The sequence below is a fragment of the Sus scrofa genome, chromosome 1 (assembly GCF_000003025.6).
Source record: "Sus scrofa isolate TJ Tabasco breed Duroc chromosome 1, Sscrofa11.1, whole genome shotgun sequence".
Classification (NCBI taxonomy): domain Eukaryota; kingdom Metazoa; phylum Chordata; class Mammalia; order Artiodactyla; family Suidae; genus Sus; species Sus scrofa.
The window spans coordinates 157,764,967-157,898,521 of record NC_010443.5 but is presented as its reverse complement, the minus strand read 5'-3'; the positions used below and the strand labels follow the sequence as shown (position 1 = coordinate 157,898,521).

General features: G+C 38.8%; 3 protein-coding genes across 5 annotated transcripts; all 3 read left to right on the top strand.

Annotated features, from left to right (window-relative positions):
* Window positions 11,997–26,603, top strand: SERPINB2 (serpin family B member 2). The gene is made up of 8 exons (XM_003121697.4): window positions 11,997–12,140; window positions 15,957–16,133; window positions 19,332–19,451; window positions 21,038–21,166; window positions 21,670–21,787; window positions 24,109–24,251; window positions 25,154–25,318; window positions 25,640–26,603. The coding sequence occupies exons 1-8, from the start codon at window positions 12,075–12,077 to the stop codon at window positions 26,042–26,044; spliced, it is 1,323 nt and encodes a 440-aa protein (XP_003121745.2). The 5' UTR covers window positions 11,997–12,074; the 3' UTR covers window positions 26,045–26,603.
* Window positions 31,609–57,035, top strand: SERPINB10 (serpin family B member 10). The gene is made up of 8 exons (NM_001244161.1): window positions 31,609–31,690; window positions 36,094–36,271; window positions 38,090–38,155; window positions 38,603–38,740; window positions 41,178–41,295; window positions 49,620–49,762; window positions 54,082–54,237; window positions 55,950–57,035. Exons 2-8 carry the CDS (start codon window positions 36,104–36,106, stop codon window positions 56,352–56,354), a joined length of 1,194 nt encoding a protein of 397 aa, NP_001231090.1. The 5' UTR covers window positions 31,609–31,690; window positions 36,094–36,103; the 3' UTR covers window positions 56,355–57,035.
* LOC100156248 (serpin B8) lies at window positions 61,600–77,881 on the top strand. Of its 3 annotated transcripts, none has more exons than XM_003353447.4 (7): window positions 61,600–61,751; window positions 66,053–66,230; window positions 68,615–68,752; window positions 70,559–70,676; window positions 72,231–72,373; window positions 73,862–74,014; window positions 75,614–77,881. In XM_003353447.4, the coding sequence occupies exons 2-7, from the start codon at window positions 66,063–66,065 to the stop codon at window positions 76,016–76,018; spliced, it is 1,125 nt and encodes a 374-aa protein (XP_003353495.1). In that variant the 5' UTR covers window positions 61,600–61,751; window positions 66,053–66,062; the 3' UTR covers window positions 76,019–77,881. The 3 variants fall into 3 exon arrangements, with proteins under 3 accessions (XP_003353495.1, XP_013844085.1, XP_005652751.1); XM_013988631.2 differs by lacking the exon at window positions 61,600–61,751 and adding an exon at window positions 65,303–65,439; XM_005652694.3 differs by lacking the exons at window positions 61,600–61,751; window positions 66,053–66,230; window positions 68,615–68,752 and adding an exon at window positions 68,780–69,736.

Genomic DNA, 133,555 nt, shown 5'->3' with positions numbered 1-133,555 from the left:
CAGAATCTTTTTTGAAGAAGCCCTTGTCTCGATGCAAAATTTTTTATAAGGAGAATATCTTTCTGACTTTGAAATAGAAAAAAATTTTCCTTAAAAAGAGATGAAATGTAAGTATATAAGAAATTATAGATAGATTTAACAGTATCAAATATCTTAAATATCTTAAACAAAATTTAAAAAAGGCAAATTAGAGTATTTTTGCAACATATGTAACTGACAATATGCATGAAGAACTCCAATAAGTCAATAAAAGAAAGACAAAAAAAGAAAACCGCCTCCCTAAATTCTGCCCCACAAAAATATTTTCAAATAAACATTTCACAGAACAGGAAATCCACATCATTGTAATATTATGAAAGAATGTTCAACGTCTTTGGCCATCAGGGAAATGCAAATTATGACCTACCTTTTTTTTTTTTTAATAAGCTTGATACAAATTTTTGTAAACTATGGTCAAAAATTTATAAATTTAACAATATCAAGTGCTATAGAGGTGGGTGTGTGAGAGATGTCCTTGTATAGTGTTGATAAGAATGTTTTCAGAAAACCCCATCAGAAGACAAACACTAGAAACAACTTAAATACGTATTAAAAAGAGAATGGATAAATAATTTGTGATACTTTAATTCATTCGATGTAGTAGAAATGAAAAAATGGAATATCCCTACAAGAAACAACCTATCTGAATAATATGAAACAGAAAAACCAAGATCCAGAAGACTTCATAGAATATGCAAAATTTTTGTAAATTATTTGCATTGCTTTGTACATACCATGGAGAAATCCTTGCATTTCCAGTGTTCATGTGCAGAGTTTTTCTAGAGCAGCAGTCAGCAAACTATAGTTTTGCTATTAAAAAGTCTAATGTCATTGACAAGATCATCAAATTTAAGAGCTAAAAGGAACCCTAGAAGTCATCTACTTTAGCAAGACTAAAGGTTAGAATATGATGGGAAATGTTTTGAATTTTTGGAGGGAAAATAGCTTTTTAGTCTAGAATTCTATATATCATCAAACTAGCAATTTAGTAAATGGGAGAAAAAAGGTTACTTTCAGATGTTCAAGATCTCACAAGCCTTAGTCCCCATGTCTCTTTCTTCAAGTGGCTAATGGAGGATATGCACCACAAAAATGGGCAGTGAGCCAAGAAGAGGCTGATAAACGGTGTAGGAAAGAAAGAATCCAATCTAAGAGGGATGGAAAAGGAACCTCAGGATTGCAGGTCATCACAAGAGGACAGGCTTTCAGGGGTCTTGAGAGCAGCTCATTAGTTGTAGAACAGGTCAGAGGCTCTGAGTATCATTATTCTAAGAAAATGAGATTTTGTCCAAGCATGGCAGTAAGTATATGCAAAACAAAACAAATTATAAAAGTAAGATAACTAATAGTGCTGGGAAACAAAATGTGCAGAAAGTACAATTACTGAAAATGGCCCAGCTCTGAGTTCTGCACACAGATTCATTATTATGTAAACAAAAAATACCAATGTAACGAAGAAATACCATAGGATGGAAAATGTGCAGATGTGTGTCTCTGAAGACCATTCTTATGTTGCTACTTCTTTAATAGTTTTAGAAGAGATATGGAGGCAAATAAAAGAATTAGCTAGAGATGTTAAAATAATTGCCTTTAATAAGTGAGAAATCGGAGTTCCCATTGTGGTACAGCAGAAATGAATCAGACTAGGAATCATGAGGTTGTGGGTTTGATTCCTGGCCTTGATCAGTGGGTTAAGGATCTCGCACTGCTGTGAGCTGTGGTGTAGGTTGCAGACATGGCTCGAATCTGGTGTTGCTGTGGTTGTGGCGTAGGCCAGCAGCTGTAGCTTCACTTGGACCCCTAGGCTTTTTTCTTTTTCTTTTTTCCATTATAGCTGGTTTACAGTGTTCTGTCAATTTTCTACTGTACAGTAAGGTGACCCAGTCACACATACATGTATACATACTTTTTTCTCACATTATCATGCTCCACCATAAGTGACTAGATATATAGTTCCCTGTGCTATACAGCAGGATCTCATTGCTTATCCATTCCCGAGGCAATAGTTTGCATCTATTAACCCTAATTCCCAAACCATCCCACCCCCCCCTTTTTTTTAGCTTTTTAGGGCCATACCTGCCTGGATGTTCCCAGGCTAGGGGTCCCATTGGAGCTACAGCTGCCGGCCTATGCCACAGCCACAACAACACCAGATCCGAGCCATCTGCGACCTACACCACAGCTCATGGCAATGCCAGATCCTTAACCCACTGAGCGAGTCCAGGGAGCGAACCCACAACCTCATGGTTCCTAGTCAGATTCGTTTCTGCTCTGCCACAATGGGAACTCCACCTTTATGGTTTTAATTAAAATTTAAAACCAAATTACAAAGATGATGCCAAAGGCCAAAGCCTGATGTATTAAATATGATCCTTCTCTCCCAACCTAGCCAACTAACAAAGAAAATATAGCAATATCCAGAATCAGCCCTTCCCTTAAAGAAACTAAGCAAGTTAGCTTGAATGTAGGAAGATGAGATGTTATCTTTCATAATCTCTTTAGCATATTATACAGTCTTTCAATCCATTTAAAGTTGTTCCTATAAAAATAAGTGCCATTGGTAGTCAGAAAGAAAAAATAAAAATAAAAAGAGCAGCAGTCCCTGACATTTAGAAGCTGGCCTGACACAGCCAGGTCATGTTACTCTTCTATTAGACAATAGGTCACCCCATCATGGAATACCAACCTTGGACATGTTACCCAGAGACCATGAAAAAAATGAGACAAAATAAGGCCATTTCATAATTTTGTCCAAGCACAGAAAAAAGTGAGATCACTGTGCCAACCCATAAAATATCAATCATTCTTGTCCCTCATCCCAAAATGATTGCTACTTGTCCATCATTTCATTTTATCCTCATTCTGATCTTCCTTCACAATAAGATTTATTAAGATACCAATCAAAGTATTATCAACTTTGCTCCAATGCAGAGCAAACCCCAGCCATAAGCAGGGGTGGGATGTTAGATAATTTTAGAAAACACCTTGTCAGGGACAGCACAGCCAATTTAGCACACTGATTGAGGACCTAGCATTTGCTAATGACTTTGCTATACACTGGGGAAGTCAAGAGTAAACCAGAATAAACACTGACATTGTCTTTGATATTGCCATTTCCAAAAATGGAAAGAACATGAAAGATATTGTCAGTGGAAACACTATTGACCTAAAACATTTGGGTTTAATTTAGTCCCAATTGTTCATTAACAATGAGGCAAATCCCTTGACTGCTTTCCTCTTCTGTTTCCTCAGCTGTAAAACCATGATTGACCCTACTTAAACATTGAAAATATTAAATAAGGTAGTGTGCATTGGAATGTTTTGTAATTTGTATGGGACCACTACAACATGGAACACAAAGCCTTTAGTAAGCGACCTACCCAAGGTCACACAGCTATTATCAGATGTTAGTATAACACTCAAGTAGAGATGATTACCAACAGTACTTCAATAATGATAATAATAATAATGTGATTATTACAATTAGACTTTCTGCTAATGCTTCACTTGCATTATTTCATTTATAATAATAATACTTCAGTTTTGAATATAGAACATGTGACTTTTTCAAGTCTCTTCTACTCTGTAATTTTATCCAGAGCTATTGAAACTCACAAGCACTACTATCTTTTAAATGACTACATCAGACATTGGAAATGCAGTGTATGTGCTTAACTTTCCACACTGATATGATAAGAAGAAAGAGGATCTTACTTCAAGATTATGCCATATTAGAAAATCACACAACATAATTTCATCATGAGTCACAGATAAGACTAAGAGGTCATGACTCTCTACTAGGAAAGTGTGATGACTAAAGATTCTTCCTTGATGGTGAAGTTCTCCAAAAAAATTTTGAAACGGATTTTTTGTGCACGTGCCCAGGCAAACAGGAATTGGTCATGGAGTCAGAGTTGATATCAACACTTGTAACTCTGATTTTCATGCAGATATACATATCTGAGTGCTTTGGAAAAGTCTAGAACTTTCCTTGAGTAAATGGTATGGATTTACTCCCCATCACTCCATTTGGGTTTTTTAGCACCATTTGATGAGACATGAAACTAATGCAATAGGGTGCCAATTTTGGTGGGTCAAAGAGCATTGTATACTAAGAACTCACTCCTATGGAAAAGTTAAATTACTCAGTCACGTATCTTGATGGTGTGTGAAAAGACAAAGCAGCACTTTCATATTAAGGCAATAAGCATGTGGGTGCAGATGTTGAAATTACCAAAAAATATGATTAAAATAGTGTTGAAAAATCACTGAGACATCATATAATTTGGGGAATATTCCTTCCTTTGACTCAGACTTCAGATAAGCAATAACTCCAAAGGAATAGATTAAGTAACTAGAAGCAAATGTCAGGAAAAAAAAATAAGCCATCACAAGCCCAGACCTGATGGAAAGCTGAGATGTTCTGATCTTTGTATGATCTCATTAGCTTATTCACTTCAGTGTCTAGTATATACATCATTTAAGTTATGCCTTTCCCTGAAGCTAATATTCGTGTCAATCCCACATAATTTATAACTTAGAATGTGGTGTTTGGCAGCATCTTCAAAAAGCTTTTTTGCATTGAAAATTTTACTCATTTCTGTTTGGAGCCAAGTGTCCATTACAAAATTTAGAAAACGGAGGCAAGGAGAGCAGAGCCTTCCTCCCTTCTAAGTCCACCTTCTATGGCCTTGACCTTTCGTATCTTTCAGCTTTTTGCCTCTTTCCTTAGTACTTGATACATCCTCACTGCCTAGAACTCCTGGGGTCCAGGTTGACCCAAATGCTGGAGTAAAGGAGATACTTCCCCTGCCACAGACCTGATTCCCTCTGTACCCACTGTAGCCAAGATCAAGGTGTCTTTTCCTTTGCCTACTTGCCCCTGAAGTTCCCCAAGCTTCTAGACCTAGGATCCCAACATTCACCTCATAGTCCATTCATGGGACTCACTCTTAACTAGCCTCTCTCCTGGAAGATAAAATTTTCTATCCTCACAGTGAAGGAGGAAGGGAAGGAAAACCACACTTTGAGTAGTTCATTAGTGCCAGGGAAGATCGACACTGGGATACAACAGTTCATTTCCAGTTTAGTTCAAAAGACATTTAAATAGGCATTTCCCGTGAGCACACATTTTACCAAGTTTAAAAAATAGGATACCCAATTTCTGCTCTGAAGAGCCTTACTGGGGAAACAAATTTGTAAAGATAGCACTTTAATATAATTGCTAAGGACATAATAGAGGTAAAACTGATAGTAATCATGAATGCTAACAATTTGGGGTACTTATCCTGTGCCACCTATTATGATAAAGACTTTATCTAGTCTTTAATGTGACTGGAGAGGAAGGCAGAGGCCAGATCACAGAGGGTCTTACACTCATGGGAACCCAATTAGGACTTTCTCCTGTATTTAATGGGCACTCATTTACACTCGAAGAATTTTAGAAAAGTCATGGTTGGGTCAGATTTACATTGTAACCACACAAGCTATGGCTTAAAAGACAAGAGACATGGAGATCAGACCAGAGTTGATGAAGGTCAGGACAATAGTTTTAGAGAAAAAAGAGAAGAATGTTGACTCAAACCATGTCTCAAAACTAAAATTAGTGATGTTTGTTAAACGATAGATGAGAAAATGTATAAAAATAAAAGAGTTAAGGATGTTGCTTTGATTTTTCCTTGGATGCCTAGTAGATAGGAAGTAGATGAGAGGAAATAGGACAGGGAGAATGATAGGGAGATGATGTGTCCGGTTTTGGACATGCTGAAACTAGAGTGGTCCTGGTCAGGCAATGGGAGATGTCTGGAGGAAGTTAGACTTGGCTGTCTCAAGACCCAGGAGCGATCAAGGCTGGGGACAGAGTGGTAGGAGACTTTGCTGTCTCCTTTCCTCTCCTCCTCCCCAATCACCCATGTTTCTCATTTACCTCCCCATATTCCTGTCCATACATTCCATGTATTATGACTAATTAATGGGGATGAACTGAGCAATAACTTCCTCTCCCTCCTCCCGATTTTACACAAGTCTAAATAAGGCTATCATAACTTGATGACAATGTGAATTCTCTGGTTCAATCCTGTGATAAAACTCATCATTGTCCCACAAATCATCTTATTTTCCTTTGATGTTTCCTTCCCAGAAATTAAAGGATTGCCCTAATCATTTTATATGAGATCAAATCTAAATCTAAATCTGGTGTATCATGTATGTATTTTATATTTTAAATTTTTTATTTTTATTTTTTTAATTTTATTGGAGTATAGTTGACTTACAATGCTAATGTATGTATTTTAAAAGTAAGTGTTAATTAGTTTCTGGTCTTTTACTTAGTCAATGAAAAAAAAGATACAGAAATCCATGACGGTAATTCAAAAGTAACTGACATCTGGATTTGGAATGCATGAAATGATTATGTGGTTATTTATTTAGTTTCTATGTATGTTTTATGAAAGTTAACATCAAAATGTGTTATTTTTTTTCTAGGCAGAGGGCATTGGTAGAGATGTAGTAGGAACATGCTAGATAAGAGGGAGACTAAATTAAGTAATACAATATTACATTTATCCATACATAATCCAGAAGGATAATAGAGAGCTGAATGATGCATGCAGTTGTGGTTTTAGGAGTCCAATGTTATATCATTAGATCCTTGAAGGAAATGGATCATTGTAAACATAGAGTTTCACCTGGTGTACATAGTGAGTGAATTCATGATTCACAGTGCATTCTGAGGCTGCTCTGAAAATGGAGTCTCTTCACATGCTTTTGTCATGACAAGTCTTAGGAAGGTATCTGACTTCCTCAAATAGCTGAATCACACAACACTGGATGTATGTTCCCACAGTCTACCAGCCACAGTATCCATGTTGGGTTTATCACTGGGCAACAAGATAAATAGTCTGATGAGGTGTTACATTCCCTAACAAAGCTTGTTTCATGTACAAACTTTCTCACACTCATGGCTGGACCAGGGCCATTTCTTAAAATAGTTGAGGTTTGCTTTCCATTGTCCTGGATTCTGGGACTGCTCCTCTCTGCAGCCTAGGCCCACTCTCATTCAAAGCCCTTTCATTCTTTTGCTTATCCTTTCCACACACCCCAAAACTCCTTCCCTGACCACTTCTCCCTCCACACCATCAAAACCCTCTTTGTAGGAATTTAGAAACATGTATTGTTTCTCCAAGAGACATTAACATGCTACATTTTATTGCTAATTGTAAAAAACTATTAGAAATGTCTATTCTTCGATAAAGATATTTCAAGGAATATATGTTGCAGGATGTTTTAATGACCACAAGTTCCCACTATAGAGGTGACTATCTTCACATACATTTGGTCCTGCTTCCAACAATAGCTACTAAATTTCTAGAGTGAACTGTTCTATCTAAACACTAAAGCTAATTTGTCTTAATAATCTAAAAACAGAATTACAATATATTTAACTGAAAGTCATTAATAAAATTACCATGTGGAATTTTGTGTGAAAACGGGACTTCCTTTTTGATCTACAGTTGCCTTATGCTCAGGATAATTTCAGTGGTGACATCACTCAGGCAGACATGATCAGTTTTCTAATTTGTATATTCCCCATCTGCCAGTAAATCACATGGAAAGGGTAATTATGGAAGGACTAGAGTTTGCTCATCCAAAGTGGAGAGGAGAATAGAAAGACATGACAACTCACTAGGCATGAATCAGCAAAATGAATTTAGCAAAGCACTTTGTGAGAAACTTGATCTGAGCAAGTCCTGATGCGAGTCATTGGGAAAGACTACGGTGGTTGTGGAACTCATGGTCCTCGCCAGTTAGAAGGGAGAGAGAGACACTGAATAGTTAACTGCACAGGCTGCTCAATCATAGTTGGATGTGTGTTTCATAAAAAGTACAGTGTATGTAATCTCCAAGTTAGAATATTGGAACCTTATTCATAAAGTTGTTTTCTTATTTTGGGTATTCTTTCTTTCTTTTTTTGGCCACGCCAGTGGCATATTTCTTCTTTATAAATGATTCACTGTAGTGTTACTGGGAAGAAAACAAACACTTTGATATAGATGCTTTGATAACATAATTCTAATTTTAAAATTAATGCATACCTACTGGAGTAAACAGGGAAAATTTTTTAAAGGAAAAGGAAAAAAATGACAAATGTCTATAAAGTTATGACCCAGAGGTATCACTGTTTACATTTGATGTATTTACTTCAAATCCTATTTCTGCACATATTTAATTTATATAGTTCATAACATACTGTATGTATAATTTTATATCCTTCTTTTTTTCCTCTTAAGATTGTCTATACACATTTCCTGGAAGATCAGAAAACAAGAAAGTGGAATTCTTTCAGGTTTCATTATTCTTCACTTCCATAGATGTGATCTGCCCTACAATTGCTGCACATCTGTTTCAGGTTAACTGAGAGCCCTAATCTTACATATTTTATAATAGCGAGGAACACTCTAGTAGTTGTTCTTTTCAAACTGGTATCCTAAGAGGTGTCTCATCCTTTGGGTTCTTTCTCTTCCAGACTTTCCAGATTTTTCTTCTTAGAACACACATCGCTTCCCTTCTTCAGGGTTGGCAGTGGGTTGCCTTTAGATTAGATCTCAACTCAGTCTGGGATTAGAGGCCCCTTTGTAAAATGCTGCCCCCTTTCCTCTCTCCTTCCCCTGGAACATGGCTGATCCAGGCAGATCTCAGACAGCCACTCAATGTGCCTTCCACTTCATAATTTAGTGCCTTCTCTTTTGAAACTTCAGTTTTTTTTTTTTTTTTTTCATTTATCTCAACCCTACCCTGGAGGTCCTAACACACATTTTCAATCCTTTTGCCTTCTCCCTATAACATTTCCTACTTTTGGTGCCACTGAGTTTGGCTCTTAATCACATATTGCCTTGTACAACTTTCTCTAATTCTTTGATGAATGAATGTCTTCTCTTTGGATATCGAGCTCATGAAAAGTGCTCTAACCTGGGCACGACGGCAACTCCCATACCTGCCCACAAACAACTTCTCTGTTATACCAGCTCACGTGATGGGACACTCACTATATGAAAGATAATATGTTAAGGACTTGACAAACATTATCGCATCTATTCTTCACAAAATATTCTTCACGTTATCTCATCTATTCTTCATCTACCTTCTGTGTCATTTGGGAATGCTTTTGGCTGCAAATGACAGAAGATTCAAGGTGTCTAACAATGCTTAAATAATACAGGCTTATTTATTACCTAATATAACAATAAGAACAAGAACAAAATCTGAATGTAAGGTCATTTCCCTTGTTGGCTTAGGATCTCTGATGTCAGCGCTCTGGTGTGGCATCTCTGCAAATCTCTTAGCCTTCCCTTCTGGTTTCAATAAGTCTGCAGTATCACATCTTCATGCAGCCGAGCTCAAAGTTGTGTAGGAGGGAATAGTGTAGGACTGGGGTGGGGGGATATCTCTTTGCAAATATCCCTCATATCAGGAAAAAAAATTACCCCAAACATTCGCCAGCAGACTTCTCTTCTATCTCATTGACCAGAACTAAGTTATATATCCACCTCCTAGAGCAGCAACTAGGTCCTTCTTCCTGAGGTCAAGAAATCTCTTTATAATACTAAACAAAATCATGAAGAAGGACAGCAAAAATGGACTGCCTTTGCATAGGCAAGGAACAGCACCAGGCAGGTAGCTTATTAGGAAATTCAAGCTCAGCGAGGCTGAGGAATTGGGCAAGATTATACAGTTAGTAAGTTGCCGAAAGCGGTTTCAAATCAGACCTTTCCAAGTCTCTCAGAATTCACATTTTGGCTCACCACACTATAAGACCTTTCTAGAGAGTTTTAGCATTGTATTCATTTTTTCAGAAAATATTTAGTATGTACCCATTTGATCCTCCTTTTTTCTTGCTGCTGGCAAGGAATTAAGCATATAATCCAGTTTGTGATAGAAACTCAACTCAGATGAAATAACTAGAACACACAAGATTAATTAATTAATTAATAATCATACATCGTTATGTTGCAAGTTGAACTCTAAGGAGTGTGGCTCTATGTAGCAGGAATTCACTTAAGATTGTAGAAGTCAGACTGGATCTCATGGACACTTTGGGGTGTGAAGCGAACCTCATAGATTTGGATCAGTGGGAATAAGGGGCTAAAGTTCTAGGTATGCTTACTATTGACTCAGTGGACTGATGAGTGGCCAATATGTAGTTTAAAAACAGTTGAACAAGTTGGTTGCATTTCTAGAGGGGGCCCTCCAGTGGACTGAGGATGAAAAGGGAGAGACCCAGACCACCTAGCAATAGCATCACTGAATTGTCACTGAGGCAAAGAACTGGCTGAGTGACATGGGAGGTGAAATACCATAAAAGGATCAATGGCTGGTCGGCTCTCCTGAAAGTTAGGAATCATACCACTGCGCTTGCATCATCTCTTACCTTGATAAACTCTATTTTCTTAAAAAAAGGGGGGGGGGATCAACGGCTGCCTAAAAGGTTTCTTTGGTCTAATGGAGGAACTTAAGAGTTGAAAGATCACTGTCGAAGTGAAATTCGACTTTTTTTCTATGTCTGACCTGAGATGTTCCAGAAATTAATAAATGGAATAGTTTGGCATTTAACCTCCAGATGCAGATGCAGAAGAACACACCTATCTCATTGTCCCTTTAATAATAATGAGGGGTTTGGGTTAGGTCAACCCACTTCTTTTTGACCAGAGACTCACATTAGCAAGATGAAGTGAGGAGAAATCTGGCTCTGTGGATGCCAGCCAAGCTTAGAATCTCCCACAGGACTTGAATCCACAGGCTTGGTTTCAGGAATACTCCAGGTTGTCAACTCAGCTCTCCATCATAAACATGGAGCTTGTTATACCAGCTGAGATGCAACATGATTTTTTTTTTTTTTTTGTCTTTTTAGGGCCGCACCCACGGCATATGGAGGTTCCCAGGCCAAGGGTTGAATTGCTGCCAGCCTACACCACAGCCACAGCAATGCCAGATCCAAGCCTCATCTGTGACATACACCACAGCCCACTGTAGCCTGGGCCCACTTCGGCAATGTCGGATCCTTAACCCATTGAGCGAGGCCAAGGATCGAATCCGCATCCTCATGGATCTTAGTCAGATTTGTTAACCACTGAGCCACGATGGGAACTCCCAACATGATGTTTTACTTCTCTTCATCTCTTTCTCTTTGGCTATTTCCTATACATACTAGTAGAATGAAGAGAAGAGAAGCCATCTTTACGACGTGTTACAGACACTTTTCAATAAGCTCTAACAATATGAACATTTTCAGACTCGAATTCTCTTCCATCAAGCAAATCTTTTATTTTTACTCTTCAGATTTCTTTGGTTGTATCTAAAAATCTAGGCATTTTCTGAATCAAGTTTTCCACATTACTGTTTCCAAGTAACACCTATAATTTGCCCAGAGTTAAAAATTAACTTAAAACAATGGTGGAATTTCACTGTTTGATTAGAGATAAGATCTATGTTTTAATGAAAAGTTTTTTGGGTGTGGTTTATGACAGGAGATTAGTGTGGAGCTGAGAATTATTTAGGAAATTATAGCTTGAGAAAATGTAAGACAATTTAAAACAGAGAATTTCTAAGAACGAAAAGATTTTTTTTTTTCCCCCTTTCCTTGCCCAAAGGTTGCTTGAGGTCTGCCTAAATTCAAAAGAGAAAGGATTCCATTGCTTTTAAGTACTGCAAAGAGCTCACAGGCTATCCTTGACAAAAGATAGAAGGAATATTGCAGAATTTGATATGATGAGAACAGTTAAAGAGGGGAGTGTTGAAACTGGGGTGACAGGTTTTCGTTAATTTTAACCAGCATGTGTAGATATTGCTAAATTCTTAAGTTTCTGAATGACGTCATCCTCCGAACAAATTTCCTAAATGGTGCCTTAGCAAACAAGCATTTCTATTATAGTGATGTCTTTCTGAGTAAAATGTTGAATCACTCAAAGGATACAGATTAGAGAGAGAGAAAAAAAAATGCTCTGTGGGAGGGGCAGAGCTTTATAAAACCAGTCATCCCCATGTCTGAACTTCAGCAACCCTCAGAAGTCCATTTCCTGTCGGACTGTACCTCAGAGAATAACCAGGTATTTCAGTGATTTCCATGTCTGTCTCTATGAAATTTGGTTTCATTTTTCTCCTACTTCATATAGGTATTGTTAATATAATGAAAATTTAAACATGGGATGTTTTTAGAGGATGAGTAAAAATTTGGTGGTTCTTTCTTGTCTAGTTGCTTAACAGAATTATTTTAGTTCCAGATTTTAATTAAGTTTACGGCGAGACCTAATCTTAAATCTCAGAAGCCAACAGATGCCTATGTATCATTCTTTACACCAAAAACATATATTCAGGTTGTAATGTCAATTTTATTGAACAGCTTAGAATGTATATATTCTCTACTAGTTTCTGTTTGGCACTGAATTTGATGAAAATAACTAGACTGATTAAAACTATTAATTTAATAATTGAAAGTCATCATACCTTGTATTATAAATATACACAAAAGGATAACTCAGTTTTCATCTAAAACAATCAGAAATTAAGCAGAAAGCTAGGTTGGGTCAGTTCAATACCAGAATATATTTATCAAATTTAGTTCAATAATCAGTCAATTTAGTGAAAGAAAAAACTCAGCCAAATTAGCTGCTGGACTGAATAAAATGATAGTTCAATAAATAATTTAATACTCCATAATCAAACAATTATTCATTATGAAAATCTTGAAATATCAGAAAATATTTTTGATTTTGTGAGGGGGAAATTTGGTAATTTCAAATGGGAAATTTCCTTGAAGTTATTGTATTCTCTTTGTTCTCATTAATTTTTGTGATTTCAAAATATATGCACTATGTCATTGCAAAAAAAAATTCTTTTGAATGCTATAGCAAACCCAGACCTAACTTTCATTGCCAGCGATCAGAGAGACTGGGAGAATGTGGCTGGCAGCACCTCCCGAGTTCTTTGTCACCTCTGCCAAGTTTCAGTGGCACATCTGTCAGTTTGTGTTGAGGGAACTGACACAAACATCACAGAGCCCAGTCCTGCATATGCTTTCCATCTGTTCTTCTAAAGATAATATTAAACACTGATCAGGAGTATAATATCTGAAAATTAATGAAATTGTGTAACTTACTCTTAGTGGTAAGAAACTCACAACAGGTGTTACCTGTTCTGAGAGATTATGCTCTTTGATGTCACTCAGCAACTTCAATTTTACATCGTTTTAGGCAGATTCCCACTCAAATGTAAGGCATGGACTTGGAGAGTCAGGAAACATTGTATTACCTATATATTTTTATATATGTATTATACACACACCACATAATGCCTTCACAGATTTCTAAAAATATGAACTTCTCAAACCTGATTTCGAAGGTCTATAGGAAAAGCACCAGGGCTGGAATCAGAAGACTGAAAGTCAATCTAGGCTTTGAATCTAGCTGTGCAATAGACATCTTTCTACTTTCATTGATATAACAGGAATTACTAGGTTTACAGGGCAAGTAATTACGCAAGTTAAATGAAACAGTGAGGCTGAAGGAATTTGGTAACTGCAATAAAGACATCAAATATTATGTTTATGTTAAAGGCAGTTAATTGCACCTCATCTTAAAAATAAAATTTAGACTATTTTGAAAAGAAGTAAATGCACATGGGATGATTTAATTCTGTCCTTATTTACTTTTTACTTCTTCATAAAGTCACTTGAAGTTCTAACTTGGTATTAAAAGTCCTCTTAAATTTTGTTAGTGTCAAAGTGACTGAACTATGTAGGTCATTACAAAGAATTAGGTGTAGGGGAAGCCTATTTTTATTTTTCTGGCTTTGATCTCTGATTTATTATTTTTTTTCATACACATTAGAGAAACATTTTATTTGTGTTGTTAATTCTCAATTTGTTTCTGAAGCATTATTGAGGTAATCTACAAAAAAATCTACCAAAGACCAATTTAATATAAAGACAATTTAAAATTGGTAGAAGGAAGAGGAAAAATTTCTGAGCCATCTAAGTTCATCTAATCTCAATGAAGAAGCAAGAGAAAAAAATAGCGATTTTTTTTTTCAAGCTCATTAAGCCTTCTAGGAGCAGTACAAACTTGCTTCCTTCCTCTTCTTCCTTCCTCTTTCTAGCATTTCTCAAACTAGTAGCTTGCCTAAACTCTTACACATAAAGTGAAGTTAAACTTCAGCAGGTGAGGCCGTGAGGAAAATTGGCTAGAGCAGGTTTCCGAAGCAGACCTAGGCTTGAATCCCTGTCTCATCATGTAAAAACTGTGCGACCTCATACAAGTTACTTAATTTCTCTGGGCATCAGAGTGTAACACAACAATAAAGATCATAATAGCTACCTCATACAAATCCTGTGAATCTTAAATATTAAAGGAGACAAGAAGATACAAGACAGTTTCAGGGACAGTGTTACTCAATGTACTATTTTGTCTTGATAAAATACAATTGGGTTGTATTTCACATGAGAAATTTTGATGCAAATTGCAATCATTTTCTTAAAAATAAATGTTCATGAATCAAGTGTTCACCTAAGACATGTGTGGACTAGAGAGAGATGAACCTGGGAGGCCCTGCTGAGTGAGCTCAAGGCAGTAGAGCTGTAGGACATGCTGTGGCTCTCCAGTCACTGTCACAGAAGGTTTCCTGTGGGATGATGAGTGTCAGCATTGTTTGGTATCTTTATATATCTTGGTAATTGCAGGGTGTGTTTTAAGACATTATGAAAGCTTAAGATACAGTCTGTTGGCCAGAACCAGCAGATACCCGCACACACCTCGGGTGTGTCCAAGCTTTTGGCTGCATGTGGAGGGTGTGTCTGTCATTTATCTTCAGGGGTGTGTGTGTGTGTGTGTGTGTGTGTGTACGTGTATTCCATATACCAAGGATAACCCCAGCAGTGGGACCTGGCATTGCCTTCCTTGCTCAGGGGTCAGGGGTGAGGGTGGTGGGAGAAGGGGCCTTTTCAGTACTCCCAGTAATTAACTACTCAGCACAGGGGGCCTCTTTGGTAGAAAGGCTATGGTGTGTGTGAGTGGAGTGGGTGCAGGCAGGGGAGGTAGGGGTGTGTAAAAATGCCTACTCTCAAATGATGAGTCTAAGCCACTTCTAGAAGCAGGGAATTTGAAAGAAGTTTGACCATATCCACTGGGGCCAACAAAAGTACATGTGCATGGGCATATATTTGAGTATGTTTGTATCTGTGGTGTGTGTGTGTGTGCATACATGTGCATGTGTGTGTGTGTGTCTGTGTGTGTGTGTAGTGTATATTTGTGGGTGCAACACAGAGATTGAGAACCTGACCGTGGAGGCCACCCACCCACCCGGCTTCAATTCCCAGTCCTACCCCTTATAGTCCAGTGGCACTGGTCACTACTCTGATTCTCTCTGGGCAGCAGTTTCTCCCTTTGTAAGACAAGAGTAGCAGTGCCTTTCTCATAGGGTTTCTGTACAGATTAACCAGTTAGTACAGGTGAAAGCTTTCAAACAGCATCTGTTGTGCAGTAAGAATCCAATAAAGGCTCTTATTATCATTATTATTATGTGCAGAGTTACTACTCATCACAAAATCGTTCCCTTCTGTCTCGGGATCAGCTGCAGAATTTGCAGGATCAGATGCAAAAGAAAAATGCAGGGTTCCTTGGTTAAAATGATTAAGAATTTCAAGATGGTGACAGCAGTGCATTGTACTGAGCATGGGACCCTCTGTGGCCGCCCAGGTCCCATGACCATGATGCTGCTGCCCCTGCTCTACCTCATGCTGTCCCATGAAGGAAGAACAGCAAGGGAACCCCTGCCGTATGCATGGTACAGCCTGTACTACTCTACTGACATCACCTAAAATGTTGAGTCATCTTCTAGAGCTGTTTTTTCCCCCCTCACGTTCCTTCTAGATTGAAACAATGGAAGAACTTTACGTGGCAAACACAATCTTTGCCCTCAATTTCTTCAAGCACCTGGCAAATACAAGTGCTGCCCAGAATCTCTTCTTCTCTCCATGGAGCATCTCATCCACCATGGCCATGGTCTACCTGGGTGCCAGGGGCAACACTGCAGACCAGATGGCCAAAGTAAGTGTCTGTTAAAGTTCCAAATTAGAGCTGAATAATTCCTGAACTGAAGAGTAGGATTTTTCTGATTTTATGCTTGAGACATCTTGACTATAACAAGGTCAGCAATCATCACAAGCCATTACCACATGAGTTCTTTAGATTCAAATCTATAAAACAGCCAAACTAGAAACACCCTCAGTGGTAGATATCACAGAAGGCATATTGGAGTTTCTTATTCTGTAAGGCTGGAAATAGTTCATAGAGACAATATCTTACATTCTGATAATGTAACGTTTATACTTTTCAAGGTATTGGAATGCTTTATCTCTTTTGGTTTTAAGGCAAGTGTCATTTGACAGATAGGAAGAGTGGCAGTGGGAAGGAGGCTCCTTTCCCAGGGGTTCCTATGGTTTCCTCCCTCCTTGCTCAGGCTCCTTCCACTCACAGAGAGAAGTCCTCCTAGTGGTTTTAAAACAGTGTCACCAAGAGAAAAATGTGTCCCAGAGATGTGGTCTCTGCATTCTGGGAGATGCACAGGGAGCAATGTGGCTCCAGAGGACCAATGTTCTCAACTCCATGAGGTCATGGCAATGGGGCCTGGTGTGATGCCAATCTTCAAAGTCAGGGTGGACAGAGTGTGGGACAGCATCTAGGGTATTTCTGTCAAGGCCAGTTAGGGGACACTTTCAACGAGTCTGGAGTCATGAAAACACATTGAACTACCTTAACTGTACCCTGAAAGAGTTTTACAGGATGGAATCAGCACAGTTAAAAGGCACACGATCCTGTATTTTCTGGGTCAGTGACCGATTAGGTGATCATATAATTAAAATTCTTTCCTATTCCCTAATACATAAACACAAAGTTGAGTGCTTTAAGTACAGACTGGTTTCTCACCAACACAGATTCTACTTTCAGTCACACCAATCTGCCGCTGGCTACTTTCAAGTTTCCCGTGAGAACTGTACCTGAGTACAGCTGTGTGTAAGATAGATGATATATGCATCCTTCCAGGTACACGATGACCCATTTAAGATGGGCCTTGTTTGGAGTGGCTCACAGAGAGTGTTGGCCAATCCCACTGCTGGAGGAAAAGGGATGGGAGCTTCACTCCCTGTGTTTGTGGCAGTTTAAACATTAAGACTTACAACAAAACCCAGTTGCTTAACTCTCCGATACCAGCAACATTTTGCAAAACTCCTTCCCTTTTATTTTCTTTGCCTTGAAAAAATAAAGGCAGTGGACTGCATTGAACAACTTTAGAAAACATCAAGGTCTTCATTTTTAAAATGTAGAGGCAATGGATTTTTAGGACAAATGCTCTAGGTGCTTAAAGTATAAAAACTTGATTTTAATTGCAAAGGAAAATTAACTTATTGGTCACAACACAGTTTTTCTGCCTCTGGAAAGTACTTTAAGCAAGCGGGGCAAGGATTTTTTTATAGTTTTCTTGTACCTCTGCTGCATATGCAGATTTTGAAGTTCAAAGGCAAATTTGGTTAATTCGCTACTAAGAAACAGAAGCTCTTTGGTTTGGAGGAGGAAGCAGGGACTTTGGGGACAGACTGGTCCTGTTTGGATGGTGGCTTTGCGACTTATAAAAGTATGTGAGCAAGGCATTTAAACTCTCTGAGCTCCAGTTTTCTTATTTTTAAAATGAGAAGGAAAATGCATAACTGGCGAGATGGCTGTGAAGATGAGAGATAAGATGAAAAGTAGTAATTGTTAGGATAGATGATGGTTAGTAGTGCCCTGGACAGGTACCTAAGACCATTTTATGAATTTAGCCACAAACTACAAAATCCTGTGAGGTAGGTGCTATGACTACCAAACTCATTTTACAGATCCAAAAATTAGGGCAAAGAGAGGGAATGCCATTGGGAATTGGTGTGACTGGTAGGGGTGAAGTAGTTGTAGTGGGAAAAAGGAATAAATAGAAGGGATACGCTCATCCAGAGCATAGGAGACATAAGATTAGCAGGAGTATTTTTACACAGATCTTATCTTTAGGAAAGGCCACAGACCTGTCCAGGCTAAGTGGCCTCTCTGGGCATTGTGCCTCACCTGCTATTTTCTCTGTGGCCTTAGCCTGGCTCAGGTCAACTGACATCCCCCACTCCTGTGGAGGCTTCTGAAGTGAGTGAATCAGGAGGGCTTTAGTCCTAGCCAGGAGACCCCGACTTAAGGGTCAATTTCCTTAACAGGGGGGACAATGAGAGAAGCTGTTACAGGGGATATTCTCCCCCAAGTGGCGGCTGAGTCAGACCTTTCAGAGAGTATTAGGTAGGACTTGTAACACATGATCTGAAGAGCAGAGAAAGACCCCACAAACCCTCACACCTCTCTTTCCAAGCCTAGAAATTCACCACCTGGCTGGATAAGCCTGCCTTTCCTTTCCTTAGCAGAATCTCCACCATCAGTCCTGTTACCACAGAGGGTCCTCCTCACCTGGGACCCCATAGGGATGCGGTACAGGACCTACGGGACCCAGTGGATGTTGAAGGTGGGGGTGTGGTGGGGCCAGCCTGGAGTGCTGAGACTGACTGGGCCAGGCTGGAGAGGCTTGGTATTGCGGGAGGGGACCCAAGCCACCTCCCAGGGGCCAGTCTTCACCTGCCAGCTTCACTGTTATCTGGATCTGCCACTTACGACATAAAGAGATTCTCATTGTCATCTGATCCCTGTTATCTCCCCACATGGACAGATGTGGGGACTTCTTTATGTGTAAATAAGGGATGTGCAAATATTGCAGGTGATCCCTGTTAATACTGAGTGACTTGTTCTGACGCTTAAGCTAGTTGTGGTTTACGTTTTTGACAGGTTAGAAGTGTGTAATATATAAGGCCTCTAAAAAGGGAGATACAAGGTCGGGAGTTAACCTTATTACTTCCTTCAAAATACTGACATATTTTCAAGACAACTTATGGGTTGAATGATAATTTAGATAATTAAGAGATTATAAATCATCTCCTAACAACAAATTGTTGTCAAAATAGGCAGTATAGGAATTAATATAAAATACCTCATGCTGTGTCCTGTGAGGGACATTTCAGGTGGCTGATGCATATTACAAATGAAGAGTATCTATGCTTGTTGCCCAGACACAAAAACCAGGGACTAGACAGAACACCGCTTAGAGGTACCTGATAGCCATTGGTTGAAAAGTTAAGTACTTTAGCAGAAAAATGTACCCATTTTTTCTAATTCTAATTTTAGGTGCTTCAGTTTAACAAAGTTGGAGTCCATGAAGGCATCCCAGTGACCCTAGAGAGTTTCACCAGTGGTGACGTCATGCAGCATGTCCAGAAGGGCCCTTATCCTGATGCTATTTTGCAGGTATCTGACTCATCCATTCCTATTTCTTTTGCATTTTTCTTCCAGACTCTTCTTGTCTTAAAGTCACTATATTAGAGAGGGAAGGAACCTAGTACACTTTGCCTCATTCACAGAAAGAAAACCAATACTCAGAATCCTCAAGTAAGTATCCTACAGTCACTTTGAGCAAGGGCAGAACCTGGGTAGAATCCAGACTTCATGACTTCCAGGCCAAGATTATTTCTAAATTCTATTGCTCTGCACTGCCATTAGTTGGGTATGTATAATTTATTCTAACACCATGATAGATGGTCCTAGAACTCACATGCATGGATGCAAGTTTCCAGAGTGGGGGAGGGGAGGGCAAGTAACTGAGGAATGGAGAAGGCCAGGCTTGGTGACTGCAAGAGAGGTCATGACCCTGAGATATCCTTTATCTCCTATCTATCTATCATCATGATCACTATCTATCTATCTATCTATCTATCTATCTATCTATCTATCTATCTATCATCTACTTATCTAATCTATCACAGGTAGGAAAATCTCTTCCCAGTACTCCACTTCTTCAAACCCCAGCTATCCAGCTACATTTTAGGAGCTGGGCATAGATGTACTCCTATTGCTAAACAACTTCCACAATCACACTCCTAAGTTAGGTTATGGGGAGACACCTCCTACATCTTCCCATTGGGAATGCTGATGCTCCATCTGTCTGTCACTGGGGGAATGATGGACTAGAGGAGGGGGAGAGGACCCCCTTCAGTATGGAGGTTCATCCAGGTCTGAAAGGACAGTAAGCAGCCCACCTGAAGGCTCTGACCTCTGCTTCACCGGGGCACTGCTGTGACTAAGCCCTGTGTCTCTTATCATGCTTACAAAATTGAGGTTGCAGACTGGAATTCCCCTCAATTCTGTGCTTTCTAAAAGCCAGCTTTTCCACTGCAGAGACTACCCTTTAATTATAAAATAGCACTTTCAGAAGTTACATGAACTTTAAAAAAAGCATTTTTGGAGTTCCCATCATGGCTCAGTGGAAACGAATCTGACTAGCATCCATGAGGACGCAGGTTTGATCCCTGGCCTCGCTCAGTGGGTTAAGGGTCCCCCTGTGTTGCTGTGAGCTGTGGTGTAGGTTGCAGATGCAGCTCAGATTCCACGTTGCTGTGGCTATGGCATAGGCCAACGGCTGCAGCTCCAATGACCCCTAGCCTGGGAATCTCCATATGTTGCGGGTGGGGCCCTAAAAGGACACACACACAAAAATTCCGAGTTAACATTTTAATATAATAAAAATTGCTTAGAGACTTTGTAGTTTAGGAAACTATAAAAGGAGCCTGACTTTCTTCTAGGACCTTGGTAATTTCATGGTTAAAGCCAATTCAGAGGCACACCAAAATTTGAAATGTGTAAATAATTATCTGATTCTTTTTAATGTACCACATCCATATCAAGAGTATTTCCTCAGAGATTTCTCTAAAGTGCCAGAGGAAAGTATACTTTAATGTAACATTTTATTGATATATTGGAAAAAATACTGTTGTATGGGAACTACCTTGTTTAGCAGTCCTGTGTTATGTAATGAGAATCCCTCCTTTCTCTTTAAGGCACAAGCTGCAGGTAAGATCCATTCATCCTTCTACTCTCTCAGCTCTGCAATCAACGCATCCACAGGGGCATATGTATTGGAAAGCGCCAACAAGCTGTTTGGAGAGAAGTCTTCGAGATTCAAGGAAGTAAGTGAAACCTGCAATTTAAGTGGCAGGGCCCCAAACTTGCAACAAGTTCACTTTCAAAGCTGTTCTCTGTGATTCATACAGAGAGAGTCAGAATTTCACACTGGCTCACTAAGTCTCCCTAGGGCCATTGGACACTATCCAATGCAGCTGTCCCACTGCTCCCCTGTGGGTTCTTCCTCTCCCTGCTGCACAAGTCCACCTGTAGAGAAATAGTAAGGAGCATAGCCGAGTTCCAGAGCCACTGTCCTCCATACCCAGCCTCTTCCCTTGTGCTCAGTCTCTATCATGCAAAGTGTGCAGGAAAGCAAATAGGGTTGGGGCTGGAGTGTGGGGAAAGGGGGTCAAGAGATCACTTATAATCAGCCCCCAGCCATCCTCCACCCCTAATCCTACCTCAGGCTCCCCAGTCTTGATAGGAAACCTATAATTTACAATTACACCAAGATTTGTTCAGTGTACAATCTATGTAACCTTTGGCTTTTTTGTTTTTTGCTTTCAAGGAATACATTCGACTCTCCAAAAAATATTATTCTACAGAACCTCAGGAAGTTGACTTCCTTGAATGTGCAGAAGAAGCCAGAAAAAAGATTAATTCCTGGGTCAAGATTCAAACCAAAGGTAAAACCGAGGAAATCATTTCTGTTCTTCTTTCCACTTAGAAAACTCTGATCTATTTTTTTAAAACCATCTTCTGAATTTAGCCTTTACTCCATTAAAATTCGCCCAAGCTTAGTTTTTTTGGTTAATGTAATCTTATTCTTGCTGAGCTCTGTGGTGTTTTAAGTGAGAAAAACAATAATTGAGGTCTACTAATAGATGGCATATATTCAGTATTTAAATAGTGTGATTTTGGATATTACCTTAGGCTATAAGAGGAGGCAGATTTCCTTTCTACCATAGGAAATATCAGTATTGAAATAATTGCTACTCTGTGTCCACTGAGGCATGACCTTTACCTGAGCAATTGATGTGAGAATACTAGCAATGGAAGAGGGAAGGATGATAAAATTTTAATGCTTTCTTTTTTTCATCATTCAGAATCAATCTGTTGTCAAGTTCTCTCCTTGACTGTCTCAGCTACTCTACCATTGTGACACATGTTCATAATTCTTAACTGACTCATTTAAGATTGTACTGCCAGTTAGTGGTGAAGCTGGGGTTCCCTCTTCTTCTGAGCCTTAGTCTAATTCTGGAATTCTTCAATTGGATGTTTAAAGAGTTTGATAGCCTAACACAAAAAACCCAGAAAACAAAACAAACAAACAAAAAATCAGATTTTCGTTTACCTCATGTTCAAAACATTTCAAACAAGAGTGTGGTGTTTGGTTTCTTAGCTACCATAATGGAAAAAACACATGTACCAAGGGCTATAGAATTTAAAAAATATTTTTGTTTCTTGAAAATAGTTAATCCACTTCAGTTCTTCATTTCTAGATTTTTTTTTCAGGTTGTATCTAAATACATTTTTTTTCTCTTTTTTTTAATTTATTTTTTCCCACTGTACAGCAAGGGGATCAAGTTTTTAAATCGATGTTCTAAAATACTGACACACCACTGACAAAGAGGAAGCAGAGAAAGCGAAGATTAACAGAAGTGAAAATAAAAACGAATTGCGAAATTAAAGAGACACATGAAAGTTTTGCTTTTTGAGAAGAGCAAGATTTCTCTTGTCTTTAAGCATTTGTGTTGAACGGCTGTAAATCATTCAGATTAACTGCCAAAATGCCAAGTAGTCAGTTGGGCTGACTGCTTTACCAAATTTCATTTCATTTTTTTAAAATGATTTTTATTTTTTCCATCATAGCTGGCCAAATTTTAATAATAGTAAAATAATAATAAGTTGAGAAAATTTTCTGTTATGATCAATCTAGTTTTGCCACATGCATCACAAAGTTAAATAAAATCTTAGTAGATTTCCATAGTAACCAAGAATTTTAATTGCCTGGGGATACACTGAAGAGAGTACTGAATGACTGAATATACAGACTACAGTGAGTCTTCTATCTGTCAGTAGGAATGGAAGATGGAGGATTGTAGAGACAGATTTCTGACCAGCATACCAGCATTGTGACCTTGGGAAGATTACTAATCTCTCTCACTGTGGTATTCATTTGTGTAAAACAACACTAATAATACTCCCCAGCTAGAGTAGTTGTGAAGATTAAATACAATAATGTATTTAGTGATTGAAATACTGCAGATCAGGCATTCACTATAAATGGGTTGTTTCTTTTACTTTTTTTTTTTTTTTAAACCGTCATACTCAGATGTGTCATTTCTAAGAACCTTCTCTGGCTCACTCCTTTACTGCATTCTCTGTTGTCATAGTTCTTTGCATCATTTAGCTCTCCTAAAGAACTTATAATACATTGTTTCCTAACTAATTTAGACAGTCTCTTCCAAAATTCTCAGCCTCACCAAGACAATTCTTCACTTCTCACTTCATGAATCTGTTCTACTCCTAATGTAGCACAACTTCCAAAACACCATTTTTTGAAGAATCAGTGGGTCAGACCCATAGACTATCTAGACCAGACCTTGAAGGAGCCCTAGTGACATACTGTGGAAGGGCACTAATATGTTTCTTAAGAGACAGTTTTCCACTCCCATCTGAATTAAATAACTTCATACAACTATAAAACTTTGAGAAAATAATGTAAAAACGAACTTAAATTTTTTTCCAAGTCTGATAGTAATTCTACTCATAATTGCATTACTTCTTGATTTTCTCTTGGATTTTGCAAACCTGAAAATTTTGGTCTGCATTTTACTTATGATTTAAACAAATCAAGAGAAAAACTTGAGTCTGAAGATCAACATCTCTTCAGAGTTTGGCAAATGTGGATGCTGGGTTTGATGGTGATTCAAAGATTCAAGAAATCATAGTAACGTCACTGTTCTTAATCATGAAACCTAAACATATATCATATTTTCTGTAGGCAAAATCCCCAGCTTGTTACCTGAAGGTTCTGTAGATGCGGAGACCAAGATGGTCCTGGTGAATGCTGTCTACTTCAAGGGAAAGTGGAAAACTCCATTTCAGAAGAAACTGAATGGGCTTTATCCTTTCCGTGTGAACTTGGTATGAGACATGACAGATTTTCTTCACATATATTTTAGGGCCTTTGCTAAGAAAGAGAAAATTAGGGATCACTTGTTGATGCCCATGCATGATTTTCTAGTTACAAGTTATGCACAATGGATAGTTGATGAACTCTTTCAAGTTACTGACTAGCACTCAGTAATTTTCTGAGAGGCCATATGAATAGTGGTGAATACCTTAGGCTTTCAAATGACACAACACTGGACTCAAATGTAGGTGCTACCATTTACCAGCTATGATGTTACTTGTGGTCCATGCATTCCATTTTTTGATCTGTAAAACTAGGGTAATAATAATAATATACATCTCAAAAGGTTGTTGTAAGGATTCAATGAGATTTTGCAGAGTCCTTGGCCCCTAGTAGGTACTGAACAAATGTTTTAGTATTATTATGATGTTAACTATCCATCTTATTACTAAGAGGTGTGATCTTAAAAAAGCTAAATAGGGAGTTCCCGTCATGGCACAGTGGTTAACGAATCCTTCTAGGAACCATGAGGTTGAGGGTTCGATCCCTGGCCTTGCTCAGTGGGTTAAGGATCCTGCGTTGCCGTGACCTGTGGTGTAGGTTGCAGACACGGCTCGGATCTCATGTTGCTGTGGCTCTGGCGTAGGCCAGCGGCTACATCTCCAATTAGACCCCTAGCCTGGGAATCTCCATATGCCGGGGAAGTGGCCCTAGAAAAGGCAAAAAGACAAAAAAAAAAAAAGAAAAGCTAAATAGATCAGAGCCACTGTAAAAGTATAAAAATAATTTATTTTGCTGATTTTTAAAAACAGCTCTTTAGCATAAAAGCGGAATCCATTTCCTTTTATATCCAATTGTAAATCTTTTGACGTCTCAATATAAACTTTTGTATTTTACTTTTGAATAATTTTAGACTAAGCGCATACCAGTACAGATGATGCTCCTGCATGAAAAGCTGAACATCGGATACTTAGCAGACCTAAAGGCTCAGATTCTAGAACTCCCCTATGCTGGAGATGTCAGCATGTTCCTGTTGCTTCCAGATGAAGTTGCTGAATCCTCTACTGGCTTGGAGTTGGTAAGACATACCAACTTTCACTGTTTTAATTTCTGGGGCTAAACTTCCTTTAGGTGTGTCTACACCTTAGGAAATGGCATGCAGTTTCTCATGGAAATATGTGAATTGGTTGAGAGTAACTGTGACGTATCTCAAACTTGATTTCAAAATTTTAAGCATAGGCCATACATGCTCCCTTCTGGCAAAACTTTTATGAAACTATTAATTTTTATATCACCTATGATATAGTTAAAGTCATTGATTTTCAACATTAGAAGCTGTTTTCCATATCTACTAAGCACTTACTGGGATTTTTTGTTGTTGTTTTGTTTGGATTTGTAGCTGGAAAGTGAAATAACCTATGACAAACTCAACACGTGGATCAGCGAGGACACGATGGCTGAAGATGATGTGGAGGTGTATCTGCCCCAGTTCAAACTGGAAGAGCATTATGAACTCAAGTCCATTCTGAGCCGCATGGGCATGGATGAGGCCTTCAGCCAGGGCCAAGCCAATTTCCTGGGCATGTCGGAAAAGAATGACCTGTATCTGTCCCAAGTGTTCCATCAAGCCTCTGTGGATGTTAATGAGGAGGGCACTGAAGCAGCTGCGGGCACCGGGGCCATTCTATCAGGGAGAACCGGCCATGGAGGCCCACAGTTTGTGGCAGACCACCCCTTCCTCTTCCTTATCATGCACAAGACAACCAAGAACATCCTCTTTTTGGGCAGATTTGCCTCACCCTAAATTGAAAGGTTCTGTTTCTGCATAGGATTTTGTAATATGAGGCATAAGCCTCAGAATTGCTCTAAGTTCCAAAACCTTAGGAACTTTTTCTATAAATTTCTGTTTTTGGAACAACTTCTATTACACACCAAATAGAAATACAGACATAGCTTGACAGCTGTCAATTGTAACATTACAACCCTATTCATTATTTGATTTCCTAAAATGGGATGATGTCCCACTAGTTCTTTCTTACTCTTAGTTTATTTTATAACATCAACATTCACTATATTATTTATTATTTTTTATAATATTTTTATTTTTGTTCACTGTCTAATGCAGCTGATACAGTTACAGAAGCAGGTCATCACTTATTTTTCTATCTAAGGAAATGCACTTATTTGTTCTTATAATAAAGGGTAAGGGTCCTTCCATGCCCTTCTGTAATAAAAACTTACAAGAAAGCATTGAGTAACAGACAAACACACATTGTGTGCATTTCTATTTTTATGTATCACATAAATGTGTCTGTACTTATGTAAGGTTGCCAATATACAAAAATAAATGTGTTTCCATGTAACCATTTGTTTGTTATCATTCTATTAGTTCTTCAGGTCATTAGACCTGTTTATCTTGATTCTCAGGAATCAGACATCATGGCTTATTTTATGAGAATCAAAAAAAAAAAAATGACAGAAAAGAAAAAGGAGCCAAGGGAATAACCAACCATCTTGCTGGGGGCAGGAGATGGAGTTGTGTGCGAAATGGGTTAGAGCTGCCTTCTGACAGGAGCATAAGGTATAGCAATTCCAAAGATTGGTTTGGATCAGAGTCCTTTGGGGACACATGTGTTCAAACCTCAAGGACATCAGGAAAAAAACACCAAGCCTAGTGGTCCAGACACAGAATCATTGATTCAGATGAGACTTCAGAGGGGTAGAAACCTTAGAACAGAAGGAAAAAAGAAGATGGCTTCTTTTGAGTGTGTTCACCCTGAATAGCACTGAATGTTTTTGAGTGGATCAGAGGCAGAGAAGAATATAACTTAAGTCCTGAGAACTAAAGAAGATCTGAGGTTTGGGGCATCTGAGCTGGCTACAGATTCCGGCTGCATGCTGGAAATGTATTTCAGGTATCACCCTCCCCCTAACCCCCATGATAAAAGCCAGGGACGAGCGACCCACTGGAGCATGGAGGTTAAAGAGGTAGCCTCAGGACCTTGACTTCTCTGCATCCATATCCCAGTTCTGACACTTGTGGTCATCAAATCACAGGCCTAGAATGATGCTTCTTCATGCTTCAGTTTTTTTTTTCAGTGTAGACTAGAGGAAACAAGGTTTTTCTCATAAGGTTGCTGTGATGGTGTAGTGAATTCACACATAATAAGCAATTAAAAGAATGCTTAGCATATACAGTACTTAATAACTACTAGTGATTATGATTTTTATCATTGTCAATAATAAAACTGTCTCATCTTCAGCTGGTCAAAGTTCCAGAAAATTATTCAATTAATTCTTGAAGGCTTGAATTGTGGCTTACTTACTCTAAATCAGACATTCTTGAAAATCAGCGGTTCTTCCTTAACATTCTCCTACTTACTATTTTAGATTTATTTTTTTTGTTTTTACGGCATGTGGAAGTTCTAGGCTAGGGGTCAAATCAGAGCTGCAGCTGCAGGCCTACACCAGCCACAACCACATCAGCACCAGATCTGAGCCATGTCTGTGACCTATGTCACAGTTTTTGGCAATGCTATCTTTAACCCACTGAGCGAGTTCAGGGATAGAACCAGCACCCTCATGGACACTGTGTTATCTTCTTAACCCAGTGAGCCATAACAGGAACTCCCTCTCCTACTTACTTTTAGATTCATTTTTTTTTTTTTCCAGGCACACCTGTCCCATGTGGAAGTTCCCAGGCCAGGGATCAAACACCAGTAACCTGAGCCGCTGCAGTGACAACACTGTATCCTTACTCACTGTACCAATAGAGAACTCCTAGATTAATTTTTATTTTATTTTATTTTATATTATTTATTTATTTGGTCTTTTTGACATTTCTAGGGCCACTCCCGTGGCATATGGAGGCTCCCAGGCTAGGGGTCTAATTGGAGCTGCAGCTGCCGGCCTACACCAGAGCCACAGCAACACGGGATCTGAGCCGTGTGTGCAACCTACACCACAGCTCATGGCAACGCTGCATCCTTGACCCACTGAGCAAGGCCAGGAATCGAACCCTCAATCTCATGGTTCCTAGTTGGATTCGCTAACCACTGAGCCACAACGGGAACTCCCTAGATTCATTTTTTTTTTTTTTTTGTCTTTTTTGTTGTTGCTGTTGCTATTTCTTGGGCCGCTTCCGCGGCATATGGAGGTTCCCAGGCTAGGGGTTGAATCGGAGCTGTAGCCACCAGCCTACGCCAGAGCCACAGCAACATGGGATCCGAGCCGCGTCTGCAACCTACACCACAGCTCACGGCAACGCCGGATCGTTAACCCACTGAGCAAGGGCAGGGACCGAACCCGCAACCTCATGGTTCCTAGTCGGATTCGTTAACCACTGCGCCACGACGGGAACTCCCCCTAGATTCATTTTTAAAATGTACTTTAAGGAGTTCCCATTGTGGCGCAGCAGAAACGAATCCAACTAGGAACCATGAGGTTGTGGGTTTGATTCCTGGCCTCGATCAGTGGGTCAAGGATCTGGCATTGCCGTGAGCTGTGGTGTAGGTTGCACACACGGCTCAGATCCTGTGTTGCTGTGGCTCTGGTGTAGGCCGGCAGCGGTAGCTCTGATTTGACCGCTAGCCTGGGAACCTCCACCTGCCATGGATGTGGTCCTAAAAAAAAAAAAAAAGCAAAAAAAATAAATAAATAAATAAATAAAATGTACTTTAACAGTTCATTCAGCACGGCAATAAGTAGTAACTTTCTGAAGTGTTATGAATCTTAAGATAGTTGTGTTTCACCATTATTATTGAATTAGAGCATAAGTATGGAATTCTAGGTTCAAAGCATTCTTCAGCACTTGAAGAGAACAATTTTATCATTTCACAACAAAGTTGCTGATGGGAAAGTTAATGTCAAGATAATTCTTGCTTCTTATAATTTTAATAGTTTTATTTTTGTTCTTGGTGGTATTCTTGAAATTTCCTTTCATTAAGAGTAGTTTTTAAATTGTTTTACAAATTTATCTCATTTATTAGGAGGTATTTTCCACATGGAAACTTGTATTTTGTTTCAATTCTGGGAAACTCTCAGCCATTGCTCTGGCTTGAATGTTCGTGTCTTCCCAACATGCATGTTGAAATCCTAGTTCCTCATGGGATATATCTGTAGGGAGGGCCTTTGAGAGATAAATAGGGTTAGAATTGGTCCTGAGGGTGAGACCCCATGATGTAATTAGTGTCCTTATAAGGAAATGAAAGGACCAGAGTTCTCAACAAAGTGAAGACATAGAAAGTTGGCAGCCATCTGTGAACCAAGAAGCAGCCCTCACCAAGAAACCGCCCATGCTGGTGCCCTGATCTCAGACTTCCAGCTTCTAGAACTGTGAAAAATAAATGTGTGTTGTTCAGGCCACCCAGTCCATAGTGTTCTGTTACAGTTGCCCAAAGTGAACAAGACAACCATCATCCACCCACTCATTCATCTCGGCCGCACTCTATTTACATTCTTCTTTTGGATTCTTTTTTTTTTTTTTTTTTTGTCTTTTGTCTTTTTAGGGCCACACCTGCAGCATATGGAGGTGCCCAGGCCAGAGGTCGAATCAGAGCTGCAGCCGCCGTCCTACCCACAGCCACAGCAACTCAGGATCTGAACCGTGTCTGCGACCTACTCCACAGCTCACAACAACACTGGATCCCCAAGCCACTGTGCAAGGCCAGGGATCAGACATGGCTCCTCATGGATACTAATCGGGTTTGTTAACCACTGAGCCATGGTGAGAACTCCTTCTTCTGGATTCTTATTAGAATAATATTGATGTACCTAGGGTGTTTTTCTGTTCTGAAGGTTTTTTGATTATACAACATTGTAAGTCAACTATACTCCAAAAAAAGGTGTTTTTTTTTTTTTTTTAGAAAGAATATCTAATCTGAAAAATAATAAATGTATGCAGTCTGAGCATCAAATATCATAAAAACACTGAGCATCAGATATCATAAAACCCTCCCTCCCACCCCTGTTCCCTACACCCACAGTTCTTAGTCCTCCATTCCCATTAGCAATTCGTAATATCTGTAGGTAATGCTAAATATACATAAGGCAGGCCATACCTAGCAGCAACAAACAAGCAAAATTATGTTGATAATATTATATTGTTAACTTCGGATATTATTACCACTTTCTCTTCCCCACCCCCTCCACACAGACATCAAAATAATGCAAAACCAAAAATATACCAACATAGGTAGTATATCTGTATATAAAGACTTTAATCCAGAAGTGAGTGGGAAAAGAATCTGGAGGAGGTCTGTGGGAAAACATGAATAAAATTTACTTGATGTCTTTAGAGAAAATGGAAAAATTTTTTGACTGGGTCCCCAGAATCTATGGATGTATTTAACATAAATGACTAGAGCAACTCCTTATGCCATGCAGGGATGCAGCCCAAGTCATTCTCTGGGGAACCACTGCCAGTTAAGATGAACTTTTGAGTCCCTCTATCAAAGTCTCCATATATTCAGCTAATAATAGTCTGGAGGCCTCTGTGGACAGTAGCACCTGCGCAGCACATGTCAGGCAGGCAGTGCGAAGTTTCTAACCACAAGTTGCAGTCTCCAGTGAAACACAGAGCAACACTTTGCTCTTGGCTCCACATCAACACTGAAATATGAAACTCTGAGCTATGTTACCACATGTGCCCCATGAAGAGAAAAATAGAAACTGTGAAGTAAAAAATAACACGTTATAAACAAAGAGGCTTCTCCTTTCCCTCGATCCCTTCTGGATTGTCCTCTGTTTCCATCTCTCTTTTCACTCCCATCACCATCCCCCATGCAGGTGCTTACTGCAAGAGAGGATGAAACTGTTACCTGCTGTTTTCCCTTTCTAATAAGTAAAGAGGGGCATTCACAGACAGAAATAAAAGAGAACCAGAAAGTGATGAACCAATGTTCAACTCAGTAACTGTTGATCCAGACCTCATGTCCCTGGGGTGGGGACAGTGGACATCCAACTATTTGGAATTATGCTCCCTTTAACAGTTTAACAGTAAATGTTCCACTGAGAATTTCTCCACTTCACTGTCCATTATTATTCCACTAATGTGAAACTTTCTATTATTGCTGAAGAAGAAGGAAAAAAAAAAAAACCTGCTGTGGAAAACCACTAATTGCTACTTGTTGAGAAACAAGAGACCTTAAGCCAGGTAAAGGTGAGTTACAATTTGTCAGAATTCAGGTTTCTACATGCAGACAAACATGGAAAATGTGGTTAATTAAGTAATTCAGGTAAAGCCTTTATCTTTTTATTTGAGCTTCTGGCCAAGATAAACTTGAAAGGAAGAGTGTATGGGCTTGTGAAAGTGAATCAGAGGGTGGGGCTGAGGAAAGGGTGGTGCTAGAATCTCTAAACATTATTTCTACAGTTAAAAGTTACTTCACCCAGCCACAATCTCTTACTGAACGAACAAATTGCCAATTCTGCTCCAGTAAAAGACAACAAGGTATTGTAAATATTTCTTTGTTTAGAAATGTTTATTTATGTCTTCTTTTTCTGTTGAAGTGCCTAGCTAAATAACAAATTCTCAAGAACTCCCACAAAGCACCCCCCAAGAATTCTGTGCAAGTCTGAGAGATTGAACCCTGAGCTGGTTCAAAGATTGTACTGAAAAGAGGGCTAGGCAGGAGAGAGCACTCATTTCTAAAGATGGTAGAGAGATTGTTTTACCATGAACTGTGAAACTATGAGTAGAGTTTCCTCCAGTCACATTCCTGGGTTTTCCACTCTGTGTCTGTCAACATAGGCAAGGAGAAATAGGATTTTCTTAGAATTATTGAGCCAAAACCCTTCTAACTCTTCAGAAGTGTGGACTGGGCAACATGAACTTGACCATCATCATTAATGTGGGGAACTAATGATCTGACTCTCTACCCCCTACCCCCACCCAACTTCAAGTCTTGGCCACCGTTCTATGGTGCATCAGCATTCTTCTCCTTCATGGAATAATCTAAGCCCCTAACCTTACACTACATGCTCGTCATAAACCCTCCCAGACTAATTCCCTCAGAAATAGCTTTAGGCAAATATAAATTTCTGGGGAAGGGGGAGATATCCTTTTCTGATCTGCAAACTTTCACAAAGCAGGCAATACCATCAGTGTCACTGCGAAGTCAGGAGGTCTTGGATATCCCCCAGTAGAAAAGGGGAAGGGGATCCTCCTTGTTTCCTCCTCCAGCCCATCATCATTGCTCTTTTCTTCCTCCTCCTGTTCACCCTGTTTCATCACCCAATCTTTCCCTTTTACCATTAAAACCTTAAAGGCGATAAGATACTATGACAATCACAAGTCTTTTCTCCAAGTCCATGAGTTTCTTTTCTGTGGAAAGCTTCATCTGTGCCGTTTATTAGATTACAGATATAAGTGATATCATATGGTATTTGTCTTTCTCTTTCTGACTTAACTTAGTATGAAAGTCTCTAGTTTCATACATGTCGCTGCAAATGGCATTATTTTGTTCTTTTTTACAGATGAGTAGTATTCTATTGTGTATATATACCACATCTTCTTAATCCATTCATCTGTCAATGGACATTTAAGTTGTTTCCATGTCTTGGCTATTGTGAATAGTGCTTCAGTGAACATATGGGTGCATGTGTCTTTTTCAAGGAAATTTTGTCTGGATATATGCTCAAGAGAGGGATATATGTCCAAGGGGGAGGGGGAAGAAGTGGGATGGACTGGTAATCTGGGAGTAATAGATACAAACTATTGCATTTGGAATGGATAAGCAATGAGATTCTGCTGTATAGCACTGGGAATTGTATCTAGTCACTTGTGATGGATTATGATGGAGGATAATGTGAGAAAAAGAATGTATATATATGTGTGTGTGTGTGATGAGATCACTTCGCTGTACAGTAGAAAATTGATGGAACACTGTAAACCAACTATAATGGTAAAAATAAATATCATTTAAACAAAGATACAATGACAAAAGCATTTGTATTTATAGCCCAGAGAATGAGACTGCAGTTATAACTCTGCTGTTAGTTAGCTGTGCATGTTAGTCAGCACATTTCACCTCTCTGGGCCTCTGTTTCCTAGCAGAACAAATAAGACGATTTGAGTAGAGGGATTCCAAAGTTCTTTCTAACTCTGATTTGCTAGGAGTATGTGTATCTCTGATGAGACATTTTCATGAATGATACTGTACTTTTCTTATTTTTGTATTTCTCTAGCTAAGCCCCTTTGTGGATTGAGGTGTTATTTTACAAATATATATTTATATGTATGCAAACTGATATATCTATATACCTCCTAAAAATTGTAAAAGATCAATTCATTCTGCAAATGGCACGGTTGGCTTTGGATCTAGACATCTATAGTCTTCTCTGAAAAGAACACTGTCCAACCCTTCCATGGATAAATTATTTCATGTAAAATCTCATCCCCAAATTCTGCATTTTTCAGAAAGCACTTTTTACTGCTGAGCTAACTTTACTAAAGCCTGGCTCAGTACTTCTATACATTTTTTTGAAGGTAAGAGTTGTTTTTCTTGTATGTTCTGGGCTTTACCTGATATATTAATGATGATATGAATAAAAGAATTAATGAAGGGGAAGATAATTGGATATTAACTTTCCACAAGAAATTAGCCCTTGCATTAGAATTATTGTTTTCAGGACTTTGTTACAAGTAACTAAACTCTAGAATAACCATAAACCATAAGTAGAAAGATAAAAATCCTATGCCCTAAGATAGTAGTTTCTCCTCTCCTCTCTTCATGATAATTATGCTTTGGCCATGGAGTCAAGCATTTTTCATATGAAAGTAATTCATGAGTTCTTGAAAGACAGGCAATAAACAGAACATCATTTGAATGAATACAGCTTGTAAGGAAAATAGGGAGGTTGTTTCTAAGATGGCACTGGATCTGTCAAGAAAAAGTACTTACACGCAAGTTCTGAACATTTTATGAGGGTATAGATTTACTACAAAATGAGTAAATCTATACCTTTTTTTCTTTAATCAAATAATGCTAGCGTAGGATTATCATCAGCTTTTGGAATAGGCGGGAGCTACCACTGGGAGGATTTAGAGGCTGGGAAGCTGTTTGGTTAAGTGTAAACTTAGGATCAAGAGGGATTTCCATAGTATCATGGTTAATCCAGGTCATGATGAAACCAACACTTTGTCTACACAAGCCTCTCTCTTGATTCAATCATTGGTCTAGAGACCTCATGACCTTTCCAAAGTTCTCAGTCTAGGTTTCTCAGAGGCCCAGATGATGTCAGTGCAAGACCAAGTTCTATACAACATTGGCACTAAGGGGAATTTCTAGGCCTAGGAATTTGATTTATTTTGAATCACTTAGCCAGTTTGAGAAAGTATTTGGCTATAAAATAACAACAGGTTGGAATTCCTGCCATGACGCAGTGGTTAATGAATCCAACTAGGAACCATGAAGTTGTGGGTTCGATCCCTGCCCTTGCTCAGTGGGTTAAGGATTGGTTGTTGCCGTGAACTGTGGTGTAGGTTGCAGACGCGGCTCGGATCCCATGTTGCTGTGGCTCTGGCATAGGTTGGTGGCTACAGCTCCAATTAGACACCTAGCCTGGGAATCTCCATATGCTGTAGGAAGCAGCCCTAGAAAAGGCAAAAAGACAAAAAATAATAATAATAAAATAAAATAACAACAGATTAAACTTCACTATTTCTTTGATAGAGACCCAGTCTTAAATCAAAATATCAGAGTAATTAGAGGTGAAATTTAGAAGTTGAATGTGATATTTTCAAAAATGAGAAAGCTTGAGTTTCTTTGTTTGTGAAGACTGGTACTGGTTTCAGAGGGTCTCAAGTGAGTGAGAGCAAAGGCAAGGGAGTCTTGACTTCTCCACTTCTCTATAAACACTTCCACTAACCTGAGAAATAGTTCAAGTTTAAATAGATGAAAAATGGTGGTTAGAGCCCAAATAATAAACCCTCTAAACAGGAGGTAAATAAGTAGTTGTCAGTTTCTACTTTGTGCAAAGTCCTGAGCTGAGTGCTGTTGGATGCACAAAGCAGAGCAAGAAAACTTCACTCTCAAGGAACTTTCCCTGGACTTGCAGAGATAAAAACATATGAAAATAGAACTAGCAGTGTGACAAATGCCAAGCAAGTGGCAAAAGCTAAGTTATGGGACTTTGGTGGTAAACATGCTCCCATGAAACCTAATGGTCAGGAAAAGCTTCCAAAGGAAAAAAAGGATCTGGAACAGAGTTGGATTTCAACAGAATAAAGGAGGATAAAGGCATTCAAGGAACCAAGATATCCTATATCAAGGTGTGAAGGAATAACATGTTTTAAAAGTATAAAAATACAGATGAAAGACAAGTGAGAAAAAATACAAAGTTGAAAAGATGTATAATTAGCCTATATTTATGGGTAAAGTCGGCATGTTATGTGGTGTATTGAAAAGCAGCACAGGGCTGAGAGAGAGGAGACCTGATTCTACTGCCATTTACATTGTGGCATTCTCAACAGGGAGCTGCTAACTGACCAGAATCCAATTGTCCTCTCATGTGTGTTAGCTCTACACTTTGAGGCAATTCTCTTAAACTCTCTGAACTTCAGTTTTCTAATATTTAAAATAATGTTAGAATGGAATTTTCCTGAAGTTCCTTCAGCTCTTTTATATATATGTGTATATATATGTATATATGTATATGTATATATTCATACACACATATATATAGTAATTATACTATAGTAATTATACATAATCAGACTGGATAATACATTCTTCTGCATTTCAATGAAATGATTTAAAAAATAATTGTGTAAGCTAACAAATCAATTTACAAAAATGAAATAAATGGAAAGGATTATTAACATGTTCCCTAACTCTGCTTTATTTTTCTTAGATTTTTCCCAATGGACTCTCTAGCAAAATCTATCAACCAATTTGCTGTGGAGTTTAGCAAAAAGTTAGCTGAAGCTGCTGATGGTAAAAATATCTTCTTTTCTCCCTGGGGCATCTCAACCTCCTTGGCCATGGTGTATTTGGGCACCAAAGGTACCACTGCAACCCAAATGGCCCAGGTGAGTGAGAAAGGTAAACCATCCCCTGTTGCCATAAGACAGAATGCTCTGCTTGCCTTTTATCTTCATTTCTCTACACATTTTACAACCATGTCCTCCAAAATAAAAGACACACTTAAATAAATTTTCTAGACCATAAGAAGAAGTCTGAGAAAGTGAATCAATTTGAAAACTGTTTCTAGGAAAACCATTTAAGAACCTGTGTTCTCTGGCAATATCAAATGGAGGGATGATGAGGTTATCACATTTGGTTCAACACCAAAAACAATTCTATTTTGATTATTATAATATTTCAAGAAGGTAGTGGCTCATACTTTAAATAACAGAATTAGTTCATCATGTTACTAATCTCAGAAGGATTTTCATGAAGACAAATTAAAAAATTAAGTGAATTCTCTTCCTCATGCTTTGTTTGGTTCTTTCTTTATTCAACCCCTGGTGATCTGGACGAATCTAAAGACCCCATTAAGAGCATTAAAATAGTAAAACAGTATTAATCTATAAGCAAGTACTGATTTGATGTAAGAACCCTCAAAGCATAGTGTGTCTTTGTAGCGTTAAATAGCAAAACATTTCAAATCACCATATATGTGTGTATATATTTATCTATGCACATGTAAACATATCAAATCACCATATATGTGTGTATACATTTATCTATGCACGTGTAAACATATAAATATATAAAAATTAAAACAGAAGAGGTTAAATTTGGCTCATATCATACAACAATTGAAAAGCTAAGTGACAGAATTTCCACCCAAGAGGTGCCCTCTGTGACACGTATGGAAATGAACATAGCCACTAATTCTGATGAGACAGGCAGAATACATATTCTGTCAGTTTGGGCCTAGGATACCTAGGATATTCCCTTTATATTGTAATTTATAAGATATTCTGTGGTTCAAAAACAACAACAACAAAGTCTTGGTTTACAGAAAAACCCTGGTTCAGAGCTAGTTATCAATAATTGGCTAATTATTATAAGACTTAAGCTTGAATGTGTTAGACAATCTTAGAGTCCAATCTGGATTCACTTCATATAAATATATTGCTTACCCTTGTTTTTATGTCAATATTACTTAAATATTAACAGCTTCAATTTGCAGTTGAGACTGAGTTGCCTATACACCCCTCTTTTGCTATGGCAAGTGGTTCCGTTTGCCACCATGTGTCAGCACAAGCTTTTTTTAATTCCCTACTGTGAGGTGGGTCCAGGATGCATGTGGGAGATAGAATTATCTCATTTTCTCTATTGTACAATTCAGGGGAAACCAAATATCCACATCCTTCCTGTGAACTTTTACATGAATTCCTGGGGTGAAGACAAAGAATCTGTCTCTACATGTCATGGTGGTAGGCAACAAGAACTATAGCAGAAAAAAATAACTAAATTCATGAATTTTCCAGATAATTGGAGCAATGGTGGCTTTTGCTTAAATTGTCTAAATGACAATTGAACACCTAGCCTTTTCCCCCAAAAACAACCACAGATAAAATGAAACAGGGAAAACAAAATAATTTTAGCCCTAAGGGTTAAACATCATTCTCAACATCATCTTCAATGTCCTATAAAAGGTGTTAAAATAAAGAGACTAGCAAATTAAATTCAACTTAGGAGTTTATTTAAAAGTAGCACTTTGTTTATTCTATCAGTTCAGGTAACACACTGTTTAAGTTGAATCAGAGCCCCCTTGGTTCATTCATTATATGTTGTGTATCTACAGGAAAGACTGGCTTACAGTTACTGAAGTGTATTTCATATGATTACATCTCTGCAAAATGTGCTCATATATTGCCTTTTAATTGAAATTGTAGGTTCTTCAATTTAGCAGAGACCAGGACAGCAAATCTTATCCTGACAGTGAAAAGAAAAGGAGAATGGTATGTCTTACATTTCAATATACATTTGATAATTAAAGAGAAAGTACTTTTAGCACATGTACTTTAGTGGCTAATTTAAGCAATATTTAATAGGTAACTTTTCTTAGAAACATATACTAAAATTATGGAAATTCTTTTAGAGTATACAATATCTACATTTTTTGGAAGGGTCATATTCTTTCCCTTATCTCTTCCTTTTCTTCCCCTTCAAAACTAATCCATTTTCAACCTTGTTCTTGCCTTTGCAAACTAAATGTGAAGCGAATGACGTCCTAACAACTTCTACATTCTTGCACTGATAATATTAAAGAAAATATTTTTATCTACCATATAAGTGATTTCACTTTTGTTCATAAGACATTAAACCGTTTCATTTACCATAAGCTGTTCATATATATGTAGTTCTTATTGAACCTTTTTAGTTGACCAATTTATTTTCTTTTAAAGGAATTCAACATGGACAATGTTGAAGAAATACACTCTGATTTCCAGGCACTTATCTCAGAAATCAACAATTCCAGCAATGCTTGCATACTTAAAACAGCCAATAGGATCTATGGGGAGAAAACATATCCATTTTGCAATGTAAGAGCAAACAACTTATTTTAAGCTGATGGGAAAAAAAAAAGCCATGTGAGATAAACCAATAAACTCTTTGGACATTTCCCTAGGGATCCCATGGACAAGCTTAACGTATGTGGTGTATGCAGTCAGCATTTCTGAGAAACAATCACTTAGACCAATCAATGTGTTGAGTTGTAAAGGAAACCAATAACATATCTCAAACCAGATCTTGTGGTCAGATCTTTATGCCAAGAAAAAGGGGGTACACCCCAGGAACAATCCATGAAGCACATAGCGATGTGGTTTATATAATCCCTGGGCCAACATTTGTTTCATGGGAAAGGCAGAAAAAGATACAGAGTAACTCAGTCTGGTAAGTCTGAAGGAGTATGGGTGGAGACTGTCCTCAAGAGCAAAGCAGACTCTTGGATCAGATAAGTCACTTCACATCATGACTTTAGAGACCTTAGGAAAGATTCCTTTTTTTGTCTTTTTAGGGCCACACGCAGCATGTGGAGGTTTGCAGGCTAGGGGTTGAATCACAGCTGTAGCTGCTGGCCTACACTGCAGCCACAGTAGCCGGAATCCAAGCTGCATCTGTGACCTACACCACAGCTCACAGCAACTCAGGATCCTTAACCCACTGAGCAGGGCCGGGGATCGAACCTGCGTCCTCAGGGATGCTAGTCAGATTTGTTTCCGCTGAGCCACCATGGGAACACCAAGAAAGATTCTTAACATGGAATAATATCAGCTTCTCTTCTTCTCTGATGGTTGAGACCCCACAAGGCAGACTGTGAATGATTTCAACCTTAGTTCAGACTCAAGAGCTTCTCAGAGGGGTCAGCCCTGAACCAGGCCAGACATTTACTTCTTTCACGTTTGTCCATCATAAGCTTTGGCCCATTTCAGAAGAGAGCTGGAGGACCCAGGACCCAGTGCCCAGTGGGTAAAGAGCAGGGAAATCAGATAGAGTGGAGGGATAGGAATAGAAAAGTTCAAGCTATCTTGTGATTTCCGGTAGTGCTAGCCCTGTCCATACCCGGCCAATTCCCAGATGTTCAGGACTTGGGCCTTGGGCTTTGTTATGACTAAAGGCAAAAAAGCAGCCAAGTGAAGTCTTAGAGGCATTGTTATTACTGATAGTCTCAGGGCTCAGGTTTGATTCAGATACAGGAGAGATGATTGAGCTGGCTGGGCTGGACACTTGGAAAGGAGAAAGACAGAGAAACACAAAACAGTACATCTTTTAAAATATCCACCAGCCTTGGCTGTGCTCAGAGAGGTTGGTCAGAACCCATGAGTCAAGACAAGGAATGATACTTCAAGAATATTTATGCATTCTTTTGTAAGATTATAAATTATACAGAACTATAGACTTTATAATCATCAAACCATTGCCTGGAAGCTGAGTTAATTCACCACTTTTTACTGCATTTAATTCCTCCATAAAGTAATAAACTCAGGAACACCACAGATGTCCCAAAGAATAAATTATGTTTCAAGACAGCTGCCATCCTAAACAGCAACCTTGGCTCTAGCCCATTTAGGATGACGGTCACTGGGTGGAACATCAAAGGGCCGGAAGTGGGAGGTCTGCTTTTTTTCCTTATAATGCCTGATGAAACCTTTGATGGTTCTTGGAAATCAGTTTTCATGGCAGCATATATCATTTCCCTCAGAAGCCCTTCTCAGGGTCTTAGATGTTTAAAGCCCACAGCCAGCAGCTACCAGACCCACAGGTCTTAATTTGGCTCCCTCTCTGCCACAGAAAGCCAAGGACAACTCCCAGTGCCCCTTGGCCAGAGTCACTCTTGGCATTTCTAGAATGCTCCCCCTTTTCATCCTAGCCCCATTTCCTAGGGATGAATAAAAAATAGAAGAGGATGTGGAGGCTCCAGAGTGGTGGGATGTGGGCTTTCCTTCCATACCTGGAGTTTTGCATGGGAAATCAGTGCCCAGCTATGTTTACATATGGGGGTATCTAGTTTTTGGTTTTTTTTTTTTTTTTTTTGCTTTTTAGGACTACACCCATGGCATATGGAAGTTTCCAGGCTGGGGCTCTAATCAGATGCAGTTGCCAGCCTACACCACAGCCACAGCAACGCCAGATCTGAGCTGTCTGTGACCTACACCACAGCTCATGGCAATGCCGGATCCTTAACCCACTGAGCAAGGCCAGGGATCAAACTGCCAACCCCATGGTACCTAGTCGGATTTGTTTCCACTGAGTCATGATGGGAACCCTGGGGTGTCTAGGTTTTAACCAAAGCTGGAGTGTGGAGAGATTGAAGGGAGCAACAGGGTTTGCAACTGTCCATCTATCTGGGTTGTTGGGTTTTGTCTTTTTTTTTTTTTTTTTTTTTTTTTTTTTTTTTTTACCAATAATCTAAATGGACTTGATTTCTCAGTTGTGGAAAAAAATTATATGAAAAAAGATTTTACTCATATCTTCCAGAAATATTTAGAAGACATGAAAACATACTTTGGTGCAGAGCCACAGTCTGTGAACTTTATGGAAGCTTCTGGCCAAATCAGAAAGGAGATCAACTCTTGGGTTGAAAGCCAGACGGAGGGTAAGCTTTCTCCAAGGTGCTCACCAGTGTGCTTTCTGCAAGTATTGTTTTATTATTTTGAATTTGTGTCTTGTGTAAGTATATGCATGTTTTAACTAGAACTGTGGACACATTCTAAATATTTGTTTTTATTTTCGCCCATAATTTTTAGATAAGCTTTTCCAATAAGTCTTATCTAAACCAGGTAAGACATGTACTTTACCAAGTAGAGAAGAAAATGATCAAATCCCACTCATTTCAAAGAGGAGTCCAGGAGTAAATGGCAGGAAAGTTCAAAAAGAAATTTAGGAATATTGCTGTATTTGTGCTTTCTAAAGAAAATCAACTGCTAATTAATAATAAAAATGTGGTATTAAATGTATTATATAATCTTAAGTAATTTTCAAAATAAGTGCATGTATTGTTGGGATATGGGCTAAGCTCCAATAACAAAGAGACTCAACATACAGTTTGTCTTTCTCTGACCTAGTAGTCACAAGGCAAATACGCATTCTGTCCCTAAAAGCCACCCAGAGACCCAAATTAGTGGATCAGCTCTGCCATCCTCAAGATAATGACTTTCATATTTGTCTAAGATGATTCTTACATTTGTCAGTTTGAAATAGGGAGATAGGGAAAATAGAGAAAAGAAATAGGGAAAAGAAAGCCTCTGTGCTTTTAAGGGTATGTCCTGAGAGTTTCACACATCAGTCCCACTCATATCTTAAACTTGGTTATAAGGCACACTTTATGCTCTGGTGACCAACTTGTCCCAGTTTGCCTGGGACTTGCCTTGTTGTAGCACCTGAAGATCTCTCTATCTAAGGCAAACCAGGATAGTCAGTGGCCCAGACTTGCTGTAATAAAGGTCTTTAAAATGTAGTTTTTGTCTGGGTAGCCACATGCTCACCTAAAATTTGAGCATTCTGTTTCTAAAAAGGGAATAGTAGAAGGGTTCTTATAAGCAATTTAGTAGTCTCTTATTATGATCCTTATTTTAGAAATTAGGAAACTGAGGATTTAGGAAAATTAAGTTACTAATATCAGGTAGTTTAAAGCTTCATAAATAGGATTCAAACCTAGGTCAGTTTATCTCTGAAATCTGAACTCATTTCAATATACCACACTGCCTTTTAAATCAATGTATCTATTCATGGCCCCTTGTATCTCACGAAGAAATACAAAAGTTGTAATCACTAATGAATATTAATGGAGTTCCCGTCATGGCTAAGCAGAAATGAATCTGACTAGCATCCATGAGGATGCAGGTTTGATCCCTGACCTTGCTCAGCAGGTTAAGGATCAGGGGCTGCCATGAACTGTGGGGTAGGTCGCAGATGCTGCTCAGATCCCTCATTGCTGTGGCTGTAGTGTAGGCCAGCAGCTACAGCTCCAATTTGTCCCCTAGCCTGCGAACCTCCATATGCCTAGGGTGTGGCCTTAAAAAGACTAAAAAAAAAAAAGTAAATTTTAAAAAATAAAAATCATTATAACATGAAAAAATATTAATGACTAAGCCATTGCTTTGCATGAAAGAATGTGGAATGTTTGGATAACCTCCCCCCATCCCCAAAGCCCACCAAACTTCAGAGTTCATTTGTATGTTCCTGTCGGATGCTTGCTGACAATCCTACATACTTTATTTTTTATTTTAAATTTTTTTTTGGTCTTTTTTGCCATTTCTTGGGCTGCTCTCGTGGCATATGGAGGTTCCCAGGTGAAGGGTTGAATCAGAGCCACAGCTGCAGGCCTACGCCTGAGCCACAGCAACGCAGGATCCAAGCCACATCTGTGACCTACACCACAGTTCATGACAACACCGGATCCTTAACCCACTGAGCAAGGCCAGGGATCGAACCCGCAACTTCATGGTTTCTAGTTGGATTTGCTAACCACTGAGCCACGACGGGAACACCCGGATCCTATATACTTTAAACTCAACATATTTAAGTCATATTCAGAACAGCTTTCCCATACCTTTTCTCTTAATGCATTCATTTGGCACCCCGTGATGTTGTAGCCACCACATCAGAAATCTGAGAGATAGTCTAAATTCTCTCCTTTCTGGTGCCTTACGTGTTTCTAAGCTCACCTTTACTTTTCAAGCTCTTCCTCCTCTACTCTTGGCTTTGTTATCATTTACCTGCTGCCAATGCAATAATCCGTTCTAATCTTGCTCCTGTCAAATGCAACCTCCATACAGCCACTAGAAGGACCTATCTAAAATACGAACTAGAGCAGGTAGACCATGTCTATCCTCAGAACTTATCGTGGTGCCCCATGCCCAACCGGATGAATTCGAGTTCCCCAAACTCACACAGAAGCCTCAGCATGGCCATGGAGACTTGCCTGTCTCTCCACTTCGACTCTTTGTCATTCTCCGACTCAAAATTTATACTCAGGAATTCTAAGCGGCACAGAGTCCCTGGAACTCCCTGTATTGATTCGCTCATGCATTTGTTCATGCATTCCCTCTGTCAGAAACCTTTTCCATGCCCTGCCACTCCCAGCCCCTTCATGGCCACTGGATAACTTGTTAGGGCTTCATTCAGGCATAATGTCCTCCAGGAACTCTCTGGCTCCTAAGCTGAGCTAAGAGCCTTCTTCTTTGCTCCCAAATCCCTCTGTCGAAAATCTTCCATTGACACTGTTACTGAAATTAACTGCTGAAGTCCCTGCCTCCCCCACTAGACTCAAGGACTCCAGCTGCAATCACACTGCCTTACAGGAGTTTCAGCTTTGAATCATTAGCACATAACAGTCCTGCTCACTGCAGCTGTTCAGAACATTAATGTTTATTGAAGTGAATGGAGGAAGTTGGCAGCTCTAAATTCTCAGTTCCTTTTCCAATGGACTAGTGACTCAGAAGCTATGGTGAGGCAAGAATGACCATTACGCTTAACTTACACCAGATTTGGACTCATCCAAAAGTAAGTCTGGTTGAAAACTATAGATTAGCTACTATTTACTGAGTACTTGCACTCAGTGATTGCACTTGCCCGCGTGTTAGGACCAAATATGACTATAGGCAGAAGCACCTTGTAATATATAGTACAAACTCAACATAGCAGAAGTAAGAGAACGAACAGTATTGGAGCTGGACTAAATCTCAGCTCTCAAGTTTCTACCCAGTGCCTATTCTGTTTTCCAGAAGATGGGGGGGGGGAGACCCTACAGACAGGAAGACTGGGGGTAACTCATCTTGTGCCTTTCATCGCTGCAAAGCCTTTCATAGCTGAAAGCCTTTCAAATTTGTTTTCAAAGAAGAACTAAATAAATAATCTTTTAAATTATGGAGGAAAGAGTAGACTTAAGATTATAGTAACTGTATGGTTGAGATACACAATGGCCACACTTTCAAAAATTCTCTGTTGTCATAATACTCATCCAATGAGAGGTTCCCCCCTCCCCCATCTAAGCTCACCGTGGGTATGGTCAGAATCTTTTATTAAACCTCTGTTTCCCACAGCCCATGACTTTATTCCTCCAGCTGGCCCTGATGATTCTATTTCTTAGAAGTGAAATCTTACAATTCGAGAGAAAGCTGTAATCTTTCTGTATTTTCTTTTACATATTAGACACAAAGATCAGCTATGTGGGGGCTATTCAACATCTAATAAAGTAAGGAATTAATCAGCTGTTTAGAAACTGACTTTGTCAAGGCAGAGCTCTACACATCTTAAGGAAAAGTTGCTAGTAATTCTTTGGCATAGAGAGGTTCTATATGAACCACCTGAAAAAAGCATCTTTCCTCAAGCTTTCAAGCAGGTCTTCTTCCAGGTAGCCATATGGACTACTAAAACATACACAGCATTCAGAGTCAAATTCTCAATGATAATATCAGTCATATTTGTAATTATTTTTTTCCAATTTGTATTTTTTTGATTTGTTTTCTTTACAATCTATAAACTCCTTAACAGTGGGGATTAGTGATGGCCGTTGTATACATGTTTTTAACCTCAGAATCTATCATGTGCTTGGTACATTGGGGACTCTAGTGTCACATTAATATGTATGCAGCAGCACGACTTACCATGAATATCTGCCAAAAGGATGTCCTCCCCATCACCTAGAATGACCAAGGGTTTAAGCAATGATCGAGCCAGTAGATGGCCCTTAGTGCTAGAGGATAGTGAAGCATTTTCTTTAGATTCAAATTTTGCTGTCTTATTTTGAAGTTGTACATAAGTGCATTTTGTACATCCTTTGTGAAATTAATTCCATTTTAAATGTTCTGCCATGGCTCTGGGTTCAAGAGGCTAGTTTCCTTGAAAGCATATGAACCTAGATACAGTCCAATAAAACTTAAATCAACTGGATCTCAACCAAAATTAGATCAATTTGTGCAAACCTCAACCCTTGATGTGTTCTCTATTTGTATTTATAGCTCTATCAAATGATAGAATAATTAAAGATGACACAACTTTATGAAAATAAAACTTCCATACAAGAAAAGTTAAAATATAACACAGAAGGACTCCTCATGGTGAATCATCAATGAGTTTTGAATTAAGTTTAATACACTGTATTTAATGAGATAGAAATACAAATACTAAAATGTTTCAGAAAGCTTTGAAATCCGTGTGGTGAGAATATTTATACCAGCGACACAGGCTCCAAGTCAGGAGCCTCCTCCTCCACATCCTCATCCCCACCGGGAGCCAGTTGACCAGCAAATGACTGGAAAGGGAAAGCCAGAACTCTGATTTCATTTAAGAATGGTTTTATCATTCTTCATGTACCTACTATTGTTTTCCATACCTACATTTTTTATTCTTAATTTTTTTTAATCTTTCTTTTTTTCTTTTCTTTTTCTTTCTTTCTTTCTTTTTTTTTTTTTTTTTTAAGGGCCACAGCCATGGCATATGGAAGTCCCCAGGCTAGAAGTGGAATCAGAGCAGCAGCTGCTGGCCTACTCTACAGCCACAGCAACATGGGATCCGAGTCACAACTGCGACCTGTACATCACAGCTCATGGCAACTGAGTGAGGTCAGGGATAAAACCCACACACTCATGGATACTAGTTGGGTTAGTTACCAATAAGCCATGATGGGAACCCACTGTTCTTAACTATTTTAAAAACTTAATTACATTAAAAAAATCTTTATTTTTTAAAAATTCAATTCAGCAATATATAAAGCAAGAATTAGAAAGCTTTTGTTTCCCATTTTCCCTGTTTGTGTATTTTCTTTACAAAAATGTAATGACATTATAATAGAGTGCTGTGACTTTCCTGTAAAAGGCTAATTAACCCATTCACATTTATTGTGTAATTATTAGTATGTTTGGCCTTTCTGCTGTCTTATTGTTTGAGGCTTTCTATTCAATTTAAGACTTTATATTTAACATGATTTCTTTTTTTCTCCTTTCATTTCCTCTGTTGCATTGATAAAGTTTTCTTTGTTCCACTTTTTTCTCTAGTTTTTTGGGTGTCACAGAAGTTATTTCCATCTTTCTAGTGGTTGCACTTCCATGTAAAACATATCATTTATATACTACATAGAAAATTTAAAAATATATTTTTAATGTCTGGAGTTAATCCAGTATTTAGTTCTCTTAAATAAAACAAAAATTTTAACATGCTTTCACTTTTCACCTTCTTTTCTTCCATTACACTTCTCCTGTGGCTGGAATTTTTAGTTTCATGTCATGATATCAAAAAAAAATCTTGTCTGTCAACAAATATTTACAGATTTTTCTTTATCATGGTTTCTTATATCCCATATCTTCCTCCCTTTGACTTTTATTTACTGGATACTTTCTCTTGTAATTTTTGAAGAGGGGGACAGATTGTCTACAGGTGACAAAATTTCAGAGAAATATAATATCTGAAAAATACCCTTGTTTTTCTTTCCACTATGGTTTCACTATGTTTTTTGTTGTTGTTGTTGTTGTTGTTTGCTATTTAGGGCCTCACCTGCAGCATATTGGAGGTTCCCAGGCTAGGGGTTGAATTGGAGCTGCAGCTGACAGCCTATGCCACAGCTAGAGCAACATTGGATCTGAGCTCTGTCTGCAACCTACACTGCAACTCACGGCAACACTGGATCTTTAACCCACTAAGTGGGGCCAGGGATCAAACCTGAGTCCTCATGGATACTATTCAGGTTCGTTACTGCTGAGCCACAATGAGAACTTTGCTCTTTCCACTATGTTAATGGAGTGGCTGAATCTAGAAGATTCAAAAATTTTCCTCAGACAATAGCACCCAGTGCTGCTGATGAAAACACAACTGTGCCCCATATTCTCCCCAGAAGTTTCATAATTTTCTTTTTCTTTGGTGTTCTGAAGTTACAACATTATGTTCTAGGCAGAAGTCTTTTTAAAGTAAAAAAAATACAAAAAACAAAAAACAAAATCTGCCTTGCACACTTTTAAAAACTAAATCTAAAGACTCCTTTAGTGAAAGGAAATTGCATCTATTATTTATTTAACCATTTTCTCCTCTTCATTCTTTCCATTCCTACCTTCCATACTCCCTATAAGGAAATTTGGAATCTTGGGATCTGTCCTACATGCTTCAGTCTTCCCTTTATACTTACCTTTCATCCTTTGGTCCTTCTGTTATACTCTTCCAGCTCATCGATTTGCTCCAGCTATGATACTCATTTTATTATTTGGTCCATCTAATTAAGAGTTTTAGTTTGACAATTACAGATTTTCTACTTTGTTTTTTCCCTTCAAGATCTATGATTGTTGGTTATTTCTTTTTCATGGGTGAGTTCTCCCATCAGTTCTTTCCAAATGAATGAATTTTGCTTATTTGTAAGTCTTTGTTTTGCTGAATTTGTATTTACTGTTCTGCTTTCTCATTTCACTTACTGAGTTTGGTACTTCTTTCTCGTGATGTTGATTTTCTTCATTGTTTAATCTTTTTGGTTTTCTTCTTATTTTTGTGTTTGAGAATTCCAGTTCACTTGTCTTTAGTTGGCAGTTCTGATTAGAATAACTTGTCTGTAGTGAGTGTTGTGCTGACCCTGGGTGTGGGAGACTCTCAGTTTTGGGGAGGAATTCCTAGATATTTGTCCCAACCTCACAATGACATAGGTGTCTTTACTTATTACATAATTTGTAAGCTAACTATTCGTTGGTCACTGTGGTGCACAGAGAGGTACAAAAGTCAATAGACAAGACTGTTCCAATCAGTGGCTATTCATCCTAGCTACACATTAAATTGAATTTATGGATTCCTAAGCTCAGCCCCAAATGAATTAATTCAGATCTCTAAGGGTAAGACTTGGGCATCAATATTTTTTATAGATACATCTCTCTAATCTTTGGCTCTGTTGACACATGACCTTCTTCTTTGTGTCTTTCTTATGTCTCTGTGTTTTCACACAGCCTTCTCTCTGTGCATCTGTGTCCAAATTTCCTTCCTCTTATAAGGACATCAGTCACTGAATGAGTGGCCACCCTAACTCAGAATGACTTCATTTAAACTGATTGCATCCACGAAGACCCTCTTTATGAATAGCATCACATCCACAGGGACTGAGGGTTGGGATTTAACATATCTTTTTGGAGGACACAATTCAACCTACAACAGTATATTCTCACAAAAATGCATAGCTTAAATATTATCTTGAGGAAACATCAGACAAATCTGAACTGAGAATTGAGGAACATTCTACAAAACCTTTCCAAAAGTATCAAGGTCATGAAAGAAAAAGATTGAATGGGGGGAGTTCCCTGGTGGCTCAGTGGGTCAGGTTAGGGATCCAGCATTGTCAGTGCTGTGGTTGGGATTACTGCTGTGGTGTGACTTCTGTCCATAGCCTGGAAACATCCTCTTGCTGTGCCTGCAGCCAAAAAAGAAAAAAGAGGAATTCCCATCGTGGCTCAGCAGTAAGGAACCTGGCTGGTGTCCCTGAGGATGAATATTCAATCCCTGGCCTTGCTCAGTGGGTTAAGGATCTGGCATTGCCTTGAGCTGTAAGTTGCAGATGTGGCTCAGATCTGGCATTGCTGTGGCTGTGGCATAGGCTGGCAGCTGTAGTTCCAACCTCTAGCCTAGGAACTTCCATATGCCATGGGTGTGGATCTGGGAAAAAAAAAAAAAAAAAAAAAAAAGAATGAGGAACTGCCTCAGATGAAAGGGGACTAGAAGGAAATGACAACTACATGCAACTTGAGATTTTTGTTTCAGAGAAAGGACTTTACTAGAACAACAGATAAAATTTAAATAGGATATATTAATAGTACTCTATCAATACTAACTTCCCAGTTTGAATCATTGGCGGATATGTTATTGTTTAACAGTATTTCATAATCACCATTTTTATAAGTGTAGCTTTTCCCCAAGATGCAACTGTATCACTTGAAATATGTCCTTTTGCTCTTGTAGGAAAAATCCTAAATCTCCTACCTGATGATGCTGTGGATTCTGCAACCAGAATGGTCCTGGTGAATGCCCTTTACTTTAAAGGAACCTGGGAACATCAATTCTCAGTCCAAAATACCACAGAAAAGCCTTTCAGAATAAACAAGGTAGGAACCTATTAACAACCAGTATGGATTTTTATATGGCATTGTAAAGGGAATTCTATTTATTTTTTTATTTTTTATTTTTTTGTCTTTTCTAGGGCCACTCCCGTGGCATATGGAGGTTCCCAGGCTAGGGGTCTAATTGGAGCTGTAGCTGCTAGCCTATACCAGAGCCTCAGCAACACCGGCTCTGAGTCGTGTCTGCGACCTACACCACAGCTCACGGCAAGGGCAGATCCTTATCACTGAGCAAGGCCAGGGATCGAACCTGCAACCTCATGGTTCCTAGTCGGATTCGTTAACCACTGAGCCATGATGGGAACTCTGGAAATTCTATTTTTAAATTCACTCTTCTTTCTGAATACATGTTCTTGTAAACTATGGCCCTACTAGGGCAGGGACAGCTAAACTGAAAGCCCCAGTTCCATCCCATTTGGAAATTCCCCTTTCATTGTGTTTTTCTCTGAAAATAGACTATTCACATATTTTATTATTCGGTCCTTCCTGCAACTATGGTAGAATAGGTAAGGTAGTTATTTCATACATATCTCTGGTTAGATATGCAATGTGGCTAAGTGACTAAAGCCATACTTAAGTTAGAAGTCTACCAGAACCATAACCCCAAACTCTTCTCTTACTAATTCTGTTCTTGTTCTACTAACCCAGTACTGTCTTCTACCAAACTCTTACCCTTTCATGAGAAAAAGAAACAAATATTTTAAAATCTTATCTCTTTCATTAAGATTTCTCTCAGTATTAGGACATAAGACACTTGTTTGTTTTTTGTTTGTTTGTTTGTTTTTTGTCTTTTTGCCATTTCTTGGGCTGCTCTCATGACATATGGAGGTTCCCAGGCTAGGGGTCCAATCGGAGCTGTAGACACCAGCCTACACCACAGCCACAGCAACGGAGGATCCGAGCTGTGTCTGCGACCTACACTACAGCTCAAGGCAACGCCAGATCCTTAACCCACTGAGCAAGGCCAGGGATCAAACCTGCAACCTCGTGGTTCCTAGTCAGATTCATTAACCACTGCACCATGACAGGAACTCCAACACACTTGCTTTTATAATATGAGCTTGCTTAGGCAACAAGGGAGAATATGAAAGGTGATAGATGTACCTGAGGGCAGGAATGTGGCTGGTTCTTGGGGCTTGAGTCCAAATAAGTGTTCAGATATTGATTCATTCTCTACCTTTTCACCTCTGTTTCTCCTATCATTATTCTCTCAGACTGAAGTCTAATTTCTCTGTGTTCTAGTCTCCCATGGTGGAACATAACTACCCCCATCTCCTTCATTCTAGAGACCAGTCTGCTAGGTCTCATTCCCGAGGAGTGAAACTAATTGGCCAAAGTTTGTTAAATTTTTTTAGTCCTGGGGTCATCTCATATAAGCAGTGCTGCTCAGGACCTATTGCTGTAACCATATGGTTGCATGCAAGAGACAGTTTTCAGACAATCAGTGGTGGCATATGGAGTTCCCAGGCCAGAAATCTACACTGCAGCTGTAGCAACACCAGATCCTATAATTCACTGTGCCAGGGTGGGGATTGAACCTGTGTCCTGGAGCCACAGAAACACCGATCCCATTGTGCAACAGCAGGAACTCCAACCACTGATCTTTTGACTATCTTTATAGTTTTGCCTTTTTCAGAATGTCATATAATAGACATTGTATAGTATGTGGCCTTTTCAGACTGTCTTCCACTTAGCAATATGTATTTACAGTCCCTCCATGCCTTTTTATGGCCTGATAGATCATTTCACTTTACTGCTGAACATATTCCATTATATGGATAAAGAGTTTGTTTATCCACTCACCTTACTGAAGGGCATCCTGGTTGCTTCCAGTTTTTGGCAATTATGACTGAAACTACTATAGACGTTTGTGTGTAAGATTTTGTGTGGAAATGTTTTAAACTCATTTTGGTAAAGGAGCATGGCTGCTGGATCACATGGTAAGACAGTGTTTAGCTTTGTAAGAAACCACCACACTGTCTTCCAAAGTGGCTTCCACTTTGCATTCTTGCTGATGGAGAATGTCAGTTCCTGTCGCTCTATGTCTTTTTTTTTTTTTTAACTCAATGAATTTTATTACATTTATAATTGTACAATGATCATTACAACCCAGTTTTATAGCACTTCCATCTCAACCCCCCAGCCCATCCCTCCACCCCCTCAACCTGTCTCCTTTGGAAACCTTAAGTTTTTCAAAGTCTGTGAGTCAGTATCTGTTCTGCAAAGAAGTTCACTGTGTCCTTTTTTTTAGATTCCACATGTAAGAGAGAGCATTCGATGTTGGTGTCTCATTGTCTGACTAACTTCACTTAGCATGATAATTTCTAGGCCCAGCCATGTTGCTAAAAATGTCATTATTTCTTTCCTTTTAATTGTGGAGTAATATTCCATTGTGTATATGTACCATATTTTCTTTATCCACTCCTCTGTCAATGGACATTTAGGCTGTTTACATGTCTTGGCTATTGTACATAGTGATTTGATGAACATTGGGGTACATGCATCTTTTTGAGTCATGGTTTTCTCTGCGTAGATGCCCAGGAGTAGGTTTGCTGGATCAAATGGTAATCCTATTTTTAGTTTTCTGAGGAATCTCCATACTGTTTTCCATAGTGGTTGCACCAATTTACATTCCCACCAACAGTGTACTGGGTTCCCTTTTCTCCACACCCTCTACTGCATTTACTGTTTGTAGATGTTTTGATGATGGCAATTCTGGCCTGTGTAAAGTGGTACCTCATAGTAGATTTGATTTGCATTTCTCTTATAATTAGTGATGTTGAACATCTTTTCATTTGTCTTTTGGCCATCTGTATGTCTTCTTTGGAGAATTTTCTGTGTAGATCTTCTGCCCATTTTTTGATGGGGTTGTATGTTTTTTTAGTATTGAGCTACAGGAGGTGTTTATAAATTTTGGAGATTAATTCCTTGTCAGAAAATTTGTCTGCAAATATTTTCTCCCATTCTGTGGGTTGTCTTTTCATTTTGTTTAGGATTTCATTTGCTGTGCAGAAACTTTTAAGTTTACTTAGGTCCCATTTGTTTTATTTTTGTTTTTATTGTCATTAATCTAGGAGATGGATCTAAGAAGATATTGCTGTGGTTTATGCCAGAGAGTGTTTGGCCTATGTTTTCCTCTAAGAGTTTTATATTTAGATGTGGTCTTATATTTAGGTCTTCAATCCATTTTGAGTTTATTTTTGTGTATGGTGTTAGGTAGTGTTCTAACTTCATTCTTTTACATGTGGCTGTCCAGTTTTCCCAGCACCATTTATTGAAGGGACTGTCTTTTCTCCATTGTATATTCTTGCCTCCTTTGTCATACCTGTTGATTCACATCTTAATGAGCAGTTTGTGTTGTCAGTTGAATTTTTAGCCATCCTATTAGGTGTGTAGTGGTATAGTCATTGTTTTACTTTGCAATTCTTTAAGGACATACAATTGAGCATCTTCTCATATGCTGTATGTCTTCCTTTGGTGAAGTACCAGATCAGATATTTTGCCTATTATAAAAATTGGTTCTTTGTTTTATTATTGTTGAGTTTTAAGAATTCTTTGTAAATTTGGATACCAGTCCTTTATCAAATATGATAATCTTGCAAATCTTACCTCCTACTTTTATTGTTTGTATTTTCATTCACTTAGTAAATTTCAGTTTTATGGTACTAAAATATTATCTCAAATATTTGTATGTGAAATACACCTTACTTAGTTTCTGAGTCATTGGCATGGAATAGTTTGCATAAGATCACATGCCCTTTTCAGTGTCTGATAAAATCTAGCTTGCCGTGATTTATAAAGGATGCCATAATAGTGTCAGAGAAACTCCCCTATCATTTATTGATGATGTTATCCAATGGAACACATATTTTCAGAAAGAAAGATCTGAATAACTTTATTTGGCATTTAGCAGGGAATCACCAACTTGCCAGTATCCCAGACTCCTGGAAACCAATGATGATGAAGAATTGAGGGTTTTGGGAGTTCCCCTTGTGGCGCAATGGAAATGAATCTGATTAGTATCCATGAAGATGAGGGTTTGATCCCTGGCCTTGCTCAGTGGGTTGGGGATCTGGCATTGCTGTGAACTATGTGTGTGTCGAAGATGCAGCTTAGATCTGGCATTGCTGTGGCTGTGGTGTAGGCTGGCAGCTGTGTAGCTCCAGTTCGACCCCTAGCATGGGAACCTCCATAAAGCTCAGGTATGGCCCTAAAAAACAAACAACAACAACAACAACAACAACAAAAGAATGGAGGGTTTGGTGGGGCACCTCCCCAGCGATTTTGCTGTGTATCTTCCACAGACTACAAGCAAACCTGTGCAAATGATGTCCATGAAAGAAAAACTTGAAGTTTTTCACATAGAAAAGCCAGAAGCCATTGGCCTTCAGCTCTTCTATGAGAGCCGTGACCTCAGCCTGCTCATCCTACTGCCAGAAGACATCAGTGGGCTGGATCAGGTAAAGGCATTCACTGTTAACCCCACCCCTCTTCCCTCCCTTTTGGTAACCACAAGTTTGTTTTCTATATCTGTGAGTCTGTTTCTGTTTTGCATACAAATTCATTTGTATGAGGAGAAAAGTTTTCAAAAAGGCCATCAGTCTTTCCGACATGAAGATGGTTCTAGTGTTTATCCCTCTTGGGAAAAACATAAAAACATGATCTAGTTCTTTAACTTCTGTCAGGAAGGCAATCAACACACCTTGAGCCCCAGTTACTGTATTTTCACAATATCAGTTAAGCTTTACAAAACTCTGTAAGGTTGATATTACTATTCCTCATGAAGGTTAAATAATCTATAGACACCTTTAGCATTCAGTTGCCCCACAAACAACAGATAGAGATATTCTTTGTCAGTCACAAAGCTGTGTGGATTGATCATAACAATCTTTCAGTTAGTGTAGGTCCTTCTTCTCCCTCTGGTTGGATCTACCTAGTTAATTTTAAAATCACTTGCCTTAATCTAGCTGTACATTTTAAATCAAAGTGATTCTAGAACATTTAAACATTTTTAATCAGGCAAATATTCTTTAGGAGATACAGTCTGTATCAGTGCATCAGCAAGTATTATTTAAGTTGTTCATCAGTCAAACTTCTCTTAAGCTTGACATAACTTTGGTCAGACCACGTCTCTGAGCAATTTGAGCATCTAAATTGAACACTAGTTCTCATGCAGTAAGTGGTCTGTATTTCTTTGCTCTGTGCCTAATTTTTCATGTGCACCAGACTTTTTATAAGTTTCTATTGCCCTACTAGTGTGTCAAAGAGATTTCTAAATAGTGTCATAAAATTTGTGGAACTAGAGAGAATGGTAAAAATAAGACCAAATATGAATACTAAATCATTGCAGTTACACCCTTAGAAGACAAGTATTTCTTTTTAAAAGTGCAGATTCCTGACATGAAGATATTATCACATTATTAATGCATATCATTTACAAATAGGTTGTTGACAGCAATACTTGGATCTAGAAACCCTCTCAGAATACCAAAAACATATGCTTTGAAACAAACATGTTTTTTACAAAATCAAACATCATTTTTTCTCAGATACACATATGCACATGTATATATAAATATATTTTTGTCGTTTTAAAAATTTAAACTATAAAGGGGAGAAACAGCGCCCTTGAAACCACTATTAAAAATGTATTACTGTTACAATTTGGGGATTTGCTTTTCTTTCTTTTTTTTTCATAGTTTATGATTACTAATTTCATATTGTTGTGATTTTAGGCTATAGATTTTATTTTATCTGAGATTTTATTTTCAAAGAATTGTCTCCCATATTAATAAAACTAATTTTTTTGTGCCCTGACATACAAAATGTCCTAGAGTACATGATTTTGTGTCAACAACACCTAAATACATATTTATACAGATATATTTGCATGTGTAGTTGATGTCCTGCATATTATAGGAGTACTTGGATTTTGAATCAAGGTCTAATCTAGAAACCTATATCTTAAGAGCTATTAATCTGCAAAACAATATGTCAGTAGTGTGAAGTCTCTCATTATAAACAAAGAATTTCTAGATGTGTATGTTTTATTACTTTTGGTAATGGGAGTGATTATAATTCATTGGTATAAAATCTAGAGGTCTCCCTCAACCAAAATTTTGCAGTCTACTTTGAAATTACTGACTCTTCCTTCCTTGACTCCAAACTGCAGCTGGAAAAGGCCATCACCTATGAGAATCTGAGTGAGTGGACCAGTGCAGACATGATGGAATTGTATGAGGTGGAGCTGCACCTTCCCAAGTTCAAACTGGAAGAGACTTATGATCTCAAGTCAACCCTGAGCAGTATGGGAATGAGTGATGCCTTTAGCCAGAGCAAAGCTGATTTCTCAGGAATGTCTCTGGAGAGAAACCTATTTCTGTCCAATGTTTTCCACAAGTCTTTTGTGGAAGTAAATGAACAAGGTACAGAGGCTGCAGGAGGCACTGGGAGTGAGGTGAGTTTTCGAATTAAACTCCCCTCCATTGAAATCAATGCAGATCACCCATTCCTCTTCTTCATCAGGCACAACAAAACCAACAGCATTCTTTTTTATGGGAGATTCTGCTCCCCCTAGACCCTGCATCTCTCTCCTCAAGAGCATCTTATAGTGTGAATAATATTTGTAAGATGGAAAAACACAATTGTAATAAAAGCAAATTTGTAGCCTGGCTCTTTTTTACATATGAATATCAGCAAAATTATCTTGAGATAATATATTCAAATGATTCTATCATATTCGCATAGTTAGAGGGCATGGCAATTTTTTTTTTTAACATCTCATCTTATTGTGACTTTTACTTACATTTTAGAAATTTGGTTTTTCAACTGAATGTTTTACAATGCTTGAGCTGCCTAGTCACTGTATTTTCACTGTCACTTATATTTCGCATGCACCATTTAGTGAAGAAAAATCTTTACAAAGGTGATATACAGATAAACAAGAAATTTCTCAAGAATAGTACTCTGATGTTTCATAAATTACCAATGTAAAATTAAATCTCTCTTTCCCGCTGCCTATTTTAAAAATACTTCTGTTGACATTAATGGAAAAACTAGTGAACTCCAAATGAAATCTGGAGTTTAGTTAATAGTAACATACCAATGTTGGTTTCTTAGTTTAAAAAAAATGTATCACCATAATGGTAGAAGTTAGCACTAGAGGAAACTGTTAGAAGTGTACAGGAATTCCCTGTATTATCTTTGTAGCTTTTCTGTGCATTTAAAATTATTCCAAAATAAAAATTTTATTAAAAATATTTATTATTTGTAAAAGTTGTCACATTAATATCCTTGATTTGAAAAAATCTCATAAACTAGAGCATAAATTTCTAATTTGTATACATATATATTGTTCATTACAAGAAGATATTCTTAGTAATATTATACCTACATAAAATTAGCTGTGTTTTTCTAGTATCTATTAAAAATGCTCATACACAGGGAGTTCCCCTCATGGCTCAGCAGAAACAAATCTGACTAGTATCCATGAGGATGCAGGTTCAATCCCTGGCCTCGTTCAGTGGGCTGGGGATCTAGTGTTGCCGTGAGCTGTGGTGTAGGCTGCAGACGTGGCTCAGATCTGGTGTTGTTGTGGCTGTGGTGTAGGTCAGCAGCTACAGCTACAATTTACCCCTAGCCTGGGAACCTCCATATGCCGTGGGTGTGGCCCTAAAAATAAATAAATAAATAAATAAATATGCTTATACACAATGGCTTATTGGTAGTCTCATCAGCCTTTATTTTAATTTTAGCGATTGAGTGTATCATTCTAGGTTGCTTTTTCCATTCTAATCTATTAAGTGAAAAATATGATCTGATACGAGTTTGAATGAATAGTCTATAAATTAGTACAAGAAAGTGTGCTCTCTGTATCAAATCCCAGTTTGGTATCATAGAATTAAAAAAAAATATGCTAAGGTTTAGCTCCAACAATAGAATATTGTAATATAGATGACATTTTATATCTTTACGAAACATTTTGTCTCTATCCATAATATCTTACATTAAGTAACAATGAAAGAAATCCCTTGTGTCTGTGTTCTACTAAAAACCCTTAAATGCCATGTATCATTTTGAACTCAAAAGAAAAGTAAGTAACAAGTGAACTGGTAAAATGGAAACCAAGCCAAGATAAAGAAAGATCAGAGAGAGGAACTCTGTGTCAGAGGCTAACAATCAAAAAAAAAAAAGAAAAAAAGAAAAAGAAAGAAAGAAAGAAAGAAAGAAAATATTAAACATAGTATTTTCAAACAACCAAAGGAGGAAGAAGGATGACACTAGAAACTGCAGATCAATAAGGCTCATTCACTTCAAAAATGATACACAATATCAGTTGAAATTCCAGGCACTAAGACTACACTTCTGAACAAAGAGACCCTGATTCCAGGTCTCTTAGAGTCACGGAGCTTACAAACTCCTGGGGAAAACAGACTCAAATTGGGCTTTGGTGCAAAGAATGACTGCAAAATACATTGCAGTCATTTTGAAGATAAAGGCATATGTGTGCATATTAGGCTTTTTCAGTCACGGGGTTTAAAGTATTTGCTGATGATACTTGTTTTCCTTCCTCGGTGCAAATGTACATAGCCTATCTTTTTAGAAGGATCACCGACTTTAGAACAATACATAATCATCATGGCGTTAATCTCCTTTGCTCCAAGAGAAAACTATTTTCAAAACTTGACTGTGAATGGAAGGACGGAAAAGCAGGATGGGGATTATGGGAATAGGAGGAAGTTGTGGGGTTTTGTTTTTGTTAATATGGGAGAGATTGAATATTATTTATGAGATAAGAATCTCTCCAAAGAAGTGGAAGAGATTAAAGATATAGGAGAGGAGGCAGTCAATGGACCCATGTGCTAGAGTAGAAAGAGGTCTACCTCTTTCCTTGAAACAGAAGGGGTAGAGCTATGGTAGGTCCAGTGAAGTGGATCACTTGGGAGTAAAGAGGAAAGAAAAGACCTTCCCTTTGCCACTATCTGCTGGAGATCAGGAAAGCTAATCCCTGTATGTTCTTTATCCCATTCATGTTCACTTAAGGATATGTCAGAGCTGAGGTTCTTTTAAGCTCTTCCAGAGTAAGAACCCTCTGAAAAGTAGGGATCCAATGTAAACCTGACATGTCAAGTATATTCATCAAAATTGTTCTGTGATGCTCTAAATGGGAGGGTCTGCATCTATCTCTGATTTCTAATTAACTTTCCCAGTTCCTCTCAGGAAGCAGAACAGGACAGACTTTTGGGTCAGGGATATTTCCTTGGATTTGCACTTCAACTTGGCTCTTTGAAACTCTGCACTAGCACTAGACCCAATGTTACATTAGGCAGGGGCTGAAGAGTTGCATCTTCACGTGTCTGCTTTTGGCAAGGTATTGAAAAGGAGTCATGCTACCAGATGGTATTTCTGTGATTAAAATCAACAGCCTAGGATATTATAAAGTAGAACTTTTATAATATTTTGTAATAAGCAGTGTAATAAGCAATTGTAATAATATTTTGTAATAAGCAGTTGTCATGATAACCATTGATATCTTTTGAAAAACAAGGCCTGCTTATTATTTCATAGGAAAATACTTTTAAAAAGAGGTTAATTACTTACTTTTTAAAAAAAAAAAAAAAGTCTAGTGCTCCAAATGTGCTGACCTTTTCTCTGATCATAAGTGGCTATTAGTAGTAGACAATCTAGCAAGTATTCTTCAAAAAAAACCACAAGTGATTGCTTTTAGGTAAAGGTACATCTTATCTATGAATGAAAAATCAACTGCTTTTGAAAGAGTGTAGAGTGATCAATTTGAGAACGTCTACTTGGATATTTTCTATTACTGCTAAAAAGATATCAAAACTTTCATTTTCAGGCACTTAAGCTGGAAATACAATTTTCTAGGCTTCATTAGAATCTTACAAAAAGAAAAGATTTGGTGGGCTTCATATTGTTACAAATATTTAAAAATTTGGTTTGCAAGAACAAATATTTTTCAAGAACATAGAGATTTCTACTAGTTAGATTTCAACCAGAAATCTTTGCATAATTAGCATGTAAGAGGAAAATCAAATGTCAAAGTTAGAAAATTAATGGTGCCTTTATTCCATCTGAAATCAACTCATTTCTTAAGAAGCTTTTTCTCATAAGAGCTATCAATCCAAGTTAAGAAATAAACTGAACTTAAAACTATGGAGTTCCCACTGTGGCATGGTCCCTGCAGAAGTGGAAGTTCAGTCCCTGGCTGGATAAATTCCATAGCCCCAGGTGTGGCCATTATGCACACAAAGACAACTTACAGAATGAAGAAAACAGTTTCAAGTTATGCCTAACTCTAAAATATGCAAACAACTTATACAACTCAAATGAAAAAAGCCAACAACGCAATTGAAAAATAGGCAAAAGACCTGAATAGACATTTCTCTAAGGAAGATATACAGGTGGCCAACAAGCACTTGAAACAATGCTCAACATCACTGATTATTAGAGAAATGCAAATCAAAACTACCATAAGATACCACCTCACATCAGTCAGAATAGCCATAATTAAAAAGTCCACAAATTACAAAGCTAGAAGGGGTGTGGAGAAAAGGGAACCCTCCTGCACTGTTGGTGGGAATGTAAGCTGGTACAACCACTACGGAGAACAGTGTGGAGGTACCTTAGAAAACAATACATAGAACTACCATATGACCCAGCAATCCCACTCTTTGGCATATATCCAGACAAAACTCTCCTTAAAAAAAGACACATGCACCCACATGCTCATTGCAGCTCTATTCACAATAGCCAAGACATGGAATCAACCCATAGGTCCATTGATAGATGATTGGATTAGGAAGATGTGGTATGTATACATAATGGAATGCTACTCAGCCATAAGAAAGAACAAAATAATGCCATTTTCAGCAACATGGATGGACCTAGAGACTCTCATCCTGAGTGAAGTAAGTCAGAAAGAGAAAGACAAATACCATATGATATCACTTATATCTGGAATCTAATGTACGGTACAAATGGACCTTTCCACAGAACAGAAACACATGGACTTGGAGAACAGACTTGTGGTTGCCAAGGGGGAGGGGGAGGGAGGATAGACTGGGAATTTGGGGTTAATAGATGGAAACTATTGCCTTTGGACTGGATAAGCAATGAGATCCTGCTGTATAGCACGGGGAACTATAACTAGTCACTTATGATGGAGCATGATAACGTGAGAAAAAGAAATGTATACACACACATACACACACACACACACGCACGCACACATATGTGACTGGGTCACCTTGCTATAGAGCAGAAATTTGACACAACATTGTAAACCAGCTATGATGGAAAAAATAAAAATCATTTAAAAAATAAAAAATAAACAAAAAATAAACTGATTAAAAAACCACACACACACACACACACACACACAGACGCACACAATGGGTCTTCAAATTAGGTGTTTCAAAGCTTTACTCTAAGATTAAAACACGCACCTATAAATTCGTGTTTGATATCGGTAACGCCTGCTCGAAAATTGTTTTGAAGGATGTCCTACCAAAATAGTTTGGAAACGACTAGCTTTAGGAATTCTGGTTTTGCTTTTAGTTAATTTTCAAAGTGGAGTCTCAGTTTTGAAAACACTCTACCATACATGCGTTAAACACGGAGACCGAACATGCTAACCCAGGAAAACAAACCAGTCTCCGAGGGGGTAAAGCCTTCCCCAGACACCCTCTGAGGACCAGGCAATTGTCTCCTCCGCCAAGCCTTCGGCTCTCAGGCCTAGGCCAGAGGATGCCGGCGAGGCACAGCCTCCACCCAGGGTCTGGCCTGGGGATGAAGGAATCAGAGATTGCACTGCCTGCTGCAGTCTCCCACTGGTGTTCTGAGTCACCGCCGGAAGCCTTGCCCGAAATCAAAGCGGAGGCGAAGCATGCACTAAACTGGAATAGCAGCCGCAGCCGCCGCCGCCGCCGCCGCCGCAGCAGCAGTAATCTCCCAGGTACCCGGGCTGGGAGGGCTCTCGAACCCTCGGATTCCCAAAGCGACCGCCTCTAGCTTAGAGCTCCAGCCGAGCCTGGGGAGAAGGGAGGGAGGAAGGCCAGAGACAGACAGTGGGAGCGGGGCGGCGGGGAAATGGGCGTAGAGAGGACTAGAGGAACACGACGGCGGCGGTTATCCAGGAAGGAGGGCTGCGGAGCTGGGATCGCCTCGGACCCCTCTCCTCTACCCCCCGGCACTCTTTCCCCCTGGCCCGCTTTGTCTGGGGCTCTAAGGTTAGTCTCCGAGGCCCAGGCTCCGAGGACCCAGTGCAGGAGCTTGGTGCGCAGACCCGCCCTGGGTCAGAGGGTGGACCCCGGAGTGGGAGTGACACAGGGCCTGTTGACGCCACCGTGCTGCGACTGATTTGCTGGAAGTGAAGGCGCGGCCTGTAATCCAAGCCTGGGCTGTGGAAACTTTTGGGAGAGTGAGGGGGGCAGCGCAGGGTGCAGCCGTCTAGCCCAGAGTTTCTATGGAGCCTTGGGCAAGTTCCGGGATGTGCTGGGTCAACGTCACTTCCAGCACCTCTGCGAGTTCCCTCTGCGATCCAGCTTATTGGGTGTACCTCTCCTCTCTCCTCTGCTCTTTCCTCCTTCTCTCTGTCCCTCCCTCCCTTCCCTCTCTTTTTCTTTACATATTTATTGCATTTCTTTTTTCTTTTTTTCACATCTTTCATCTGTTCTTTATTGCCTGCTTCCGCTCAAGCTGGAAAAAACAAATAACAAAACAAACCCCAAACCCATATTCTGATTTGTCTCCTCCTCCGCAGGCACAGTAGTTAACTGAATCAATTCCACACTTTCCAGGTACTTATCAGCCCTCTGGCTCCTACTTCTCTCTGTCCAGGATTTTCTAGCCCAAATGGCCTCCTCCTGGGTCCAGCCTGGGTGCTACCCTCCTGTCCTCCTCCTCCAGCTCTGGCCACTTCCTGCCCCTGCTTCCCTAAGAACATCCCTGATTGTTGGTCTCAATCCCTTGTCGTTTTCCTCTCTCTACCTGTAAAAATTCCCTAGAACAGGGTGGATTTTTTCCCCCTTATTCCACCAATTTGTACATTCTAAGTAATTTCATCCATTCACTTAGAAGCTCCTGGAATCAGGGTGCTGATGGCTCCCAATCTCTCCATCTAGAACCTCCACTCATTTTAAGTCTCCTACTTATGGTTACCAACATCCCTTGGCTGTCTTGTTTATGAGATCCCTGGGAAAGGTATGTTCCACTTATCTCAAATGGAAGGTAGCACCTTCCTCATTCCAAGCTAGCTGCTCAAATAAACCTCCTGTGATTCATGGCCCACTCTGAACAAATTCATTCTGGGTGTGTGTCCGGGGTTGGGGAGTGGAACAGGAGTGGAGGAAGGCATTCAAAGCCACCAGGAGAATGATGCTGCATATAGTTGGCCCTCCCCTCTATCAGTGGTTCTGCATCTGCAAAGTCAACCAGTGGCAGATTTAAAATATTTGAAAAAAATTCTAGAAAGTTCCAAAAAACAAAATTTGAATCTATTTCCTTTCACTACTATTTACACAGCATTTACATTGTATCAGGGATTATAAAACATCTAGAGATGATTTAAAGTGTACAAGAGGATTACAGGTTGGACAAGAGGCTTGTAGGTTAGATGCAAATACTACATCATTTTATATAAGGGACTAGAGCATCCTGAGATTTGGCATTGGAGGGGGTCCTGGAACCAATCCTCAGTGGATACTGAGGGACAACTACTTGAAAGCAGAAGGCTTGCTCTTTTGGGTGAATCTGTTAGTTTTTTTATGAGACCTGAATATAGTATTTAATTGTCCTGACCTTGATGGTTCATCTGTAGAAAGACAACTAATTTAATGCCATTTTATTGGCTGGGAATCAAATCTTTTCACTGGTGTGAACTGGGTCACATCTGAGAGGTGCACTTGTTTGTGACTGTGTGTGAAGGTGTGTCAGTGCTATGGAGGAGATGCTAATGGAAATACTCTGCTGCTGACCAGCACCTAGATGTTGAGATAGATGGAGGTGAGCAAATGAGAGGAAGAAGGAATGATAGGAGAAAGCAGAAACAGACATTTGCAATTAAGAGCAGTTAAAATGTAAAGATGAAATTGATGTGATATTCTAGTTCATTCTTTTGCCAGACTGGACAACCACACACACACACACACACACACACACACACACTCACTCACTCACTCACTCACTCACCAGCCTAAGCTTATACTTGCCTCACCCTGGCTCCTGTGAAACAAAGAATGTTGCCCACCATCCAGTTCTACAAGGATCAAGTCATTAGCTGACCTACAGTGCACTGTGAAAAGAATTCAGAACAAGAGACAGGATGAGGCACTTTGTGCTTTGGGAAAACAAGTTTCTTAGGTAGAGATATGTCAGGAATTTTTTTTTTTTTTCTTTTTAGGGCCATACCTGTGACATATGGAAGTTCCCAGGCTAGGGGCTGAATTGGAGCTACAGCTGCTGACCCATGCCACAGCCACAGCAACTCGGGATCTGAGCCAAGTCTGCGACCTACACCACAGTTCACAGCAATACCAATCCTTAACCCACTGAGCGAGGCCAGGGATCAAACGCACATCCTCATGGATACTAGTTGGTTTCGATTCTACTGCACCACAACAGGAACTCTCACAGGAAAAAATGTTTAGTGAAACCAGATTCTTGCATCTTCCTCTACATAGGAAAGCACTAAAACAACTACTGAGATACCTGATCGTCATGATTGTCAGGAACTTTTCACCAAGATGTATGCCTGACTGCGGGCATTGCCTCACCAAAATCACAGATATACTGGCTTCCCCCACTACCTCTTTGGAGCAGTTCCTCAAAGCTATCTGAGAGCCTAGTCTTTAGTCCTCAGTATGACCCTGAATAAAGCTTAACTCACAACTCTCATGTTGTGCTTTTTTTTTTTTAATTTAAGTCCACAATCCAAAGCTCTTATGTTCAGGTGAGATCAAGTTCAAACTTATACTTGTCATTCATTTCCCATCTTCATTTACCCAATTCTCTTCTTTTTTGAGTCTCTTTGGTGCCACCTTCTGGTGGGCCTAGTGCTCTGAAGTTTGAACACCCCTCCTGGCTCCTAGGTTTTTTTGTTTTGTTGTTCCTAAAACATCCTCAAGTGTAAGGTGAGGAAATGTGTGGTGGGTTCTGCCCTGTGGTGAGACTCGCCCACTGCAGACACATCAGCCTTCTAACCCTGTTGCCCTTGGGTTCAAGCCATGTAGCTGAAAGCTCTGGAGAGATTGCCAAGGTGTAGGTGGGAGGAACTTGACATTTTGTCCTCTAATAAATGACCAATGAAGTTATAGAGCACTGTTGTTAAACTGCGCCACTGCTGTTTTTTCATGGTTGATGTTTTCATACATTTTTCAAACATTAAAGAAGTCGCATTGGTTTGGGCTATTGTTCTATATTTAGAGTGTGAACTTCACCCTATTTTTTTTTTCCACTACACTTTATTTCTTTTACACCAGGGCCATCTCCTCTTGAAAAAAATATCTTAGAAGGAAGCTTCAAAGAAATTGTTCACCAGGAGAGACGCTCTGGTTGAAACAGTTGTCTCCCACTACCCCTGTCCCACCCATTTGCTCCATATCCCCCTCCTGCCGCTGAGAGTCAGAAAAGCCACCCTCTCCAAGGTAAAGGAATACACTTTCAAGACTGTGGCAGGCAGCCCTTCTGGTCCACTGGGGAACTGGAAGAATAAAGGTCACAGGATGGCCCATCTGTTTATAAAAATGAACAGAATGGGTGATGACCCTTATCTCTAGGTGGAGTTCCAGTAGTTTTGGTTTTGCTTATTTGCTAATTTTCCAAACTGGAACATATTTTTCTTGTGTAGCTTTGCAATTTTGAGTTAAAAATACATATACAAATTTCAAAGAGGATATAACAGCATAGGAAAAAATAGCCTATAGGATCACGGCATTATGGGTGATGAACTGTCCTTTTCTTCTCTAAAATGTCTTCAACTGTAACAGCGAGGAGCAAGGAGCCTGTGATTACCCTGAGCCAACTGGATGACACAGGCGACTCTCTCTCCATCTCAAGACCCTTAACTCAGTCACGTCTACAAAGTCCCTCTTGCCTTGGAAGATAATGTAGTCACAAGTCTTAGGGATCAGATGCGGATGTTTGGGGTGCAGTTATGCTGCTGGCCACACCTGGTGTCCATAGACAGGGATGCTAATGAGCAGGTGACTTAATGGAGGGCCTGGCTGATGTGCTTCTGTGTTGTGTTTTTTGATACAGACCTTCACCAATGGAGGATCTCCGTGAAGCAAATGGCACTTTTGCCATCAACTTATTAAAAATGTTGAGTGAAGAGGACAACTTGCGAAATGTGTTCTTGTCTCCCCTGAGCCTCTCCTCCGCCCTGGCCATGGTCTTATTGGGGGCCAAAGGAAACACAGAGGCCCAGATGTCTCAGGTATGCATGCCCATCGCAAAGGAAGACCAAGGGCATGCCTCCTCTGTGCTTCCACAGAGCTGGCCTTTTCATACCTCACACCAGCTGATGAGGCTGGGAGCTGGGAGGGGCCACAGTGGTGATGGAGAGAAAGCAGACATGGGGAGGAAGGTGAATTGTCTAAGACAGAATCTCCTGCTTGTTTTCTTGGGAGAAACTAGTCTTTATGTTGTTTTCTGCATCTTGGATAAGTAGGATGAACTATAATTCTCTTCCACAAAAACATAAAAAATCTCAACTTTGTTGTATTTTAAACTTTTGCTAACATTATATTTTGAATTGAAATACAACTGTGTACCTACACTTTGCTTTGGGGGGGGGCCTTTTTTTAGGACCACACCCATGGCACATGGAAGTTCTCAGGCTAGGGGTCGAATGAGGGTGCAGCTGGTCTACACCATAGCCACAGCAACTCAGGATCCAAGCTTCTACTTCGACCTACACCAGAGCTCATGGCAGCACTGGATTCTCAACCCACTGAGTGGGGCCAGGGATCGCACCCTCATTCTCATGGACACTAGTTGGGTTTGTTACCTGCTGAACCACAATGGGAACTCCTAAATACACTTTTTGTTGGATGGGTAGTTTCTGGTGTCCGATTATGCATGAGTGGAGGAAGAATGCGACGCAAGTGGGGACTAAGGTCTCTTGGAGTTATTTAGAAGGAATGTATAATCTGATCCATTCAAAATGGGCTATCGGTGACCTTAGCTACAGATAAAGTAGTGGATGTTACGTTAGGGAAGTAGTTGCTTCCTGTTTTGGGTCTTAGTTTCTTTGACTCTCTGGCAAAAGTGTCCCAGAAAATAGCTGTATGCACATCATGTTCCCACTGATATCAGGATGCAGAGACATCCCCAAAAAGTGCATCCATAGCCATAGTTGAATCCCTCTTGACTGTTTCCTACAGCTCACTGGAGGAGTGAGGCTTTGAACTGGAGTTGTTTGGAATACAGGAGCAGCCTTAATTCTTACTCTGATTTGACATTTAAATCACAGTCTGGTCTGGAGGACTTCTGTGGAATTTCTCATGAAACATTTTCATGTTTATGTCTGCATATTCTTGTAGTCTGTGGGTCATTCCAGCTACCTATTTTTTCTTTTCTTTTCTTTTTTTTGTCTTTTTGCAATTTCTTGGGCCACTCCCGTGGCATACGGAGGTTCCCAGGCTAGGGGTCTAATCGGAGCCGTAGCCACCAGCCTACACCAGAGCCACAGCAACGCAGGATCTGAGCCGCATCTGCAACCTACACCACAGCTCACGGCAGTGCTGGATCCTCAACCCACCGAGCAAGGCCAGGGATCGAACCCGCAACCTCATGGTTCCTAGTCGGATTCGTTAACCACTGCGCCACGACGGGAACTCCTATTTGTTCTTTTTTAAAAAAAGAGTTTTATGGAGTTCCTATGGTGGCGCAGTGGTTAACGAATCTGACTAGGAACCATGAGGTTGCGGGTTCGATCCCTGGCCTTTCTCGGTGGGTTGAGGATCCAGCATTGCCGTGAGCTGTGGTGTGGGTCACAGATGCAGCTCCGATCCTGCGTTGTTGTGGCTGTGGCGTAGGCTGGTGGCTACAGCTCCGATTAGACCCCTAGCCTGGGAACCTCCGTATGCCGCAGGAGCAGCCCTAGAAAAGGCAAAAAGACAAAAAAAAAAAAAAAAAAAAAAGAGTTTTATTATAGTTGATTTACAATGTTCTGTCAATTTCTGCTATAACAACAAAGTGTCCCAGTTATACATTTATATACATTCTTTTTTTCACATTATCCTCCATCATGTTCCATCACAAGTGATTAGATATAGTTCCCTGTGCTATTTGTTCTGTTCTATTTGCTGAGTTATAATGCACTGCCTTCCTGGCACAGATAAATCTGCTAGAGCTGGGCTTTCCACCTGAGGGCAATTTTGCCTCCTTAGGGGATCTTTGATAAGGTCTGGACAGTGCTGGCTCTCATAACCGAGAGGTGCTACTGCCATCTAGTGGACAGAGGTCAGAAATGCTACTAAATATCCAATTCACAGGAAGGCTCCACAACAAAGTATGCGGCCCCAAAAGTCAGTACTATCAGGTTGAGAAATCCGGTGCCAGACAATTAAACCAAACTCCTTTTAAAATAGGGGCCTCTGAAGTTCCCTGGTGACCTAATGGTTAAGGATCCGGTGTTGTCACTGCTGTGGTGCAGGTTTGATTCCTGGCCCAGGAAGTTCCACATGCCACAGGTGTGCCAGAAAATAAAATAGGATCCTCTGTGATTTTCAGTACAAAAAAATTTTTTTTTGGAAATAGTTTCACGGGGGAGAAAATGGCATGTTAAAAGCCGGCGTTCTTGTCTTCTCTTACCAGGCACTTTGTTTGAACAGAGTTGGAGATGTTCACCAAAGTTTCCAGTCACTGCTAAAGGAAATGAACAAATCCACCACCCAGTGCTTGCTTAGAACTGCCAATAGACTCTTTGGGGAAAAGACATGTGACTTCTTGCCAGTAAGTAGAGCTTGCTCATTGATGAAAAGAAAACAGAAAAACTATCACAGAGCAGAGATAAAATATAGCTCTACTGCCTTAAATATGTGCTTAGAAATACACTTCTGATTTATGTCCTTTTAAAAATGACGGTTGCTAATATATGCTCCTAATGTCAATTTCAATTTGTCCATCCTCCTGTACCCATACCTGATTCTCCCCATCTTAGTGGCTGCATCTCCCCAGACTCGTCTTTGATTGTTGGATCATTGCCATGGAGCTGGCCTCTCAAGGTCTCCTCATTTCATTTGCCTCCTCTTCTGAATTGCCATGCCATTGCTGGGTCCAGACTCTTTTTTACACTGTTATTTTAATTGTTTCCTAACTAATCTCTCTAAGTCCAGCCTGGTCCTTCCACACTACTGACAGAATAGTCTTTCTAAAATTAAAATCTGTTCATAAAAATGAGGTTTTGAATCTTAGTAGTTCCAATTTATTGCAGCATGTAATTCCAGTGTTCCCTAGTCCAGTAAAAGCCTGCCAATATTCAGTAAGTGAGGTCCAAAAATTACACCACATAATATGCAGAGTGATGCTGTCTTGAGACTAATGAAATAATCAGGGCAAGTTCAGCCACTTACCGACGGGCAATTCCAAGGATTATTTTGTAAGACTCAGCTATAGCCCTGTCCTGGCTGCTAGTAGGTGCTACCCTATGGAGGAACCTCCTCTGGGCTTAAATATCACTGAAGATGATTCTGGATGCTTCATTTGGGCAGGTCTTCTGGGATAAGCACATTTTTTAATATCGGCTTGATCTCTGAATACTGTAACTGGGGATTACTGAGGACACAGGGAACCATTCCTTACTTTTCTTAGTTGCTTGGGTCCTGCTCTCTACAATTTCTTTCTTCTGCAGAAGCTAAAATGTTTGAGAACAGGAAGTGGGTGGAGGATGGGAACCAACTGCCAGGCACATTATATCAGAAAACAAGTTTTCATGAGGTGAGTTATCTTTGGGTTTTAAAGTATTGCATGTAGTGCCCCTTCCTGATTTGACCCCAACTTACATTTTGTGGCTTGTCCCTTGCCGTTTGCCACTGTTTTCCCATGTACACACACACACACACACACACACACATACACACAGAGATTCCACTCCTAGGAGACCTGTATGACTTCTTGATAATCTAGTTCCACGATGGAGGCTCTCAATCATTCCCTAAGTTCACTTCAGACACTGTGGTCAGTACCACTGATACAAAAAAATGAGTGAGACAGAGTCAGACCACCTAGTGGGGGAGACAAAATCAAAGAGAAAGTCAATATAGAGTTTAAGTGTCAGGAACGTTCATAGGCTGTTTTGAGTGTGGCTGTCACCATCCATATTCTCCAAACATCTTGTTAACTCATCTGTGTCTGTGTAGATGTTTCTCTCTCAGCAGACTGTGAGCCACCTCAGGTCCAATGTCACGTCTTCACCCTGGTGTCCAGCACCTAGCACAGTGCCAGACACAAGGTTGGCAGTCTATACATTTTGATTAATTGCATAAATGAGTTGAAAATGTAGGGTGGCTTGTGCAAGCATTTATGCTAGAAATACATTAAGAAAAAAAATGTTTTCTACAATTATAAATATAAGGAAATTCATTGAGTAATTTAAAAAAAATGACTGCATTTAGGTCCTAGACAAACTGAATTAATTAATCACCCAAATAAATCTAATCACTTAAAAAAAAAGAAAAAGAAAAAGAAAAAAATGTTTTCATGCTTTTAGGAATCTTTGCTGAATAGAATATGGTCAAACTCGGTATTTTTCATTTGTAGGCTTTTAAGGAATCCTGCCAGAATTTCTATGAGGCAGACCTGGAGGAGCTGTCCTTTGCTGAAGACACTGAAGAATGCAGGAAACACATAAACGACTGGGTGAAGGAGAAGACAGAAGGTGAGAGGTTTTCATTTCAGGAGACTTGGCCTAACGAGGGAGAGAGAACTGAGATTGCCTGGGATGTGACCTCCATGGACTTGCCATTGTGACCCTGCAATCAGTGGCCTGTTTGTGTGTGTTTGCTGGGTTTTTGGCCAGTAATACAAATCTGATATTTTTCTTGGGCTTATGAAGTGGTGATTTCTGAAAAGTTCTTAAACCTGGTGTTAGTCACTCAGATGGCCTCCCCTCTGACTGTCCTGGAACCGCCCCCCCCTGCCGATTCTTCCTCTTTAGTGCCGTTTACTGTCTTCTATCTGGAAGGATGTTGTGCTTTAAGGGTAGAAGGACATCTAATGTAGATTACAGCTCAGATGGGACGGCGTTTCATGTCATCTCCCACTGGTGATGTGAGCAGCCCTCGTTTCATCCACAGCCTTCTCCTTCCCTCTGAACTTGGCTGTGGCTAAGGTTGCTTTTCTGAATTTGCTCCAGATTCTGGAGGTGCAGCTAATGAGAAGCATGTGGGGTCCCCTGTCTGGACACATTCAGTCTCACCTGAAGTACTTCTGCCAGTTCTAGACCAGAGGGTGGAGAAAATGGACATGCTTTTTGGAACTCTAAATACCCAACATTCAGTTTAGAGACATTCAACAGGGGAGGTTAAATCACTCCTTTCTTCATGCACCCACCCAGCATGCATTTTTCTATCTGTTCAGTCTTATGGTACATCCAGTGTGTCAGGAGGCACCAATGTCCACGATGACAGTGACAGCCAATGACCATCATGAGAATAGTGGTCTTTGCCTTTCCAGTTGACCCAGCAGCACTGAGTCAGTGGGGAAGCTAGAAGCTTCTCCACACCTCACCCTCCCTACACCCACCTCCCCTCCTCAGCCTCCCACATCCTTCCTCTCATCAGGCTGAGCACCCCACGTCTTCTCCTGGACTACATCCCCCTAATTCCTTTGCCCCATTCCCTCCCTTCTGGAAGCACCTGCTCCCATTTTAAGGTCTTTATCCCCACCCTTCAGAATCCTCTCTTCACCTAAATGAGAGTTGAAGGTTGGCACAGAGCAATGACTCTTAACCAGAGTCAACCTCCAGGAGACACTTGGCTGTGGCTGAAGACATTTTGGGTTGTCAAACTGGGGGAAGTGATCCTGGCTAAGCATCTTAATGCAGAGGACCATTCCCACAAGAAACAATTATCTGGCCGACAGTGCTAGCAGTGGTGTGGCTGAGAAACTATAGGTGCCAAGGTCAAGAAGCTTTCAGTTAGACTCAAGATGCTTGGGTTATTTTCTCAGCTCAGCCACTTGCCACCTCTGTGACCTTGGCAGAAGAGCCAGGCAAATACTCTGCACCTGAAATTCCACGTCTATAAATTGAGGGCAAAATGATAGTTGACCTGCCTGCATCAAGAATATTGTTTAAGGACAAACACTATGCTGTGTGTGTGCACTGCATGAAATACCATCACCCTGATGTGGCTTTCTGTGTCAAGAGGACCTTTGTCAAAGAATGTTTATTTCCCTCTGAGAGCAGTAACTTTCTTTCATGCTCTTTCAGGTAAGATTTCAGAGATACTGGGTGCTGGGACAGTCGGTCCTCTGACTAAGTTGGTCCTCGTGAATGCCATCTATTTCAAAGGAAAGTGGAACAAGCAATTTGACAGGAAGTACACAAGGGGGATGCCCTTTAAAACCAACCAGGTATACAGATGTTTTGCAGATCTACTGAATGTAGCTTTCTAAAGGATTACGCTGAGAAAGATTGTGAATACATAGAAAATATAAGCAATTTATTTCACACTTAATTTGTTTTTAAATGAATTTCATGTGTCCTATATATCTTTCATTGGAATGGGAAAGAGATAAACTAAAATAATTGTTATACTGAGAGTTTTGTTTTTGTATCTTTGGTCAAATTGATCTTCTATTTCTGGTCCTATTATTTGGGTTGAAAGAAAATTTCTTCTACACCTTGGAATTATGTTTGTCTTGTACTATCACTGTCTACAGTTGGAGACTTTCTTGCAGTTGTCAATGACAACTATGACTATTTCTTGATTTAGAATTCATGGCTATACAATCTGAATACAAAAAAAATGAGTTAGAAAATGTTCAGGGCGTCTTTGTTTTTATTTATTTTTGGATCATTTTAAGAAATAAAAAATTATATATATTTGAGGTGTATAAGATGAGGATTTGATATACATATACATAGTGAAATAATTACTCTGTTCAAGCTAATTAATAACTTCTCCTCAGATAGTTATCATATCTTTTTTTGTGATGACAGCACTTGAAATCTGCCCTCTTAGCAAACTTCCAGTATTCAATACACTATTAACTATAGTCATCATGCTGTATGTTTGATTTCTAGACTTAAATGTCTAACTAAAAACACTTCTCTCCATTCATTTTGATTTAAATTTTTTTTAATTTAAAAATAATTTTTATAATGATTTTTATTTTGTTCACTATAATTGGTTTATAGTGTTCTGTCAATTTCTACTATAGAGCAAAGTGATCCAGTCACACACATATACACATTCTTTTTCTCACTTTGGAAGATGATAATGGCTGGTGTCAATAACTATTAAGTTGGAATTTGACCTCCAGCCACTTGATGATAGTGTATTGCACAAAAATTTACAAGTCTGGAATATACTTGATGCAAGCTTTAAAAACCATGTATCCTAGACATCTTGTCAAGGTCTCCCTTCCAAGAAAAGCAAGGCCATAAAGCCAATTATATAGTTGAGTAACATTTCAGAATAAAAGTATAACTCCCTCTGGCCTATATACCTTTTCTAACCAGATCTTTCAGCCCAAAGACTTGAATATTAGTTGATTTTCCTCTTAACTTTGATAAGTAATTTTTTTTTTATTGAAAGGTCCCTGGGAGTGCTTCTGTATGCATCTTCTCAAAAAGAAAAAACACAATTTCTTCTGAAAATAGAACTTTTGTCTCTCTCTATATTTATCAATTTATTACCTCCCACCTGGTAATACTTGATCTGCTGGGACAAGAGATTGTTATGCTCAACACTAGTATGCAATAATAAAGATTTTATATCAGCATAAATGCACAGAAATAATAATTATATGTACCTAGGGGTTCTGTGAATTATGCAATTTTAGTACACCATGCTCATTTTTTTCAGAACTTTGATTTTAATTTTGTATTTTTATTAGGAGAAGAAGACAGTGCAGATGATGTTTAAGCAAGCTAAATTTAAAATGGGGTATGTAGATGAGGTGCATGCCCAGGTTCTGGAGCTGCCCTATGTGGGGGAGGAGCTGAGCATGGTCATTCTGCTGCCTGATGACAACACTGATCTCGCCGTGGTAAGCCCTTGGCATTGCGCCTAAGTTTCTGGATCCAGCCTGAGCTCATTTTTTTAAAGCCCATCCACCAGAGAACATTTGAGGAATTTCTTATTTAGGGTTATTATAAGGAGTGCTAAATGAACACCATTGCATTTCTTTTGGTGAACATGTGTATACATCTGTTGAGTATACATCTAGGAGTGGAAATGCTAGAATAGCCAAATTTTTATCAAGCTAAGAAGAGAGAATTCCAAAATATAAGAACGCTTATTTATTCTGAAGGGAGGCACTAGTTGAGAGCCCAATGATTCCTGAACAAAAGTATAGGAAAATGATAAGGATTGATTTGGGCACTATTCCTCAAACATTAATGTGCATATTAACCTAATGGGATCTTGTTAAAATGCAGATTTTTGATTTGGGGGAAGTATAGCCTGAAAGGTTGCATTTCTAAAAAGATTCCAGATAATGCAGATGTTGCTGGTCAGAGACCAATTTTGAGAAGCAAGAGTCTAAGTTGCAGGCAAGGATTTTATTTTAGACAGGAGAAGGACATTTCCTCGTGACAGAAAATAGGGGTTCAGGATGGAAGAAAGTAATTTGTAGGGTGGGAGGTAGAAAACTAATAGTGTGCTGGTCATCTGGCTTTCTAGGATATAGGGGAAGTCCTCCTGAATAATGTTTGCCAGTTCCTGTGGTGTAAATACTCATACCATGGTAGAGTTTAGGCTACCAAAGGTTTAACACACCAGTGCCAGGTCTAGCACACCAGTGCCCAAGAGCACTCTTTGTGAGGGTAGGGTCTGTCTGATTTCCCTGGCTTCTCTATGGACTCAGGAAGCTACTGCCATAAGTCAAGGATAAACTCTATTATGGCTACTTAAAAAAATTAGGAGGATCTAGGAATAGAGCTGACATCCAAACAACTGTCATTGAGAAGAGCATGTACCTGGATCTCAGGTGTTAGAGGAAGGGGGGACATGCAAATGGAAGCCCCTTCTTCCTCCTTTATTTCTTCCCTGTGGATAAATAGAATGTGCTGGGCCTTGGAGGTTTCAAAGCTCAATCTAGGGCTGGCAGAAGGCAAACAAAGATGCCAGAAATAATAGTCCTGTTGAATTTCCTCTCACTCCTTTTCCTTCCCTAGAAGCCATGTCTTCCTTCCTGAAGTTCAGATGACCCCTGATTTCCCCCTCTTTTATTCGTTAGAGTTCTGAGCCTTGCTCTTTGTCTCACTCGTCAAACAATCTCTCAAGCTCATGGTAATGTGTATCACAAGAATGAATTTAATTGATTACAGGAATTTTCTAAAAAAACAACAGCAACAATAAAACTACTTCAACTGAATTTGGTACTGATAGTTAAAAATAAAACCCAATCCTTGTCTCATGTGTTTTCTAGCCGCTTTTTCTTGTGTACCCATAAAACAGGGAAAGTGCAAGAATTTGAGGGAAAACGTTGGTGTGTTTATAAGAGGAAATATCCATGTAGATTACCCTGGACCAGAGCTCACCATCAAGTTGTAGGTCATTGGGGGAGGAGTTAATGAGTGGGTGGGTGAGTGGGTATCAGGCTATTGTCCTCCAGCTTTTAAGATTTAACGTTTTGTTATTTCAGGTGGAAAAAGCACTTACATATGAGAAGTTCAGAGCCTGGACAAATCCAGAAAAGTTGACTGAGGATAAAGTTCAAGTTTTTCTTCCCAGATTAAAGCTAGAGGAAAGTTATGACTTGGAGGCTTTTCTTCGAAGTTTAGGAATGATTGATGCTTTTGAAGAAGCCAAGGCAGACTTTTCTGGAATGTCAGTGAGGAAGAACGTGCCCGTGTCCAAGGTCATGCACAAGTGCTTTGTAGAGGTCAATGAAGAGGGCACCGAGGCAGCCGCGGCCACAGCTGTGGTTAGGAACTCCCGGTGCAGCAGAATTGAACCAAGATTTTGTGCAGATCACCCTTTTCTTTTCTTCATCAGGCACCTTGAAACCAACAGCATTTTGTTCTGTGGCAGATTCTCTTCTCCATAAAGAGGTGCAATTGCTGTTCATGCACTCTTTTCGCTTCTGACCACCTGCTTTGCTTTAAATTCCCTTGGACGAAATTAGTGCTATGGTTTGAATGCCAAAATAAAGTGTGATTATGATCATAGGACCCACCTCATAGAGTTGTTGCGAGGATTAGTGGTTGATAAAGAGGTTAGCGCAATCCCTGCTATAGTAGTACACAGTTGGCAACTATCATTACAAGACAAGAGTCAATTGCATTTTTATGCCTCTCAGGAGCAATAGTTAGAAAATGTAATTAATTTTGTAATTCTACTAAAAGTAGAATGTTCTTAGGAATAATAATTAGCAAAAGATAAGCCAGACTGTTATGTCGAAAGTTATAAAGAGCTATTGACAGCCGTTATAGACGACCAAAATAAATAGAGCTATTTCATATCACAGAAAGTCCTTAAGTTAAAAAATTGTCAGTTCTCCACTACTTGTTCTATAGATTTAATGTAATTCTAATCCACATTCCAGCAATGTTTCTTTGGAACTTAACAAGTTTATTTTAAAATGTATATGAATAAGCAAAAGGCTGAACATATATAACACATTTCTAAAGAAAAAGATCAAGTTGAAGAGCCCTGTTCTACTAGATGCTGAAACTTATTATGAAGCTCTGATAATAAATATAGTGTGGTGTTTAAATAGGAGTAAACAAACAGATTAATTGTACAGAATAAAAAGTCCAGAAATATACTTATTCATAGATGAAAATATGAAATAGAATGGAACTGGTATTGGAGGTCGATAAAGAAATGACAACCCAGCCCAACACAGTATGCTAGGACAACTTCCTTATTTAAAAGAAGAAAACAATTATTGAAATATTACTTAATGAGAAAAGACAATTTGATATGTTTCGTAGGAAAATGTACCAGAATACTTTATGACTTTAGGGAAAGGAGAAGATATATCTGGAAAATTTAAACAAAGGGGCAGCAGCAGTCAAGCTATTACTATCAGAAAAAGTAAACTTTAAGGGAGTGAATTCAAGTGGAGAAATGCTGTCATTTGACATAGAAAATGGTAAGGTTCATAATGAAGATAGAATTTAAACGTCAACATGCTTCTTTCAATACTGAACAGATGAAGATAAAAACAATCTGATGAAAAGCTCAATAGTAAACTGTACTTCACAATCAGACCCATTTTTTACATTTTCACACCTCTGAAAGTAAGATATGTTTTGATGTAATTGTCATTGTCCACACATACCTGTTTTTAGTCACAAGTGTCTATATTTTTTCACTTCATGTTATTATTGGTGCTATATATGTCCTGTATAGTTGCCTTTAATTTTTAAAGATTATATTATTATTTGGCCTTGAAAAAAAATTATTGTAAATGCTAAAAATTGTTGAAATGAAACAGTGATGTGGAACTTGATAACAGAGAAGTGAATATCCAGGTTTGGAGGAATGAATGCAATTCCCAGTTTTCTTGCAAAGCAATGACCATGATTTACAGGACCTTAAGAAAGGCTGTATTTTAAGGTTACCTATCACAAACCAACATCAAAACTTGCAGAAAAAGTGTCTGAGGCTTGGAAGAAAATCCCAGAGACAATAGTACTATGTTTGCTCATGTTTGGTAATGTCCACATACCAAAGTTCTTGCTGGCACAATAAATATTGTGATAAAAAATGAGCATTTTGGTTTTCAGCCCCATAAGCACTTAAAAAAACCCAGATTCTTAATATGTTTTTAGGTTATTTGCAACTTATTTTGCAAATATTGCATTTTATGTATGAACAAGAATAAGATCTAACAAAATATATATCTAAATGCACCTGAAGGAACTCTTTACATATTTATAAATAAAAATTCAAGTGAAATGAAGTATTGTATCATAATTCAGTTGGCACAGCTTTTATTTCCTTAGCAATAAATGAAATAATGCATTTTAGAGGTGAGGTCATTTTAGAATTGATGAAATACAGTACAAATTATTTAATAATATCTTCCCTTCCTATCCTACTGTTCAAAATGCATGGACATCAAGTATTGGGCCCCTGAATTTATCATCTACAGCTCAACTTTTCTCTATTTTTTATTCTTAACTCCTGAGTGATGACCATTTTTTTTTCTCCAAGTCCCTCTCTCTTTTGTTTTGCAATAATGTTTAAAATTTCACAAACATTTTTGCATGTGAGCATGTGTAATACGTTCTTGAATTAGCTGAAAAATACCCATAAGAATAGTTAACATTCTTGTTTAAATTGTTTCTTCCAGATCAATGTTTTTGAGTGTCACTATGTCCTCGCTATAGGAAGCAATGATATTCTTCACAGTTCTTTGTATATTTTGATTGTCCATCCCTATCTAGTAATGGATGATTTTGATGATTGATGTAGGCAGCTCGCCTGTGTCACCCCTACTGTTGTATCTGTGATAGGTAGGTCTCTTTATTCAATAGCCCTCTCTGTCAAAAAGCGAGCTTAATTGAGAAGCCTGCTTTTTATGGAAAAGTGTATAACCTGCATTCAGTGCTAGAGGGCGTGCAGGCAGAAAAGCCAGGTGTAACTGCTCCTTTCCCCTACCTGTTTCCATTCCCCTTCGTCCTACCTTGAAATACTCTCAAATTTCAGAGTAGGATGAGTTCTACCCTCAGGCTTTAGTACCCATGTTAAAGTTACCTTCTCAGAGTTCCTGTTGTGGCGCAGTGGAAACTAATCAGACTGGGAATCATGAGGTTGTGGGTTCGATCCCTGGCCTCACTCAGTGGGTAAAGGATCTGGTGTTGCTGTGAGCTATGGTATAGGTCACAGACACGGTTCAGATCCTGTGTTGCTGTGCCTGTGGCATAGGCCAGCAGCTGTAGCTCTGATTCAACCCCTAGCCTGGGAACCTCCATATGTTGTGGATGTGGCCCTTAAAAGCAAAAAAGAAAAAAAAAATCCCTTCTCTCTCCGGCCAGATTTTTGAAATTACCAAAAAATGTTGACAATTTAATTTTTTCCCTAGGAAACAATTCTGGATTGCCCATCACTCCACCATCCCATGGAGATGGGATGCATGGGGCCAACTGAAGCCACTGTGGCCCCATCTCCCTTCTGCCCTCTCAGCCTCAGTGTTTGCTGACTCAGAATTCTGAGCCTGTCTGGGAATCCTGATGCCCAACAGTGCCCCAGCATTCTCTTTTATGTGTGCCGAGCTTTGATCCTCCACCTTGATCATCCATTGCTGTTCTGTCATATACAGTGTGGCTTCCAGAAATCAACCAGAACGCCCTGCTCACCACAGAACTCCCTCCCATCCTTCTCATTTTCATTGGTATACTTCTTTTTTCCCCTTCCGTAGGTCATTAATATAAGATATTTAGGGGAAAAGAAGACAACCCATGTTCCTTTTATACTGTATGCCAGAAGCTTGCTACTTATGGACTGTCTTCTTGTGCCATTAGCTCCTATGGAGTGAAGATCACAGTGATGCCCCAAAGAGATACAAAAACAATATAATCATAAATTATCCTAAGTATTAGGAAAATAAGTAGAATAAAGGATGCTATGAGAGAGTCACCTGAGAGACTTATCTGGACTGGCAATGAGGGAAGAACTCTTTGAGTAAGTACCATTTAAGATTGAACTTTTATGTAAGAATAATCAGACTGCTAATGGAAAAGGTGTACCAGGAAGAAGAAACGGCACGTGCAGACTCCTGATATTGAAAGATGCTTATTGAAGAACTGAAACAGTATGGGTGTGGGAGGAAAGTTGGGGTGGCAAAGGAGGCTGAAGAGAGAGGCAGGGTCAGTCACAAAGGGTGGGTATGTCATGCAAAAATATTTATTTAACTATTCATACTATTAAAGGATCTTAAGGTGAAGAAGGAAATGCTTAAATTTGCAGTTTCTAAAGATAATATGAACTGCTGTATGGAGAATAAAATAAAATAGGGCAAAGTAGAAACAAGAAGACCAACTGGAAGATTATTTTAATAGTCTAGGCAAGATATGAGTGCTGATCATGCTAGAGTAGCAGAGGAATAGGTTCAGAAAAAGAAATGTGTTAGAGACGTTACCTTAAAGAAGGAGTCATGGGTTTCAGTATTAAATAGAATGTGCCAGGGCACATATGGGAGTGGTGAGGGCAAGTTCGATTATGAAGAGTTTGGATGAGCAAAGGAACCAAAAGAGGGAGGTGCTTTTTCTGCAATGGGGAAAAGCTGAGGGTGGAGCAAGGGTAGAGAGTTTTAGGTGGGATGGGGACCAAGGGTCCCATTTCGAACTTGTTAACACTGGGATTCTTGCAACATACACGAACAGTCGGCCCTCTGCATCAGCAGAATTCAACCTGTAGTTGGATGAACCCATGGATGTGGAACTTGTGGATATGGAGGCCTGACTATACATGTTATTTCAAGAAGGTAGCTTCATAGCTGGATCAGGAACTCAGAAGAGAGTTTCCGAAGGATGAAAGGCCAGGGAAGTGGCTGGGAAAGCCAAGAACCTGGGCAGAAAGACTGTGGGTTGAGAATCTTTTAGCAGTCCTTCCTTATTCCAATTATCTCACTTTTCATGTTAGACTCTTCTCTCCTTGATGCCCCTATTTCGTAAATAACACATCTCTTGGTTTCCATTGCATGTACTTGTCCCTAGACATTCCCTTTAGATACTGCGGGAGATTGTTCTCACACTGTCTTTCTCTGAGTATTTTCCATGCTGCTCCTTTCCTTCTAATCTGAGGGGTCATCTCTACAGGTTCCATATCTTTTACTTTAAATTAAAAAAATTTTACTTATTCTTGAAAAACGTGTGACCTGGGTATCTGGATGGCAGATTAAGCTACACGGCTCCAAGTCATTTGCAGTTTTCAAAGGCTGAACTGTCTGAATGTCTCACTTATTAACTAATCCCTAGGACCTCTCATACTAAGCGGTGTTTGAAAAAAAAAAATCATTTATCTCTTGGATTTCCTCTTTTCCCTTATTCCTAATAGTTAATTCTGTAGGCTTCAATTTTTGGATGCACCATGACTTCACCAGCCCTCCAATCTTTTTGCCCCGTGTTCTTCTGGAATTTACAGTCTTGGTCCCTTGTCATAAGTCAGACAGACCTTACCATTGACAGCATGGTTCTGCACGTGGACCCCTGACTCTGCAGCTGTGGGGTGGTAGGGTGGCAGATTCCAGCATGTCTGTGGCTTAATGAGCATAACACAGAATGGATCTAAGACAGCAGGACAAATACTAGGCCCCAGCATCTGCTGAACTTGAACTTCGGCCCTGAGTAGGGCTGCCTCAATAACTGGGCAAAGGTGGATTTGCAGGGAGAAGAGATTGATTCCACAGATGTAGAGAAGGCAGTTGCTAAAATTCAGAAGTCACTAACTAGTTCTGTGACCTTAAGCAAGTTGCCTAATATCTTTTGCGTTCTGAGTTTCCTCCTTTGTAACAGAAAATCATGTTTTCTGTTCTGACATTTGCTTCAGCTCTATCATTGTCTCACAGATGTGCAGAACAAGATATTTTGGGGCCATGTGTTCGACTTTCTGCCTTGAGACTTTCCGTGACTTTGTAAGCTTTTGTTATTTCAAAGACGATGTCCGTTTAGAAATCGAAGTTGGCTTTAGAGGGCTTGTGATATCAACACCTTTTTCATTTCGGTTAAAGACTTTGATGATAGCTTCCAGTGAGAGCCCAGCAAAATAAAATCATGTTTTCTGTTCTAACATTTGCTTCATCTTCATCTTTTGTCAGCAGAAATACAGCTATTTGTCATTTCAACATTTTCCAGGGACACTTCTTTCCTTGTTTGGGGCCTTTGAAGCTTCTCTCATCAGAATGAAGGCATGGGCTAGTAGTTCTCCAGGGCTGCTGCTTGTGTCAGGGAGAGGGGTTTCAGCATGCCTGTGAAGTGCTAACCAACTCTCTAGGCAATCTCCCTGCTCCTGATAGAGACACGACCTTCAATTAGAGGACCAGGATTCGGAGGAAAAGGCTGCCGCAGGGCTCGAGGCTCATGTTGCTTTAGAACTGCTGTTTGGAAGTGGGTGATTATATTCACAGATCTGCTAAGCCTCCTTCCCAGGTGAGGCCTGGGAGTCCTGGGTTTGGGGTCAGGGCAGCTGACCTGTTATCCATCCTGAGAAGCACAGCCAGTGACTGAAGCTTGCCAGAAAGTTCTTCGGCTGGGAGAGGACTTGTTTATCCAAGGGTCATGAAGCTTTAGAGAAGGTGCTTAAGAAAAGCTTTGTTTTCTAGATGTTTCTGCTGAGAGCCTTTCCCACTCAATCCTGAATCAGGGCACAATGCAAATGGGTTTTCAAGACAACAGTTTGAAATCAGGTTTTTTTGTTTGTTTGTTTGTTTGTTTTTTCCCCTGGTTTGAAATCAGGATTGTTCTGGTTAAAACTAGATTTGTTCTGACCTGAAATCAGGTTTGTTCTAGAAAACCCAGAATCTCTGATACGTCTGCTTTTTTTTTTTTTTTTTCTTCTGGCTGCACCTGTGGCATGTGAAAGTTCCTAGGCCAGAAATTGAACCTGTGCCACAGGAGTGACCTGAGCCACTGCAGTGGCAATGCTGTATCCTAACACACTAAGCCACCCGGAATCTCCTGACACTTATGCTTTTAAGGGAGACTGAAGTGAGGATGATTTCCTTACCTTTAGGTAGACATCAGAGAAATATTAATGGTGAATGGAATGGATAAATAAGTTTTATTATTGCCAGAGGGACAAGTGAACAAGAAGGGGTTTATTGAAAAGTCACAGAGATCAGTATTTAATAAGGGAGAGATTTTAGGAATAATCTGAACGTCACACTTATTTTAAGGAATCTAAGACCCAAAGAGTTTGTCTGACTTGTCTATCACCCAGTATACCTCTCACTATATCGCTATATCAGTTTATTAAATATTTTCAGATTAAATGTCCATTAGCAATTTTTTTTTTTTTAAATGGCCAAACGGTGGCATATGGAAGTTTCCAGGCTGGGGCTCAAATTGGAGCTTGAGCTGCCGGCCTATACCACAGCCACAGCAACACCAGATCCAAGCCACATGTGTGACCTATGCTGCAGTTTGTGGCAATGCTGGATCCTTAACCCACTGAGCAAGGCCAGGGATCGAACCCACATGGATACTAGTTGGGTTCTTAACCCGCTAAGCTACAATGAGAACTCCATTAGTACAAATATTGGTGCTGGCAGTCTTGAACTGAGGTCCTGGAAGTAGAAGATTGGGAAGTACTGAGCCTCTACTCAGGAGTCCTTAAGCTTAAAACTCCATCTTCTCCATGGCTTCTTCTGAACTTTATTCTAAGCCCTAAGACTTTCCCCATCAGAAATAGTAACTAAAGAGCTGTTTTTGCTCTCCCTTTTACATTTATAGAATGTCATCTATAGGAACAACAAAAGAAGATGAGGCACCATCCTTGATTCCCACATCTACGGAAACCGGATTAATCAATATCCAATTAATTAAAAACCCTGCCTGTTTCATAAATCCATGTGCTCTACCAACCCTTCACTAGTTCATCTGCTCCAGTCCTATCCACTCCATCCTGATTCTGTTCCTTAAACTGTTATTAGGATCACACTTTTATTTATTTTATTTTATTTTATTCATTTTCTTGTTAAGGGTGCACCTGCAGCATATGGAAGTTTCTCAGCCAGGGGTCAAATCAGAGCTGCTGCTGCAGACTATGCCACAACCATGGCAACACCAGATATGAGCCACATCTATGATCTGTGCTGTAGCTTGCAGTAACACCAATCCATAACCCACTGAGCGAGGCCAGAGATCGAACCTACATCCTCACAGAAACAATGTTGGATCCTTAATCCGCTAAGGCACAATGGGAACTCCGGGGTCATACTTTTTTAAAAAAAGTCAATATATTCATATCATTCTCCACTTTTCAATGCCTTCATGATAAAACCCAAACTTGCTCAAGTGATATGGCCTGTTATGATCTAACCTCACTAACCCTTTATTTGTATTGTCTCTTCATTTCTCTCACTTGTATATAATACTTCAGTTGTAGTGAATTTGGTAGTTTGATTTATATCCCATGTAGGTTCACATCTTCACACCCTTGGGTACTGGCCAGATAGTATGCTTCACTCTGCTTCTTGCCATCCCATACCTGTCCCCTGGATCTGCCCATTCATCATATGCCTTGCAACCAGGAAAACTTCTTAGGTGGTTCCCAGGTAAAGGTGAGACAAGAGGGACCTGACTATCTGAAACTGGTAACAGATTCACTGTCTGCTCTGGATCCTTCTGTAATTGGCCTCCTCTTGTACCAATGAGTATATCTGTCCCCAGTTTATAGCTGGAAAAAACTTATTAATGAGAAATTTAAAATAATGGGCTGCAAATCATAAACCCAATGAGCAGCCACGAAGGGTGTGACCTTACTTGGTTGAACCTTCCCATCAGTGCCTCCCACCCTTAGGGGGCAGCAGCTATGCCTGTAGAAGGCTGATGGTTGCACTGAACAACACCTACCTCCTCTTTCTTTCCAAAAACATAAGCAAAATTACTTATACTCACTTGTATAGTAGTCGTGGTTGTCCATGTGTAAGTTACTACTTGAGTCTTACGCTGGCCTGGAAATAAAACTTTTATTACAGAAGCAATGGTTGTAATTATAATTAAAAACTCCAAGTATTTAAAAGCATATTAAAGGAGTTCCCATCGTGTCTCACTGGTTAACAAACCTGACTAGTATCTGTGAGGATGTGCGTTCAACCCCTGGCCTCGCCCAGTGGGTTAAGGATCTGGCATTGCCATGAGCTGTGGCGTAGGTTGCAGACCTGTCTCGGATCCTGCATTGCTGTGGTTGTGGCACAGGTTGGCAGTTACAGCTCCAATTTGACCCCTAGTCTGGGAACCTCTATATGCCACTGGTGTGGCCTTCAAAAAGACAAAAGACAAAAATAAATAAATAAATAAAAGCATATTACAGATTATACTGGTTGTGATAACCCTTTTCCCAGGTTGTAATTTCTCTCAAGAGTTGAAAAACAGACTAAAAACATTTCCAACATACCACTTGGTGTCACTAATAGTCTATATGTGGTTGACAGAGCCATGATTTCCTTTTCCTATATTCTGGAAAAATGACAACTTGTTTATTTGAAAGAAATATTTTCAGGCTAAACTGAAATAGATATATTATAACTCAACTCAAATTCTTGCTTTTTAATTTTATTTTTCAAAACTTAATAGTAGTCCACTTTGGCTTTTACTTCAGAAGACATATTTCTGAACAAATAAATCTCTAATTAAAAATAAAAAGCCTCAGTTATTGCATCCATCATCTTGGTACACTGAACAGAAATAACAGGACTAGAAGGAAACTCTTAAAATGCTGTCAAGGGCCAATCAATACAAAGTGAATTGGAACATTTAGAATTGATTTCTTACAACTAGTGATTTGATTATTAGTACCATTCTAGTTTTCTTGTGCTGAAGACATTTTAAGCATTTGGGTCCACTGACATGGGTAAGAAAAATAATATTGATTGGATAATTATGGTGTGAAGACATCATGTTAAGTGATTTACATTGTATAAAGTCTAATCATCATGCTGTGACCATTTTAATTCCTTACTTTTGTTTAATGCTTTGCAGCCTTCAAAACATTTTTATCTTAACAACTCCCATGAGGCAGAGGGTGAATGTCAAAAATGCTGAGAAAAATAAAGGAATGGCAGGCAAACATATGTGAGTTGTACTCCCTGTTCTAATGGATTTATAAGTCTTTCAAAGTTTATTAGACACATCTTGATATTTGACTGCATATTTCCCCTAGTACTCACTAAGATCATCAGATTTTTTTCATGGTTTAAACAATGGCGACAACACTCAAAACAAAGCCAAAAAGAAAATGAATGACCATCTAATTTTTCAGTTCTAAAGATTCTATAGGTTATAACCCTTACTCAGGATCAGCCCCTGGCAGGGTGAGGAATCAAGGCCAGCCAAAATGCACGAGTGTCCACTACATCACGACTGTCAAATCTCTATGTTAGTACAGATTTCTCCTTGAGGTCTAGATCTGTATAGTGAACTGCTTACTGGAAATTGCCCAGATGCTTGCATTTCAAACTCAGCATATTTCAAAGTAAAGGCATTTCCCATTCTGCATCTCCCGCGCGCTACCCAGCCCCCACCTAATTTGCCTTCTGTGATTCCAGTCTCACTGAATGCCACTATCATTCATTCCATCCTCCAAGCCAGAAACCTAAAGGTCATACTAAACTTCCCCTTTTTTCTTGCCTCCTACCTCCAGGGCCACTCATGTTTTCCCATCTTCCTGTTTGTCCTGTGAATAATAATGTGCCTCAATCTGCCTTCATCTCCCCATACCCATGGCTAAACATCTAGTGCAAGTTCCTATCATCTCTCTGTCAGAAACAGGCTATTTCCTAGTTCTGGTTTCTCCTATACTCTGTCTTTCTGATTGCTGCCAGAACCAGTCAAGAAAATCTAATCCAGTCACACCCCTGCTCAGAATTTTCCAGTAGTTAACCCATAAACTACACAATAAAGTACTCTCTCTTATATCATATAAGAGAACTGTCAAGTACTCTCTCTTATGTCATATAAGAGAACCTGGTGGCTCAGCAGGTTCAGGATCCATTTTGGTCACTGCTATGGCTCGAGTTGCTGTCATGGTACAGGTATGATCCCTGGTCCAGAAACTTCTGCATGCCGTGGCATGGCACAGCCAACAACAACAACAAAAAAAAAAAAAAAAAAAAAAAGAGAGTGAGAGAAGAGAGAGAGAACACTCAGTATCTGCCCCTCATCCAGATTTGGGGCTATGGCAACAAGGAACTACCCAGGAAGTGGTACATAAATTTTGGTTGAATTAATAAAGAAATAAGTGACAGTGTGATTTGGTGGCTAATGAGCTTGCACATCAATCCTGCCAGTGAAACTGATAGCACTTATGACCTGAACCCAGACAAAGCTGAGATTGGGACTTAAACCCACATGCCAAGACATGAACCCAGCCTAAACCCAGACTGGGACTTGAACCCACAGGTTTTCATTCACCTGGTGTCTGGACCTACTGAGGTTCGGGTTCTTTGCACCTCTGCGCAGAAGGAATTCAGCAAGAGACAAAGTGATAGGTAGGAAATACATTTATTAAGATAGGACAAGCAGGCTGGCAAGGAAGCTCTGCTCTGAGGATCCGGTAGGCTACAGTTTTATAATCCAAGGGAAGTGGGGGTGGGAAAAGACCACGTCTTCTTCCTTGGTATCTGGTAAGAGAGCATTTGACCTTATAAGGTCAAACTAGAACTCTCCAGGTGCTTATTCAAATCAGCAGAAGGATGGTCCTTAAACTCCTTAACCTAATTAGGCAGACCTTCCCCATCCCCCACCCAATCACCTGAGGCATATCTCGTGCCTCTGCTAGTCAAGCAAGCCTGCCTTATTCTGATTGCTTTCTTGAGTAATTATTAATTAAGTACTGGTCTCCCAAAGTTCTCTAGGTTTCCTTCTCTATCTATGGTCCCTTATTGGGACTTCCACAACTACCTGTGTAACTATCCTACTCCATCCCTATCACCAATAGTTGCATGACCATTAAAATTTTCTTTTTTGGGTCTTAAAATTTTTATTGGATTCAAAAATCCTCAGAAAGGAATGACTACATGAATGTGTGAATGCATGTGAAAAGTTTGGGAATAGTAAGATTTGCTAGTTAGAACATAAATTTTTAGTTATCTTGAAAGGAGCTACATTATGCAGAGACAAATCCTGAGTATAGAGACTGGGGTTTGGCCAAGGATGCTGTAGGGATCCTGGCCTTGCTTCACCAGGTAGCTTGGGGCCATTGCTGAGAGGAGCTCTGCTTGTGTAATTCCAACTGCCACAGATGGCTGGATAACCTTGGGTAAGTTATTTTGACTTCAGTTTCTCCCAATCAAAGTTAAAATAGCAACATTAACCCACCCCCCACAGGCATGCTAATAAGTACATTTTTCCCCAAAGTGCAATGTACGAATTTTCATTAGTCATAGAGCTACAATAATAGTTAATTGTCCCTAGTTCTCCTTGTTATTTACTGCTCGCTCAAGCAAAAGATGTTACTGAAGGGACTGAGGTGTTGGGGGGGTTGCAAAATATGCTGATGTGCTAAGGAAGTTGCAAAGATAATAAAAGATGTAATCTGGACTGCAGAAGACCTTCTGATTTCCATCCCAACTAATCAGTAGAGATTCTATTGCAAACTAATTTCCTTATCTCTTATCTCCAAGTCAGCTACTCTGCCAAGGACTTAAGGACTCAATTTATCATCTTCCTAACAGGTACTTTGGCTGCCTGTGTGCCTTGGCTCTGGCTCTACCCAACTGATTTAAAGCAAAATTGATCCTGACTCACAATATTTGTACTTTGGGTTTTAAATGCAAATGCATAAATGCTGAAGTAATAGACAACGCAACACATATCCTGCGTACATGCAACTTTTGCTCTCTCATTCTCCTCTTCTGAATGGCTAATACTGTCTTTAGAATCTACCAAATGCATCATACCACAAAAGATCCTTCTTTTTCTTCTTCTATCAGGACATATGAAGAAAAAGACAAGGCACAAGAAAAAGGAAAAGAAAAACAAGGAAACTTTCAGAAGAAAGAGTCTCTAGTACAACAAAAATCAAAGCAGTTTACCAAGGTTTCTATCTCAGTTGACCCATCTCAACCTTTCCAATGCACTTGTTGGTCCATCAAAAGGACAACTACACTGTCTGGTTCTACACAATAAAGACAGAGAAACAAATCTGTAATGGTACTAAGTGGCTCAACAGTGATGAATCATCATGGCATCAGAAATACTAGAAAGTATGGAAATAGGTCATTAAAATGGTTCCACATTCTTGACATTTTATTTTTTATTTTTTTATTTTTTTGCCATTTCTTGGGCTGCTCCCGCGGCACACGGAGGTTCCCAGGCTAGGGGTCTAATCAGAGCTGCAGCTTCCAGCCTATGCCAGAGCCACAGCAACATGGGATCTGAGCCGCATCTGCGACCTACACCACAGCTCACGGCAACACTGGATCCTTAACCCACTGAGCAAGGGCAGGGATCAAATCCGCAACCTCATGGTCCTAGACGGATCCATTAACCACTGCGCCACGATGGGAACTCCTTGATTTTTTAAAAGTATAAACCAACTATACCATCGTGTATATTCAGTCCAGTTTTATACTAAATTGGATATATACCTCCCAAGCATCTAGTCTGGAATTCTTTTTAGGTCAGTAACATCTCTCTTATTATATTGTTCTCTCTCTAGATGTTTTATTTCTTAGTCAGATTTACAGCCACCTCAACCATCTTTTTGCTCTTTTCCTCTGCTGCAAATCAATTGAAAATCATAATGATCCACACATCAGTCATGTTTGAATTTTTAGATGTTAGAGATTATATAAACAGAGATTTTGCAAATGAGAAAACTGAGGCTTGGAATGGATAAGCAAAGAGGTCCTACTGTATAGCACAGTGAACTATATCCAGTCACTTGTGATATGACATAATGGAAGATAACATGAGAAAAAGAGCATATATATATATATATAGTATGACTGGGTCACTTTGCTGTAAAGCAGAAATTGACAGGATGTTGTAAATCAATGATACTTTCAAAAATTTTAAAAAAAGAAAACCAACATTTGAAAGAATTTGCTCAAGATATATATGTAATGCCACAAACTTCTATGAGATTTGTGCAAGAAAAAAAAAATCAGATTTGAAGAGGGAAGTTTAACTTTATTTGTAAAATAATATTCATTCCAATTTGACCCTAAATAAAACACTGGTCTACTTAATTTATATGTTGAACCATATGAAGTCACATTTTTAGAGGTTTAATATATTGCAGTATAGTTTATATTTTTAACCCTAAGCCGTGATTATTAGAAAGCATGATTGCATCATAGTAGTTAAGTATTTATAGAGATAAGGTATCAGATATAGTTTACGCATTTCACCTATTCGTTTAACCCATATTAGACATTTAGATTTCTCTTTCTTCCTACTCGATATTCAGTAGGTTACAAACTGTCAATTTTAGCTCCTTGACTTTTCTGCAATGCCTTCTTCTGCTCTTCATTTCTACTATTTTTTCCTTAGATCATAGGTTAGCAAACTTTTTCAATCAGAGCCAGATAGTAAATATTTCAGATTTTGGGGGCCAGTCACTCACATGGCCACTCAGTCCTGACATTCCAGAACTGAGACAGACATAAACAATGTGTAAATGAATGTGACCTTGTTCCAATAAAACTTTACAAGCAGCGAATGTTCGTAAAACCCTCCTTAGAACATTTTACTACTATGTTTCATCATTTCGTATTCATCTGTTACTGCAATAACCTTAATCTAAATCCTTAATCCAGTCGATAGCCTGCCTAAACCCTTAATAGCTTCTGTTGTCTACTGGAAAATGTTCAGCCTTTGTTGTATGCTGTCTAAGACCATCAGATTTTGTCTCTATAAAATTTTCCTGGCTCATCTCTCCTTACACACAGAATTACACTATTCATTTTATGAAAACTGGACTGTGTGCAGTTCCAGAAACAAGCTATGAATGTATCCTCCAGGTCTTTGCACGTGTTAATTATTCTGTTTGGGTTGTACTCCCCCACCAAAACCTCTCACTTTTAAAATTTTTACGCAACCTTTAATTCTCATCTTAATGGTCACTTCCTTCAGGGAGCTTTCCTTGACCCAAGTGTATCTTCCAAGTACACACATTTAAAAAAATCAGATTCATGGTCACATTGTGTTGTAATATCACCCTCTCCTCTGGATATAAATTATGAGGGCAGAGAACCATTTATCACTGTATCATTGGACCTGTTATAGTAGCACAGATTTGGAGGTACAACAAATGTTTGTTAAATGGGTCTGTGTATAGATTAACAGTTTGGAAAAAGATACAAATATAATCTAATCAGAATGGCTAGGAGTTCCCATTGTGGCTCAGCGGTTAACCAATCTGACTAGCATCCACGAGGATGCAGGTTCCATCTCTGGCCTCACTCAGTGGGTTAAGGATCCGGCGTTGCTGTAAGCTAAAAATAATAGCTAATGCATATAACACTTGAAAATTTGTGACTAACTTTCCCATTTGATATCTCAGCTCATTAAGCTTCATGCTCACATTTTTAAAGTAGGTTTTTTTTTTTTTAAAAAAATCTCTATTTTACAGCTGAAAATGAGAAAACAAAGACAGTGAAGCTAAGAATTTTATCCAAGATTAGAGACAAATCTAACATCATGTTAGTTTTTTTTTTTTTTTTTTTTTTGTAGAGAAATCTTTTACTTTTAATTGTTTGAAGATGGGAAGAAAATGACTCTCAGTCTTAAACTAGAAAACAACCTTCCAAGAATGTGATTTATGCAAGATGGCACTGAATTTACCTCTCCATATCATCTGTGCCTAACGTGGACACAGGTTACTATCTATTCAACAATAAGAAAGTAACTCCCCCAAACCTGCCACAGTGTGACTCCCCTCCAGGCTGGGCCCACAGTACTAGAGGTCAAGTTTGGACACAGCCGTTGATTTGCCAGTAACTGCAGAGCAAGGAGGACACGCCTGGCAGCCGCTGGCCAAGGTCCGAATGAATAATTCATTAGGATTGCCGCAGGCTGGGGAACATCCTTCTTCCACACTGATTACTTGCTTTCATCCATCCATTTATCTTCATTAAAGACTTTGTTTCCTCCCAACTAGTTGTCTCATTTGAAGCCATTTCCACCCCCACCTCACCCCCGGTTTTGAGGTTTTAGATACACTCTTTCTTCTACCCATACCAATGGCTAACCACAAATTCCCAGAGCAATGCAGGTTTAAATCCTAAAATTGCTCTCACTATTAAGAAAAAACCAATGTCACAATGTTCAGTATTGATATTATTAGCATAGGGTATAGACTAGGGGAAAATTAGCCCTCTGGTCAACTACTGTGACTCTTCACTAGAGACTTTTTCTATGTGACAATAACTATCAGTCTTTCTTGCCAAAAATAAGTCTCAATTTACATAGCCAAGTCTCCAAACAAGTCGATAAAAAGTAATTGGCAAGTGAATGCTGGATTTTTCACATTCTAAAATTATTTTAAAAATACATACTTGGTAATCAATATAAATTTTATTTTCCTTCTCTCTGTATTTCAATGATATGGGGGGAAAAATAATAAAGGTTGTTTAGTTTTGGGTGCTTAATTTTTAAAATATGCTCATGATTATTATGGTTCTGGTGTCCTGATCTTTTTGTTATGCATTGAATTCTAACCTTATGATTTTACTACCAATTAATATGATTAGTGGAAAAATTATCACTTGGTAATTTCTGAGCTCATTCTTTCTAATCATTTTCCTGATGATGGGTACCATGTTGCCAGTATCCAATCTACTACGAGTTTTGAAAAATCACTGTAAGTTAATTAACTTTCTTGACTAATTTCCTTAATAGCCCAGGGCATTTGTCATTCAGACCTATTGCTTAAATATGTCCTTGTTTCCCAAGCATTTTCTCACTTATTCTTTGTAAATAGAAATTTTTTTTGACAAAGTCTTCATTAGCTCCTAATTGTTCAAATTTATCTTCTTCATCACACCTGCTAAAGACTAATTTTAAAATGAGTTCATTTTCCCTGCTATTTTAGAGCTGTTACTATCGCTTGTATTCTTTGTTTGTTATAGAATTTAAATGATTGCAGTATATTTTGCCTTTAGTTTTGGAAACAGCTAAAAAAATCCTTTGTGTGTACTTAGCATAATCCATAATAACTAAAATTGGGCATTTTGTGATAAAGGTTTTTTTCCTTCATTTAAAGTTATGTAGTAACATATCTATATCCTGCTAAATAAAGCATTAAACAGGTTTGGCTACTGAAGCTTATAACTCACTCAGCTCTTGTTTTAGACATGTCTTACTACCAATCAAACCAGGATGGTTTGCTCTAGCATCTACACTAGAAGTCCTTATTACTCACCTCAGAAAATTTGGTCCTAAGTAATAACATTTTAATTATTTATAAGTTACTTAGGCAAATTTCCATCTAGATAGAAAGGTTTCAGTTTTTCATATTTTAATTTTTTTCATCTATAACTTTTGTTTCTAGGCATTTGAATATGGAAAAATTAAAAATAAACTATTTTGTTTTCAAAATGTAATTGTTTGCAGCTACCAACCCCAAACTCCCCATCCATCCCACTTCTTCTTCCCTCTCCCTTGGAAACCACATGTCTGTTTTCTCTGTCCTTAAGTCTGTTTCTGTTTTGAAGATAGTTTCCTTTGCGCCATATTTTAGATCCACAAACAAATGATATCATATTGTGTTTGTCTTTCTCTTTCTAATTTACTTCACTTAGTATGAGAATCTCTAGTTGCATATATGTTGCTGCAAATGGCATTATTTTAGTTTTTTATGGATGAATAGTATTCCATTGTGTATATGTACACATCTTCTTAATCCATTCATTTGTTGATAGACATTTAGAATGTTTCCATGTCCTGGCTATTGTGAATAGTGCATGGATAAGTAATGAGGTCCTACTGCATAGCACAGGGAACTACATCTAGTCTCTTGGGATACATCATAATAGAAGATAATATGAGAAAAAGGATATATATACACACACACACACACACACAGGACTGGGTCACTATGCTTTAGAGCAGAAACGCAGAAACTGACCCAACATTGTAAATCAACTGTATCTTATATCAAAAACTTTACCAAAATATTAAAAATATTTTGAATTTAACAGATAACCAAACTGTACTTTTTTTCTTTCCTCTTATAGTTTGTACATTGTGGGGCTCAAGGTCTGAATATGTTGTCTGACTTTCATATCTGAAATCCCTGTAAGTCCAGATGTTACTGCAAAATCTTATAACAGTGCTAAAAAGAGATGTCAAAGATAAAAAACAGAAAACGAACACACAATTATAAAACTCAGAGACTCCTTTTCCAGTGTTAATGTCTACCTGTCAGTGTTAATGTCTAAGAATAAGCAGTTTGGGGTCATTCTCCAACCTGCAAATCTTCTAACTTCCAATTTCAAGCCTAGGCTGATCACTCTGCATCATTAGACAAGATGTCTTCCCTCTTGGCATCCCAGATTCACTTTCCCTTTGGCTGCAAGTTAAACTGCAGGTCTCACCCAGCGCTTTTGCTGGAACACCCAGGTCTGCCTGGTCTATTTGCACCAGCATTTCCAGTGCAAGCCTGTTCTCTTTGCATGACCCTCATCCTCTTCACTCCCTGCCTCTACCTCCCACTTCCTTTCTCCTCGTGTTCTCCCTCCCACAGCCCGGCTGCCAGGCACGGGGTCCAGCCTTTCCATCTGGAGGAGCAGATTCCACTTCCTTTACAGCTTCTCTCAAAATTTATGGTTTCACTAAAAACAAACAAAAAAGCCCCACACTCAAAACAAACAAATAAAACACTTAATATCTTCCTTCACAGAGTACAATGCGAGATATATGAGCAGATCTGACGCTCCTCTCCTGCAGGTTGGATCCTCGTTTTTTTCTTCTTTTCAGAGGGTGCACATCAATTAGCCACAGACGAAGCCTGAGACGCCCTCATTGCCTTCTCTGTCATTCACTCAACAGCTGCTCAACACTCAATGTTTCCTTGTGATGTAACCACACCCCCTTTCCACACTACTACATCACCTCGATGCCCCTCCCCCTTATATCCCAGTTCTTTAGGTTGGTAGAGCCCCCAGGACAATTTTAGTCACAGAGCCCTGAGGGCACAGGGGACATTCACAGTGAGGTAATCTAAATTGAGGCTCTCTGTCCCTCAGGTGTCACCTGTCAGTTTGCCTTTGCCATTCTGCCACTTTTGCGGAGCGGCTGGAGCTGCCAGGTGGAGTGTGCTGGCCAGTCCTCACAGAGGTCCTTGCAAACTCTCAGTTCTCCTGCCTTAATTTCCTATCTGTGTCCAACCCCATGGTGTTTTCTTTTCATCCTCCACATGCTTTTCAGTGCACTGTGGTCTTCAGGATTGCATGGTCTATGATGGTCTAATGGCTGCTGAAGGCTGGTTACTGCTTGGCTTTCAGGTCCACATTCTCAAAGGACTTCAGAATTGTGCAATGAGAGAATCCTAGAAGAAATGTTATACTCATTTATATCATATCAGAAGCAATTTGTCTGGGAGATCAGGAATCCTTGGTGGAGGAGGTGACTCTCACAGCGCTCCTTCTAGGGCACTGTTCTCATCAAGGTTGATGGCTGCTGGGGCTTGGTCCTTTGACTCTAAGTGCTTCATGCAGAATCAGAGCAATTCATGGTGAGGCCAGTCCTTCCCTGCCAGTGGGGAAGGACTTTGTGGTCTGTGAAGTCTGAATACCTGTTTGATGGTAAATAGCATGCCTGGGGTGGCCTACAGGGATACTTTTTTGATTACTATTAATATCTTAGACTGGTTGGCAGCTGTGTTATATCCATAGATATCACTGGGCGGAAAGTGGGTTAGAGACTCATGTGCCGACTGGATATGAATGCTGTTCTAAAATAGGGAAGCACTGCTGTGATGAAATGTAAAGTAGTACAAGTTGCAGAGGTTAATGTTGATGGACACTAGAGTGTAATGCGGTAGAGAGCTGACTCTTCAAAGAACATATATCCTGCTCTGGGTGTTATAAGAGAAACAAATCATTTCTAAAATATGTTGCTTTGCAAAAACAGACGTGTCAGGCTTGTATAAGGATGTGTGGTGGTCTACTGGGGGCTACTGGAATGGACGTCTTTTGAATGTCCAGAAGCCTTGAGCCTTCCTCCTCCCAAATGCTTGCCCCACCAGGTGGCTAGAAAATCCAGAACTGATCTCTTGAGCTCAAGAAAGTCTTGCTCTCCTTTCCCTTTCCTCCATATTGTTATCTCTGGGCACAATATGTGGCTCACGGCTAAATTCTATATAATCCAGTCACTCTGGTACTTCGGGCATGCCTCAAAGGAATGGCTCTGTGTGTAAGTCAAGGGTATGGAGAGTCTAGAATGTTTGGCCTTGGAAGCTCATGCCTGTGTGGGTGGGCAGTGACCATATCTGAGCATCGCACTATGGAAGAAAGACCATTCTTTTCCTCTGGTATCTAGAGAAACTGTTTGCAGGCTGGAAATTGTACTGAGTCCTCCAGTCACTGTAGCACCCAAAACTACCTGCCACATGTGTCAGCAGGGGCTATAATTGAAGAGCACATGATCTTCTGCATTGAGCATGCTTTTAATTTTTTCCACTTGGAGAAACAGCAATCAAACTGAACCTTTGGATCTGAAGGAACCCAGGGAAGCCGCTGGTTGTTTCAGAAATAAAGGGAGATGTTACGAAGTTGGAACTGGAGTTCAGAAAAATTTAATCAGAGTAGTAAACAGGTGGGTAACTTTATTGTATCACCAAGACATATCAGTAACTAAACCCCTAAAATAATTTTTGTCCCTGACATTTTTCTTCTTGTGTGGTGCTAGTCAAAGAAACCAAATTATGTTGTGAAATAACCCATGAGATTTTTTATTTCAGTATCTTGTGTGGACAAATTCACATATCTTCACACTGAGCCTGTCTTACCAAAACTTTATTAATGTAGATTATCAAATGACACTGTAACAGTTGCTTCTCTTTTAGTCACCAATAACAGAATTCAGAAACTAGCAAAAAAGGGGGGGGAATATATAGCATCAATCATTGCTTGATCTATACTTTCAACTGACTTCATCAGAACTCCTTCCCCCTCAACCCCCCGCTCCCCATTTCTGGGCTCCATTTTTTTTTGGGTAACCTTCATTCTCTGGTTTCATGTGGTGTTCCTCAAACATTTCTGGGCTTATGTATTTCCAGATTAAAGTCAGCAGATGCAAGAACAGAATTCTTTTCCATTAGTAGGAAAAAGTCTTATGCAGCTGGTGGACCATGGCTGGATCACACAGCCAGGTCTACATTCATCAATATGGATGGTGAGTCTTCTGCTCTGATGGGTCAGACATGAGTCACATGCCCACCACAGTACTGAAGATGGATTGGACATGGGGCAGATGTGGTTTCTCATAGAAAATTCAGAGTGTTGTATGGATGACCTCTGCCCATTACTCTTCTGTTTAGACTGGGAAATTGAACCACAGTACAAAGACAACCTTATGCCTTTGTCACTCAGGCATGATTAGACAGAAGCCTATATTTTTTATTCTCTAACACTGTAGCACATGAGTGTGATAAGAAATATCCAAGAAAAATTATTTTACAAACATTCCAGAATAAACAAAACAAAACAAAACAAAACATAACACTGACTCTAGCAGGGGAAAGTAAAAAGGTAAAGCTTGAATCCAGTAACTGGGGCAGCACCCTAGGTGGCCAGTGGCTGGCAGTGACAATCCCAGCCCTGTTTGCTCTGCCCCAGGCTGGGCATGAGGGAGGCTTTTGAAAACTTGTCTTCACACTAAGCACATCTGTCTGCCTGAGGGTTCCATGTCCTGGGGAAGCAGCTCTGACAGGCTCTTCTTTTCCTGCTCACAAACAGGAGCATAGCTGTGATGCCAGGGAAGCGAGATGAGCTGGTTGCCTCTGGAGGAGCCCTGTCATCATGGCTTTTATTCCCCATGAGGCAGCCTTGATGGGAGCATTTTATTCTACTGTTCATTTGAAATTGAGATGCATTCATGAGCAGGCGTCTTTCATGTGTAGGTGAGTGGTGGGAGCAGATGGGCCCCACAGAAATGAAGATTTATTTTTCATGTGACTGTCTTTAGCGATTAAGTAGGAAGGGAACACCGGAAAAAACCATGAGGGCAGAACCAGGCTGTGCTTTCTCTCTCTTCTGAACCCCTCACACTGGCTGGAGGACATGCTGAGTGCCTGGGACTGCTTTGCCTGCTGGTCTGTTCTAATCTGTGTGAGGACATGAGGACATGACCAGCCTGCAGACTCTGTGGACTGCAGGGAACAGCATGGATGGAAGGAATAGACAGCCAATGCTGACTTGCTGTCTGACTTTGAATAAAACCTGTGTCCCCTCAGGATCTGTGTCTCTATCTATCCATCTATCTATCTATCTATCTATCCATCCATCCATCCAACTAAGATTTGACAAATTACTTTGCTAATTGCTTCCCAGCTCTAAAATCTTTTGAGTCCTTTAGCTGAATCTCAACGTTCTCTTTACTTTTTTTTTTTTCTTTCTTTTTTTTGCTTTTTAGGGCCACACTTGCAGCATATGGAGGTTCCCAGGCTAGGGGTCCAATCGGAGCTACAATGCTACAGCTGCTGGCCTATGCCAAAGGCACAGCAACATCGGATCTGAGTCATGTCTTCAACCTACACTATAGCTCACAGCAATGCCAGATCCTTAACCCACTGAGCAAGGCCAGGGATCGAACCCACAACCTCATGGTTCCTAGTCGGATTTGTTTCTGCTGTACCATGACGGGAACTCCATGTCTCTTTATCATTATTATCACCGTCATGTCCTAGGCACTGTACTCAACCTTTACATACATGATTCCGTTTTATCCTCACCCCAACCTTATGGAGTCTATATTATTGTCATCCTTTCATAGATTAGGATACTGCCTTCCAGAGAAGTTACATGACTTGCTAAGAAAAGGCAGAACCAGGAAACAGAGCCAAGACCCCTCTGATTCCAAAGTCCATGGTGCCTACCTAGAGGAAGGCAATTTGTCTGCCAATAATACATTAATTCATGACACTTTAAAATTCATGCATGAATTTATGACCATCCTTTAGTCAGATCTATCTCAATCAAATACAGATCATTATTATTTTGAACCAGGGACAACTGTCTCCCTAACAATGCTTATTAGCTTTGAAAGAGGAGAATAAAGATACTATTTGTACTGTAACTTGGTGAGATTAGTTAAATTAGTTGAAGAAGTGTGTGGAAACTAGCTGACATTGTTGGAATGAAGCAACTTACAGTTCTTTTCTCTCTTCTTGATTAAACAAGGATAAGGCCGTAAGAAAGAAGCCATCACTTTGATATTGCTGCACTGAGCAATCTCAATTGGGTTTCTAATAATCTTTTATTAGGGTCTGTGAATGAAAAGACAAAGACAAGGAACAAGTTCAGTCTGAAATCAAATATGGCCTAGACATGGCTCTCAAATCAATGGCAAAGAATCTTCTGAGCGATTATATTTATTCACTGAAAGCCCTAAGGGCACCACTAGAATGTGTGGGAGGAAACCAGAGATGTCAGCTCCATAAAGGAAAGAGCTTTCTAACAATTTAAGCAGCTCGGCAGCGGATGAACAAAGGGCTTCAGAAGACCGTGTGTCTTCTGTCATCTTAAGTCTTTCGATGGCACAGGGGAGAAGGAATTAGTTAGGTGGGGTTGCACCTGAAGACCTTTAAAAACTCTCAGAGCTCAGGGTGTATTTTTAATTTATTTACTCATTTATTTAGGTTTTTTTTTTCAGTGCTTCCAAACCCTGGGCTAAGCACAGCATTAGGGATATAAGATGAGCAGAATTTTCCCCTTCATGAACAAATAGTTTAAAAAGGGAGAGACACATGTAAAACACAAATGCAATAATGTTTGGAGTTCCTGTTGTGGTGCAGCGGAAATGAATCTGATTAGGAATCATGAGGTTGCGGGTTTGATTCCCTGACCTTGAGATCAGTGGGTTAGGGATCTGGCATTACCGTGAGCTGTGGTGTATGTAGGTCATAGACAGGGCTCGGATCCTGCGTTGCTGTGGCTGTGGCTTAGGCTGGCAGCTACAGCTCTGATTTGACCCCTAGCCTAAGAACCTCCATATGCCTAGGGTGCAGTCCTAAAAAAAAAAAAAAAAAATGAAAATGCAATAATGTTTGACTGGTGTTATATAGGAAGACATAAGATATAAAGGCAAAATGCAAAACTGGAGGTATAATCCGTGCTTTGTTTTTGTTGGAAATTATTTTCTTTGTTAGTTTGGCCTAATCTTTGGTTTTGAACACTCTGATTGGGTCACTAGCTTTTTCTGAACCAGTCCTCCATACCTGCTCCATAAATTGCATTCAAAGGGAAAAGACAGTCCTCAACCCCATTTCAAATGGAAATTGATCTCCTGCTGGTAAATCCACAAACTGGAGATACAGTTTGAGATTTAGCAGCACAGGTTGTGGTTTGAATGATGAGAAAGTGTGAATTTAGCATGGGACAGGAGGTAAATGGAGAAAAGAGAACCAAACAAGAGCAAACAATAGTAGGAGCTCACTGGTGCATATATACTTGTAGGTTATTTAGTTTCTACAATAGAATCAAAACATCTACAGACTGAGGAATGACACAACTCTGGGGATGCAGATCATGATTCTTAAATCACTACTTTTGACGGATCGCATTAAAAAATAACCTAGAATGAACTATCATCATACATACTGGGAATGTTGCCTATCTGACCTCCTTCCGATGTGACTGGGTAGAATAGGATTTCATATAAGCTCTACTTCTTTCCTCCAACAATTTTTGGAAAACACTTTCTCTTGCTTTTATATTTAGAGAACATCCAAAGAGAAGGACTTATTATTTACTTAGCATCCACTGCCTACAGGGTAAGATCAAAGCCTGAAGCTTAGTTACAGAAAGCTGTAAAGGCTGCACAAACCTCATTTTCACCAGTGTACCCCAGGTCAGGTCTACACTGGTGATCTCACTGTTCCTTGGACACATCAGCTGCTTTTATAAATCCAAGATTTGTACCTGCTTTCACTTCCACCTAGAATACCTTTCCAACTTTGTCACCTAGCTCATTGGTAAAGGTTCCAAAGAAATTTCACTTTTTAATCTTTCCTCATTCCTCTAGGGACATTTATTAATATCCTGCCCCCTTCTGTGTTTTGACCTTTACCATGTTATATTTGAAATATATTCTTGCATTATTTCTCTTTTCATTGTAATCTTCTGGAGGGCTTGGACAGAAACATTCATTTCTTAATTTATTTAATCTATTACAGTGCCTGAGAATAGATGTTAATAGATGCTTGATAGATGAATAAGATAAATTTAGATATAATCTGTGAAGGAGCTGAAATCTTCCCCATGAGCTCAGAATACCAATTTATTTCCTGTCACAGAAAACACATTATAATGGACTTATTACACTACTGTGGAAGGGATGTTGGATTAAGAGTCACGTCTTGATCTTGTTGCCATCCTTCCTGGCTACTTGTTGAGCAAGCTTTAGAAAGTCAGTGAACTTGAAAAAGACCTTGGTTTCCTTGTCTGTAAAGTCTAAGTGTTGATGGAGATACTCTTGAAAGTTTCCACCAACTAAAAATTTCTTTATATTAAAAGTGGCCAATGGCCCGGTGTTTAAATCAATGCTGTTTAAAAACAACCTTATTTTAGAATAACAGGTATAGTGGATATGGAGCTATAAGCTCTAAGTTTACATTCTGAATCTGCAACCAAATGGTTGTGTGACATGTGATAAATCACTTAATATCTGAGTTTCAGATTAGTTATCTGAAAAATGGGAATAAAAGGATAAGTTTAGTTTGGGACCATTAAGAACATGCAATAACTCATGAGAAAGATACACTTTCAATTTGGTTGTTAACTGTGTAAGCCATATTTAGTTATTAATTATGTTATTGCTGCTAAGACCAAGCTACTTTTTCCCTAAGCTGCATTTCCTGATCTTCCTTCCGGAGTAGAAATTTTAAAAATTAAATCTGATCACATGATTTTCTTACATCGAATTCTCCAATGGTTTCTGCTTTGAATAAAAACTTAGGAGTTCCCGTCGTGGCACAGTGGTTAACGAATCTGACTAGGAACCATGAGGTTGCGGGTTTGGTCCCTGCCCTTTCTCAGTGGGTTAAGGATCCAGCATTGCCGTGAGCTGTGGTGTAGGTTGCAGACGTGGCTTGGATCCCGCGTTGCTGTGGCTCTGGCGTGGGCCAGTGGCTACAGCTCCTATTCGACCCCTAGCCTGGGAACCTCCATATGCCACGGGAGCGGCCCAAAGAAATAGCAAAAAGACAAACAACAACAACAACAACAACAAAAACTTAGAACACAACCCAGCTCCTTGCATGGCCTATGGAAACTTATAGGTCCTGACTCTTGCCTGACCATTCCCATCCATTGACCTGTTAGTCCCTAATAAATTAGCTCATCCTGTCTTGTACTATTCTGCTTGTTCTTCCCTCATATCTTCCCATGGCTGGATTCCTTTCATTATTTTGGTCTCTGTTCAAATATTAGAGAGATAGTTCCTATCCACAGAACACCTCTCTTCATTTCTAGGAATGCTGTATCTCTTTACTCCCAGATTTACAAAAGTTTAGTGACTATCCAAAATTATTCAGAATTTAGAACCCAGAGGTCCTGCATTTTTTTTTTTAAATCACATTCAGATAGTGACTGTATTCTATTTCTTTAACGTAAGAAAGACCTACTTCCAGGTGTCTTGAGTGAAAATGTTCTACTATAGCTGGAACTAGGGTCAATTAATTGTTATTAGATATGGGTGGCAAAGGTTCAGGCTTCACCCTGTTTTTCATATTCTGCAATACGTGAGGTGTAGACTAGATGACTAACTCAAGCATAAAAGGATTATGACAACTGGGGCGCATTTTCTAAAAGTCATGCCAAAACAAAATACAACCACTGATTTTAAGGTAACTGGAATTTAGCAGCAAGAACAATTTTGTGTTAGAAAGTTTCAGAGAAGAATGTGAGGGAAAATAATCAACAAACACATTTCAATAATGATAATCTATCCATGAATAGGTAAATAGATATGAATTGACTGCTTTTATATGGTTATGGGAGATGCTTTACCTGGGTCTTGCTGGACATAAATCAGCATCTACTGTTCCTGTATTTTTTTTTTTTTTTGTAGCAATTGGAGTCAAGAGCAAGTTAAAGTTCTTTTAAATTAACGGGTGACTAGAAGGTAAGTAGGAGCAAATTCCAGTAATTTTGATTGGTCCTCAGTCATGGATACAGTCGTAAATCTTAGCTGGTATTCAAACTGACTTTAAAGATATTTCCTGTGTTTGTTATTATTGAAGCAATCAGTGTAAGATTTTAAAACAGACCAAATATGCAAAAAAGAGAATAAAAATCACCACCAGAGGTCACCATTGCAAATATATATATTTTTTTCTGTGGCGTAAACTCAAGGATTCCAATACAGGTGGGATCTGAGGTCCAGTTGTAGGCTAAGATGGATGCCGTGACAATACCAATCTTTTCCCTTCTTTGCAAAGCACACAAAACCAGTCAAGGCTCACTCAATATGCCTGTGAAATCAGGCAACTATGGGCACTGTCCATTGTGTAGATAAAGGGATGAGAACCCAGGTCCTGATATGAAAATGGAAAACAGTCCAATGACAGCAGAGTGAATAGAACCTAGGTTTTATCCCTTTCACAGAACTGACAGTACTGACACATGCAAAATTTACTTTTTAAGAGCCCTTTAGGTTATATTTCAATGAGTAATGGGTCAGAAAGTAGCCATGAAGATAAATTGTATTTTCTTTATGTATTACAAAATAAAGAAAATAGCTATATCTTCAGAGCCAGAGCTATACGCTTCATAACTATTTCTGATAGACACACTCCCTGAGCTGTTGAATATTCTTTCTCGTGAAGCAGAGTCAGTTCATTTGGGATTTTCTAACACTTTCTCGTTACTGTGATGATGCACTATGAGTTAGAAGGGTATGCAACCTTTAAAAGTTGCACTTTTAAAAGAGTGAGTTTTATACAAGCCCAAGGAGAAAACGAGTGGGTTTTGAAACTGCTGGTCTCAAATATTTTAGGCACTGAAATTTGTGGTGATTTTGTTGAAGTGTGCAGAGGTCTCTTGGCTTCTTTGGTTGACTTTACTAGGAAACTCCATGAAAAAAAGTGGGCTGTAACCTATTTAGAAAGGAAACTTTGCAGAATGTCTAATAATTTGGTATATGAGTCTACTGACATTCATCCATGAGATTATCATTATCACCCATAGCTACAGCAAGTACCAACCCTACATTGGCCACCACACATGGCAGAAAATAACACAAGGACCACAGGAGGATACTTATATTCTGTCTCTAATGACCTCGATAGCATTATAGTCACTTTATTAATGTTATCACACTAGGGTTTGTTATCTTTTTCATAATTAACCAAATCTATAAACAGACCATTACTTTTTATCAATTTATTTTGAATGTCTTATAATCCAGAAGAGTTCAAGAATGAAACATTGTAGCTTTAATCTTAAGTTGGGTATAACATGTGATATTTTCAAATTGTTCCGTAAGAGCTTTAATAACTGGTCATGAGGTTTGAGTATGTTAATCTAGACTTATTTTCCAAAGTTCAAGCTTTATTTTCTTCTTGAAAATCTCTTAAATAGCAAGACAATTTTAGTTGAATTCAAATTTACCTTCTTTATAAATTTATTACTGTCTATAAAACTGTGAATACCAGCAGTTAAGAAATTGGATAAACAAATAGATAAAATAAATAAAACTAAGAAAATAAGTAATTATTCTTTCTCCTCCCCAAAAAGTTCGCTAAGAAATTCAGTGAATAAACATTTAATGAATACCTACTTGAAAAGATTATTTTCGAAGTTGTTGGAAAACAACAATAAATAACCTAGAGTTATTTACTGAGTGCCTAAAGGGTACTGGACATTGAGAAGAGCATTGGGGAACCAAAAGTAACAATAATGATAATACTAGTAATAGCAGCAACTACCATTTATTGAGAACATTTTATGTGTCAGGCACTTAACAAACTTTCTCATGTTTTATTCCTATTAAGTTATAGGACCGAGAATTAGAGACATTAAGTCTTTAATACAAATGTTCAGATCTGTTTTCAGAGCAGTAAACTAAATTCTGATCTGCTTGGTTCCAAAGATAGTCCACTTTATCATAGTATTTCTCACACGGAGACAGAGAAGACAACTCTGCTTTCCATCAAAGATCGCAGGTCATAAAGGGGATGTAGATATATAGTTACAAAACAGAGTAATAATTGGTATGATGCAGGCATGTCTATAACATACTAGGCATAAGGGAGAAGGGAGTTTCTAACTGTCTCATGGGCTCATCTGCAGAAGAGATGATGGTACCCATTTTGATTTAGAGTATGAGTCACTATATAATCAAAGATAGAAAGGTGTGCAGTTCAAGGGAATGGGAAGAACAGAGCGGCATGGCATGAGCTTGGAAGTGCACATGGTTTAGTGAGCCTTCACACACAATCAATTTGTAGAACTGACAGAGAACTATGCTAGAGGTAAAGAGGCTGAGAATACAAGGAGGATCAGAAATGCCTTGCTAAAGAGTTCATATTTTATTGTATAAGCAGTGGGGAGAAATTAAAGCTAAGTATTGACCCGATTAAGTTTTTCTTGTCAGATGATTTCCTTTAGAAGCCATGTAGAGAATGGATAAGGATGGGGAGAGCAGCTAAAATATTCTAGATAAGAAATAATAGGGGAGTTCCCATCATGGCTCAGTGGAAACGAATCTGACTAGTATCCATGAGGAAGTGGGTTCAATCCCTGGCCTCACTTAGTTGGTCAAGGATCCAGCATTGCCATGAGCTGTGGTTTGGGTTGCAGACTTGGCTCAGATCCTGCATTGCTGTGGCTGTGGTGTAGGCCGGCAGCTGTAGCTCTGGTTCAACCCCTAGCCTGGGAACTTCCATATGCTGTCAAGTGTAGCCCTTAAAAAGAGAGAAAAGAAAAGAAAAGGAAAGAAAAGAAAAGAAAAGGAAAGAAGAGAAAAGAAAAGAAAAGAAAAGAAAAGAAAAGAAAAGGAAAGAAAAGGAAAGAAAAAATTAGGGACTCAACTAAAACAATCACATGCAGTAGAAATCAAACAGGCTAGGAAACAGTCTGTAGGTTAAATCAAAAGAGCCACTGTAACTATGTATATATGTGGGAGCTTCTGCCCCAGAGTTCTGGTTTGAGTGACTGAGTAGAAGGTGATACTACTCAGTTTGGAGACAGTGGAAATGGAGGAAGCTTTAAAGGTGGGTAGGCATAATGAGTTTGATTTTAAACATTCTGAGTTTCATGTACTATATGGTACATTATGGTCTATATTGATGGATAAATCCAGTAATGATCAGAAAACCAGGGGTGCCCTCAGAAGAGAAAAAGACTAGTGGCACTATAAGCAATAGAGGAAATGACTTAGTGGCTGGCTTCAGAGTGTATGATTTCTAAGAGAAATAGATGTAATCAGTAGACCTCAACTTTCAGAGGGGAGGTAAAGGATGGCAAATGATGCAGCAAAATGAAGAGGACCCAACCTGGGATGAGGATGCTCGATACAAAATACTACTTATTTAGTTATTCTAAATATGTTTACATTCTGTTGGGAGTAGCTACATGATGATGGAGAAGAGCTGGTTTCTGTCCTCGTGAAATGCACAGTATAGCAGTGGGGAGAAGTGAGTTCAAAAGGTGGAGGTCCAGAGCACCTAACACTACAGAGAGGTAAAGTAGAAAATGTGCTGCAAGTTATATTCAATTTGTCCATTACATTGTCATTTGTCCAGAGTATGGTGGTAAGGACAGTAGGCAGAGAAGTAAATTGGGGTAATTCAATTAGTTTATACTACTTTATCAAAGAATTTAGCTGTGAAAGAAAGGCAAAAGCGGGGTCATAAAGACTGAAAGACATAATTGAGAGTGATTACTTATTTTTAAGATGGAAGGAAATTTAGCAAGCTGAACAAGCAGAATAGAGAGGAAATACTGATGCGTCAAGTCTTGGAAAGGAGTGAGATTTAAATCATAAACCCAGGGCAGACCAAAAAGCAACTCTGTCTAAAATAGAGAACTTGAGTAAGTAGGTCCGTAGTGCAGATATTTTTTTTCTCACTTATGCTGGAGGCAAGTTGATTTGCAGGGGGTGGTGGAGGCTTGTAGGAGTTTTGAGGGTTTGAAATAGCCATTGCGGGGAGGGGTCAAAGATAGGAAGGGGCTTGCTGAGGAGTTTTAAAGGCCCAGCTGAACTTGAGATGACTAACTTGACATGACATCAGTCTGCGCTATTGTGAGGCCTTCCTTCCAACATTGCCTAAAGAATCCAGGTAAAGAGTGAATATACAAATTATGTGACAAAGGAGTTCCCTGATGGTCTAGTGGTTAGGATTTGGCATTTTCACCACTGCAGCCTGGTTTGGGAACCGAGGTCCCACATCAAGCCGCTGCATATCACAGCCAAAAACAAACAAAACAAAACAAACAAACAAATTGTTTGACGATTGTTGTAGATGACTGGTGAGGTGTATTTGGCAGGACCTGGTATAGAGGGAGCTGAAGATGCTGAAAGAAAAAGTGTTGATATTGTAAGTCTAGACTGAATATGGAAATATGTTGGGAGATACTCCTCCAAGATCTGGCATTCCTACACATCTGATGAGCGAAAGAGGGGTTTTACTCAAGGATGTTTGCATATTAGACAGATCTGAAGAAGAAAAAACAGACCTGGTTTCCTCCAGAGACACTGAGTGCTTTCTCTCCTTGGATGTCCCTTCCCCTCACTAGAGGTTTCTAGGGAATAAAGGTGACAGCTCTATGGAGAGGAACAGTGGCGGGTGTGCCAGTGGGCCCCGAATGAGATCAGGGTGTCCTTATCTAGGAGTTCCTCAAGTGTGACACAAATCTGTTGTGCGCGTAGCCTCTGCATTGCTCCCATGGGACTTGGGGATGAGAAGAACTGATATAAACATGAAACCCAGGCCTACTGTGCCATGAGTTATAAACTGTCTAAATTCATTTAAATTCATTGTATCCTTCCTGGCCATATTTATGAAGTGTGGTGGGCCACCTGCCAACTGCAGCAGTTGCTGCTGTTTAAGAATTGCTTGAGGGTTTGTCAAAGTCAAGGAGGAGAGGAGGGCAACTAGGAGGTGGGCTTGAACGTGGAAAAAGGGCCTTGGTGGGTGTGAAGGGCACATGTGAGCGCGAGCTGTGAAACAATAAAGGTCTAGAAGTTATTAAAAGAGGAAGGTAGTAAAGTCATGGGAATGATTTGTGGAGGAGGTATATTTGTTTATTTATGCTTTTTAGGGCCACACCCACAGCATACAGAAGTCCCTAGGGGTCATATCAGAGCTGCAGCTGCCACCCTGCAGCAATGGCGGGATCCAAGCCTCGTCTGCAACCTACACCACAGATCACGGCAACACTGGATTCTTGACCCACTGAGTGAGGCCAGAAATTGAACTCTCATCCTCATGGATTCTAGTCAGATTCATTTCCGCTGCACCACAAAGGGAACTCCAGGAGGAGGTGATATTTAGACTGGAATCTTAAGTAATTTAAATGATCTGTAGATGTCTAATGATTTTAAATGGTAGGAGCTACTTCAGGGAGAGTGAGAGAACAGTAAGAAATTATAGTAGAAGCTGGATGAGGAGAAACAGAGGGAAGGTGGGTTACCCAGTTTGACTCGTACGAACCCAGTGAAATGATGTTAGAAATGGCTTGTTGAAGCCAGTATCCAAGAAGCAGACAAGACAGGGTTGAGAGCTGTGCATTAATCGTGGGTTAAAAATATGAATCAGAACCGTTTTTTGGTAGCATGTGAACTGTTGGGGGAAAGCTGGGATCCTGTTAAAGGGAAATGAAAGAACATGGCACTTATATTGGTGAAGTTTCTGGTTGTATGAACTGTGCATTTTGAGTTCCACTAGCTACTTATGTTTCTGATAGCCTCACCCTTAAACAAGGACATTAAAGAGATTTCCTATATAGACCCATCTTATAAAATGGACAGCTGCATCGAGTTAGGCCTCATTAAGAAAAACAAAGCTCACGTAAAACTAGCTATTTAGGAGTGGGGATCTTTGTAGGGACAGAGAGTCAGCCATAGGAGGAGTCTGCAAAGAAGCCTTGAAAGCAAAGGACTGAATGATTTAAAGATTTGCTTTAATAAAATAAAAAGTTTCCAATGCTGCTTTAGCATCTGCTCCATAGAATTCCTTCTTTTTATTTTTGTTTTTATCAAGAATATTGTCCTTTCTTTAAAATTTTGATGTTTTGTCTACTTTTCCATAGTGAGAAGTCAACTAAATGGTTTGAGAATTTTCTTATTGCTTATTGATTTCTTATTGTCTGTATGAATATTAAGTATAACATTTTAATTTTAACTAGGATGCATATTTTCCTGAAAGGTTTTTTTTTTTTAATTGACTTTAGATTTATTACGTTTACTGTAGGGTAATTCTTCCCTCATTTTATTCATCTTCTGGAAATGTCATTAGTGGAACAAACTAAAAACGCAAATGAAGATATCTGGGGAAACAAGTTGCCCTTGCTTTTCCTCTGGATAAATTATACAACAAGGTTATTCTCCCAATTAGATTATGTCTTGGGAGATAACCAGTCACTTCCTAAATACAAGCATACTTGAATTTTAAAACGTTAGCTTTATAAAAATTGGTGCATTTTCAATCACTAAGTTTAAAATGTAGTAGGCCAATCTGGGTGTGGAAAACACAGGTCAAGAGACTTTTGCAGTGGTAACTACAAATACATAGAAACATATATACATCCATGCTTACATGTGTAAATACTTCCATTGACTTTTGAAATTTTTTTTATCGTTGTCATTTTTTTGAATTTATTTCCTTCCATGTTTCTTCATTAGTTTTTGACTAAAATGATTCTGTGAATAATACTATTTTTGAGGGAGGAGAAGGGATTCAGAGAGAATATCTTATGAATTTTGTCATTCTTAGCTTATATGGAAAAGATGTGCTTTTCAAGGACTGGAAATTTCTAACTTTTTAACCTCTGATCTCTTTCAAAGAGTATTCAGTTTTTGTGGGCATCTAATGAAATAAGCACAAATTTAAAAAAATTTAATGAATAAGATATTACCATAATAATAAATATATTTGAGTACTTAATCAAATCACAGATTATAACAAGGCCCTTAACTTTTCAATTCAAAAACTTTTCTCTAACTTATTTTTTTAACTTTAATGAAGATATTAAAGTACTTTATATAATTTTAAAACTACCTTTTTAAATGTTATTTCTGGAAGTATTTACATTTTTCAGCAATATAAATCATAGTCTTCATTTAGCCTGACACTGCTGGCTTAGGAATATAGAATACAGTATTAGTTTCTGTAAGAATGAATTGACTGCACTCTGAAATAAGGTTTTTCAGTATCAGCCCTGCAGAAATATATTGGTTACTGCTAAAATGTATGGCTATGCTTATGCTAAAACATACCGACATTATGAAACTGTATATTGGTTTCGGTAACAATGTATTCTTTCCGATGGATTCATGTGGCTTTCAGCAAGAATGTATTGATTTCATTAAAATGTGCTCCTTGAGATAAACAAAAATTCAGTTAAAATGCATTGGTTTCTGTTAAAGTTCATTGACTGAAGTGAAGAACATTACACTGCTACTGGGTTGCCTCAGGGTTTGGTAAGTATTGAATAGAGAAGTATACATCAGTAATAATAAAGGCTGGGGAAAACAAAGATATTATAAACCCTATAAAGATGTAAATATTCCACACGCATTATTAGATTGAATTTTCTCACAGGCACTAAGAGTTGGCTCAGGTACTTTTCACAAAGTCACTTCAACCTCATGTATTCCAATTTCATAGGAATGCAAGTAACTTAATACAAGAAAACTCTGGTTTTCCCTCTATTTAAATTATTCCTCAGGAGGATATTAAGTACATAGGTTGCTTTTCAGATCACATAGTGTCTGAAAATGTCCACTTAAGAAACAGAGGACAATCCCTCAATGAGTTAATGCATTTTCTCCCATAGAACCTAAAATATCCCCAGAGATTAGGCCACACAGGGAACATCCAATTGATTTTGTTGAGTTCCACAATGCTTCTTCATATCTGTTGTGGAAAAGGAAGAGAGAACAGGAAGAGAGGGGAAGGGTAAGTACAGTTAACCCTATTTCTTCATATTTTGGTTTCTAAACAAAAGCGAACCTAAGATCCCTTGGAGAAAATTATATTTAAATACCGTTAGTTATAAAACCACCTAGCTTTCACATAAGCATTTCACTTGGGAAGATATTTTTCTCTTTGTTATCATTTTATATAGTCAGAGCCATATAAGACTAGAGTACAAAAATTAAAAACATGAGGAAAAATAAAAATTAAAAATTATCTTAAAACACTAACTATCCTATTAGTCATGAAAAATTGCTGTTTATATTTAGTACGTGTTTTTAACAGAATTTTTATTCTTCATGACTATCAATATATTTATATCTTTTTTTTTTTTTTTGTCTTTTTTAGGGCTGCACACATGGCATATGGAGGTTCCCAGGCTAGAGGTCTAATCGGAGCTGTAGCTGCCAGCCTACACCACAGCCACATCAACGCAGATCTGAGCCGTGTCTGTGACCTACACCAGAGCTCACGGCAATGCTGGATCCTTAACCCACTAAGCGAGGCTGGGGATCAAACCTGCAACCTCATGGTTCCTAGTCGGATTCGTTTCTGCTGCACCAAGACAGGAACTCCTATATTTACCTCTTATAAAACAAATTGTAAGTTATATGAACTTTGTTCCAAACTGCTTTTTTAATATATGTAGGAAACTGCATAAAATGTAAGTATATAACTAAATGAATTATGATAAAGCTCATTTCCGACCAAAGTGGCCTTTACATTCCCCTTCAGCTTCACTAAACTTTAGACAGGTTTTTTCCTAACTACAGACCTCAACTTTCCTTAGAGCAGTTACTTTAGAAAACTTGCAATTGTAAATTGCTTCTCTGCTCCTTTGAGAGGGAAATCACCTTGAACCCAGAAATTTCAATTCGGGAAGGACCTGAGAGCCATCCTTTGAAATGTAATCATCAGGAAAGACAGGGTCCTTATCCACCAGTTTCTGTGGGAGGTGGAAGCCTAATTTCTATTAAGTGTCTATTTAGCAAACACAGATGGCCTAATCACAGTGACCAACATCTCCAGTAATATCCTCCAGCACTTTTCCATGAACTCACTCTAGTGTTCAGTAAATATCTCTTGCCTTTTGTTTCACTGGAGTTGAGTTTAATCTCTTGCCCATCTTGCAGTAGTCTCGGATAAAATCTCCTTTGCCTGTTAGCTCTGCCCAATGCAATTTTTCTTTGATAGACCCACTGCATGCACTGTTCTGATGAGTTCTTTGATAGACCCATTGCATGCACAGTGACAGTGCTTGGAGCACCTGCATGCCTTTTCCTATCCAAATACCCCCTTTACATCAAACTTAACCACTATCTTGACTTACTAATCACTTCCTTGCTTTACTGGATGCCTTTTCTTTATACTTTTACTGCCTAAGTTTGTAACCACTACGTAAATTTGATCTAGCTTTGGCATGCATTTAAATAGAAACAAAAAGCAAATACTATTTTAGCCTGGCTTCTCTTCTCCAGTATCATGTTCATAAGATCGAACCACAGTGTTTCATATGGCTGTAATGTGTTAATTTTAATTACTGTGAAGTATTTCATTAAATGAATATGTCATCATTTATTTATCCACATTACCAATAGACATTTGGGCTGTTTCCTCTTTTTGCTGTCACAGATAATGTTGCTGTGAACACTCTTGTATATAAATCTTGCAGCATATGTATACTCTTTTCTTTATGATACCTACTTAGAACTAGAATTGAAAGGTCACAAAGTTTTTGTATCTTCAATATAAAAAATGTATATACTCCCTTCTTTCTCTCCTTCCCTTTTCCCTTTCTTTCTCCTCTATGTTTCCCTCTCTTCCTCCCTCTCTCCCCCCTTTCTTCCTCCCTCATACCACTCATTCTTTTATCCATTTCTTATTTTGTCCAATTATATTGTAGTAGTTTAGGTATGTATTTCTTTTTTTGTCATTCTTATGCTCCACTGTGCTTATTGAATCTGTAGTGGTCACTCATTAGTTTTGAGAATTTTGGACATTTTCCTTTTTAAGTATTCTTTCTGAAATTCCCTTCCTTCTTTTTGTGATTCTTGTTAAGTACATCTTAGAACTTTTACTGTATTGCCTCTGTCTCTTAAATTTATGCATTCTCTTTTTTGTTTTTCCTTAAAATGTTTTTTTCTTTGGACTTTACTCTGGATTTTTTTTTCCCCTGGTGTTTATCTCATTCACTAATGTCTCTTTCTTTTCTCCCATTTTTTAAAGTTTTATTTTATATTGTGGATTTATAATGTGATAATTTCTCCTGTATGACAAAGTAATTCAGTTACATGGATATATGTATGTATTTGTTTTCAGATTCTTTTCTCATATAGGTTATCACGGAATATTGGGTAGAGTTCCTCGTGCTATACAACAGGTCCTTATTGATCGTCCATTCCATATACAATAGTGTGCACATGCCAATCACAAACTTATTTTTCTTTAGTTGTCCCTAAGACGTGCACTTTAAAACATCTCCATTGAGTTCTTAGTATTATTTATTTTTTCAGCTTTAGAATTTCTCCTTTGTTCTTCTTCAAATAAGCTTTGTCCTTTCAAAAGTTACGTTTTAGTCCTCTGCTAAAATATTTAGACTTGGAGTTCCTGTCGTGGCACAGTGGTTAACGAATCCGACTAGGAACCAGGAGAGTTCAATCCCTGGCCTTATTCAGTGGGTTAAGGATCCTGCGTTGCCGTGATCTGTGGTGTAGGTTGCAGACGTGCTTGGATCCCATGTTGCTGTGGCTCTGGCGTAGGCCAGCAGCAACAGCTCTTATTAGACCCCTAGCCGGGGACCTCTATATGCCGTGGAGCAGCCCTAGAAATGGCAAAATAAAATAAAATAAGATAAAATATTTAGACTTGTCTTATTTCCTTAGTAATCATTATTATCTAAAGCTTGTGCTTGACTATATCTGGGAACCATGCTTGTTTGTTACTTTCTGATTTCCCTTCATATTATCAGGTTTCCTGATTGGCCTGCTTATTTTTGATTATGAGCTACATATTTTATTTGCAAATTTGTTTGTAGAATTTGAGGCCTAAGCTAACAGGTGAGATGAAGTTGCCTGAGGATGGAAGGAGAGACAAAAAGGAGGCCTAAAATGGGATAAAAAGATATTTTGATGGGTTAAGATGTTCATTATTTTGATGGCAATGGCCATTTCATGAGGTATACATATGTCCAAATTTATCTAACTGAATTCTTGTATATATGTGAATTGTCAATAATTCAATAAACTTGATAATATTTTTTAAAAGAAAGTCACAATAAATCTGTACCGAACTAATAAATCCTAAATTAAAGTTATCTTCTTCAGTTTATAGCCTAATAAATAAGGTGGAAGAATTCAGTGCCTTTTTAAACACAAATTGATATCAGATGTGGTGAGTACACGTATCACACGAAGATTTTCTTTGTTACATTAATGTACTTCAATCTCTGCCTACATTTACTGAACTTTCTCTTCCACAAGTAGCTGCTTTAGTTTCCATAATTTTCAGTGACCTGTGGTCATCACTATAGTTTCTGGAAAGTACCTTTTTAAAGAAAGCAATTTATTGTACTAAAGCATAATTTCCCATAACAGAACATTTATTGCATTTTATTCCTACTATGTAGGAGGGACTTGAAAATCTAGTAAGAAAGAAAAGCTGACAGATAAGATGGTAGTCATGAAATAATAAAATGTGATCACTAACCTGCAGAATGGGCCATTTATGGGAGTTACCAAGGGATGAAATGATGCTGTAACTTTCAGAGGCAAATATTTTGTTTCTCTAGATCTTTAAAATTTAATTTGAAATAAATTCATCATTCACCAACTGGTTTTCTTTTATTCCAGTAATTCATACTTATTTCTAATTTTATTTATCACTAGTCTGAAAGAAGGACATGTGAAAAAAAATCCAAAATTTCCCCATTCTTTGCAGAATTTGGAGAAGTCCAGTGAAATTCAGGTTCCAGGCAGACAAACTGCATGCCTACCATGCTATGCTCTGTGATTATAAATGTTAAGAGATCAAAGAGTTTGCTTCCTCGTGGTCATTGTAGAGCTGAAAATCCTCTGTTGTCATGGAAATATTTTGATTTCTGAGTCAAAGGAGAAGCATTTCTGTTTTGCTCAGATTATGACAATAATCTATATGAAACTGAGCCCTCTATTCACACACTCTGCCTGTGAACAATTTGTGAGTTAGGGAGTTGGTGATGGAATGGAAGAACATCCTGCCAGTCAAGTGGTGAGGCAAGGAGACTCTCTCTGCTACTCAGTGCATAATTGCAACAGAAGAGTTCTTTGTAAGCCCTGCAACTTTCACATTCTCAAGGTCTTGCTCTTGATGGGTGCAGAAGCTTCAGCAGAAGAGTGCTTCTAGTGAAAGAGCATCCATGATGACCAGAAAAGGTAGTAGGAACCAAATGGGAATTCAGGCTTCATTTTTGAGAACCACCTACACTTGCTATTGTTTATACAGTGAAGTATTGACTGAGATGAATGTTTTTATGAAAGGCTATTCTTGTAAAATTTCATCAGAATTTAAACCCTTTTAAGGTTGCCCCACTTGCATTTCACTGTTTAGTTTCGGATTCTTTCTTGACAGTTAATTACAGGAAGTCTGAACTGTTGAACCATGTGCCTTGCAGAACAGTTCAAATTCTCCAACAAAATAAATTTAGCTTCACTTCCTCGGAATTAAAAGGTCGAAGCTTTCATCAAGAAACTGGACTCTGCCCCCTGCTTTGAAAAATGAATTGCGTTTTGAAACATTATTTTTTCTTTCTCCAGTAACCAGTTGCTGAAACAGTGATATACCAACAGAAAACATTCAAGTGAAAAGAAAATCACCCACTAATTATTGGAGGTGCTGTTTTGAAGTTCTTATTTCAAGAAAAATGCACAGCCAGCATTTCTAATGGGAAGTGAACAAAGTTTGAGAGTGGTCAGGTGTTTGCAACTGTAATTTGTGCTGAGTGTTTCCTCATATCGCAGGCCTAAAGGGATTAAAAGCAGCCTAGACAATAAGCAGGCATCTTTTCAGATGCTTAGCTTTCCTTGGTATTCTAATTCAGACTGCTGGCATGTAGAATTCTTTTAGAAGGTAACCAAGAGTGTTGTATCCAGAAGTTTCATTTCATTTGTATCCAGAGGATCCATTTCATTTGTTTCTGCAGGATGCTAGAGTGAGTTGTGAAATGTTTGGAGAATGTCTTACTTATAAGTTCTTGTCTTTCAAGGGAAAGAGAACATTCATTATTAAGGACCTACCACATATCAGCCTTTGGGCTTAGTGTTTTTTCATTTAAGACCTGAATTCCTCTAGTCCTTCTCTGATTGTAAGGAGATAAACAAGGTCATCTTACTGTATAAGTGAAAATTGGACAGCCTTTTATATCTCATGTACCTGTACAAAGTCAGGCTCATTTTCAAGGTTTCTTCCCCTCCATTTTCTATGAGGATTCCTCAGAGGTGTTTCTCAAGTTTTCATTCATGATCATGCTCTTGAGATAAATATTATATAGAATATATTAAGGTTCACCTAAAGATAAGATTTTGGTCTTTTCCCACCCTACCATTGCCATGGACTTCCCCCATTCATATGCTGAAACCTAACCCCTAATGTAATGGTATCAGGAGATGGGGCCTTTGGGAGGGATTAGCACACTTAGGGAAGAAACCACAGAGAGAGCTCCCTTGCTCCTTCTGCCCTATTAGGATATAGGAAGAAGACTGCCATCTATGAAGCAGGAAGTGGGTCCCCAGGAATCAGACAGTTCAACTGCTGGCTCCTTGATCTTGACTTCCCAGCCTCCAGAAGTCAGAGAAATAAATTTCTGTTGTTTATAAGCTACCCAGCCCATGATAATTTTTATTAGCAGCATTAACAGACAAAAAAGGAAAAGAGAGAGAGAGGGAGAGGGAGAATGGTATCAAAGAAATATAAAATTATATAATCAGGCAATGCATATCTGATATGCCTTTCAAATTTTGCATTCTAACATTTTATATTTTTTTATACTTCATCTAGAAACAAACTTGATTACCAAACTTGATTAAACAGCCCTTCCCTCCACTGTAATAGAGGAGATAGTCTGAAATGTAGCTTGGCAGAAAGTGTATTTCTTCTTCTTTTCTTCTTTCTTAGATTATTTTCTTAGACTTTATATATGCAACTGTGAGAATCTGTCATTCTCATAGAATCTATACTTTCAGATGTTTTGCTCCCAAAGGATTCTGCCAAGATATTCACAGAAGAAAACAGAACTATAAAGGTTTGAAAACTCATTGATAAATGTTTTTCCCTATGGCCCAAGGCCTAAATCTTCGTAATAACAATAATCATGCTTAGGGGATAAAGTAATCTTCCCTTGTAAAACCAGTAACTCTTATTTTAATGGACAGTATGGTTCTCTGTCCTTGATAGATCCCATTCCTTTTTATTTTGTTAAACTTCATGCTATTGCATATTTCTGACTGAAAGTAACACGAATGAAAAAAAGCACTAAACATTAAAGAAAAACAGATAAACACCTTAGAAATTAATCAGGAAATATGAATTACTTGAGAAACACGTTTTTTAAATAAAATGCTTTTATTATTTCTGAATAAAGTAGTGTTTCCCCCGAAGATTTCATTAAAACAAATTGTCATACCTAAAATTCATTCAAATTGATTGAGCACATATTGCTTGAGTAGTTACAATATGGCAGACACTAGGTTAGTTGTTTCAAGAAATAAAGCAAACCAGATAGGATCATTGGCTTTAAATATGCAGAATTTTCATAATTTTTCTGTTATTAAAAATGAAGTATTCCAATATACAAATTTGTGTAGGAAGTGGATTTATATGAAAATGGCATAGAACAAACTGGTCAAAATTCTGTGAAAATACATAAGATTGAGGATAATTTCTCATTTATCTACGTGTTGGGAGAAAATTCTATATTCTCCCATAGCAATTCATGTTATCACAAGGGAGAATCCATTCAAAAGACAAGACTAATTTAGAAATAAGCTGAGGTTAGAAATGAAGTTGCACACAAGTGCTTAATGTCTTGCTTTTTTGTTTCTTCGGTTTTGTAGATTGGACTCTGTGAGTATGAAGATATTATTGTTCTGCTAAAACAATATGGTCCTCCTATGATCTTATATTTAAGAAGAGCATAATTCAAAATTATGAATTAAAAATTAAAGCACTACAACCCCCCTCCATTCCTCATTTATACCTCATCCATCCATGCTGCTAAATGTGCATCTGCTCTGTTGCTCCTTCTGCTCCATGGTACTCCATGAAGGGCATCCATCAACCTTTATCCACTCTTCCAGCAACTAACTCCTCCAATCTTGCCTCCAACTCCACACTTCCTCAAATAATGCGGCAATAAATATTCCTAAACACATCCCCTTAGGAGTCTGTGTGAGAAATTCATTGGGATATAAACCCAGGAGTGGCTTGCTGGATTGCACTGCAGGCTTATATAAAACTTAACGGAAGGTACCAGATGCTCTCCATGGGGGCTGCGGCAGTTTACAATGGAACCACCAGTGCTTGAGGGCCCTTAGATCTCCTCAGTCCCATCAATTACCCAGCTTTCCAATTTTTACCAATCTAATAGGTGTAAGGTGATATCTGTTTTAATTTCCACATCTCTGATTTCTAGTAAGTTTGAGCATCTCTTCACATATTCATATACTTGTTAACTTTTGGGTTTCCTATTCACAGAGTCTTTGTCCATTTTTCTTTTGTGGTTGCTGTCAGGTTCCTGTCAATTTGCAAGGGTTACACAAAATTTTCTAAATATTATTCCCTTGTTTGCTTAGGACATGCGAGTAGCCGCTCCTGCTTTTTTATTTGTTAGCTCTGTCCATGGTATACAACTTGGAATAGAAATCTTTCATTTTGACTCAACCAAACTTATCATGTATATGCCTTACAATTTTTTATTTTTGAAATTTTAAGAAGTTGGAGGTCCTGTCATGGTTTAGCAGAAATGAATCTGACTGGTATCCATGAAATTTTAAGAAGTCTTCCTTTACAAATGTATATACATACATACATATATATGTGTGTGTGTATGTATGTCTTATATTCCTATATTCCTGTTAACTTTATAGATTTTGTCTCTCACATTCATCTTTACTTCATTTCATGTATACTGTAAGATAAGGATTCAGTTTTTCCCCTTAAATAAGTTTTTCAATTATGGTTTTTTTTTTTGTTTTTTTTTTTTTTTTTTCTTTTTAGGGCTGGACTTGTGGCATATGGAGGTTCCCAGGATAGGAGTCCAAGCAAAGTTACAGCTACCAGCCTACACCAGAGCCACAGCAACACCAGATCTGAGCAGTATCTGCAACCTACACCACAGATCATGGCAATGCCCGCCAGATCCTTAACCCACTTGAGCGAGGCCAGGGATTGTTCCCGTAACCTCATGGTTCCTAGCTGGATTCATTTCTCCTGTACCACGACAGGAACTCAAGTATGTTCTTTTAAAAAACTCATACTTTCCTCATTGATTTGTAGAACTCTTTATCAGATACAGCATATCAATATATATAAATGAGTGTATTTCTGACCTCTCTAATCTGTACTATTGGTCAGTTTACCTGTTCTTGCATACATCCCATACAGTTTTTATTATTGTGGTTTTGTAGTGTATTGGTACTAGGTACTGTATGACTCCCTTTCATTCTTTTTATTATTATTATTATTTTTTTGTCTTTTTGTAGTTTTCTAGGGCTGCACACGTGGGATATGGATGTTCCTGGGCTAGGGGTCTAATCAGAGCAGTAGCTGCCTGCCTACACCAGAGCCACAGCAATGTGGGATCTGAGCTGTGTCTGTGACCTACACCACAGCTTACGGCAATGCCGGATCCTTAACCCACTGAGCGAGCCCAGGGCTCGAACCCTCAACCTCATGGTTCCTAGTTGGATTCATTAACCACTGAGCCCCGACAGGAACACCTCATTCTTTTATTTTTTTCCTCAATGCTGAATTTTTTTATGAACATCATAGATATTAGGCCAAATTTATAAATTCCTCAAAAATTCCAACTGCAACTGTGATTGAAATCTTTTCTAGTTTAGCTTTTTTTTTTTTTTTTTTTTTTTTTCCTTTTCTTTTTAGGGCTGCATCTGCGGCATATGGAAATTCCCAGGCTAGAGGTTGAATGGGAACTGCAGCTGCCAGCCTATGCCACAGCCGCAGTCCATCCTGACAGCAACTTGGGATCTACACTGCAGCTTGGGGCAACATCGGATCCTTAAAACCCACTGAGTGAGACCAGGGGTCAAAGCTGCATCCTCATGGATACTAGTCAGATCGTTAAGCCACTGAACCACAATGGGAACTTCTGTTCTTATTTCCTATTGTTGCCATAACAAATTTCCACAAACTTAGTGACTTAAAACAGCACAACTATATTAACTTACAGTTCTCTAGGCCAGAAATCTGACATAGTCTCACTTGGCTTAAGTCAAGGTGTCACCAGGGCTACATTCTCTTTTTTAAGAGAAGAAGCTGTTTCCTTGTCTTTCCCAGCTCTTTGAGGACACCTGTATTCCTTAGCTCATGGTCCCCCTTCTTCACATTCAGAACCATCAATACAGCATCTCTCTGCCCTTGCTCCCATTGTCACATTTCCCTCGGACCACACCTAGGAAAGATCCTCCACTTTTGAGGCCTCTTGTGATTATACCAGCCCACGTGGATAATCCAGAGTAATCCTCCCATCTCAGGACCAATAACCTTAAACTCACAAGCAAATCCCTTTGCCTTGTAAGGTGACATATTCACAGATCCTGGGGATTAGGATACAGACACCTTTGGGAAGCCATTATTCTACCTGCCACAGAACTGCATTGTATTTGCAAATAAATTTGGGAAAAATGCAAGAAGGCTACCTCTCTTTTTATAGAAATAGTCACTGTGTCCTGTGCTGTGTATTCATGGTTAATTCCTATATTCTCTATACTTTTTGTTACTATTGTAAATGGATTCTTATTTTTAATCTCATTGTACAAATGGTTTTTGCTAGTGTACAGAAGTGCTATTGTTCTTATAATTGATTTGGTATCTGGCAGGCTTGTCAAGATCTCTAATAGTTTTCTAATAGTATTTCCGATTCTCTCAAACTTTTCTTTCACATTTCTCTAAACCAGACATCGGTCAATTATGGTCCTTTTACCCAATCTGGCCTGCCACCTGTTTTTGTAAATAAAGTTTTACTGGAACATAGCCTAGCTAATTTACTTGCATATGGTCTGCAGCTGCTTTCACTCTGCAGTGGCAGAGTTTAGAGGTTATGATAGAGACTGTAAGTGGCTCACAGAGCCTATCTTATGTACTATTTGCTCCTTTACAGAGAAAAAATTTCCAAGGCCTGTTCTAAGCCCCTTGTTCTTTATCCGCATACCTTACACAGGTGGAATATACCGTATGGACTGTTAAAAAGTAGCCAAGCCCCAAATATTATCTCTGCCTAAAAGCTACTAATTCTCAAGCACTTTCTGAAATTGTACAAATTCTGGATCACAAGGGTTAATGCATCTTTTCTTTAAAATTGAGACTCTCTCTAGGCATAAAATGTAATTTTGAGGCATTGTGCAGACATTACAATGCTGGGAGACTGAGTAGTTTATTGGTGAGATGAGACCACTGGATACTCAGATATTGGGGGAGCCCAAAGGTGGGATCCAACTGAAATGGAAAATTGATCATTCCAAACTATCACCTTTGACACACTGTGGAGAGTTACCCTGCTCTCTGATTTTGAGCAACTAAATTTGTATCATGGAGAAGTGCTGTCTAGAAAGAAGGATAATAATGATGAGGCAGGTATCAAGAGAGGTACTGTTCAAAAGAGCTTGAAGCCTACCTTCTACACCTCCTCAAGTGATCTCAAATTGAAGGATGCTCTTCCTGCTTGGCTAAGCATGGCATACTTGGAAATCATAAATGAATTTTTAATAAAGAACTCTGTTAGTTGTTAAGAAAAAATAAGAGAGTTTAGATGAAAGGACCTATGGGACAGGCACTTAGAAAAAAATGTTCATTCACTTTAGGTTGGCATTTAATGTCCTCTATAATTTGCCCATACATTAGCTGTTTCCAAATGTGGCTACACATCAGAATCATTGGGTACTTGAAAAATTACCGATTTCTTGAGCCTCAATTCTACACATACTGAATCAGAATCTCTGAAGGTATGATTGTAGAGTCTTTATTTTTAAAAAGCTTGCCAATAGATTCTTATGTGTCTAGCCCAGCACTGCTCTAAAATACCTCTTCATCCCTTGCTGGTTTGCTGTCCATTACTACACCTTATATACTTTTAGGAAAATCACTTTATTTGTCCTTCTCTTACAAGCTTTTTTTTTTTTTTTTCTGTTACCATCTTTCCCCTTAAAATTCCCTCAGCTATGTTCATTTACCCAAAATTGCCAGCCTTTCAAGCCCAGCCAGTATATCACAAATTTTCCATGACTGTCCAGATAGAAGTGACCTCTTTCTTCCTGAAGTCCCAGTGACAATTTGTGTTGCTATTTCCATGCAATTGTGCAAAATTTCAGTCCACTCCTTGAAGGGAGGGAAAGCTCATGAATTAAACTTTGTGTCTGTCATAGTTCCCAGCAGTAATGTGAAGCAGGGTAGATATTCAGTAGATGTTTGCTTAAAGAATGATACATAATTAAAGGACTGTAGCCATCCAGGTGACCGTTCTGTTACTAAGAACAATACAGAGGAAAAACGTTCAAAGATATTGGAGGCCAAAATCCTTGCCTCTTTTCTCTGGTTTTTTTTTTTTTTTTTTTTTTTTTTAATCTTACTGGTTCATTTACTGGAGAAAATATCTACATTCACTAATAAATTTCCTCTAATTGTATTTTTACCCTTTGTAACAATGCACTATAAATACATTTCCAGATGAGCAAATTGAGGCTCAAAAGATTGGAGAGCATGGTAGAAACCAGGCTGACTCCCATGTCCTATGGGACAGACTACGTTCTGTCTGCTACACGGCTGTGTGTTACTCTAGCAGCATACATATACAGCCACTTCATGAAACCGGCTATGTAGTTCACAAGAAATCACCTTTCCCACTTCTTTTCATAATTTATACGTAGAGGCATCAATACTACCAGTGCTGCTACTCCTAGTATTTTGCAGGGATGGTTTCTCTCCTTGTTGTCAAGTTTTAAAGTAAACAAAGGTTCTCTCCATTCTGTTTCAGGTTCTATCAAGAGCCACCCATTTCTGGAGGAGTTGGTTGGTTAGATGTGTGGGAGGAGGGCATGAGGCAGTGATGATGTATTTTTGGACTCTCTTCTATCAGTCCTTGAAGGGGGCAGCACTTCCACGACCTTCATAAATTTATGATTTAATGCCTCCTTAGACCATAGTCTTAAGTCTAGGGGAAATTAGGAGGCAAAGTTATTTTGAAATTCATAACAGTGGTACATAAAGCAATCAATCCTACCAAGTTTTAGGACTCAGAGCCCAGAGAAAGGTCCAGTGCATTAATGTGAAAGATGGATACCTGTGATTCAGCCAGCCAGTATCCGTGTCATTCTATAAATTACCTATAGCCCCTAGAGGAGGTAAAAGCAGCTAAATGCTATATTTAGTAGATCCTAGACTTGTTATTAAATTACGAAAAGAGAAGCAGGAGACAGGTGACTAGCTAGAAGAATGACTCAGCAGGACACACTCTCTCTACTTTGGGAATGTCATACCTTTGCTATTTTGGTAGGAAAAATTGATTTGACTTAATATAAGGTCCCCACCATTGGTTTCCCTAGGGATCAAGAAGTGTTTATTTTAGGGCATGAATATAAGATCAATAGCATAATATATTTTGCCAGAAAACAAAATTTAAAGAGGATCTTTTTAAAGCAGCCAAAAGAGGATTTTCTGAAAAGATCTATTTTCTCTTGTATTTACTTGAAAATAAAATATACAAAATGATTTAGTTGATCTTGAAAGCCATTTTACTGAAGCTGCCATTCTGATTCTTTTACAAGCCTCTTGTGGGGATGAGAAATTTATTTTACAAATGTCTCAAATTTTTATATGAACTAAATTAATATTTCACATTTAATTGCATTAGGAGATATGTAATTTCAATTAATATAGTTCATATACTGAGATTCAAATACATTGCTTTTATTTACTAATTAAAGTCATTTAAACTATTTTGTATGGTACAAATATGTAATAAACCTTAATAAGTCATCTTGTATTAGTAATGCCTTCTTAACAAATGCTACTTTTGAGAATCGAATATGGAAAATGATAGTTTAGATTTAGACTGAACCTCATATTAAAAAAATCTGTGTGTCAATGGAAAATAAGCATGTTTTGAGCACATACTTGCGGTTATCTGAATCTGATACTATGCAGTCTTTCATTGCCTTTAATATGTTTTACAGCTATGAAAGTTGTAGATTACCAATAGCAATGCAAGAGGATTCTTGCCTATGGATATGTAAGAAAATTCTATCTGATGGGTCAGCTGAATTCCCTCTCTCCATGGGAAAAGTCAGTTTCAGCTCCATTTCTTTACTGAATATACATTTGTGCTTCTTTCACTTCTCCTTTAAGCTGGTTGTAACACCTTTTTGTTTCCATCGTTAATAATGAGTTAAATAAAATCTTTAACACATACTCATTTTCTATCTATATGAGAGTCATGATTTTACACAATTTTTGAAAATTATCCTTTTCAAATGTCACTCTCAAATGTCATCTCTTTAAGAAGCTAGAATGGTATCTTTCTGTCCTCGCTGTATATTAAATCATATTCATTGTTGTTTCTATTTTGATATCCTCTGGTGTTGCTGCTGTTTAACCTGTCATTTTACTATGTAAGAGTTCACAGGTGTATGTTTTGTTTTCCCACCCCAGTTGCAAGCTCTTTGATAGTTAATGCTTCTCTACATCCCCTGCAGTGCTTAACATAGTATGTTACACATAGGATTATTAGGTGAATAAATAATAATGTTGGGTTTTGTGTTTCATCCATTCTCGGCACTTGCTCTGTGGGCCCTGACAAGTATTATAAGACTTATGGATTCATATCACAGACGGCAAGTAACCCTGGAGTCCTATGCTTCAGTCAAAAAAGACAACTGGATATTCCTGATGGCTTTTTATTTTTTCTTATTTTTCATGTTATTTTTACATGAGAGCAGTAGTCAGCGAAAAAAAAATTTACCCTACATTATGAATAGATTTTTCAGTCTTTTCAGATGTCTGTTTTTTTATCTTAAATTACTTGGAGGAATTGCAGCTCTGAAATGTCCTTCACCCAAAGTTTGAATGTCTGGCCAACTCCACCTCAAGGCTGAATGTGGAGAAGGCATACTTTCCTGAGAAGGGAAGCATATAACTTCTAGAAGCATATACCTTCTAAATACCTAATGGAATGATAGTTTGTATGTGTTTAACCCTTTAAAAATTTTTAAAAAATTATTAAAAACAATTTTTTTTTTGGTCTCTTTAGGGCTGCACCCACGGCATATGGAGGTCCCCAGGTTAGGGGTCTAATTGGAGCTGTAGCCGCTGGCCTACACCACAGCCACAGCAACACGAGATCTGAGCCTTATCTGTGAACTATACCACAGCAACACAGGACACTTAACCCACTGATCGAGGGGAGAGATAAAACCTATGTCCTCAAGGATATTAGTCAGATTTGTTTGCACTGAACCATGACAGGAACTCCACGATTAACCCTTAATAGAACAATTTACTATGCGTTTTCCTGTTTGTCCTTCAAAACAATGCTATTAAAGACAAATATACTGTTTTCCCATTTTACAGCTGAGCAAATCGAAGCTTTGCCAAGTTAAGTGATTCAAAATTTGAACTAGGTCTTCTGACATCCTCACTCTCATTCCACTAAACCAAAGCCACTTCCCTCATCTTTGGAAAGCCTTATCCTTTGGAATATTACTTCATGGCCCTTCCAGTACATTATTATGCTGTAAATCCATCTACACCATATTCTGAATTTTAGCTAGAGGATTTCCTAGAAAATTATAAAAATACAAAGATAATCGTTAGTCAAAAAATGTGCATTTTTTGTTTGATTTTTTTTTTTTTTTATTTTCCCACTGTACAGCAAGGGGGTCAGGTCATCCTTAGATGTATACATTGCAGTTACAGTTTTTTCCCCCACCCTTTCTTCTGTTGCAACATGAGTATCTAGACATAGTTCTCAATGCTATTCAGCAGGATCTCCTTATAAATCTATTCTAGGTTGTGTCTGATAAGTCCAAGCTCCCGATCCCTCCCACTCCCTCCCCCTCCCATCAGGCAACCACAAGTCTCTTCTCCAAGTCCATGATTTTCTTTTCTGAGGAGATGTTCATTTGTGCTGGATATTAGATTCCAGTTATAACTGATATCATATGGTATTTGTCTTTGTCTTTCTGGCTCATTTCACTCAGTATGAGATTCTCTAGTTCCATCCATGTTGCTGCAAATGGCATTATGTCATCCTTTTTTATGGCTGAGTAGTATTCCATTGTGTATATATACCACCTCTTCCGAATCCAATCATCTGTCGATGGACATTTGGATTGTTTCCATGTCCTGGCTATTGTGAATAGGGCTGCAATGAACATGCGGGTGCATGTGTCTCTTTTAAGTAGAGCTTTGTCCGGATAGATGCCCAAGAGTGGGATTGCAGGGTCATATGGAAGTTCTATGTATAGATTTTTGTTTTTTTATATGGATGAGGGTCTAGGTAAAATTCAGATGTTGAATTCCTCTCCATTTTGTTTTTTAGGATCAGGAAATTAACCGTATGATAATTTCATATTGAGCAATTCCACTCGGATTTCTTGCTTTCCAAGGCTGTCCTGATCATTGTTAGAGTGGTGATGAGAAATCCTGGATCTGCGAGAATGCAGCAGTCTAATGTCAGTCTTGGGTAGCTTTTCCCAATTTCTGCTGCATATCAGAATCCAGACCTTTGGGATCAGAATTATCAGGAACGGGGTCTGAGATGTTATTTTTACAAGCTTGCCAAGTGACTTCCGTGCTGCTGTGGCTTATGGCATAAGCTGGTGGCTGCAGCTCCGATTTGACCCTTAGCCTGGGAATCCCCCTGTGCTGTGGGTACAGCCCAAAAAAGACAAAAAAAAAAACAAAGACAAAAACAAAAACTGGAAATAAATTATTAGAAAAGCAATGAAGTGAAACAAATAATAAAACATTAAAAAAGTATATTGAGGAGTTCCCGTCGTGGTGCAGTGGTTAACAAATCTGACTAGGAACCATGAGGTTGCAGGTTTGATCCCTGGCCTTGCTCAGTGGGTTAAGGATCCAGCATTGCCATGAGCTGTGGTGTAGGTTGCAGACGCGGCTCAGATACCGCATTGCTGTGGCTCTGGCGTAGGCCCGTGGCTACAGCTTCGATTAGACCCCCAGCCTGGGAACCTCCATATGCCGCGGGAGCAGCCCTAGAAAAGACAAAAAGACAAAAAAAAAAAAAGTACATTGAAACGAAAATCTTCAACTGGAAGATCTTAAAGAAGACAAATAAATGGAGGGCATTCATTACTTCAGAAAGAAAGGATGGAGTATTTTAACACTGTTTTGTCACTCCTCTGCACAGAATCTTTCAATGGATTCTAATCACATTTAAAATAAAATCCAAAGTCCCTGCCATGTAATCACAGGTGCTTCATGGTGTGACCTCTGACCCTTCTTTAATCTCATCCTCTGGGGTTCTCCTCCTTGATGACACTGCCCTGCTCCTGTTCCTTCTTGACTCTTCCCTATGATAACCACGTAGCTTCCATTCTTGTGTTCTCAGGTCTCTGCTCAACACTGATTTCAGAACCCTTCCTAATCATCTTCTATACAGCATCACCTCCTGACATACTTTGTCTCCTTACTTTGTTTTATCCTTTCTTCAGAGCATTTAACCTCTAGCACTCCCCACACTTCATGTTATTTATCTATTTGTTTATTGGTTTTGACTGTTTTCGATTTTCCCATTGCTGTATTAGTATTTGGCTCATTGTAGGAGTTTAATTCATGTTCATTAAAAGAAAGAATAAATGGATTCTCATTAATCCATGCTACAAATTCAATGAGATTCCAATCAAAAACTTAAAGGTTTTGAAAAAGTCTTGATCAAATGATTAAAAATTCATACCTACTAAAATTTAGAATATGCATATTTTTTGAAATAGAAATTCTACTTGTGGGAAATTATTCTAAAAATAATTGAAAGAATGTTCAGAGATATCTATATAGAGATGATCATCACAGAATTATTCATAAAGTTAAAAATATAAAATAGTTTTAAGTCCATAGACTAGAGCTAGGTTATATAATTTATAGTTTATCAAATTAAAGATAATCTCCTTGACAGAGACAATACAATAATAAGTAAAATATGTTATCGAAAGGATATTTAGTATGACATATATGGTTATATGAGAATTTACATATATATACATAAAATGTAAGAAGAAATACAAAGCTGTAATTACTATATATCATAAATGTTATCATAATTACTGGTGGGAAAAGGATGAACTTCACTTATTTGGAAAATTTTCCTTTCTTACTATGCTTATTTTTTGAATGAAAAAACTTAGTGTAGTTAAAAAACTTAGTGCAGTTTTTTTGTTTTTTTTTTGTTTTTGTTTTTGTTTTTGTCTTTTTTCCTTTTCTAGGGCTGCTTCCCACGGCATATGGAGGTTCCCAGGCTAGGGGTCTAATCAGAGCTGTAGATGCCGGCCTATGCCAGAGCCACAGCAACGTGGGATCCAAGCCGTGTCTGTGAGCTATACCACAGCTCCTGGCAACACTGGATCCTTAATCCACTGAGCAAGGCCAGGGATTGAACCCACAACATCATGGTTCCCAGTTGGATTCGTTGACCCCTGGGCCACGATGTGAGTTTTTTTAAATGTATGGATAAAAATTGGTCTCGATACAAATTGTGTGTGCATGTGTGTGTGTACAGATGTATTAAAGGTGGAGATAAAGAAGTTTATCCAATATAATCCATCTGGAAAAGAGGAACTGGTTTGGTTTAACTGAAAAGTTGACAGTTGTTTTGTTTTTCTTGAACCAAATAGCTATTTTTTATGAACCTCAAGCTTAGCTGTCAAATTGCCTTGTGACAAGACATTTGATTCAGAGGTAGATATGCTCTACTAATAGAATGTATCTATCACAGAATACTAATGCAGCAAAATGAAATCACAGAACAATCTTTTTAGATAGGTCTTGGTGAATCTTGCTCATTTCAACCAAAATCAAGCCTATATTAAAATACTAATGCAAAGATGAAACTATACAAGTACCAGGTCAGCCTGGAGGAAGATTTGAGGGAACACAACAAGATGACTATTGGATCCTCAGGCATGAAGCTGTATTGTCTGGCTGTGAGCTCTGACTAGATAGTTATTTGCATAAACCAACAATCAAAAAGGAAAAATATTTTTCAAAAGAAAGCAACGTTAGTAGTTCCCTAGGTTTATTTGCTACTAATAAAAAGTTATTTTTCTTTAAAACTTGAATGGCTTTTTGCTCAATATACTTGTTTGAATTTCATTCCTTGTATTTTAAAACTGAATCCTGGATTCATTAGGTTAAAAGAGTTCAAATAATTTGGTATTTAAGAAGTTAAATTTTGAGAAGCCCATGCCATGAAAGCATTATGTGAGACTGTCAATTTAAGAGAAGCATCTGGGGTACAGCTAGCCATACAGCACCTTTGTACACAGTGGAGAAAGGCGCCCCTCTGGGCAGATATGACCCCCAGGATGCATGGCTTGGTGAGTCTGTCCTTAGGGAAAATTGGAAAGAAAGCCAGTGTGGCTATGCTGAAGGCTGAGAGAAAAGGGAGCCTCTTTTATTTCTTGGTCCTGAGATTTGAGAGAGTATGACTGTGAACAGCATAGACAGAAGATGGATTCCATAAAGTCTAGCCAAGAATCTGTATCACTGACCTACTTATGGGGTGAATTCTTTACCTGGTCCTTGCCTGCTTTTCCAGATTTGTTCCATGTTTCATCCCCACATTGACTTGTTTTTTCTTACCTTTTCTTGTTTCTTTCCAGCTCTGTTCTATGTGTTTCTCACTACAGTTCTAGAACTTTCCATTGTGTTGCTATATGCTGATTATTTTACATTTATTTTCCACTTCTACTTAACCTCATCTATTCATTTTTAAGGCTTCTTCTCCTTGTTCTCTTTTTAATTTTTCTTTAAAAATTCTGTTTTTAACACATTTGCAAAACAATCTATTTTTAATTCCTTATAAAACATTGCAAATTCTTCATTCAAGTTGGATTCTATTCTTAAAATTTAACTTTTGGTATTATTGGATTTTTCCTTGGTTGTATTAACCTTTTTATTTCATTTAATAGTCTCTTACCTTGTGCTTAAATTTTATCTTCAATCTTTTTTTAAGCCATTCACCTTCCCTTTATTATCCTACTTTTACATTTTCCTTTCTATTTTTTCCTTCTTCTCTCTCTATATATAAATAATTCTAAAATGACCCAGAGGACATTTAGCCAGAGTAGTGGTGGTAACTATACATTCCTTACCGCAGACAGGAGCTATTGGAGGCAGACCTTCTCCCTCCCACCACCGTCTCTGCAGCTTCCCCTCACCTCCTCCTCATATCCTGGTCCACTTAGGGATGGTTCCTCAAAAACCTCACATGGTCCCCCAGTTTTCCCACTGGCTTTAATTCTATCGTGTGCCTGACACTTCTGATTTCTTGGACTAGTGCTTGTTCCTAAATTTAAAATCTATTGTCTGTTGTACCTCCATTAAATTTGAGACAAAGAGCCAAGAGAAAAATATTATGTGGCAGTGCTGGCAGATCACACCAGAGATGAGACACTTCAAGCAAGCCAGTGTCTGACAAGGCTTGTCCTCGATCAGAATAAAGTGATGTTGAGCTGAAAACGGGTACTTAGGGAGGAGGGATGTGGGCTTGCTTCTAATGCCCTATTTTCCAATATGATTTCACTTCTCTTCTGGTGGAACATAAGTGCATCTTCCAGAGCTGGTCCTAAATTCCTGGCTCTCATTGTGATGTTTGGAGGAAATTTTAGGGTAGCTTTTTTTTTTCTTTCTTTTTTTTTTTTTTTAAAGGGACAATCATAAGCTTAGTTGAGGGCAATCTTAATTCGTTTAAGATTTGTATTTGGCAATCTGATCTGCCTGAAATATCACATCTAAGGAGAAGAAAGGTCCATTTTATTTTTCTTTTTTAAAATTTCAGTTCAGGAGGCAAGGTTCACATATTGCATTTGGTCATTAAGTCTCTCCCATTTTTTTTTTTTTTTTTTTTTTGGCCATGCCCGTGTCCTACAGAGGCTCCTGCACCAGGGATCAGTCCCCACACCACAGCAGTGACAACACCGAATCCTTAACTGCTAGAACAACAGAGAACTCCTAAGGTCCATTTTCTTAGACATGGACTTTATTCCTGGAAAGTTTTTCATAGGGAGGAAGACTGGGCTTCTCTCATGCCCAAGGAGGTGAAAATCTAGGGCTGGTCAGCAGCATCCCTGAAGCTCTGGATTACTATTTCAGGTTATTAATGGAAATGCCCGAATTGCACACATTTTCCTCCCAGGTATCTTCTATTTCCTAAGCGACTTCTTTCACTATTAAGCCAGTTCCCTGTTTTTTTTTTTTTTTTTCCAACCTGTTTAGCAGCATCTCACGTATTCAAGAAAGACAATTTCTACTTTTCAATAGCTGAGTAACTTTTCTTGTTTTTTTGTTTTCTTATGTGTATGGCATACAATACTAACTTTGTTGTAAACTTATGGAGAATCAGGATGATTCTTTTTTGTTGTGTTCCCACAGTATCCATTTTATTAAAGTAGACAGAGTGGGCATGGGGAATGTTACTCTTTTCATTAGCCTCTGTATTTTTTTTTTTTGATATTTTCCTCCACATTATAAAAGTGGAAGAATGGCATCATTTGAACAGTGTCTTGCATGTTGTGTCAATTAACTTTTGGTCTGTAATTAACAACCACAAACCCTCAGGAGCATATGACAGTAAACATGCATTTCTCATACATCATGCATCCAGAATGAGCTTGCCCTAAGGGATCTGCTGATTTTGGCTGGGCTCACTTAGGCATCTGATGTTGGCTGGGGGTTGGGTGATATAGGCTGGACCTGGCTGGTGAAACTCAGCTTCAGATGCCTGTCATCTGTCAGAGGCCAGCCTTTTTGTGGTGCTGGTGGATGCATGCAAGATAATAAGCCCTAGATGGAGCTCTTTTCAAGCCTCTGCCTATATCACGTCTGATAAAATCATGGTGGTCAAGGCAAGTCCGGGGCTGGGCCCAAACCAAGAGTCCTGGAAAGTCACCCTGAACAAGTGGAATGCACTACATAGTTGTATGGAAAAGAGTACCTACACAGGAAGTTATCAAGAATCAGGGTCAAGTGATGCCATTTCCACACATGGTGTGGGCTACTAGTGACTAGTTACATAGAAGAAAAGTGGATGTGCATGTCAGGGATAGGTGACTCTGGTCATGTAGTGCCACTACATGAACATTCTGCCCACTGACAATGACTCCATTGACCCCTGCTTAGACTGATTCTTATGCTTCCCCAATCAGTCAAACCCCTGTAGTGACTTTCTTCACTTTGCTGACTCATTAATCCACACACATGCACCTCCTATTCACATCTACCTAACTGAGTCTCATTTATCCTTACCTGTTCTTCAAGGCCATACTGATTCATTTTCCCCATGAAGGCTTTCATGAGTTTCATACTAAAACATTGCTACAAATTTGCTAAACTCTCATTATCTCTAGCACAAAATGTAATTATAATCTATATTTGTCTTTTTTTTTCTGATCTCCACATATTTGTATATGTGTAATTCTTTTTGGGGGGGAGTCTTTTCCCATTTTATATCTTTGCTTCCTTTATTATAGATTAACTGACAATATATGTGTGAGTTTGTGTATGTGTTATTCTTAACTGTCTAGACAGAATGCAGTCTCCTTGAAGAAGTGGGAAACTTGAACTGGAAATCTGAACTCTGATGTTGTCTGTGCCATTACTTAGGTTAAGGAAGCTGTTTTGTGCTTTGACATCCTTAAACTGTGGGGCAAGAATGGATGTTATCGAATAAGAGATGGCCCTCTACTGTAGATCTTAGGTTTCTTTTCAGTTCACCAAAATGTCACTTAGCACACTGGTAGGCACAGGGTGGGTGTTTAACATGTGCTTTTTATTGATTGATAAAATAATTATTTTACATGCATGGTGAGATATTTGAGGCCAAAACAATTCCAATCTTGTGCTGTATGCAAATGTAGAATTGAATCAAGTGCAGTGAAGAAAGTGACTCAGTTAAGGAAACTCAGCTGGCCCAGAAATGCTGTAGTTAGTTCAATTTTCTTTTATCAGCACTAATCATTTAAAGTCATAATAAACTTAGTCATTTCTCTTATGGCCAAATTATAATCCACTAAATTCTCAAGCATTTAAAGATGCATTGTATTTTTAATTAATGGATTCATTATCTTAAATTGGTGGAAAGTGACTATTCTAGATCAAAATATATGTTGAA

What these genes read in the sequence shown, in the direction of transcription:
- SERPINB2 (XM_003121697.4), top strand. Translation starts at nt 12,075, where the DNA reads ATGTCTGAACTTCAGCAACCCTCAGAAGTCCATTTCCTGTCGGACTGT. An exon ending in GTACCTCAGAGAATAACCAG is followed by an intron (nt 12,141 to 15,956) that starts GTATTTCAGTGA and finishes CGTTCCTTCTAG; the next exon opens with ATTGAAACAATGGAAGAACT. An exon ending in CCTCTACTGGCTTGGAGTTG is followed by an intron (nt 25,319 to 25,639) that starts GTAAGACATACC and finishes TTGGATTTGTAG; the next exon opens with CTGGAAAGTGAAATAACCTA.
- SERPINB10 (NM_001244161.1), top strand. Translation starts at nt 36,104, where the DNA reads ATGGACTCTCTAGCAAAATCTATCAACCAATTTGCTGTGGAGTTTAGC. An exon ending in CTGCAACCCAAATGGCCCAG is followed by an intron (nt 36,272 to 38,089) that starts GTGAGTGAGAAA and finishes TTGAAATTGTAG; the next exon opens with GTTCTTCAATTTAGCAGAGA. An exon ending in AAACATATCCATTTTGCAAT is followed by an intron (nt 38,741 to 41,177) that starts GTAAGAGCAAAC and finishes CATATCTTCCAG; the next exon opens with AAATATTTAGAAGACATGAA.
- LOC100156248 (XM_003353447.4), top strand. Translation starts at nt 66,063, where the DNA reads ATGGAGGATCTCCGTGAAGCAAATGGCACTTTTGCCATCAACTTATTA. An exon ending in AGACATGTGACTTCTTGCCA is followed by an intron (nt 68,753 to 70,558) that starts GTAAGTAGAGCT and finishes TTTCATTTGTAG; the next exon opens with GCTTTTAAGGAATCCTGCCA. An exon ending in ACAACACTGATCTCGCCGTG is followed by an intron (nt 74,015 to 75,613) that starts GTAAGCCCTTGG and finishes TTGTTATTTCAG; the next exon opens with GTGGAAAAAGCACTTACATA.